At 41.4% G+C, this 102,074-nt stretch overlaps 3 protein-coding genes across 6 annotated transcripts; 1 reads left to right on the plus strand and 2 right to left on the minus strand.

Annotated features, from left to right (window-relative positions):
• Nucleotides 1-17,181: 17,181 nt before the first annotated feature.
• Nucleotides 17,182-29,279, minus strand: POLR3K (RNA polymerase III subunit K). The gene is made up of 3 exons (XM_003761931.3): nt 29,103-29,279; nt 22,382-22,469; nt 17,182-17,459 (listed from the first exon to the last, which is right to left on the minus strand). Exons 1-3 carry the CDS (start codon nt 29,211-29,213, stop codon nt 17,332-17,334), a joined length of 327 nt encoding a protein of 108 aa, XP_003761979.1. The 5' UTR covers nt 29,214-29,279; the 3' UTR covers nt 17,182-17,331.
• A 443-nt stretch (nt 29,280-29,722) lies between these two features.
• On the plus strand, nt 29,723-35,682 carry SNRNP25 (small nuclear ribonucleoprotein U11/U12 subunit 25). Of its 4 annotated transcripts, XR_004230817.1 has the most exons (7): nt 29,723-30,005; nt 30,779-30,869; nt 31,229-31,334; nt 32,417-32,491; nt 33,274-33,369; nt 33,599-33,656; nt 34,822-35,682. XR_004230817.1 is itself a non-coding variant. In XM_031945672.1 (6 exons), exons 1-5 carry the CDS (start codon nt 29,817-29,819, stop codon nt 33,329-33,331), a joined length of 519 nt encoding a protein of 172 aa, XP_031801532.1. In that variant the 5' UTR covers nt 29,723-29,816; the 3' UTR covers nt 33,332-33,369; nt 35,583-35,682. The 4 variants fall into 4 exon arrangements, 2 of the variants coding, with proteins under 2 accessions (XP_031801532.1, XP_031801531.1); XR_004230818.1 differs by having other exon boundaries at nt 33,274-33,656; nt 35,583-35,682; XM_031945672.1 differs by lacking the exon at nt 33,599-33,656 and having other exon boundaries at nt 35,583-35,682.
• RHBDF1 (rhomboid 5 homolog 1) lies at nt 35,416-83,172 on the minus strand. Its single transcript, XM_031945670.1, has 18 exons — nt 82,926-83,172; nt 50,192-50,370; nt 49,796-49,926; nt 46,659-46,872; nt 45,160-45,366; nt 44,789-44,911; nt 44,357-44,517; nt 42,894-43,151; nt 42,174-42,285; nt 41,240-41,314; nt 40,865-41,026; nt 39,531-39,631; nt 39,229-39,292; nt 38,803-38,897; nt 38,506-38,581; nt 38,252-38,352; nt 37,707-37,860; nt 35,416-36,195 (listed from the first exon to the last, which is right to left on the minus strand). The coding sequence occupies exons 2-18, from the start codon at nt 50,342-50,344 to the stop codon at nt 35,776-35,778; spliced, it is 2,607 nt and encodes an 868-aa protein (XP_031801530.1). The 5' UTR covers nt 50,345-50,370; nt 82,926-83,172; the 3' UTR covers nt 35,416-35,775.
• Nucleotides 83,173-102,074: the final 18,902 nt, after the last annotated feature.

Here is a 102,074-nt window from a genome sequence, read left to right on the forward strand (position 1 = left end):
ATATATCAGAGTTCTGGGGAGAAGGGAGGTAAAGGGGGAGGGAGAAAATTTTAGAACACAAAATATTAAAAAATGAATGTTGAACTCTGAGATAACACTACACACCTGTCAGATTGGCTAGAATGACAGGGAAAGATAACGCAGAATGTTGGAGGAGATGTGGGAAAACTGGGAGACTGATACATTGTTGGTGGAATTGTGAATGCATCCAGCCATTCTGGACAGCAATTTGGAAAGCAAGTTATCAAACTGTGCATACCCTTTGATCCAGCAGTGTTTCTACTGGCCTTATATCCCAAAGAGATTTTAAAGAAGGGAAAGGGGACCTGTATGTGCAAGAATGTTTGTGGCAGCCCTCTTTGTAGTGGCCAGAAACTGGAAACTGAGTGGATGCCCATCAATTGGAGAATGGCTGAATAAATTGTGGCATATGGTTGTTATGGAATATTATTGTTCTGTAAGAAATGACCAGAAGGATGATTTCAAAAAGGCCTGGAAAGACATGAACTGATGCTGAGTGAAATGAGCAGGACCAGGAGATTATTCTATACTTCAATAACAATACTATATGATGACCAATTCTGATGGATGTGGCCATCTCCAGCAATGAGATGAACCAAATCAGTTCCAATAGAGCAGTAATGAACTGAACCAGCTACGCCCAGCAAAAGAACTCTGGGAGATGACTATGAACCATTACATAGAATTCCAAACCCTATATTTTTGTCCGCCTGCATTTTTGATTTCCTTCACAGGCTAATTGTACACTATTTCAAAGTCCGATTCTTTTTGTACAGCAAAATAATGGTTCGGACCTGTATACATATTATACTTTAACATATTTAGCATGTATTGGTCAACCTGCCATCTGGAAGAGGGGGTGGGGGGAAGGAGGGAAAAAGTTGGAACAAAAGGATTTGCAATTATCAATGCTGAAAAATTACCCCCATGCATATAACTTGTAAATAAAAAGCCATAATAATAATAATAAAAGAATGTTGAATGTATTCCTAATAGAATAGGACCATTAGAGAGAGCATAAGAAGAAATGGAGTTTTCCTTAAAATGATAAGTAGCATCTATCTAAAACCATCAGCAAGCATTATATCTAATGGGGATAAGCTAGAAGCATTCCTAATAAGGTCAGGATGAAACAAAGTTGCCCATTATCACCACTATCATTAAAGATGATACCAGCAATATTAGCATTAGCAATAAGAGAAGAAAAAAAAATTTAAGGAGCAGATGAAGGTATACTTAGAGAATCCTAGAGAATCAATTTAATTACTAGAAACAGTTAACAACTTTAGCAAAGTTGCTGGATATAAAATAAGTCATCAGTAGTTCTATATGGAACTAACAAAGCCCAGCAGCAAGAGATAGAGAGAGTCTATTTAAAATAATTGTAGACTATATAAAGTATTTGGTAATCTACTTGCCAAAACAAAGCCAAGAATTATATGAACACAATTACAAAATACTTTTCACACAAATTAAGTTAGATCTAAACAAATGGAAGAATACCAAGTGCTCATAAGTAGGTCAAGGACTCAAGCTTCTGGGATAAGAACTCACCATTTGGGTATAATAGGAGTGTGTGTGTGTATAAAATTAAAAAAAAATTTTTAATTAATTTAATTTAAAAATTTTTTAAATAAAAAATTTTCTGAAAAGATGGTAGAGTAGGTCTAAGTTTCAAGGTCTCCAGATTCCCCCCAAGTAGAATACATTTGCACCTCAGGGCAAATATAGACTGGTGAAAAATCTAGAAGACATGGGGTAAAACAGGGGTTCTCCTGTTACAAACCTAGAAGATCTTAAGAAAGGTCCCAGGATAGGTTTAACCATTGGGCAGTGCAAACCTCTAGGCTAGCTTCATAGAAACTGTAATTGGGGACCCCTGAAGCTAGCTAGGTATGGCTGGAGCCTCAGCAAAAACCACAGTAACTTTCACCTCTCTGACTGCTGTGTGGAGTCGGGGGTCTGAGTCCAGGAACCTCAGCTGATTAAAAATGCCAGGCCCAGCTATGCTGCAGAGATGTGGTCCTGGATGAGAAGGAGCCAGCATACCTGTGAGTGCAGAAGCAGTGGGGCAGGAACATTGCTAGGTGCAAGCACTTGCAGGAGAATGGGGCTCTTGATTTGGGGTTCTAGGTCAGAAAGTTGACATGAAGGCAGAGGCATTCCCCCCACTACAATTAGAGGTACTTACACTAATACTTCTCATTTAAAAAAATGAACATGCAAAGAAAAAAAAAGCCCCACCACAGAAACCTACTGTGGGAACAGATAAGACTGGGGTTCATCTTCAGAGAACACTGAAATTAAAAAAAACTTATTTTACCCCAAAGATATTATTAAATGGCTCCCTGCCCAGAGAGAATTTATAGAAAATCAAAAAAGGATTTAAAAATCAAATGAGAGACATTGAGGAAAATAAAAAATAATAATAATAAAATTAAAAACATCTAAGAAAAACAAGAAGGTTATGAAAAAAAATAAAAGTTAACCAACTAGAAAAGAAGACACAGAGTCTTAAAGATAAAAATAACTCTTTAAAAATTAGAATTAGGCAAGGGAAAGCCACTGAAGCTAGGAGAGATGAAGAAATAACAAAACATGTTAGAAAGAATGAAAAAATAGAACAGAAGCTGAAACATAAGAAAAATTACAGATCTGGAAACAGATCAAGAAGAGAAAATATAAGAATAATTGGATTGCCTGAAAGCTAAAACCAAAAAAAAAAAGATCCTTGACACAACAATGCAAGAAGTAATCCAAGAAAATTGTCCTGAAATCATAGAACATGAGGGAAAAGTAGAAATAGGAAAAAATCCACTGATCACTTTTGAGAACCATGCTTAATTGTGGAACTCAGAAAACCTGTAAAGAGTTCAAGGGGACTGCACCTTTAAGGGGCGAGTTGATTCTTGAAGCCCCCGACAGCTGTGAATCACAGACTAAAAGAATGTTTGGTTTTTATAGAGTTAAGGAGTTGCAAATCAGCCTTTACTGTTATCTTACTCTCTAAATTGTCAATTGTCAATGCTGTAAAGTTACCCATACATATAACCTGTAAATAAAAGGCTATTAAAAAAAAAAAGATAATAGGAAAATACTGAGCTATAAGAAATGAGGAAAAATACTTCAAAGAGACATGGAAAGATTTGTATGAAGCAATGCAGAGTGAAGAAAGTAAAAGCAGAAGAACTATTCATAGAAGAATATCAATAATATAAAAATGAATGTTTTTATTTTATATATTATTTTTTCCTTAATTACATGTAAAAACTATTTTAACATTAATTTAAAATTTTTTAAAGTTCTAAATTCTCTTCCTTTTTCTTTTCCCCCCTCATTGAGAAGACAAGTAATTTAATATGAGTTATACAGGTGCAGTCATTCAAAATGTATTTCCATATTAGTCATGTTATGAAAGAAAAAAAAACCAAGAAAAATAAAATTTAAAAAGTATATTTCAATCTACATTTAGACTCCATCAGTTCTTCTCTGGATATGGATAGCATTTTTCATCATAAATCCTTTGGAATTATCTTGGATTATTGAATTGCTGAGAATAGCTAAATCACTGACAATTGGTCATTATACAATATTGCTGTTGCTATGCACAATGTTTGCTGCTAAAAAATGAACCATTTTGAAAGACTTAAAACCTCTGATCAACTTGATTTCAGAGTTCATTAAAGAAAAATAGATCCACATCATGACAGAGAAATAATGAGTTAATATACAAAATGAGAAATGCATTTTGGGATGTCACTAATATGGGAATTGTGTGATATAGGGACTTTGTATTTCTTTTTGGTGAGTATAAAAAGAAGGGAGAAAGAAAAAATAGATGCTTAAGAATTTTTAAAAATTATAACGCACAAATATCTGTGCCAGAACCAGGTAATTTGTGATTGCTTCAATGCATTCCATAAAGTCTAAGTTGTTGGAATCCTTACAGAGTGTTAAGTCATTAGAATTGATAGAGACAATAATTATCTAATTTAGCATGATTCAGTATGATTGATCTGATCCTACAAGCAGATGTTATGGGCCAGAACTTGAAACAAGGTACTAAGTGGAATTAAGGAGACAATGTTTAAATCTAGTTTAAAATTGATTTAATCCTACAACAAATAATGGTTTCCCAGTGATATAATGACTGGTATGTACTTAGTGAACAGCATATAAGCAAGAAGCTCTTGGGGCCAATGAGCACTCTGGGCGAGATAGAAGCCCACTCTCGGAGGAGAAGACAGTCATTCCATTTTCCACCTTTGTGCTGGCTGGAGGCTGAAGGACAAACCTTTGGATTTGGAGACATTAGGAGGGAGCTCTTAGAATCAAGGAGAGAGATAGGTCTCTATTAAAGCTAACCGGGCCCAAGGAAAGAGACAAGACTTGGAAGGAGAAAATAAACGTTTGGATTTTATCAGCTGGCTGTGTTTGAAGTGATTATTACTCTGAACTGAAACTAAGGCTGCCTCCAGAAAACCTCCCCAAGAAACCTGCTCCCAGAGAACCATTATATTATAGAAAAGAAGAAGAACACCACACTGTCATAGTTTTTATATCCTTTTTCATACTGTCTATAAAAATGTTGAGATTTCATAAACTACAACTGACATTTCTTGCTAGAAAACATCAAAGGAAAGCTACAAACTCATTGAGCAAACTCCCATTATCTTTTCATTCAAGACCATTACTCAATTGAGGAATGGTCAAAATTAGAGATAAAAAAAAAAAAGTTTCATTAGGATCCTTAAGTTTCTATAAGCAACCTATTGCTTGTTCCCTATATTACTTTACCTCCCTTAACTTCTGAAAAGATCTCTCCTTTTGCTTTTTTTCTCTTATGTTACTAATCTAACATTCACCAGCAAACATAAACAAACAGAAGATTCTTTTAAGGTCCAGGTGAAAAATTATGAGAGCTTGAACTCGATTAAGGTCATGTTAGTGAAGAGGAGACAGATAGAAGAGATACTGCAAAAGATGAACTGACAAGATCTGGCTGTCGATTGACTGGTAGTGTCAATGAGAATAAGGGGTTGAGGATGAATGTGACAAACAACAAGTTTGATTATCTCCTGACACAAAGGACAGGAAGAAAATATCTATACATCTCTATTATATAGAGCTTGGGTTTTTTAAAGGTACATCATGAATTTAATCCAGTAGTACTAATATTTTCTTTTTTATCTGGATCTCTGAATTTTTTGTACTCTCTTTTGTGCATTTTATAATTGTCTCATTGATCTTTGCTTTCTTGGGGAGGGAGAATTATTATTCCTGTCTACTATGCACCCCATAACTCTACCTCCCAAAGAAGAATCCTGCCCTCCCTTTTAAGAAATATGTATGGTCACACAAATCATGTCAACATTAATTATGTTAAAAACCATGTCTCCATCTCTACCTCTAGTCTATTTCTTCTATGTCAAGAGGTAAGAAATACTTGTCAAAATTAGACTTCTGGAGTTGGTTGTTTATCACATTTGGTTGATTGTTGTCTTCATTTCCATCAATCTTGATCCATATGAACATTTGGGTGGACTTCACAACTATATTAAGTATAAGAATTAGTATAAGTATAATAAGAATGATTATAATATAAGGATTAAAATTAGAAGAACAAAGGATAGTTTACCTCTCAGATCTGTAGAGAAGGAAGGAATTTGCAGCCAAAGAAGAACTGGAGTACATTATTGAATACAAGATAGTTAATTGATTATATTAAGTTAAAAAGTTTTTATGCAAACAAGATTAGAAGAGAAACAATAAACTGAGAACAAATTTTACATTCAAGGGTTCTGATAAAGGCCTCATTTCTAAAATATATAGAGAATTGACTCAAATTTATAAGAATTCAAGTCATTTTCCAATTAATAAATTGTCAAAGGATATGGACAGACAATTTTCAGATGAAGAAATTGAAATCATTTTTATTTATATGAAAAGGTGCTCTAAATCACTATGGAGCAAAGAAATACAAATTAAGACAACTCTGAGGTATCATTACACACTTCTCAGATTGGCTAAGATGATAGGAAAAGATAATGATGGATGTTGGCGGGGATGTGGGAAAACTGGGACACTAATACATTGTTGATGGAACTGGGAACAGATCCAACCATTCTGGAGAGCAACTTGGAACTATGTTCAAAAAGTTATCAAACTGTGCATACCCTTTGATCCTGCAATGTTTCCACTAGGCTTATATCCCAAAGTCTTAAAGGAGGGAAAGGGATCCACATGGGCAAAAATGTTTGGGGAGCCCTTTTTGTTGTGGCTAGAAACTGGAAACTGAGTGGATGCTCATCAGCTGTAGAATGGCTAAATAAGATATGATGTATGAATGTTGTGGAATATTATTGTTCTATAAGAAATGACTAGCAGAATGATTTCAGAGAGACCTAGAGAAACTTACATGAACTGAGGCTAAGTGAAATGAGCAGAACCAGGGAGATCATTATACACAGCAACAAGATTATATGAAGATTGATTCTGATGGATGTGGCTCTTTTCAATGAGATGATTGAGACCAGTGCCAATGATCTTGTGATGGAGAGAGCTATCTACACCCACGGAGAGGACTATGGGAACTGAATTTGGATCACAACATAGAATTTTCACTCTTTTAGTTGTTTGCTTGCATTTTGTTTTCTTTCTCTTTTTTTCCCTTTTTGATCTGTCTTCTTGTGCAGCATGATAATTGTAGAAATATGTATAGAAGAATTGCACTTTAACATATATTGGATTACTTGCCATCTAGGGGAGGGAGTGGGAGAAAGGGAAGGGAAATTTGGAACACAAAGTTTTTCAAGGGTCAATGTTGAAAAATTATCCATACATATATTTTGAAAATAAAAAGCTTTAATAAAAAATTTATAAAAATACAAGTCATTCCTCAATTGGCAAATGGCCAAAAGATATGGACAGCCAGTTTTCAGAAAAGAAACCAAGTTTGTCATTTATGATAAAAAGAATCATCTGCATCCAGAGAGAGATGGATCACAACATATTATTTTCACCTTTGTTGTTGTTGTTATTGCTTGTTTTTTTCATTTTCGTTTTTTCCTTATTAATCTAATTTTTCTTGTACAGCATGACAAATGTGAAAATATGTTTAGAAGAATTGCACATTTTTAAAATTTGCTGTCTAGGGGAGAGAGGAGGTGGTAAAGGAGAGAGAAAAAATTGGAATACAAAATTTTGCAAGAATGAATGTTGAAAACTATTTTTGCATATTTTGAAAATAAAAAGCTATTATTAATAAATAAAAATTGAAAAAATCAAGGCTATCTATAATCATATGAAAAATGCTCTGTCATTATTGATCAGAGAAATGCAAATTAAAATAACTCTGAGTTACTACTTTGCACCTATCAGAATGGCTAATATGATAAAAAAAAAAAGAAATATGTTAGATATTGGAAGAGTGTGGGAATATTGGAACAGTAATGCACTGTTGCTGGGATTGTGAACTGATCCAACTGTTCTAAAGAACAATTTGGAATTTTACTCAAAGGGCTATAAAACTGTGCATACCCTTGATGTGTATACCAATACTACTGAAAGGTCTATATCCCCCAAAGGGGAAAAAACTTATCTGTACAAAAATATTTATGGCAGCTCTTTTGATAGTGGCTAAAAACTGAAAATCAAAGGGACACCCCCCAATTAGAGAATGGCTAAACTAGTTATGATATATGATTGTAATGTAATATTAATGTATTGTAAGAAATGACAAGCAAAACGATTTCAGAAAAACCTGGTAAAACTTATAGGAAGTGGTGTTTACATCACTTTTGTAAAGTGAACAGAACCAAGAGAAGGTTGTACATAGCAACAATACTGTTTGATAAAGAACTGTGAATGACTTAACTATTTTGAGCAATACAATGATCCAAGACAATCCCAAAGGATTAATTATGAAGCATACTATCAGTCTCCAAAGAAAGAACTCATATTAATTGATTACAGACTGAAGGATGTTCTTTTTCACTTTCCTTCTTTTTAAATTGAAGAATTCTTGTATAAAATGAGTCATATGAAAGTGTTTTACATAATTGCACATGTATAACCTATATCTGATTGTTTACTGTCTCTGGGAGTGAGGAGGGGAAGGAAGGCAGGAGAGAGAGAATTTGGGACTCAAAACTTTAAAATGTTTAAAAAAAAACTTTTAAAAATTTTATTTATACTTTTTTTGTTTGGACACAACTTTCAACAAACACTCAAAAAATCTCAATACAAAGCATAGTCCAGAAAGACAATATATTCTTTAACAGTGAGATATTACTATTGACAATTGAAATTGACAAGACTTTTACTGCCAATCCACAATGATTTTCTTTCCATTATTGCAGTTACAATTCTGCTTTCTGCACTCTTTATCAATTCATATCCCTTCCCACATTTATTTGTTTTTTTAATTTTTCATGTAGCAAGTATACTCTCACTCTCCCACTTCTAGTCTGGGTACACCTGCTGCTCAAGGAAAGAGGTATTATAAAAACTGTGGGATATGCAGCCCACAACGATGTCAAGTGCAGCCAAATCAGATTAAAATGTAATTAGGAAGTATTTATCAAATTAAATAAAAATATAACAAAACATAATGATATATAATTTTCTAAAATACTGGAGCAGTTTTCCTTAATGATCTTTTGAAGAATGCTCTCCAGGCTTTTTTTTTTCCCATCAAGGCCTTCAGGTAGGCCAATAATTTTTAAATTGTCTTTTCTGGATTTATTTTCCAATACCAATGAGGTATTTCACATTTTCTTCCATTTTGTTTGACTGATTCTTGCTGTCTCACAGAATCATTAGCTTCCACTTGCCCCATTCTAGTTTTTAATGTGTAATTTTCTTGAGTTAGTTTTTATATCTCTTTTTCCATTTGGTTAATTCTACTTTTGAAGGAGTTGTTTTCTTCAGTGGATTTTTTTTTTTTTTTTTTTTTTTTTTTTTTGCATTTGGCCAATTATATATTTTTAAGAAGTTGTTTTCTTCAGCCAATTTTTTCCCTTCCTTTTTCAAGCTATTGACTCTCTTATGAGTATCTCTCATTTCCTTTCTAATTTTTTCTTCTCCTTAGTTGCCTTTTAAAATCTTTTATGAACACTCCCAAGAAGCCTCTTTGGGCTTGAGACCAATTCATATCACTCTTTGAGATTTCCTATGTGGATATCTTGTCCTCATCTGAGTTCATATTTTGATCTTCCCTGTCACCATAGTAACTTTCTATGGTCACAGTTCTTTTCTATTTCTTGATTATTTTCTTTCTTTTTCTTTTGGTATTTCCTCTTTTTTTAAAATTTTTATGGTTGAGCTTTGCTCCTGGGGTAAAGGGGGCTTGTCCCAAGCTTTCTGTACAGCTCTGAGACTTGGCTTTGAGCACAGGGGACCTTTGTGTTTGGAGGGGGTAGCTTTTGCCTACTCTTTCCAGAAAACAGCCTGGTTTCCCAATTTGCCTTCTGAGCTGGGAATGGAGGCTGCCCCACTAATTTGCTCCTCTACTGAGCCAGTACTGAGGGTCTTAGTTGTTAATTTGCTGTGATTAAAACCCTCTCACTGGCTTTGCCAGAGTTTGTCTGAGACAGGCTGAAAAACCTTTTCATCCCAGTGAGACCTTTATAGAAGGTTTTTAGTCTTTCTTGATTTGAAAAGAGATTTTATTCCATCAGAGTGTTCAGAGTCTTGGTTTCATGTGATTTTTGAGGGAAAATGGGAGAGCTTAAGCAGCTTCCTGGCTTTATTCTGCCGTCTTGGCTCTACCCCTGAAAGATAATATGTAGTTTTCTAAGTCAATATGATTCATAAGGATACTTATATACAGATGGCCTCTATTTCTATTTGAGTTCAGCACCACTGTTCTGGGATACCTTAAGGATATCTACAGAAATAGCAGCCAGAAAAAATCTAAAAAAAGGCAATTATTCCTTCAGTGTCTGTTAGGGTCTGCTTATAAATTCAAGTTCTGGGTTGTTTTTTTCCTCCTTTGGGAATTCTCTTATTGTTTGTTCAGTTTCTTTTTCTGAGACTGAGTTATTTAATAAATAATTCCTTTATTTCCTTATGATTTATGAATTTTTTTTAATCATTGATATTTGCAATTTGGTTTTCTTCTACTACTTCTTTTCTTCTTCTACTGCTACTATTATTTCTCTCTCTTTTTCTGTCTCTGTCTCTCTGTCTCTGTCTCTGTATCTCTCTCTTTCTCTGTCTCTGTTTCTTTCTCTCTCTCTGTCTTTCTCTCTCTCTCTTTCTCTCTCTCTCTGTCTTTCTCACTCAATCTATTTCTTTTCCATTAAAATGTTTTCTATTTCCTGGCTCCACTCTTCACTCTCTACCTCCTCACCAACATCCTTGACCCACACAGATGCCATTCTCAGAATTTTAAAATAAATAACATTGTTTATTCTTCTTTCTAATCCATTCTGCTATTCTCTATTTTATGGCTGGGTTTATCACATTCATATTCATTATCTTCTATGCCATCATATTTTCTTGTATATTTTTTTCTTTTCCTCCTGTCTTCTTAATTTTTGCAAAGAAAGAGTTATGGGGTAGGAAGAGAAGAATGTGATTAACACTTGTATTTTATAATGCAAAATCAAAAAAAAAAAAAAAAATCTGCTCCTGCTCCTTTTTTACCCATTGTTTTGGTTAGGCCCAATCCTGGTTTCTATTTCTTTTCTCTCTTTTGAACTTCTCATTTATGATCTGTCCTCTAAAGTAGTGACTTTTTGATGACTTTTTGTTATGCTCGTGACTATTGCTCTCCTCAATCTGCTCTTCCTCTTAAACACTCTTTTCTCCATTCTCTTTCCATGCTTATTTCGTTGTAGAGTTTAATATAATTCTGATCCAACCATTTTGGAGGGCAATTTGGAACTATTCCCAAAGGCCTATCAGACTGTGCATATCCTTTGATCCAGCAGTGCCTCTACTGGCCTATATCTCAAAGATATCATAAAAGAAGAAAAGAGACTCACATGTGCAAAAATGTTTGTGGCAGCCCTCTTTGTAGTGGCAAGACACTGGAAATTGAGTGAATTTTATTTTTTTTCTCATTTTTTTTCCAGTTTAATTTGATTTTTCTTATGCAGCAAGATAATTGTATAAATATATTGGATTTAACATATATTTTAACATGTTTTACATATATTGGCTCTTTATTTCATATCTAGATTTCTAACACTGTTTAGTCTTCCTCAGTGTTAGAGGAAGAGGGAGGAGAAAGAATACATTTTCATGATAATGTAGAGCAGTGGTGTCAAATGCAAATAGAAACAGATATCTGAAGCACTAAATTCCTACAGACTGCATTTTGACCTAGAAAACCACAAATTAAAATTATCTATATTGTACTGTACTTTTATTTATTTTGTTAAAGAGTTCCAATTATATTCTGGCCATACTTGTGCAGCTTACAACAAGTTTGACAATTCTGGTATAGAAGTAATTCAGCATTTTACATATAACTGGGGAAAATAAAATTTGAAAAAAAAGAATCGATTCAACATGTAGAAAAAGATAGGGAAGGCAGTAGAGTGCAGTCAATGCCTGGGGGGGAAGGAGGGAATGAGAAGTATAGGGATAAAGATAAAGAACAGAGGAAGGGATTATAAGGCATAAAGAAATGTGGAATGACAAAATATTATCATCAAAGTCTTAGAGTTCATGAACATGGAAGTGGAATATCTGGTGATAATAAGCTCAAGACTATGGCCATCTCTATGGGGTCATAGGAATAGACTGAGGAACTGGAAAGTTAGGAAATTTGAGGAAGCATCAATGTCTATATTGAAGTCTAACATATTCAGGTAGGAGTTGGGGTTAAAAAAAATTAAAAAGACTGAGTTAGGCAATGAACCCACTGAGAAAGAAAAGTGAATGATTTGGGTATTGATAGGTAATACTCCAGCTGACACTGATCTCTCTCATTTATTATCACTCAGTCGCAATAGAAAATATTCTTGAAGGGTTTTGCTATAGGAACATCTACAAATGTCTCTTGAGATGCCTGTGAAATTGTTTTCCGGGTCTCTGTTTTTTCAGCCAGAGCCTAAATTCACATTCCTAACTGCCTCAACTTTTAAATTCCTAATGTTTGGTGCAGCATGAAACACTTTAAATTTTGCAAGAGAACTGGACATAGAATTAAATTAATGGCATTTGCTTGAAGCACATTTCAAGAAAATGTAAGATTACTAGGAACACAACTAATCAATATCTGTTTTTAAATATATTAATAAATAATAATATAATATATAGATAATAAAAACTGTCTAATTTCCTTAAAAAGGCAAACAATTGTTTCTTGGTAAATACTTTATTTTAAAAAAAACAGCAAATGTGTATTCTAAAAAAGATTTAAATACAAACAAATACATAATAGCTAGCAAGTATTAATGCTTTAAGGTTTACAAAAAGCTATACAAATATTACCTCACTTTATCCTCAAAGGTAAGTGCTATCATTATTTATTTTTGTTGAGGCAATTGGGGTTAAGTGACTTGCTCAGGGTCACACATAGGTGCTATTATTATTATCCCCATTTTATAGGAGAGAAAATTGAGGTATATAGACATTAACTGACTTTTGCAGGATTTTACAGGGATTATCTGAGGTAAAAGACATGAATTCAAGTGTATTGACTTTATCCATTGCACCATCTAGTGGTCAGTGTATATTACTACATGACATCCTTGACAGTGACTAAAAAAAAAGACAATCACCTATTATTCAATCATCCTCATGCTCATTCTTCAGGGAACAGGATAATAAGGTTCACATTTGTAGAGGACTTTATGACTTACGAAGCACAATCCTATCAATCCTGCAAAGAAGGCACTACAAGAATCTTGAATCTAGGTCTCTAGTCACCAGGCATATTTATATTTACGTAATGTCTTGGAGTTGGATAACAAAGCACCTTCAAAAGAACACATTTAATCGCAACAAGCATAAGTAGTACAAGTTTTACTATCCTTATTTCATATCTAGGTTCCTAACACAGTTTTGTCTTTCTTGATTTCTCAGTTGTGGAGGCAAAGGGAGGAGAGAGAATACATTTTCATGAAAATAAAACTAAGATTTAAAACATATCCTCATTTTACGGATGATAAATCAATCTCATAGAGGAGGTGAATTGTCTGAGGTCATAGAGCTAGTAGGGAGCAAATCCAATACTTGAACTTAGATCTTCTGACTCCTGTTCCAGGTAACTTGGTTCCAGGAACCAAGACTCCAGCTAAGTTCTTCTGACCCCAAGACACAGCAGCCTGTCCACTATATCATTCTGTCCTCCCTTGTTATCAGTTCTTCCATGAGTGGGGCAGAAGTCCCTAATGTTTAATTCAAGCACTCTCGAGACATATGGACATATCTATTTTCCCACCAGCCCTTCTCTTAACTTCATCAGCCTTAACTCTAGGAAAAATCACTTTTCTTCCTTTTTCTGGCAATGGCATTTTCTCTGGTCTGCAATTTACTGCCAAATTTACTTCTGAAATCCAGAGGCAATAACCAGATCTTTTAATTAAATCCACCAGTCTTCTGCTCCCCATTGCAGTCCAACCTCAGTCACTTCATGATCTAAGCAATACATAGACAACCCTAGCATCAAGACTAGCTGCATGATTTTGGGTAAATTACTCTAGCTCTCTAAAATTTACTTTCCTTATTTATAAAGCAGAAATAAAGTCTTGGAAATAACCATCTTTTTTTTTTTTAATTTTTATTTAATAGCCTTTTATTTACAGGATATATACATGGGTAACTTTACAGCATTAACAATTGCCAAACCTCTTGTTCCAATTTTTTCACCTCTTACCCGCCCCCACCCCCTCCCCTAGATGGCAGGATGACCAGTAGATGTTAAATATATTAAAATATAACTTAGATACACAATAAGTATACATGACAAAACATTATTTTGCTGTACAAAAGAATCAGACTCTGAATTATTGTACAATTAGCTTGTGAAGGAAATCAAAAATGCATGTGTGCATAAATATAGGGATTGGAATTTAATGTAATGGTTTTAGTCATCTCCCAGAGTTATTTTTCTGGGCATAGCTAGTTCAGTTCATTACTGCTCCATTAGAAATGATTTGGTTGATCTCGTTGCTGAGGATGGCCTGATCCATCAGAACTGGTCATCATCTAGTATTGTTGTTGAAGTATATAATGATCTCCTGGTCCTGCTCATTTCGCTCAGCATCAGTTAGTTAAATCTCTCCAGGCCTTTCTGAAATCATCCTGTTGGTCATTTCTTACAGAACAGTAATATTCCATAATTTTCATATACCACAATTTATTCAGCCATTCTCCAACTGATGGACATCCATTCAGTTTCCAGTTTCTAGCCACTACAAAAGGGCTGCCACAAACATTCGTGCACATACAGGTCCCTTTCCCTTCTTTATAATCTCTTTGGGATATAATCCCAGTAGTAACACTGCTGGATCAAAGGGTATGCACAGTTTGATAACCTTTTGAGCATAGTTCCAAACTACTCTCCAAAATGGTTGGATTCGTTCACAACTCCACCAACAATGCATCAATGTCCCAGTTTTCCCGCATCCCCTCCAACAATCATCATTATTTTTTCCTGTCATCTTAGCCAATCTGACAGGTGTGTAGTGGTATCTTAGAGTTGTCTTAATTTGCATTTCTCTGATTAATAATGACTTGGAGCATCTTTTCATATGACTAGAAATAGTTTTAATTTCTTCATCTGAGAATTGTCTGTTCATATCCTTTGACCATTTTTCAATTGGAGAATGGTATGATTTTTTATAAATTAGAGTTAATTCTCTATATATTTTGGAAATGAGGCCTTTATCAGAACCTTTGACTGTAAAAATAGGAAATAACCATCTTAAAAGATAGTTATGAGAGCCCTTTGCAAACCCTAAAGCACAATATAAATTCAAGTTGTTGCCATTATTGTTATACAACAACACTAAGCAATGGTGCAACATATCTTCCTAAGGGAGAAGCTTTTCTATTTTTGAATAGCTTCTACCAAGGGGATATATAAGTAACTTGTTGAAAAAGGAATTAGGAGAAATCTGGGATTTTAACACTTCCTAGCTGTGTGACCCTAGGCAAGTTACTTAACTCCAATTGCCTCAGCAAAAAAAAAAAAAAAAAGTCATATAGTTACAAGCTAAAATAAGGTTAAAACAGTTAGAAGGTAAAAAACTGTTGAGTCATGTGAACTACTTACTTCCCATCAGGCCTTAGACTAAAGAAATGAAGTCAGTGTTGACAGCTTTTGTTAATTAATTTTGCTAGTTTTACTGTACCAAGGACCTATTCTCTTTGATTCCAAAAATATTTACCCTAATTGTATGTTGTTTACAATCACCTCAAAGAAGAGTTTATTTTCTCAGTATGCTGAACAATGCTAAGGAAAGTAAAAACTCAATTTAGGATTTCGTGGATTCATACAAGGTATAGTTCTTGAAGAAATTAAGATTATCTATAAGAAATGATTAGTAGGTTTTCAAAAAGCCTGGAAAGACATTAGCTTTTGTTAACGAATGTGGATCATGGTATTTTCACCTTTTTATTGTTGTTTGCTTGGTTTTTTTCCTTGTATTTTTTTCCCTTTTGATCTTATTTTTCTTGTGCAGCATGACAAATATGGAAATATGTTTAGAAGACTTGCATAATTAATCTATACCAGATTGTTTACTGTCAGGGTTGGGGGGGGGGCGAGAAAAATTTGGAATATAAGGTTTTGCAAAAGTGAATATTGAAAACTGCATATATTTGGAAAAATAAAATATTAACAAAAGGTTTTTTTTTTCTTAAAAAGAAATTAAAATCGTAAAGGAAATATTTACCTCATTAAGGGAACAATTTTTCTCCCAACTGCTTAACATTGCAAGATACCTTAAAGGGATTATCTAGAACTATGGTAAAATGAAAAAGGTCAGGAGACTCCAGAGATTTGGGCCCCAGTTATGCCTCCAGATGTTCCACTGGGGGCAAAAAAACCCAAACATTTCCAGGCCTCATTTTTCCCACTTAGAAAATGAGAGCTGAACTAATAACTTTAATGCTCTAAAGTTATTATCTAAAGATCTTCACCCCCATTGTCTCCTTTGAGCTTTCCATACTGTAGGGTAGGTATTACAGATTGTATTATCCTCACTTTACATAGGAGGAAACTGAGCACTGAGAAGAGTGTCATCACTCAGCTAATAGTTGGCATCAGAAGCAGGATGCAAATACTTCAAGTCCAGTATGCCAGTCATTATACCATCTGACTTCCATGCAAGCTTTTCTTACCATCATTAGACTTTGATGTTTATGTTTTATCTCCAAAAAGAATGTCAAACTCTGAAGGGCAAGTATTGTTTGGATTTTACCCCCAACATGAAGCATATTGCCTTATACATACTGTTTAACATTTGTTGAGTTAAACTATTTAAAAATAATTACTGAATTATTGCAAAATAATGTTAAATGACGGTTCATCACAATCAGGTAAAACCCAGAGGGGGAAAAATGAAATATAAAGTCCACTTTTAGACTGGGAGAAAATAGAAAATGTAGCAGCAGAAAGCTTTTAAGACTCAGGCCATTCAGTGAATAGTTGTTAAATCCAAAGTACTATCAGCAAAATCAGATGCTGCCTCAAATCAGGTGCAGGATAACGCAAACCTCCTTCCACCCCCCCCCCCCCCCCCCCCCCCCCCCCCCCCCCCCCCCCCCCCCCCAGGGCTTCTCTGATCCCTATCTACTGTACTGACTGAAAGCTAAGTATGGAACCCCCTCCCTGCCTTTGCCTTGCTTACCTACATCTCTCAAGAAAGGAAAGAGAAAACTGAAAGGAAAACCAGAACTAGCATAGCAAGGTTTACGCAGTTTCAAGTGTTAAAAACCTTTTAAGCATTCACATTCTGAATTTTAGCTGCCCAGGACCATTATTTACAAATTGTAACTGTTCCTATAGAACTTAGTGTCTCCTACATTTTTTACCTAATGTATTGTTTCCAAGGAATCAATGGACACTTTCATTAAACGAAGATATCTCTGGATTCCATATTAGCAAGGCCAATTCTGTCCCCCACATTAGGCCGTTAATTGTTTCCTTTGTCTTTGACCACAGATCCCAAGAGAAAATGAACTTGCTACCACACAAAAGATTTCCACTGTTTATTTCCACACCCCATATGTTACATAATGTACATTCCCAACTGGGAGCTCTCCCTGAGTCACACAGCAACCAGAGAACACTGAGCACGGCGCACATCAATCCAGATAGCGGGCCAAAGGGAACAGGCTCCAGGACTAGTCCCGCCAGCGATGTCCACACTGGGCATTGCAGCACTTGTAGAAAGTGGTCATAGGCTCATCAGCGGAACGAGTCTGAAGCTGCATGAAATAGGCTCGAGGATGCTCACACTTGGGGCAGGGCTCTGCAGAGGATAAAACAAAAAAATTAAGTTTGTGGTACATTATTCTTTCTTATACAAAAACACTACTGAACTACTGCTAAGCAAATGCCTTTGAGGTATTCTTTCTGTACTGGAGATGAACAGCAGGCACCAGCACACACTGAGAGAAGTGAGGTGATGAGCAGAGTCTACAGGGGGATGACTCAGCTCCTGACTCTGCTTTTGCTGTTTCCACTCCATTTTGTGCCCAACCAGGAAACTAAGTAAAAAGGACCATATGCCATGGGGTAAAGATGGGCTGCCTCTGAGACTGTAGAGTTTCCTGGAGGCCCTAAGGACGATTCCCTTGCTTCATTCTTATATAAATAAAAGCACAAAGGAAAATTAAGGAAATAAAACTGGCTTTTGCCTCCACCATTCACCCAGAAGCCACCAGGAAAAGGGACAATATGCAAAGCAAATGAAAGTCCATAGCATTTCGACACAACTGAAGAGTAAGGACTGCAACTACCTCAATTTTGAAGTATTGCTCCAAGTCCCTACTCATATTGCAATGGAGAAGCTATCCTACAGGGCTGATGGCTTAAAGTAACAATTGAAAAGAAGCTATATATAGGGTGTCCCAAAAGTCTCAGTGCAGCTTAGTTTTAATAATGGCTTTAATAACATATCCTATATCTCCAAAAAGTACTGTGTGGCAGGTATTTTTTTTTTTTATTTAATAGCTTTTTATTTACAGGTTATATGTATGGGTAACTTTACAGCATTAACAATTGCCAGACCTCTTGTTCCAATTTTTCACCTCTTACCTCCCACCGCCTCCCCCAGATGGCAGGATGACCAGTAGATGTTAAATATATTAATATATAAATTAGATACACAATAATATACATAACCAAACTGTTATTTTGCTGTACAAAAAGAATTGGACTCTGAAATATTGTACAATTAGTTTGTGAAGGAAATCAAAAATGCAGGTGGGCATGAATATAGGGATTGGGAATTCAATGTAATGGTTTTTAGTCATCTCCCAGAGTTCTTTCTCTGGGCGTAGCTGGTTCAGTTCATTACTGCTCCATTGGAAATGATTTGGTTGATCTCATTGCTGAGGATGGCCAGGTCCATCAGAACTGGTCATCATATAGTATTGTTGTTGAAGTATATAATGATCTCCTGGTCCTGCTCATTTCACTCAGCATCAGGTCATGTAAGTCTCCCCAGGGCTTTTTGAAATCATCCTGTTGGTCATTTCTTACAGAACAGTAATATTCCATAATATTCATATACCACAATTTATTCAGCCATTCTCCAACTGATGGACATCCATTCAGTTTCCAGTTTCTAGCCACCACAAAAAGGGCTGCCACAAACATTCGTGCACATACAGCTCCCTTTCCCTTCTTTATGATCTCTTTGGGATATAATCCCAGTAGTAACACTGCTGGATCAAAGGGTATGCACAGTTTGATAACTTTTTGAGCATAGTTCCAAACTACTCTCCAGAATGGTTAGATTCGTTCACAACTCCACCAACAATGCATCAATGTCCCAGTTTTCCCACATCCCCTCCAACAATCATCATTATTTTTTCCTGTCATCTTAGCCAATCTGACAGGTGTGTAGTGGTATCTTAGAGTTGTCTTAATTTGCATTTCTCTGATTAATAATGACTTGGAGCATCTTTTCATATGACTAGAAATAGTTTCAATTTCTTCATCTGAGAATTGTCTGTTCATATCTTTTGACCATTTTTCAATTGGAGAATGGCTTGGTTTTTAATAAATTAGAGTTAATTCTCTATATATTTTGGAAATGAGGCCTTTATCAGAACCTTTGACTGTAAAAATATTTTCCCAGTTTATTGCTTCCCTTCTAATCTTGTCTGCATTAGTTTTGTTTGTACAAAAACTTTTCAGTTTGGTATAATCGAAATTTTCTATTTTGTGATCAGTAATGATCTCTAGTTCTGCTTTGGTCATAAAGACCTTCCCCTTCCACAGGTCTGAGAGGTAAACTATCCTGTGTTCCTCTAATTTATTAATAATTTCATTCTTTATGCCTAGGTCATGAACCCATTTTGACCTTATCTTGGTGTACGGTGTTAAGTGTGGATCAATGTGGCAGGTATTTTTAAAAATGACATGAATCAAAATTCATTTGTTATGAGAATTTTTTCAATACCCCTTTAGGAAAAGAGGACTCCCCAAGAATATTTATGCTTTCAAACTTTAGATAGGCATTAAAACTTTCTATAACAAATTTTAGCAGTTCTAATCCAAAGATGTATTTTCTTAAAAGAGAAATATTAACAAACGGGGTCTTGCTTTGTGCCTCCCAGGTCTTATACACACTGGAGTTATTATTGCTCTTCTTCCTCTTCTATACCCTCTCTTTGGCCTAATCTTTTTCTCTTAAGTGATAGTTAATACATAAGTGAAGAATATTTGTCATTTGTTGTACTTATCCCTGATCTTAATTTAAAAAGTACATGAGGGGAGAAGGAGCCAAGATAGCATGGTAAAGGCAGAAAATCGCCCAACCTCTCCCCCAAACCGCTCTAAATTAGTTTAAATAATGACTCTAAACAAATTGTAGAACATCAGAACACCCAAAAAAAATGGAGTAAAACATTTTCTAGCCGAAGGCAACTTAGAAGCTCAACACAAAAAAGTCTGTAACGCCAGGGTAGGAGTCCAGCATTCAGCCCAGTGCAGGGCCCAGCCTGCCCTGGCCCAACCTCTGAATCAGCAGTACTGGTGGCTTCCAGGCCTCTCAGCCCAGAGATACCAAAGATCAGCAGAAAAAGTCTGTGGAACCAGAGTGGTAAGAATATCGTAGCCAAATTCTAGAACTCTTAAGTCAAGAAGAAAAAATATTACAAGCATCCAGAAAAGAACAATTCAAGTATAGTGGAGCTATAACCAGGTTAACACAAAATTTAGCAGTTTCTACAATAAAGGACTAGAGAGCTTGGAATATGATATTCCAGAGAGCAAATGGAGCTAGGATTACAAGCAAGAATCACCTACCCAGCAAAACTGAGCATAATCCTTCAGAGAAAAAGGTGGTGAAATTCAATGAAATAGAGAATTTTCAAGCATTAGTAATGAAAAGATCAGAGCTGAATGGAAAATTTGATTTTCAAATACAGGACTCTGGAGAAGCATAAGGAGGTAATCAGGAAAGTGATATCATAAAGGACTTCATAAGGGTTATGTTTACTTTCCTATATGAGAGGATAATACTTGTAACTCATTGGAACATTTTCACTATTATGGCAGTTAGGAGGAGCATATATATAGACAGAAGGCAGAGGTGTGAGTTGGTTATGAAGGGATAATATCTTTTATAAAAAATGAAATTAAGGGGTGAAAAAGGAACATACTGGGAGAAAGAGAAAGGGAGAAATGGAATAGTGCAAATTATTTGCCATTTTAAAAAAAAGAGGCAAGAAAAAGTTTTTACAATAGAGGGGAGTAGGGGGAGGAGAGGATGAGTAAGTAAACCTTACTTTCATCAGAATTGGCTCAAAAAGGAAATAATATACATTCTCAAGATGGGTATAGCAATCTATCTTACCCTGCAGGAAAATAGAAAGGTAAGAGAATATGGGAAGGAGGGGAGGGTGATAAAAGAGATGGCATATTGGAGGAGGAAGTGGTCAACACACTTTTAAGGAGGGACAGGGTGAAAGAGGAGAGAGAGGGAGAGGGAGAGAGGGAGGAAAGGAGAGAGAGAGAGAGAGAGAGAGAGAGAGAGAGAGAGAATAAAGGAGGGGGAGGAGGAATACAGTTAGCAATAGTAATTGTAAAAAGAATTTCAAAGCAAGTTTCTCTTATAAGGTCTCATTTCTCAAACATAAAGGGAACAAAATTAAATTTATAAAAAAATAAGAGCCATGACTTAATTGATAAATGATCAAAATATATGATTATATGATCTGTGCCCAAAGATCTATAAACTCATGCATATCCTTTGACCTAACAATACCACTACTAAGCAAGAATACTATATATACAAACAATATTCCTAGCAGCTCCCTTCTCGGGACAAAAAAAAATTGGAAATTGAGAGGATGCCCATCTATTGAGGAATGGTTCAATAAACTATAGTATGTGTTTGTGATGAAATATTATTGTTATATAGGGAATGATGAGCAGGATGCTCTCAGAAAAAAACAACAACAAAATCTGGAAAATCCTTTATGAACTCAAGTAAAGTAAAACATATTGTATACAAAGTAATAGCAATGTCCTGGGATGACCAGCTGTAAATGACTTTGCTATTCTCAACAATACAATCATTCACAAATACTCTTAAGGAATTATGGTGAAAAATCCTATCCATATCCAGAGAAGGAACTGGGTCTGAAAACAGATCAAAGCATTTTCTCTATCTCCATCTCTCTCCCTTTTTTTTTAACTTAATTTTTCTTGACAGTTTTTATTTTCATTAGAGTGGAAGATGTGTTTTCTTTCACAATTTTACTTTTATGAAAATATTTTATATAACTTCACATCAGGTTTCTTAATTGTGGGTAGGGACAAGGGAAAGAACTTAGAACTTATAAAAAAACAGAAATGTTGTAAGTAAAATATTTTGCAAACTTTAAAGCATTATATTATAATATAAGAGCTCTTACATTATACAAATAGCTCTTCCTGAGGCAGTTGGGGTTAAGTGATTTGCCTAGAGTCACACAACTAGGAAGTGTTAAAGTGTCTGAGACCAAATTTGAACTCAGGTCCTCCTGACTTCAGGGCTGGTGCTCTGTGCCACCTAGCTGCTCCAAGACTACTTAAGCTCTCTTGCCCTTATTATATGAGGAACAATTTCAAGTATTTGATGTGAAGAGAAGTGGTTAGCAGCCATGTCACTGGTATAACTATTGTTTATACTCTTAGCAGGGCTCTGGAAGGGGGAGAGGGGATTCTGCCTCTTACCTGCAGTGGAGTCAACATTCTCCCAGGCAGCAGCTCCCCCCAGCACATCATCCACTTCTTTCAGCTTTGGATACTTCCGATTCGTTACCTAGAAAACCACATCACCACATGAAAACCCTAGAAAATAGAATAGTGCCCATCTGTCCTATCCAAACCCCAACCACATAATTTAACTCTACATAGGGTTCAGAAAACTTTGGGACAAAAGTCACACTGAGCAAAGAGATGGAAATTTATCAGTGAAGATCACAGAATGGGAGAAAAAAAGCTTAGGTGTAAATAAGAGAAATTAGCATAGGAAGACCAAAGCCAATCAAAATCAAGAAGCAATTAGTATATAAAAGAAAGAGGACTGAAATGAATACAGGGTATAGGATGTGAATCTAGGCTTTTCTATTAAAGGTTCTATTTAAGCAAGTCATTTCATTTCTTCTGTTATCAATTTCCACATCTGCAAAATTAAGTGAAAGGACCAGCTAATCTATAAGATTTCTCTTGGCTCTAATAGTCTATCAGTCAAAAGCCAACACCATTGAATAACAATATTGTAAAGACAACTATGAATAATTTAAGAACACTGATCAACACAACGACCAACCAGAATTCCAAAGAACTTGTGTTGAAACAAGTTACTTCCCCCATCTAGGTAAAGAGGTGATTGACTCAGACTAGAGGTTAAGGCATGTATTTTTTAGATGTGATTAATGCAAGAATCTGTTTTGTTTGACTATACATGTGTTTAACTGAGTTGTTTGTCCCTGGCTTCCTGAATGGGAGACAATGGAGAAGATGGGAAGTAAAAAATGCTAAGCTGAAAATAAAACTGAATTAAAAAAAAAAAACAAAAAACAATTGGTATTGAAAAGGAAGCCAATGTCAATGGATCAGAGTGTATACAGGAAGAGGGCAGAGCCAAGATGGCAGAGAGGCAGGGACTCACTTGAACTCTCCCAAACTATCCTTCAAAAAAACCCATTAAAATAACACCTCAAAACAAATTCATTTGAACCAACAAAAGGACAAAGTGAAATAATTTTTCAGGCCAAGACCACTTAGAAGGTTGGCACTCATTGGCGTGAGAAGAGAGTCTGACACAGTCTGACAAAGACTGCTCTAAGCAAGCCAGCAGCAGGCCTGGGGGGAGGGGGGTATAACTAAATCTGGCTTTTAAACACTGACAGTTAAAAAAAAAAGAATTTCTGAAAGGGCTCAAAAAATATTTTTAAAATCAAGTAAGAAGTAGAAGAAAAATTGCAAAAGAAATGACAATGATGCATAAAAATAATGGAGAAAGGTCATCAGCTTGGTTAAAAAAAAAAGGCACAATATAATAATGAAGAAAATAACACCTTAAAAAAAGACTATAGGTTAAATGGTAAAAAGAGATACAAAAAATCTATTGAAGAGAACTCCTTAAAAGCTGAATTGGCCAAATGAAAAAGAATATACAAAAACACACTAAAGAAAATGCCTTTTTTTTTTAAAGCTCTTTATTTTCAAAACATATGCACGGATAATTTTTCAACACTGACCCTTGTATAGCCTTGTGTTTCAGATTTTCCCCTTCTTATCTTGATGGCAAGCAATCCTGTATGTTATACATGTTAAAATACATGTTAAATCTAATGCAATTCTCTTGCTGCACAAAAAAAATCAAATCAAAAAGGAAAGAATGGGCAGCTAAGTGGTGCAGTGGATAGAACACCAGCCCTGAAGTCAGGAGGACACGAGTTCAAATATGGTCTCAGACACTTAATACTTCCTAGCTATGTGACCCCTTGACAAGTCACTTAACCCCAATTGCCTCGAAAGAAAGAAAATGAGTAAGAAAGCAAAATGTAAGTGAACAACATCAAATAGAGTGAGAATATTATGTTATGATCCAAATTCAGTTCCCACAGTCCTAAGAGAACTCCTTAAAAAATAGAATTGGCCAAATGGAAAAGGAGATGCTTTGGAAATGCAAATGGAAAAAGCTCACTGAAGAAAATAACTTCTTAAAAATTAGAAGTGAACAAATAGAAACTATTGACTTCATGAAACATCAAGAAACAATCAAACAAAATCAAAAGAATAAAAATAATAGAAAAAAAGGTGAATCATATCATTGGGGAAAAAAAAAACATGACCTGAAAAATTGATCAAGGAGAAATAATTCAAGAATTATTGAATATATGTGGAAGTTGTGATCAAAAAAAGAACCTAGACATTTTATTTCAAGAAAGTATCAAGGAAAACTGCCCCAATATCTTAGATTCAAAGGATAAAATAGAAATTGAAAGAATCTACCATTTTTCTCCGGAAATAGATCCTAAAATGAAAACTCTCAGAAATAATATAACCAATTCCAGAGCTCCCAGCTCAAGGAGAAAGAAGCAGACAGAAAGAAACCATTAAAATAGTTTTGGAGCCACAGCAAAGATAACACAAGACTTAGCAATTTCCACATTTAAGGACTGGAAAACTTGGATTATGATATTCTAGAAGGCAAAAAGGTAGGATTACTACCAAGAATCACCTACCCAGAGAAACAGTATAATCTTTCAGGAGAAAAAAAACCTGTTATTTAATGAAATAGAGAACTTCCAAGCATTCTTAATGAAAAGACCAGAGCTGAACAGAAATTTTTCAAATTTCAAAACAGAAGTTTTCAAATAAAAGACCCAAGAGAAGCATCAAAAGGTAAACAGGAAAAGAGAAATCACAAGAGATTCAATAAGATTACATTTGTACATGAGAAGATAATACTTGTAACTCCTAAGAACTTTCTCATTATTAGAACAGTTGAATGGTAGACAATGTTCAATCCTTACTCTCATCAGAATTGGCTCAAAGAGGGAATAATATATATACTCAATTGGGTATAGAAAGCTATCTTATACTACAGTAATATAGGAAAGAAAGGGGATAACAAGAGACCAATTGATACAAGAAAGGACCAAAAAATTTTTGTACAAACAAATTCAACGTAAACAAAATTAGGAAGAAAGCAAAAAATTGGAGATACAATTTTTACAAGCAGGATCCACTTAAAAGGCCTCATTCCTCAAATATGTAGAGAGATGAGTCAAATTTATAAGATTTCATAATTCATTCCTCAACTGATATATGGTCAAAGGATAACAGGCAGTTTTCAAATGAAGAAATCAAAGCTATCTAAGTAATTTGGGGGAAAAAAAAAGCTCTAAATCACTATTACTAGAGAAATGTAAATTAAAACAATTCTGAGGTATGACCTTATACTTATCAGATTGGTTAATATGTTGGAGAAGATGTAGAAAAACTAGAACATTAATGTACTGTTGGTGGAGTTGTAAACTGATCTAATCATTCTGAAGAACAACTTGGAACTATGCCCAAAGGATAAAAAAACTATACATAGTCTTTGATCTAGCAATACCACTATTACATCTGTATCCCAGAGACATTTTTTAAAAAGGAAAGGGACTTATCTATGCAAAATATTTATAGCAACTCTTTATGTTGGCAAAGAATCAGAATTGAGAGGATGCCCATCAATTTGTGAATGCTTGAACAAGTTGTGGTATATTATTGGGATACAATAGCGTCTGCTATAAGAAATGATGAGCAAGATACTTTCAGAAAAAATCTGGGAAGATTTACATGAGCAAAGTGAATTAAGCAGAGCCAAGAGAACAGTTAACAGCAATACTGTATGACGATTATCATGTGATTGAATGTGATTCTCAATATAACAGTAATCTATGACTCCTCTAAAGAACTTATGATGAAAAATGCTATTCACTCTGAATACATATTGAAGCATCCTTTTTTAAACTTTATTTTTCTTGTGTTTTTTTTTTGGGGGGGGGGCTATGTTTTCTTTTACAACATGATTATGCTTGAACATTATATAGAAATATTGGAATATTTAATATGGAATTATAATATGGAAATATAATTTGCATGACCATACATGTGTAACCTAAATCAAATTGCTTGTTTTCTCAAGGAGGGGGGAGGGATACTGGATTTGAATGAAGAGGGTAAGGCAGAGTTGGACTGATTCGCCAAAGGAATCAAGATGTGTTAGAATTCTTACAAAGTACTAAGTAAGTGGAATTGAGGAGACAGTGGTTAAATCTAATTTAGTACTGATTTAATCCTACAACAAATAATGGTTTCCTAGTGATATAAGGATTGGAGTATACTCAGTGTGGGATATATAAGGAAGAGCTGTCAGGGCCAGAAAGGACAAGCCCACTAGAAGCTCTCAGAGCCTCAGCCAGGATTCAGTTGAGATTCAGAAGCCAGAGAAGGCAGCTTACGCTTTTGGAACCAAGACTACAGAAGGCCTCTAAGAAAAACTAGCTGAGCCCCAAGTAAAAGAGAAACTTTGAAAGAGACAATAAAGGATTTGGATTTTAACTCCTGGCTGCATTTGGGGTGATTACACTGAATTGAAACGAAGGCTGCTGTTGGTGTTCTTTTTCCAAAACACAGCCAGATAACAAAAGTTCAGATCTTTTATTGTGTTCTTCAATATAGCCCAGTTAGCCCAGAGGCCTATCTCTCCCAAGAGCTCTTGCAGCTTTGTCCTTGGCTTCTGCCTCTGCTTTCTTCAGCTTCCAGGCAGCACCAAGGTAGAAGATACAATGAATCTCTCTTGCCTTGAAGACAGGGCTTGTAGGCTTTCTTCCAGAGTGCTCTGTCTCTGACCCCAGTCAATGTTCCCCAGAAAACTCTCTCAAGTAGATCCTCTCAAAAAAACTAACTCAAGCTCCAAGAGCTCCCTGTATATCCGTGATCTCCCAAAGGTTAACTCCGCCTTCTGGAGGGAGAGGGATTCTGGGTTATCTCCCAGAGTGCTCTCTGGCCCTAAGGGAGGTGTGAATTTGGTGTTTCTTTCTAAACCCTGAACTCTCCCAAACAGGTGAACTCCATTGAGTACTTAGATACTTATGAGCTCTCTAAAGGTATGAACACAAACATTGTTTCCATCAGTATTAGCAACTTATCACCTTGTAAGGATTTGCTCTAAGGTGTGAACCAATAAGCACTGTATCAATTCTATTGATTAACACCAGGATTCTGACATCACCCTTGAGTTTTCACCTTGTTTCAAGTTGAGTTGATACTAGGATTCCAACAGGCTGCCTCCAGAAGCCCCCCCAACAAAACTGCTCCCAGAAAATATTATACTGTAGAGAAGAATATCACAAAGATAGGGACGGAAAGAGAGTATAACCAATGTCAGAGCAATGATGTAGTAAAGAATTGAGAAATGCAGGGATTGAAGGTCACTTAAAGACTAAAAAAGAAGCACCTTAATTTAATAGGTTAATAGTCTTTAATCAGCAACTCTGAAAAACCAGGCTTCCTTGAAAATCCCACTCCTTTACTATTAGCTTTCCCACTTGCCTTCAGTCTCTGCTCTTTCACAACAGACATATACACACCCTTTTCTTTCACCTCTTAACAAAATTAACAAACCATTTGTGTGTCTCAAGGTTTCAAAAGAGTGTCTCCTTAAAATTAATTATGGATTTCATTCTGTAACACAAGTGAGTTGTCATTAAAAAACATGCCTCCCAAAAGCCTATGGAGTGAATTATCTGACATTAAAACATGTATATTTTTAGAAAATCATTAAAAGATGTTCAAGCATTTAACACAACGCCTGGCACATAGTAGTCAGTTTTAATAAATGTTTGTTGATTGACTGGTCACCCTAACATGTATATCCTTACTTCTAGCTTTACTTACCACATTCTATTTTCCTTGTATCATTACAGCTCCCACTTTACTTCTCACACAATCCCTTTTATACCCCTCCCTCACCTGGGATTCCCCAGACTCTCTTCTTCCAGTAGGAAGTGAAGAACCCCCTCAACTATCTTCTCCTCCCCACAGATGATTTTCCTTATAGAGTGAGAAATGAAATTAGACACTAGCTAATGCAGTTCCCCTCCTTTTATAGACAAGGAAGCTTAGATTCCATTTCAGATTGCTAATCTAATTTCCATTTAGTTTGCTAATCGAGGTATGGGACGTAATTTGACTGATCTCCCAGGCTCCAAGTCCAACACTCTATCCCCTAGGTTAAAGCTTTTTAAACTGTGGGTTCAGACCCTACGTGGAGTTCTGTAACTGACTACGGCCTCAGGAAGAATTTGGTAACAGTAGAAGGTACTCCGCCACAATGTAACAATGTAACAATAAGAAAGCACATCCCGTCAGAATGCTAATTTGCTTTCCATTTTTAATAAATTATATGTATACTAAAGAATTGTTTTTTTTAATAACTTTTTATTGACAGAGCCCATGCCTGGGTAATTTTTACAGCATTATCCCTTGCACTCACTTCTGTTCCGATTTTTTCCCTCCCTCCCTCCACCCCCTCCCCTAGATGGCAGGCAGTCCTATACATGTTAAATATGTCACAGTATATCCTAGATACAATGTATGTGTGCAGAAACGAACAGTTTAAAGAGTTGTTTTAAAAATAAGTTTCTTCATGATTTATTATCAGTGTTTGATTTGCATGCCTCTCTTAAATACCTCTATGCTAGGAGTCACACAAATTTCTAGGGAGTGGGAAAAGTTACGCTCTGAGTGAGACTGCGCTTTCTCTTCTCATCCCTCACACCCACCGGGCGTGTTCACACTCCCAGAAGCACCATTATGCCCCCACTACGTTACAGACAAGCACAGACACCTCCCCCTCCCCCCCCTCCGGCCCCAGCCGGCCTGCTCGCACCTTTCTGGTGATGTTGTGCACGTAAGGGCACGTGTTGCAAGCGAAGCGATGGCAGCGCTGCCCCTCCTCCACAATCAGCCCGTTCCCGCAGCCGGGGCAGAAGAGCAGCATAGTCTCCGCCGGTCACCAACTTCCCACGTCAGGCGACTACTCCGACCTCACTAATCAGCGACGGCCCCGCCCTTCGGCCCCCGCCAATAGCCATTCCCCGACCGCCCCTCATGATCCCACCAATGACCTTATCCCAACGGCGATGTAGGCCGCCCTTTCCCTGATCGGCCCCACCCACTCTCCTTCACTTTGGGCAGCCCTCCCCATCAGCCTTGCAAGTGACCCCGTCCCTCACCGGCCCCGCCTCGCTTTTCTTTCCACCAAATAGCAGTTCTCCATTGGCCTCCTAGCCCCGCCTCTCTTCTCACCCGAGGCCATTCTCCAGGCTCCCTCAGGAACCCCGCCCCTCCCTTTTCACCAATAGCCATTCCCCATCGGCCCTGCGGCAGTTCTCACCTTCTGATAAACTAGTTCCGCGTTGGCTTTGCATCAGCCCCGCTCCTTCTCAGCCCCACCCTCCAGCCGCCCTTCGGAAGTCCCGCCCCTCCCTTCACACCAATAGCCGTTACCCAGCAGTCTCTCCGGCAGGCCCGCCCTTCCCCGCAGTTTCCCCGCTGCTTCTTTGGTGGCGCTTGTCGGAAGTTTGTTGTGGAAGACGTGGAGATGGAGGACTGGGATGAGGAGAAGCCGTCGGTCGCTAAGGAAGAAGCGGAGGCTGCGAACAGCGGGGGCGGCGGGGAAGATGAGGACGACGAAGAGGAGGCGCTGCCTCACGCCGAAGTGGTGGATGTGTTTCAGGAGGGGCTAGCCATGATCGTTCAGGATCCGCTACTCTGCGACCTGCCTATCCAGGTATGGGAGGGAGGGGAAGGGGAGGAGGAAGGGGAGGAAAGGGAATAGGGGAAGGGGAGGGAAGGAGAGGGAAGAGAAGGGAAGAGGAAGGGGAGGGAAAGAGGAGCAGAAGGAGGCACCGTTGAGAGCCAAACCGAACTCCTGAAGGCTTCTTCTTCCCTTGGCTCCATCCAGAAACCTGCGAGATATATCTGTTAGTAGCGAGGAAGGAGATCTAAAAGTCAGGAAACGTGCCGAGTCTGGCGCTAAGCGCTGGTCTGCTCTCTTTGGGGGCGGGGTGTGTGTGTGTGGGGGGGGGGGTGGCGCAGTGTGAAACCGCCAAAGAAGGCCCATATGCGGCTGGAAAATCAGATCCTGGGATTTCCCGCCTGTGAGGTCCGTATAATCGCGGGAATGAGAGGTAGGGCGTGTGTCCGACAAGGCCACGGCTGTCTCTGGCTTTCTACTCCGCGCCTTCTTGTTTTGTCAGCCTAGCACGGTGGAAAGTGTCAAAAACCCGTGTTACCTATACCAGCATGACCCCAGACATTAAAACCAATTGTGTAAAATATAATTCCCTTCATATCCCCTCAAATCCCATTCATTTATTTATATTCTGAGCCCGTTTCCTCTTCAGAAACAAGAGAATGATACTTTACCTGTCTGTCCTATAGGCTTGTTGTGAAGAGTCCTTTGTAAGAGATTGGACTTCATTTCCCAGATGATCTGCAACATCCTCTCTTGATTCAAATCCCATGGTTCTTTTTCTCTAAATAATTATTATTGTGTTCTAGGTCACTTTGGAGGAGATAAATTCTCAGATAGCTCTGGAATATGGCCAAGCGATGACTGTCAGAGTATGCAAAGTGGATGGAGAAGTGATGCGTAAGAACTTTTTTGTTTGGCTATCCTGGAGGTGTCTAACATTTATATTTGTCTATTGTAATCATTTGTGAGACTTGCTAAGTGCTGAGAAATTCATTAATAATTGGGGGAAGGTGAAACAGAGCCAGAAAGGACTGGAGAGAGGAAGGAATTTGTCCATGGAAGTGTTTTAAGTACGGTTCAAGTCCCAAGATTCCTACCCACTTTGTCCTCAGCAGTCTCTGAGGCACAATTCTTGATCTTCCTGGAGAACCCCACCCCATTGTGGGCATTTGGAATAAAATTAATTTTAAGCAATAAGCAAAGGACAATTTGCTTATTGGGAACTTTTACGTATTTTGTTTATATCCACATTTCAGCTGTTGTCGTGGTGCAAAATGCCACAACCTTGGATCTGAAGAAAGCTATCCAGAGATATGTACAGCTCAAACAGGAACGAGAAGGAGGCATTCAGCATATCAGCTGGTAAGTTGTCAGAATAAAGAGGGATTATCATCTTTTCTCTGTCCTTTAGCTTGAGTGGAAGTTTTGACAAAGAGGTAGATATTAGATAGACCTCAGGACAAACAATCAAATAATTAGGGATCCTAAATATAGAGACTACATTACATATTGATATGCTCTCTATCATTGTGGATTTCCAAGCAGAAGCTCAGTGATCCACCTACTACTTTACCACCTCCTCTGCCTCTCACTTTCACCCGCAGCCTGAAAAATAGATGTGATCCCTGTGTTAGGCAGGAGGTTGGCTGACCTCTCTGGCAACACTAAGCTTTGAGATAATTTTTGAATAGCAAATTAGGATGTTGGGCACCACTTTGTAATCCTGACTGTGCCACTGATTCACTGTATGATCTTGAGAAAGTTCCATCACTGGGCCTGTTTATCCACGTAAATGAAGATCAAATGCAAAGGTTCTGCCTAACATTCTATGATCTGTAGAAGAGATTTCCCCAGTTGGAGTCTGAGCTGGACCACCTCTAATACTCCTTCAGCTGAGATTCTTGATCTATAGAAGTACTCAAGAATATAGTCCTCAAAGTATATCAGTGAAGATAGGTGGCTGCTAAAGGATTCTTTTGAAACTAGCTTCACCAGCTGTAAGATCGTAGAGAAGAGTTAATTTTTTTAGTTAATAATTTTAGTTTTATTTTATTTCAGGGTTTCTTTCATCTTAGTAAATAAGGATACTTAAATATACTTACTCTCCTGAGGAAAGTTGTAGTGAGGGCTTCTTAAACTTTTTCTACCCAAAACCTATTTTCACCCAAGAAATTTTTATGTGACTCCAGGTTTATAAGGTTATAAAATATTTATACAAACCAAACATTTACTATAATAAAACAATTTTTAACATATCATAAAATTGATAATCATAATTTTGAAATTCCACATGGGGTCATGACCCACAGTAGGCTGTAAGTCTACCCTATTGTCGTCTTAGGAGACCTTCTGGAATTTGTCTTTGATAACAGGCATTTTTTTATCTTTCTGTTGAATTCTGTTGTTTGACTTTTATTCCCTTTTAAATTCTTGGGGGTCTTCAGGTCATATATATGGAGAACATATCATCTCACTTTTGCTGGAGAGAAGCTAACTGAAGATGCGAAGAAACTTCGAGAGTAAGTGATCCATTTTATTTATGCTGCAAGAAATTCTGGGGTCCCTGTCCCTCCATATCAATATCACCTATGATCCCAAATGTTCAAAGTGCTCATTTAATGTCAAAAGAACTGAGTATATTTTCTCTTTCAACACTCCCAGGATAATGTTCTGTACATAGATGGTAGGAAATGTGTACAGAAGGTTCTGCATGTGCTTTATAAATACTTAATTGTTAAATGTCTTCCTTTCTGGGAGGTTTGGCTGTCAGCAACTTTCCTGAAAGCTTGGCCTGACCATAGTCTTGGTAGCAAATAGGAAGAAAGGAAGAAGGGACAAAGATTTGAAAGTGGAACAAGTTTTAAAGTCCTTAAATGATTGAATATTAAAAGGAAAAAACACATTAGAAGTGTGATTCTTGTTTTTCCAAACATTGGCTTTTAGCCATGGAAATAACTGGACCAAAAAGACTAAGCTGAAGGAAGGGAATAGCATCATCTGTGGTTAAAGAGATGGACTTTGAAACTTTGCATTATATTTTTCCCTCATGTGACTCCCTCATGTTAGTGAGTTAAATGTAGGAAGAGCTCAGAAATATTTTGAAATAAGAATGCATAAGTTTTGTCATCCCATTTAGCAATAAAGAAAGGAGTTTTTACTGCTCATCTGGACACCCCCAGCCTCAACCCTCCCTTCTGTCTTTCTCTTTGTGATAGAACAAGGCCTTAGAGAATGCAGGATATTACTGAGACTTCAAATTCCAGACTAGTAACCAGTGTTTTGTTTTTTGTTTTGTTTTCAGGTATGGCATCCGAAACCGAGATGAGGTCTCCTTTATCAAGAAGCTGAGAAACAAATGAAGTAATGCTTAGTAAGAAGGACCTGTAAACAGGAGCAGGCAAGTCTTTAGAAAAAAGAAGAGCAGGATACAGTTGAACTTAACAGCATTTGCATCAGTCTTTTAGGCTCACTCCAGTATTATGCTTTCTTTCCTAGCCCTGCCAGGTTGCACTGTATCTAGTCTCCGTTCCCTTCTTAGGCTAATGTCCCCTTGTTTGGTACAGTGAATTAGGACTGAGAAAATGCCCTTGGTCTGTATGACAGTGATCTTTTTGTGCTATTTCCAGCTTTCTGAAGAAATAAGGATGCAGGAGGCTACCAGGAATAGATCATCTTCTCATTCAGGTGATTTGGGATGTACATTGAGGGTGGTGAGGGTATTCAACTTAAAATGAGATTCGTAGGCCTTTTTTTACCCCTCCCCTCTTTCTTTTAGCTACTTGGGAGCTTATGGGTTATTTAGTCCAACTTCATTTATAGATGAGGAAATCAGGCAAAAAGAAAGGTTAAGGGACTTGGCCCAAAATCAGACAGTAAATAAAAGAACTGAGGCTTGAACCCACATCTCTCTAGTCACTTGTTCTTTCTACTATGGCATAACACCTGGCTTCAAGTGTTAACTTAAATGTTAAAATGTTACCTCAAACTAGATGTCATATAGAAACTTTAGTTCTCTCAATATCTAGATTCTTCATCTGTCAAAGTAATAATACAATTATTATTGTATTATATTGTATAATAATACAAGGATACAAATAATCTTTGTATGATAAACCACAGTCATTGTGAGGAAAGTGCTTTGTAAATCTTAAGACGTTATAGAAATACAGGCATAATCATGAGGTCAGATTGCTGCTATTCATAAGATGTTTCCTGGCCCTACATTTTGCTTCTGACCTTGACTAGCCAGTTTCTACATATATGCTGTTTGTTACAAAGGGGAGGAGAAGAGGAAGCATCCCCCACTGCCAGAGGTGGCACCTGGTCAGTGACATGACAGCTAAATACAAATATAAATAATATTACTTAAGAAATTCATAAACTTCTTACAGAGCTGCTTTCTCATCGATAAAAGCTGAAATCCTCCAGGTAAAACCCAGTTTATCTAATACTTATAACATGCTATCACCTTTTTACTTTCCATACAAGTTTCTTTGGGTCTTGGAGGACAGATACCAGTGATTATTTGTCAAATGACTCTTCAGCTGCCTCATTCCCCATGTAGTGACTATTGTTTTCAAACTTTTAAAAGGTACTTGCCTGTCCTCTTCCTAATCTGGTCCACATCTCTAAAAGCGGCACCACCTTGCCCACACTGGCCAAAATTCCCTGTAATTTCCCTACAGTCTGCCCAATCCATGTCTTCTATTAAAAGTAGGAAACTCCTATATCTCATGTTATCCATTACATTCCTTTGGAAATCATGGATCCTACTTGGTGGCAAAGGAACCAAAGATTTGATCCATTCAGAATTGCCTGATTGAAAGGTCCTTTTTTTACCCCCAAACAGGGATCAAGCAGTTCAGACCCAGTTTTGCTGCCATGCTGAGATCTTTACATCCAGCCCTGAGTATGACTAGGAAGGAGCAGGATGACAAATGGGGCCATTTCCCAGGGAATAGAAGACTTGGAACTTGGAATCTTGTGCCTTGGGTGCAACCTTCCCAGCATCCTCATGTTCTCATTGTGCTTGCCATTTATTCTTCCTCTACTTGATGATGGATCTTTATTTTGTGTAAAAGAAGAGCCTATTTCTGTTGATGAGAGAAAGTTGCTCTCTTCTCTCCAGAGCATCCTTTCTCATTTTGGGGAGCTTGGGCCACTTTTTTCTTGACTTGACTCAGGTTCTTTTGCCCACTTCCCACCATGTTCCTAACTTCATTCAGTTCTTAAAAATAATCATTTTGTCCTTTCCCCAAACCTAGTTTAAGTAACCTTTTGAATTTGTTCTGACCCACCCACAACTTTGTGTTCTATACTACCACAGTGCCCTCAATACCCCCAATATCCATGTTTACTATTTATTCCCTGGTTGCTCCTGAAGCTTTCCCCTCATTACCCTGTCAAAATTGGCAGCCTAGAAAGGAAAAAAACACACATATAATCTGAGTTAATGGCAGCTAAAACGCTCCCGTTCCATTTATTGGCCACATGTGGTGGTCGTCAGCTGGGCTAGTTAAAAAGGTAGTTATGGACACTAGTGTAATAAAAACCTTGAGGCATAAAAGGGGTTCAACAAAACTGAACAAGGCACAATCATTCTGTTTTCAGGAAACATGTGAGTCATGGTGAGATGAGGCAGGGCTAGGCTGGACTGCCAAGTGCAGAAGCCTGGAGGTGGGCAAGATTGGCCAGTGCGATGGGATCCGGGTCCATCCCCGCCTGGGGGAGGAGGAGACACAGCTCCCAGCTCCGGTCCGACACCACTGCCTCCCTTCCAAGTTCCACCTCCTTTGGCCCTGGATCAGTGAAGCTGAGCATCCAATTCGTATTTCTCACAAAACTTGTCTGTGAAGGGAATACATGTGAGGAACTCGCACCACTCACAGCGGATTGGGTAGAAGTAGAAGAGGATCACCAGACCAGAGAGGAGCCCCAGGAAGATGATCTGGAAGACAATGATCTGGCATCTTTTGCGATACAAGTCAAACTTGCCAAAGCTGATGTAAGGCAAGAAGGCAAAGGAAAGGAAGAAGCCACTGATGAAGCCTGAGATGTGGGCAAAGTTGTCAATCCAGGGCAGGAGACCAAAAGTGAAGAGGAACAGCACCACGGCCAGAAGCTTGAAGAAGGCTCGCCAGGGTCGAGCCAGGATCTGCCAGCTCTGGAACAGCTCCACAAAGAGGCAGGCAAGGATGCCAAACTGGGAGCCTGCGGGGCCAACCTGCAGGAGAAATGGAGAAGGGGGAACAGTTGGGACAGGTGCTCTGGCAAACAGCCTTGTGGAAGGCCCACCTGTACCCAAGGCATCTTCTGAGCCCAAACTACCTCAGCCTGCTGTCATCTGGAACCATCCCATTACCTCCTACAGAAAGCGTTCCCATATATTTATGTTGTCTATACCTTGTTTGTACACAGTATTTTGTATGTTTTATCTTCCCCCCCAACCCCCATTGGATTCTGCCCACTAGGGCAGGAAGAATATATCTTTAATGTTTACTACAGTGCTTGGATCATGGTAAAACCTTAATGTTAATTTACTAATAGATGACCCTCACCTCAATTGTCCAAGGAAACAATGATCTCACATGGTTCCAGGTTGCCTTATTCAAAGGTCCTAAATTCTGGTTTAAAGGTTCTAAATTCTCTTGAATAAATCTGAAATTCTTCATTTTAAAAGATTTGTAATGTAATTTGTGGAATCTTTGTTAACAAGAACAGACCTCTTCTAGCCAACCTTTTATATATCTTACAATTTCTGGAAGGTTATAAATCCCATTTTAGAGAAAACAGCCAAGAGACAATAAAGTCACAGTGAAGTGGACCTCTTCTAGCCAACCTTTTATATCTTACAATTTCTGGAAGGTTATAAATCCCAAAACAGCCAAGAGACAGTAAAGTCACAGTGAAGGGGATTTTATGTTACAAATTTTTTAAAATACTGTAAATATGCTTTATTGAAATGATTTTTGTTTTCATATTGCACTCATTTTTGGATAAAAGTGCCACTTACCCCCTCTCTCACCCTTTTATCATTTAATCTTTGAATCCTTCCCTTTGTAACCAAGAAAAGCAATTAAGGAAGTGACAAAGTGTTACTATCTGATAACATGCATCATTTCATTCCTGTAGTCCCCAACTAGCCAAAAGCAAAAAGGTGCATTTTTGTGAAAATTTAATTCCTAGTGCCAAAATTTCCTCTATACATTTAAAAGTTCCATGAGAGCAGTGATTCTGTTAGTTACTTTTCTTAAATTCTCTCCCCTATGGTGTCCACTAACATATTAAAAGCAAAGTACTTCATTTTTTATTTGCAAAAATTCTGTTTAGGTATGTTTTCAGGATTGGATAACATGAAATGAAGGCCATGCTGTTTTTAAGTTCTAAGGGAGATGGAGAAGATGAAGAGATCCTATCTCTCTGATGAGAGATAAAATCTGCACTTGACTGGTTTAGAGTCTTGTTAGGAGAATGAGATTAAAGAATAAGACAGAAGCTGGATTCAAGGACCCCAGTGAAAAGACAGAGTCCTAGAAGGATGCTTAGAAGATAGTAGACCATCAGAGCCTAAAGAATCCTTACTGATCAAGTAAAACCCCCTCACTTTAAAGAGAAAATGAAATCCGCAAAGGGTTACCCAGGGAGCCGGGCTGAGGGGAGCCAGAGGGGCCTGGTAGGTTCTAATAACATCCAAACTGACCACCACGTGACCCCCAAAACCTCAAAAAGACTCACCTCGGCCCGGTAGGGCAGGAAGATGGCACTGGCCAGGTTGCCTGTGATACCGCTCAGAAGGTAGATGATGGATATACGGTGCCAGCCTGCTAGTTTCTCCAGGTCCCTAAGGATTGTCATCTGGAAGCAGACGGATACCAGGCAGTGCAGGATCCTGCAGAAAAAAGGGCAGAACACTTAGAATCACACACCCTTCTTCCTTCACAGACCCCACCTAATTACTAATGTTGCCCTTCACCAGAAGGGGAGTTTATGTTTGTATCCCCAGAGCTTAATATGGCACTTGGCACACAGTAGTAAAGTGCTTTTTTATCCATCAGGTTCAGGTAACTTCCTGGGGATCACCAAAGAAATGTGTATGTGAGAAGAGGTTATTGTTTAAGATGCAGACTTCCAGGGGAAAAAACTGCCAAAACTGGGCAGTGAGGATCTGGAAACCCAAGAAAAGGGCAGTAGGTTCAGCAGCCTGGCCATCATGTTCAACTCAGCACCCCTTGGAGGCCAGAAAAGCCCCCAGACCCCAGCCCAAGAGGGTGGTGACTTACCCAGCATGTAGGAAAAGAGAGAGCCAGAGGCGATAGAACTGGTCAGGAACCTCAGGGTTAAGGAAGGGCAGAAGGCCACACACATCATCCATGCAATGCACCTGTGGAGAAATGACAGCCTATCAGTATCCCAGGAAATAAAACGGCTTATTGGGGGAGGCCAGGCTGGGAAGGCCTTCACAATTCCCCCTTCCTCCCACTATGCCACAGCCTGCCCTGCATGAAATCAGCTCCCGCCTACTCTATCACCATACCTGGGAGCACAGTGTGGCCTCCTCGTGGAAATAGCCCCTCATGAAGTCACAGTATTCCCGAGACGTGATCTCGCACCTTAGAGGGAGGAAAAGTCAGAGGGCAGTAATTGGCTTTGGGTCACCACAGTGGTCCCCTGTAGTCTGGTCTCATCTCCTCAGCCCACACCTGTAACCTTCCCTGGGACAGGCTCCATAAACCAGCCTCTGGATTATTCAGACCCGTCCCATATGTCACTGGCACTGTCAGTGTCAGTTCTGAGAAGCCAGGTGTGGAGGCAGGGGCTAGTTCCCTCTCACCTTCCTTTGGTACCAATGCAGCAAGGCCTTCCGGTGATGGCACAGTCCATGTGAAGGTGGTTGGTGTGGTTCCCAGCACTGTTTTTGGTGCAGATCTGGATTATAGATGGGTCAGAGCAGAGAGAGCAGATCAGAATTGCATAAATCCCAGGGACTGCTGTTCCCCTATGAGATGCCTTTATAAAGCAGGGTTTTAGCCGTTCCAACAGTCTGTTTGGGGATGGAGAAGAAAGCCTGCAAACCATTGGGAATCTAACTGGCTCTTTCTTCAACACGTTAGCCCATCATCTACCAAATCAGGAAGAACAAGAACATCTGGCTCACCCCTGACTGTTCCCTCCAAATAGTATAGGATCTGCCTCAGGATCAGGGGACTCCAGAGTGGAAGGTGCCTATGGTATCCCTCACACAGATGTAGGTACTTACTGGCCACTTAGTGATGTCATCCGGCCATTCGTGTGGGTCCTCGGAGGATGGCTCGTCACATACCCTGTGATGCCACAGCCGGTTAGAGCCCTGCCCACTGGTCCCTCATCTTCCCAGGACCCATCTGTGCTGGCTGCCCCACACCGAGCCCAAATATGTGCAAGCCCAAGAACATAAGCATCTCTGATCCTACATGGTCATCCTTTCTACGCCCTCCACACATCAATAGGGTTAGCATGCTGCTCAGAGAAGGGATGAGGAGTGGCAGGGCTGTCGGCCAGGATGCCCGCACAGTGACCTACCTGGGGTCCTGGTGGCAGACAGAGCCAAACTGCCTCTTGTTCCCAGCCAGGTACGGGGTGCTCGGGTGGACAGGCCACTTCACCCATACGGCCAGCGTGGACTGCAAAGAGAAAGGCTGATTAGGGTCAGCCTCATGAGAAGACTGAGGGCAGGGAACAGGACTTGGAAAGGGAGAAGCACTGGCCCAACCCCTGGGATAATAGGTTTGCTAAAGGATGATTCTCACAGGAAACAACAAATACAAAGAATTCAAAGAGATAACAGAAGACATAAAAAATGATACAGGCTATTACACAGAGTAGAACAAGACAGCACCAGGTTCCCATTAAATAAATACACAGGAAAAGTAAAAAAGGATCATAAAATCAAGGAAGATGTGGTTACTACAGCAAGTTCCACTACTAGCAAAGAGAAGGACTTCTAGTCAAGAGATGAAAGTCAAATCCCATCTCAGACTCTCACTTACTAGCTGTGTGATTGTGGAAAAGTAAACAACCTCTTAGAGTTCAGTTTCCTCATCCATAAAATGGGGATAATAATATTTGCCTTATCTATCCCTCTCCCCCACAGGACTGTGGTGAAAAGAGCTCTTGGTAAATCTTAAAAGTCCTACAGAAACAGCTTATTATCATCACACACATTGGGGCTGGGGTTAACAATCAGTAAATAACGAGTTTACAGAGATGCAACATGAACAGACAAAGCCAGGTTTTAGTGCACGTGTGGGTGGGACATTCCTAGGGCCTCAGCATCTACCTGCCCCCTGTTCTGCCATCAAGGCCAGGAACAGCACTGAAGCACAGAATAGGTGGGGCAGGATCACAGGGAGGCAAAAACATTAAAAAGCCACAATCTTCAGAGTGACAATGTTCGCTCAAAAGCCACAGATGGGTGACAACGGCACGCTAAGGCTGTCACAAGACAGGTGGGGAAATGGGGCTCGAGCCTTACGTGATGGCTCGCCACGCTCTCATTAGGCAGGACTTGGTCCTAGGTCCCTGCAGTCCAAATCTAGCATTCTTTGCAGACTAGCATGGTGCACCTTGTAAAGCACCATCCCAGCCAGAAGGGCCCCCAGGGAGCATCCACTGAACAGAGGAGATGCAAAGGGACAAGGAGACCTTCCCAAAATCACACAGGGAATCCGTGTGAGGTCAGTCACTGGTTATCCAAGCTACAAGAGCTGCAAACCAGTGTCCACAAGTGCACCTCATAGAGGGAACCAAGAGACCGGGGCCACACCGAGCGGGGTCTTCCCAAGGCCCTTCCCTTCCTGTCCCAAGGCCCCAGCTGCTCCTGGGTTGTGGGGACCAGGATGGGGCCAGGCACTCACAGAGCACTCCTCCTCGGAAGTCTGCACGCAGCCCGATCGGTCATTCCGCACGCAGCAGGCTGAGTGCTTCTCCCGCTCCCGAGTGGCCTGGATGAAATTGTGCACCTGCTGGTCCTGCCGCATGCATGGTGAGAACTTGGCCCCGAGGTGGATGAGCGCCTCCTGCGTGAGGGAGTCCGAGGTGAGGTGGGGAGAAGCCCAGAGCACTGGGGAGAGACAGCCCTGCCTGGCCCCCTAAATCTCAGGACCTCAGACTATCACACATCCAGACCCCTCATTTCACGTCGGAGGAAACCGAGACACAGTTACAGAGGTTTCCCAGAGGCAGGGACCTCAGCTTTGTCCGATTCCCAGCACCACGCCACAAAGACTTACCGAACTCGGGCCGATCCAGAAGTTCTCCTGTTGCACATACTTAACGTTCTCATAAACTCCTCTGTTCCTCAGGACCTGTTGGGAAAGTGGGGAGGGTGAAGGAAGTAGGACTGAATTGAGATTGGGTGGGAAGCCCCAGGAAATATCCAGGAGGAGGTGGAGCAGGGAGAAGGCCCCAGAGAGACCAATCAGGCTGGGAGAATAAGGGGTGATGAGCTCATTCATAGCACCACGAGCTAGGGTTTGCAGGCACTTCAGAGGCAGCCAGGTAACTCAGTGGATAGAGCACTGGGTCTGAAACCGGGAAGATTCAAATCTGGCCTCAGGCACTCACTAGCTTCTGCTTGCCTCAATCCACTAAAACCACTCCATGTCTCTGCCAGAAAAACTTCATGAGAAGTCAGGCACAAGTGAACAACACTGAGAGGGATCCCAGAGATCTGGCTTTAGCCACCATCATTTTACAGATAGGAGGCCCAAGAGATAAATGCCAGGATGTGGCACAGAAAAGGAGATTTGCACCCTGGTTCTCTGATTCTAAACCTTTATGCCCTTGGCCAATGGGGGAGAGGATTCCAGGGTCATCCAATCATCCCTCTCTGGGACATCCTTCATTCCCAGCCTGACCCAGCAGAGCCACAAGCTTTTGCCAAAGGAATATGATGATGGAGTTGGCGCAAGAGCCCAATGCTCTGACAGGGATACTGAGGCCCCAGGAGAGATGGCTGATCCAAGGTGGACAAAGACCAGACACAGCACTGGACAGAAACAAGCAGCATTATCCCAACTCCCGTCTTGCCCTGGGATGGCACAAGGGACCAGGGATGGAAGCCGAGGGAGGCAGGAGAGCAGGGCCGGAGGCAGGAGAGCAGGGCCAAAGGCAGGAGAGCAATCCCAGGTCAGAGGCCCTGCCCTAGCCCCCTGGGGTCCTCACCGAATCAACCGTCTCATGCTGAGAGAAGCCAACAGGGGCAATGCCATAGATACACACGGCCAGGATGGTGATCAGAGAGTGGACGAAGGTCAGCCAGTAGGTGAAGAAGGGCCTGGAGAAGGAACACAGGGTCAGCTCTGGGCCCGGCCAGCCCCTGCCCCAGATCCCCAGAAGATGGCAGCCAGGTTACAATACAGAATCAGTTATAAATTGCCTTATAGTCTAAGCAGACCTGCTGCCCCATCCCACCCACCCCCAAAACCTGGGGTTCTTGTTTTGTTTATGAATAATAATAAAAAATAGTAGCACAGGAAGGAGGAAAAAACTCAGATCTCAACTCTGATGTTACCAGCTTCCCATGTGACCATCTGCAAGTCACTCTCCCCGTGTGGGGCCTCAATTTCCTCATCAGTAAAAAGGGTATAAGTAATCTATAAGTACCCACCTCAATGGGTTAGGATGAGACTGAAGTAAGATACTAGATAAGAAGCATTTTTTTAAATCTTAAGGAACTATATAAAGATCAATTATTGTTGGTTATTAATGGAAGCCTCGGTATCAAATCGATCTTTCACATAAATTCAGGTTTTATACCATAGATGTGCTTAAAGGACTCAGCCTCCCAATCCCCTTGTTCTTTCCATTCCCTCAGTGTCCACTACCTTCCTGGGCACTCCAACCCCACCATCTGTGCCCCCATTTCCTTTGGCCACTCCCCACCTGTGGTCATCCATGTCCTCAATCTGCCGTTTAACGTAGCTGTCTATGCGCTTGCGATAGGTGCGATTGGTGAGCCGGCCCACCATGCCCAGTCCGTAGGGCCTCTTCTCTTTGGCAAACAGCTTTCTGACCGGCACAGCGATGCGCTGACCCCGTCGTGGCCCTGCCACACTCACCACCTCCTGCCGCAGCCGCACCTTGGGCTGAGAAGCTACGGCTGCCCCCTCCTTCTGCTTCCGCCAGCCCCGCTCCAGAGGTCTGGAACAGAGACAACAGCCAGGCTCAGGAGGGGCAATTCTGCTAGCCAGGGTCATCCCCAGCTGTCCAGAGGCTCGGGCACCTTCTACTCCTCCACTCCGAGAGCCGATGTAAGTGAGTGTAAACAAATGACACATAATGGTTAAATAAGTTCCCCAGAAAGCTCTTCTGGGAATATTATTAATAAACTTTTATTAAGCAGCTCAATGGTATAGTGGATGGATAGAATGCATAGTGGAGCTGGAGTCAGGAAGACTTATCTCAGACTCTTACTATCTGTATGACTCTGAGCAAGGCACTTAACCCTGTGTGCCTCAGTTTCCTCATCTGTAACAATGAGTTGGAGAAGGAAATGGCAAAGCACTTCAGTATCTGTGCCAAGAAAATCCCAAATGGAATCACCTAATCCTGTTTGCCTCAGTTTCTTGATCTTAAAATGAGCTGGAGAGGGAAATGGCAAACTTCTCTAGCATCTTTGCCAAGAAAATCATAAATGGGATCATGTAACCCTATTTGCCTCATTTTCTTCATCTGTAACAATGAACTGGAGAAGGAAATGGCAAACCACTCCAGTATCTCTGCCAAGAAAACCCCAAATGAGGTCTTGAAGAATTGGACTGAAATGAGTAAACAACAAAAGCACCTACTATGTCCCAGGCACTGTGAGGAAAGAGCTCACACATGACTCCTGTAATATCTCAAAGCTAAAAGGCTTTCAGAGGTCATGTGGCCCAAAAAGGCGCCTCTTCTCTACCCTTTGATCCCTTGTAGAGTGGTTATTTTGTCTCTACTGGAAGATTCCCACTGCTAGAAAACTAATTATCATTGGCTCTTCTCTCCTGGATTTTTTTTTTTTAGGTTTTTAGATAGCTCTTTTTATTCCTTTTATCAAGCAAAAATATGCCCCAGAAACATTTTATTCATCTGTTTATTAAAGGAGAACAATGAGGTTGAGAGATGGAAATGGTTTCCTCAGGGCCAGACAGTTAAGAGACAGTGGGAGGGCTTGAACCTGGGACTCTGACCTCCAATCCAGTATCCTTTTATGCTGTCCCCTGCGAAGTTCTCCATCGGAGGATAAGGGGCTCAGAGTCGTCAGAGACTCCGGGGGTGAGCCCTACCTTTTGGCTAAGATTCGTCCCCACCCCAAACTCAGGAGCACCTGTCACCAAAACACCCGTCCTTCCGGCAAGGGAGCAACTCACAGCATCAAGTGGCTTCTTTCGAGCTCACTCTTGTCCAGGGCGCCCCCCGTGAGGTCCGCCTGCTCGGAGGGCTTCTCTTCCCACTCTTTGAGCGCAGCTTCGGAGGGCGACTCAAACACCTCATCCGGGTACGTGGACAGCTCCTCGTGGAGGACTCCTTCCTGAGCAAATGGGGTAGTGGGGAGGACGCTCATCACAAGAGCAGAGAGGGAGGGGACGCAGGGAACAGGGCTTTCGCGGGGCTGAACGGCCCAAGGCGGGCCGAAGAGGAGAGAACGGCAGGGGATAAAGCAGTGAGCTAACAGGAGAAGGATCCCTCTGGGTGGGCTGGAGACACAGGGAGAGAAACAAACTGTGGCGGCCCAGGACAAGGAAAGCTGGTGCCGGAAAGATGGCCAGGAGAGGCAGGAGGAAGCCAGGCTTCTCATTTACCCGAGCAAAGAAGGATGTGTCCAGTTCATCAGGAAAGTCCACGGTATCTTCTTCTAGGAAACTGGCAGGTGTGAAGCTTCGTCTCTGGGCCCTGCGCAAGGTGCTTTCCCTCATAGAGCGGCCCTATGGGGGGGGGGGACAATAAAGCTTTGTGGGCTCAGGTGAGAGCCCCCAAGGCTTCCCAAGAGACTTCACACATGGGGTTTGTGTGCACAGACATACCTGCACATCCCCACCTAGGTGCATCCCTCCTACATTGCTGGGCATGTACAGGCCCACATGTTCTTACAAGTTTTACATACGCCCCACAAGATCTCCTCCAACGAGGGGCCCATCTCTAAGCCCCCCAGCAGGGTCCAAGTCCTGCTTACTTTCACGAGAGCTGCTGCTGCTCGAAAGCTCATCTTGGCGACAGATTCCCTCTTTCGCCTCCTTGGCAGGCGATTGAAGCCAGAGCGGGAGCTAGTGAAGGAGCAAAGGGAGGTGGCCCCAGGGGTGATAGGAGTGTGAGGGATGCTGTAGCCATCTGTGTCATCTGCCACGCGGAATGCCCGGCCTCGGGCCAAGGGGTCGATGATCTGCAACCAGAGACAAGGCCTCATTGGGATGGGGAAAGGGGCAGGAAACCACCCCGTGTTGTTCGGACCCCACAGACAAACCCTTCTGTCCAGTCCCTGGGGACACATAGAAAGTCAACTCAACATCTCCTCACTGCCTCCAAGGCCAGCAAGTTTCCCCAAAGGTTTGGTGGTTGTGAGGGATGGGGTCAGATCATGGCCTGCAGAGCCACAAAGGTCATTCTGTCCAATCTCCTGCCCCCAAACAAACCCCTCTACAACAACATTCAAACTCTGCTAAAAGATCTGTCACAAAAAGATCCAGACCTTAAAAACATTGTATTTTCAGAAAATCAACTGTTAGGAACTGTGTGATCCTGGATGAGTCCTTAACCCTATCTCCCTCTATTTCCTCATCTGCAAAATTAGCTTTGCCCAGAAAACTCCATAGACAGGATAGGATGGACCATGGGGTGACAGAGTCAAACAGAACCAAACAACAACAAAATAGTTAGAATTTGAACCCCGAACCTTACCAACTAGCTTTCTATCATATAATCCTGACTTGGAGGCAACCAGGTGACTCAAAAGATAGAGTGCCAGGCCTGGAGTCAGCAACACCCGAGTTCAAATTCAGTCCCAATCGCTGGGTATGCAAGGTTTAAAGTCATTTAGCCCTCTTTTTACCTCAGTTTCCCCACTGGTACAAATAAAACCCCCAGATTTAAGAGGATCAAATGAGATAACATTTGTAAAGTGCTTAGCACAGTGCCTGGCATATAATGTACACTTAAATGCTTGTTTCCCTCTTTCCTTTGACAGCAGAAAGCTTTGTACACTGTTAAAAATTTGCCATGGATTAAAGCCAGTTAAGACACACTGGTGAAGGGGAAATTCCCACATTGAGTGAAAGATTGTGGTATTTTTCATATATGACATTTTTTCTGATTACAAAATGATTAAGTATACTGCTTTTTTTTTCTTTTTCCTTTTTTTCTTTTTTATCTTTATTAATATCCCTTGAAGTAAGCAAACTGTAAATACTAGAACCAGGACTTGAATGACCCCAGATCCAATATTCCCTACTGCTCCCAAAATATTACTATTCCCATTTCATAGATGAGAAAATTAAGGCTCAGACAAGCCCTTGTGCAAGGGTGATTTGTTCCAGGTCCCACGGTTATTCAAAACCAGATCTAAGCCCACTGTAAGCCACGGCGTCTCAGGGGACATGATTTCTAAGATACTCCTCCTGTACCAAACCCTGCCAGGCTCCAGGAGCTTGCCACTGGCCCTGCCCTCCAGGATCTCACCTTCTGCATGCCCAGCTGGCAGGGCCCCACATAGAGCGGCGGGGGAGTCTCTGTGCTGGTGAGAGAGATGTTGTCCTGGCTTGGCAGATCCATCTCCCGGATCACTTGGGGCTTCAGCTTCCCATACCGCTGGCTGCAATGGCGGATGCTCTTGCGTTGCCATTTCTGGTTAGTGTCACTATCCTTGCTCACCCCAAACCAGTCAGCTGTGCCCCTAGAAGATGGGTGAGAGGGGAAGCAAGCCTTAGACAGAAGGAGGGAGAGAAGGGTCTCAAAGGGAAGGGATACCCCCCCATTCGGAATCTAGGGCTTTAGCTCTGGCATCTCGATGCCCGAGTGCTTCCCCTTGTGCACTGGCCCCTCTCCTCTCTTCTTACTCCCCAGCCCCCTGGTTTTACACTGTATGTATCCCACAGACCTCCTTCCCTCAGTGCTCAGTGTCTTGCCCAAATCTCACACCTCCCTCCCCTGACAGCTACATGGCTTCCCACCCCAAACCCCCTTTTTCTTGACTGCTTCTTTCTCTATATCAAGTAAGAACCATCTGATGTTCCTCCTCCCAGTCTGCTCAGCCTGAGAAGGTCCAAAGTGTCCCCAGTCTGGCTTTCTATTTTCTGTCTCGTCCCCCTAACAACCAGCCCAACATGGCCCCCACCACAGTCCTAGGAGAGGGGAGGAGCCCCGAACTTTGCAGGCTTTGCCCTTTCTCCCCAATTACTTGTGGTCAGGGGACGAGGAAGGATGCTGCAGTGAAGCTAGAGAGCTGGGAGCAGTCAGTGCCAGGTCTCACGGGCATCCAGACTCGCTGCCTGCCTTTGGCCAAACTGCCGCATGTTCCTAGTCTTCTCCCCTCCACCTCCACCCCCCTGAGTGTCCTGACACTAGGACATCCCTCTCTCTGGGCAAAAGGACACTAATCCTTCACATCTGCACAGTAGGAATCAACATTCTCTGGACAGCCTTTATTTAATTCGATCCTCTAAGGTAGGGCAGTCAAGGACAATCACACCCATTTGACAGACAGGAAAGGGGAATTCATAGTTACAGAAAGAGCAGGATCGGAGTCCAGGCCCCCTGACATTCAGGACAGGGAAGTCACTTTTTACTAGGCAGCTGCCCGTGTTATGGGAGCCCCAGCCCCAGACAGAGCACAAACGGGCCAAGTTTCCAGGCCGGAGCAGTTCTGCTCAACACAGAATACCTGAAGATACTCACAAAGCCTTTAGAATGAGGAACAATAGCAAGAAAGGGACAGGGTAGGGCACAGGGGACTTCTGACATTCACTGAGCAATACGCATATGGCAGCAAAGCAGCATGCGAAGCAGTGGGCATCCCCGGGCCGGGCCAGTATTGCCGAGGGCTCCCTGCACGTGCCCGCAGGTCACGCTGGCCCCTAGGGCAAGATGGCACGCCACACACGTCCGCACGCCCGCACACACACACACACACACATGCAGGGCACCAGGGTGGCACAGAGTGAGGGCAAAGATCAAACCCACACGCACGCACATGCGCCCACCGGCCCTCCCGCCAGGTACCTGAGCAGGGAGCGGGAGAGAGACTGGCGCTTTCGCAGGGGCCGGCGGGAGGCCTGCTGGCCCAGGATGGGCAGGGTGTGGATTCGCTCAAAGTGAACCTGTCGGCTGCTGCTCGCCAGGAGGGGGAGGGAGGGAGGAAGAGAAAGATGAGGAAAGGGACCACGCGGGTGAAAGAGAAACAGAAGAAGGGGGAGAGGAAAAGAAGAGAGGGCAGAAGGAAGATCAGAAGGAACTGGGGGGAAAACACAAGGTCCAGAGCGGAAAGAGCAGGGGAGAAGTCAGATCCAGACACTCGGGATTTGGGAAAGGAGAAAGAGCCGAGCAGGAGACAGAAGTAGACAGAAGAGGATTGTGGGCAAGGAAAGGGGAAGAATAGATGAGAGGAACAGAGAGATGGCGGCAAACGGAACAGGCAGAAAAAGCTGGCAAAAAGGAGAGAAGGAAAGGCTGCTGGGGAATAGAAACTGGTGGGATCCCAGAGACACAGAGGGAAGAAGGGAGCAGACAGCCCTAAGGCTAAGGTATACAGAGCCCAAGTGATGTCCCTAAGTAGGGGAGAGGTCCGGGAAGAATCAAGTGGCCCCCGTCTCTCTTAGGGCCTACTTATGATAAAGAGGAAACCCCGAAGAGCTTCCTGGGAATGTGGGTCCCTGTGATCTGGAGCCAACGGCAGCCAGTGAGGATACTTTGCGAGGCTGACTGGCTATCGAATTACAATACTCTCAGATCCAGATTCATGCAAAAACAAAACAAGACTGTCAACTAGGGACTGCTGCCAACTGGAAAGAGTAGGGTCAAAAAGGGTGGCTTCCGTTCACTATCTTCCAGGGCAGTTCTCAACCTTTTTGTGTATAAATAATTCTTTGGATAATCTGGGGGAGATCCCTTCTAAAAATTATGTTTGCTTGTTTTGAATAATGTTTTTAAAGGCACAAATGAAAATATAGAAGATAACAGAGGAAACCCATTTTATTCAAATAGTTGTCAAAATATTAAATAAAAATTCAAGTTTAAGGACCCCTTGGCCACTTTGGAAAGCTAGCACTCCCTTCTGGGAGCCTGACATGCTCTTACAACCCCTCCCAATGCACAGATATAGAAAGAGCCTGACTGTGGGGCCCTGATTTCCCTCTACATACATTCCCCTTTCTCCCCTCCCCCTAGACAACATGGGAGGGCAGTGGGCTCTCACTGGCTGTCTCTCCCAGAGATGTCAATAGATGCCCTCTTCCTTTCTAAGCTAATTCTCCTGCAAGCTTTTTTCTTGCTGGCACTGCCATTCTCATTCTACCCAACCCAGGCTTTCTGAATCCAAATGTGGTGCATAGGGTCCATGACCAGGTCCCGGCTGGGATTCCAAGGAGATCAAAACTTGTAGAGAAGTTTCCCATTCCTGGAAGGGACCTGAGAATTAATTTCCCTTCTCTGGAATGGAACCAGATGATCTCCAAGATCCCTCTCCAGCTCAGCAAAAGAACCCAGTTCTTGGATTCCAAATTCAGACCTTTCCAAAACACCACTTAGCCTTTTTAGTCAGGAAGGCTGAATGATGGAGGCAGGAATCCAAGCTCAGGGGTTCTGGGACAAGAGAGCATTACCTGCGGATGGTCTGGGTGATGGACGTCTGCCTTTGCAAGGCTGGGCGCCGGGTTGGTTCGTGGGGGGATGGCACTCGGGCACTCTCAGCTGGCATGCTGACACTCCGAAGAAAGGCTTGGCGCTTCAGAGGCTATTGGAAGAAGAGGAAGTGAGGAGAATGAAGGAGGATCCCCATCCAACTTGCTCCCTGGCCATTTCTAAGCCTCCTTTTGCCCATAACTCTTGGAAAGCTCAAAGAAGCCAAGGAGATGAAATGAGCTATATCCCCACCCCTTTAGAAACCCAGAGCAAAGCTGTGTGGTCCCCTATTTGTTCCTAGGACTTAAGAGGAACTCTGGCTGGCTGGTAACTCCTCATATGCCCCGTACCTGAAAGGGTCCCCACAGAAGTCTTACCAGCATGAAGGGCTCCTCAGCCACCGAGGCTGGGGCCAGGGCCGGGGCTGGGGCTGGGGCTGGGGCTGACGCAGGGGCTGGGATGTCCAGTTTGAGCCATGGCGGTTTCTTTCGCTGTAAGCTACTGGAGCTGTCTCTCCGAGCCTCAGTCATTGTCCCAGCTCAGGCGGCAGGCGGGCCTAAACACAGAGAGCAGGTAATGGAGACAGAGACCTGGCTCCAAGACATTTTGGTGGAAAATGATTCCTTTGTGTATCCGGAGGGACAGAGCCCCACACAGACTCTTCAGTTGGTGATGGGTGGATTCCCCAAGGCAAGAGCCAGTGCTCAGGAAAGCCTCATTCACTTTCTCCCAGATCCCACAACTACCTGTACCAAGGAGGTTAGGGGATGGGCTAGGAAAACAGAAAAGCCTAAAAGGAACCAGCCCAATTATCTGGCAGAACCAGCTCCCCTTCCCTCTCCCCCCCTCTCCTCCATCCCTCTGGCCTGGGGGCCCACATCAACTGCATATTCCCTAGGAGCCATCAGAGGGAGCCAAATCCTAAGGAATTTTGCAAAAATAAAGACCTGGGCAAAGAAAAAATCTCTCCAGGACCAAAATTCCCAAAGTTGATTCCTTATGGCTAAGGACAGAGAATAGGGCACACACCATCTGGGAAGGATATACTTTTTTTTTCTTCTTAGAGCCTTTTATTTCATTGATATTGGTACTGCCTTCACTGATATACATTACAACCTATCTATCTATCTATCTATATTAATAACAGCCCCTCATCTCTCAAAATACATGCAAATTTAGCCTTGCAAAACCCTGTGCTGGAAAGATATACTTTCTTTAAAAAAATAGTTTTTCTACTTTCAAAATACATGCAAAAATAGTTTTCAACATTCACCATTGCAAAACCTTGTGTTCCAAATTTTTCTCCCTCTCTTCCTCCATCCCCTCCCCTAGATAGCAAGTAATCCCCATATAAATTAAACATGTGCAATTCTTCTAAATATTCTGGAAGGATATACTCTTAAAGCATCCTACTGGACTTGTCCTTATAACTAAACCCCTTAGAATATCAGACCATCCTAATATCTAAGGCGCACTCTCTTCACTGATATATATTACGTGTCTAGATATAGATTTTTTTTTTTTTAATAACAGCCCTTCATCTTTCAGAATACATGCAAAGATAGTTTCAAATATTTAGAAAAGAATGTTAAGCCTGGAAGGACCTTGGAAAACACAATGCTAAAACATCAGAGCTAAAAGTGTCCTTAAAGCAAAGAACACAGAATGTTAGGAAGGGCCCTCAAAGATCATCTGATCCCAATCCCTTAATTTACATTTGGGGAAATTGAGAGGGGCCACCTTTTAGTGACAGTGACAGAAATGGGACCAGAACTCAAGGGTCTTGATTCCTTGCCCTGTAATTGTTCCACTGCATACATCTTGCTACCTTAGAAAAGCACAAGACTCACTCAGCACACACTTGGTTTTCCAACTTCTGGTGGAATTTTTTAGTACTTAGATGCTTTAATCTTTAGATGCTTCTCTAAGCATCTCTCTAACCTATAACATCTCTCGGAGAAAAATCCCTCTGGCTGAACCTCTCAGCCAAGCTCTTCATGTCTCCCCAGTTCTGTCTCCCCCTTTTCACCCCCCAAACACATACTCATAAGCCCAAAGCAAGGCCCCTCCCTTTTTATTAGTTCTGAAAACTCAGCCAGGGCAGGAAGGCTTCATAGCCTTGGAAGGAGAGGCGTCAGAAACACGAAGGGCTGAGCTCCTGGGACAAAGAGCCCTTTGACAATGTGTGGAAGGAGGGTACTAAGCAGGGGGGGAGACAAACTTGAAAGATGAAAGTGGGGGATGCTCTGCTCATTCAGGGACTCTAACCCCACTGGGGATGAAGCCAAAAAATAAACTGAATTTTTTTTTTTAGATCAAGGTTTTTATTAAATGTTACCATAATCTGCAAACTACATGTAATAAAAACTTTCAGAAGATAAATACTTTGCAGAACAAGAAGTCAAAGCACCTTATGGGAAAAGGAAGAGGCAGGCCCCTCCTCATTAGCCTCTCTGCTACTGGAATTGTCCTAGAAATGCTTCAGTGAGCCTGTGGATGATGGATGGTTTTACATCCTGAAAGAGGCTTCTTATTCTTTAGGAGAATATTATGATCCTGAAAATCTCCTCTTAAGAACAATTCCTATGCGTTTGTTCATTTCATTGTCATCGCTGCTTATATGTTCCTGAATCACCAAATAATACTAACTTAAAACCAATGAATTCTTCCTATTTTTAATAAATTGAATCTTAAAGCAGAAAGAAACCAAAAAGGTCATCACCCTCATCCCTTATTCTTACAAATCTCTAATTAATTCAGGCCTCCTATTTTCAGTCAAGGCTTCATTCTAGTCTGCCACGATGCCCCTGCTTCTCTAGAAGTGCTGCTTCTACCCCCCACAAACCAAGAATATTTTAGAACTACAGACAGAGGCTAGAAGCCCGCTACATACAGGCAATCTTGGCAGCCTTGATTCTCATATCCCCAAATCCTGCAGCACAGTGGGTATCCAGAGCAGGAAGCCGGCAGCTTCAGAATACATCATGTACTCCAGGCTGCCTGAGCTCCTACAAAAACCTGACAAGGGCCACAGCCCAGGATTACGGAGGTTCCATATAGGTTTACATACTGACAAAAGGATCCATATTCTTCAAAACTCAGTTCAAATTTCACCATCCTCTGAGATGTCAAATTCCAGCTGACACTTAATACATTTGTGTCCATGGGCACTTAACTCAAGCCTCAGTTTCCATAGCTGGAAAATTAGAATAATACTTAGAGTATCTACCTCATAAAACTGATATAAGCATCAAATGAGACAATATACATAAAGTATTTTGCAACTATCAAAGTCATGTATGCTCCTTGTCTATCCCCAAACAATCACTTCCTTCTCCAAACTAATCCTGACTTGAATATCTACAAAATGAACAGGCTGGTTCTTCCAGTTCTGATATTCTCTGATATTCTGATCCAGTTTGAAAGGCAAGATCGCAACAGTGGATCCTCTATTATTTTATACAATTGTGAAAGGTTTAAAACCTCTAACCCAATTCAATAATCAGAAAACTCAAGATGTAACATGCTACCCAGCTCCTGCTAGGGAGATGTCAGACTCATTCAGAGATTGAGATATATTTTTTAGATGTGGTCAATGCAGGAAATTATTTTGCCTGGTTTTCCCTATTTGTTATAAAGATTTTGTTTTTCTTTTTTTTTTTTCAATAGTTGGGGGAGGTAAGGTAGGAGGGAAAGAAGGTATATTTTAATTAACAGAAAAAAATTAAATTTAAAACATTCATATTTGTTCAATGATATTAAAATCATACCCCAAACTTCTCAGGGAAATCTGCAACTTCACCAAAACCATATTTCAGCATTCTCCAGTCAGAACAAGAGAAAATCCGGGACCCCCCTCACAAAAAAGTAACCTCACTGCCCAGAATGACTGAGAGACCATCCTCCACCTCTCTGTTCCTGGAGCTTCATCCCAGGTCACCACAAAGCCAGAAAGCTTGGGTGGAAATAGGGGTGGAATGACTGAAAGGGGGAAAGAGAGAAAGACTTGGAGGGAGAAAAGGAGAGGAAGAGATTCTGGACAGAATACCTTATGGGATTGTAAACAAGCAAGGACTGCTTTAATTAACTCCTCATAGTGGCCCATACACTTTTCTTTTAAGGCTAAAGAAGAAAAGAAGGAAAGAAAGAAGGAAAGGATGGAAAGGAAGGAAGGATGGAAGAAAGGGAAGAAAAAAAGAAGGGAAAGAGGGAAAAATAAAGAGAATATTGGTAAAGGAAGAAAAGAAAGGGAGGGAAGGGAAGGAAGACAAGGGAAAGGCAGAGAGATGAAGTTGAGGAAAGGGAAGGTCTCCATAAAAAAGGTCATAAGTTCTTCTTTTTTTTTTTTAATAGCTTTTTATTTACAAGTTATATGCATGGGTAATTGTACAGCATTGACAATTGCCAAACCTTTTGTTCCAATTTTTCCCCTCCTTCCCCCCACCCCCTCCCCTAGATGGCAAGGTCATAAGTTCTTAAATAAGGTTAAAGCTGGTAGGAACTTTAGAATTCAAGTAGTCTGATCAACTCATTTTCTAGATGGGAAAACTAGGCTACACCCCTGCCTCAGCATTTTCTACCTAGCTTCCCTGGAAAACGGGTAAAAGGGGAAGGAACAAATGGCCAACAGTGCTGGTCATCCCTTAAGACAACCCACTGCTTTGTGTTCTAGGAAGCTGCTAGCTCTTCCCTTGGGAACCAGATAATCCATCACTCAGAAGGTATCTCTCTGGTACCAGTGCTTCTGGATCTGATGTTGAGTTCTAGGTCCAGCCCTAAGTCACCCACCTTCACTAGATCGGTTTCTTCTTCTGATAAAAATGAGATTAGATCCTCACTCCCAAGCTCCCATCCAGTTCTAAGGTTCCACCACCCATCCATTGTGAGCCCCAGTCCCGGCATCAAACCATAACTAAGCCATTTCACTTTCAGATTCCCCCCCTTCCAAAAGAATCACTGATTAGGGATCCCCACTTTAGACCTCCTGCATCCATAAGATTTTACCCACTAGTGAGCTGAACTTGTATGTAGAGCAGGAAAAAATCCTAAACTAAGGGTGAGAAGAGCTGATTCACTGTGACCCTGTGTGTTAGGTGATTTCTAACAATCTACAGATTTATTTTCTTGACTAGAAAGGGAAAAAGGGAGGGGCTGGCATTCTCCTCCATCCATTCCCCTGGACCTCTGGACAGCCAAGAATGAGACTAGCCCTTAATGAGTAAGCAGGGTGTGTGGGGTCATTCGGGGAAAGTAGCTCGGATGACCAACTGTCCAATCCTTCCCATCTGTCAGGCTGTCTGCCTCCAGGCCTGCTGAGGGCTACATTTCTGCAAGATCCCTTCTTTTGTGTCTGGCCAGTGGAGTCCGTCCCCTTAGATTCCCCTCTTCCCAACCCCCCCCCCTTTCCCTTGTGGGTTCTGGGAATGAAGGAATGCCCTGGACTCTACGCCCCTACTCCACCCCGGTATATTCTCAGTTCAGAGCAGAGCCGTAGTTGGAGGAGGAGGAAAGTATCCTCCCGGGGGAGATTCTCCACACCCACATGGCCCACTGTGCCAGGGGCCTTGGGAATCCAGGCACACCCTGCCCCCCATGACAGAGATAGGGATTCGAAGAGAAATGGAAAAAAGAGAGGGGGAGGGAAGGAAAAAGAGGGACTGCACATGCAATCCCTCTGGTACAGGGAATTCCCACATTGGCGAATTCTCTGCTACTTACAGGGTGACAGCTGCCAAAACGCTGAGAAGAGTTTGTCCAATACCAATTACCTAGTTAACATACATCAGAAGCAGGATCTGAAGCAGTTCTTCCTGTCCCTAAGGCTGCTCTTTATCTGTTTCTCCAAGATGATTTTCTTTTATCTTCTTTCTTTTTTTCCCTTTCCTTTTTTTACTGAGACAATTGGGGTTTGCCCAGGGTCATACATTTAACAAATATTATATACAATTAATAAATAGTAAGTGTCTGAAGGTGCATTTGAACTCAGGGCCCCCTAACTCCAGGACTGGTACTCAATCCATCTAGTTGTCCCTTAAGATGTCTTTCTTTTAAAAATGACATCATAACAAAAATAGCAGCTCACTAGAGTTTACAAAATGCCAGAATTATCACCTGGATGTGACAGATATGGAAACTAAGGATCTGAGAGAGTAATAATAATAACAGTATTTACAGAGGGCCTAAAAGATTGGCAAAGTCCTTTATATTTTAATCTCCTTTGAAGCCACACCAGCCCTGAGAAAATTGAGACTAAACAAAGTTGTGACTTGTCCCAATGGTCCAGCAAGCTAGAAAGTGTGTTGGAGGCAGGATTCAAAGTAGACTCCAAGTAGACAGGAAAGGAGATAAATTCTTATTAAGTGCCTACTATGCACTACTGCAGGTACTCTGCAAAGTGCTTTGCAAATACTACCTCATCTGCTCTTCATAATAACCTTGGGGGATGGTGCTGTTATTATTTTACATTTTACAACAAATTGAGAAAACTGGGGCAGAGTTAAAAATCTGAGTCTACATTTGGACTCTGGCCTCCTGACCCAGCTTATTCTATGAATCACAAGGAATCAAAAACAAATATCACTAATAGAACGTCTTTTGTAAAACTCTACTAGGATGTTGTAACTTATAATGTGGCCTATCATGATATCCTGAAGTTCCAGATTTTGACTGGAATAAGGCATCCTTTCCCTAGAAGGAAGGTCATATATGCATCCCTGGCATGTAAATTATAAAATTAAAAGTGATTTTAATTAATAGCTCAGTAGCACATGGCTTTCTGTTCCTCTTGAGTAGCCTTCTCATGAGAAATGCATTCATGAAAGTTTGTAGAGTTTAAAGGGTCAGCCTAGGCCCGGGTTTCCACAATGGTCTGGTCACCATCTTGGGTCTCCCCAGCCCTACAGCAGTCTCTTACAAGTACATTTGGTCTCCATCTTGACTAGCTATGGCCCAAACATCTACTGACTGAAGCAGGGAAATAGCTAAGGAAGCAAGAGAGAGATGGACATCACTGCACAAGCCTTAGAAATTGGCTATCTTCATAGGATCATTTATTTAGAACTGGAAAGGATCTTTAAAAATTATCTAACTAGAAAGCAATGTGGAAGTACTTAGGCTTAGACCAAAAACTTACACCATATATCATAGTAAGCTCAAAAAGGATACATGATTCAAACATTAAAGCTCATACCATAAAATAAAATTTGAAAGAAAAACAATAGATTGTTGGAATCCTTACAAAGTGCTAATTTAGCATGGTACTCAGCAAATCCTCTAGCTCACTAATGTATTTAAGTGCTCATTGGAGTTCACATGTTTGGGAGATTTCAGGGTTTAGTATGAGATATCCAAATTCACACCTCCCTTAATCCCTCCCTCAGGAGGAGTCAACCTTTGGGAGATCATATATATAGAAGCTCGTAGAGCTTCAAGTGAGTAAGTTCGGAACATTGTCAAGAGTCGGAGAGGAGCACTCTGGGAGATAACAGAAGTCCACAAGCCCTCTTGGAGGCAAGACAGGTTCATTCCATCTTCCACCTTTGTGCTGGCTGGAGGCTGAAGAAAGCAGAGACAAAGGACAACTGCAAGAGCTCTTGGAACCAAGCAGAAAGATAGGCCTCTAAGAAAACTAACCAGGCTATATTGGAGACAATAAAAGATCAGAACTTTTAGCACCTGGCTGCATTTGGGTGATTATTATTTTTAATTGAAACTAAGGCTGCCTCCAGAAAACCTCCCCAAGAAACCTGCTCCCAGAGAGAACCATTATATTTTAAAGAAGAAAAACACCACAACAGATCAAGTACCTTCTATAGCAATGACTAAGGGGAACATTCTCAAAAGACAGAAGCAAATATAAAACATAAAATAGGCCACTTTGATTACATGAAGTTGAAAAACTTTTGTGATACATATTTTGTAATGAGCTTTGTTTTTCTTGCCTTTTCAGAAAATCGGGGAGAAAGAATAGGAAGAGGGAGAAAATTTAGAACTGAAAGTAAAACTGATTTTTTTTTTTAAAGAAAAGCTTTGACAAATAAAAGTAGCACAACTAGGAGATGAAGGGAAGTGGTCAATGAAGGAAAAATCTTTATATCAAAAATCTCAGGGCAACTAGGTGGCACAGTGAATAGAGCACCAGTCCTGAAGTCAGGAAGACCTAAATTTGAATCTGGCCTCAGACACTTAACATGGCTTAGCTGTGTGACCCTGGACAAGTCACTTAACCCCAATTGCCTCAGCAAAAACCCAAAAAAAAGAAAGAAAGAAAATCTCTATTAAGGTTCTAATCTTCAAGATTTGGAACTAACAAACACTTTAGACTGAAAGTAGCCAAAAGGATATGAAAAATTCTTTTACAAATCATAATCTATTAACAACTATAAAAAAGACTCCTCTGAATTACTAAGAACCAAAAAAAATACCAATCAAAGCCATTCTGGGATATTAACTCAAACTCAGCAAATTGGCAAAGATGTTAAAAGGTGACAATAGTCAATGAGAGAGGAGTTTGAAAAGATAAGATGCTGTTGGAGCTTTAAATTGCTCCAACCATTTTGGAAAGCAACTTGGAATTTTGCTAAGAATGGCTCAAATGCCCATACCATTTTGACCTAGAGGTTCCACTGTGCCTATGACAAAAAGGAAAATACCAAAATACTCACAGCAGTACTATTTGCCAAAGCAAATGAATGAAAACAAACTAGATATCCATCTACTGGGGAACAGCTAAACAAATTCTGGTACATCAGATGGAATATTATGCACTATAAGGAAAAATGAATATGATGAATATCAAGAAGTGCAAGAGGGCTGACATGAACTGATACAAAGTGAAGATCCAGGAGAACAATATATACAATGATTATAATAATCTAAATTAAAAAAATAAAAACAATCTAAATTCTATGCAAATTGTTAATAGTCAACCTTGGCCCCTCAAAAATGGGATGAGAATGTAAGTTCCTTCTCCTATAGGCCTATAGGCAGAGGTGAAAGATTATGAATAGAGAACACTATGTACCATTGTCAGACTTGACTGATGTGATGTAATTATGCTTTCTTTTTGTTTTGTTCTTCCTCCTCCTCCCCCACCCCCCAGGATATTTCAATGAGAGAGAAAGGAAGGAAGGTTATATTGGGGAATAAAGAAATATTATGAACAAAAAGGTTAATAAAAATGTTTTTAAGAAAAAAAATCATCTAATCCAACCCCCTTACTTTTTTGAGAAGGAAGGCTCAGAAAGCTGAAATGATTTGGCCAAACAGTAAGTAGCAAATTCATGATTTAAATCCAAGTTCTCTGACTCTAAAACTAGTGTGACCTTTCTTGGCAGATGGATCTAGTCATCCAATCAAAGAATCACAGAACTGCTGAGTAAGGGATTCATCCACTTCAACACCTTCACAGAATGATGAAAAGTCACTCCCATTCTACAGGCTTTAGAGATTTACAAGCCACTTGAAAAAAAAAAAAAAAAAAAAAAAAACCAGAAACCTTGAATTTTACTGCTATGTGACTGATAAATAAAACTAAGGGAGGTGTCATTACTTAACCATCTGGGATTATACAGTTCTGGTTCATAAGATCACTAAATGGACCAGCTCAGAAACTCAAGCATACCCTGCCTAAAAATGACCCTACCTACTTCTTTCCCACTTTGACAAAAAGAATAATTCTAACAGAGAAGTTAAGTATCTTATTTAAGGAACAGATAGTTAAGTATCTAGTTTAAGGTGAACACAGATTTTCCTGGCTCCCTCCTAGTATGGTAATTTTGTATCATTTATATCAGACTGCTATTTCTAGTTATCAACCTATTCATGAGTGGGAGACTCAGTATAAGAATTCCATCTAAGCCCTCAGACCTTTTTCCCATTCAGACAATGTATATAACAATACCTTCTGTAGTCCCCTACCTCCTTACTTCAAGGAGGAGTAGGTGCTTACTCAACTCTTATATGAGAGCCCAAGTCAGTAAATTTTGAGAAAAATAGCACCACCAGGGACTTAATTACTGGAGCCCTATTTCACATTAATTCCCATATTCCCTGATAAATATATATATATATATACTTTCTGCAATGTAGTGTTCCCTCCAAAATGTAATGTCCTCTGTTGAGGTTTCTTGAGGTCTCTGGGAGCAGCCTTCGTTTCAGTTCAGTAATCACAAGTACAGCCAGGGGTTAAAGTCCAAATCCTTTACTGTCTCTTTCCAAGTCTTGTCTCCTTTCCTGGGGGATGGTTAGCTTTCTTAGAGTCCAGATCCTTTATTATCTCCTTCCTAGAGCTGGGCAGTTTTCTGGAGAGCCTTTCAGTCTGGCCTTGGTCTTAGTGGGGGAAGTGCAGGAGTCCAGGCCAGTCACTAGGAAGATCGAAGATCGAATTGAATTTCTCCCCTTGGTTCTGAGAGCTTAACCTCCTGCTGTCAGTCCTTTGCCTTCTCTCTGAATATCTCTCACTCTCCCTGGCTGAGGCTTCTAGCTTATAAACTCCACAATGAGTACAAACCAATCGTTATATCACTAGGAAACCATTAATTGTTGTAGGATTAAATCAATACAAAACTAGATTTAACCACTGTCTCCTCAATTCCACTTAGTACCTTGTTTCAGATTATGGCCCATAACATCTCCTTGTAGGATTAAATCAATCATACTGAACCATGCTAAATTAGATAATTATTGTCTCTATCAATTCCTCTGACTTAGTACTTTGTAATAATCCTTTGTTTCAAGTTCAGAGTTCTGGCCCATAACTCTGCAAGTTATTTTTTTCAGAGTTAACTGCTTGTTCTGTTTTGTTTTTTTACCCTAGATCTTTTTATTTTGTTTATATAGAAGTTTTTCAATTTGATTTAATCAAAACAATTTCTTTTATCCATTTATAATTATCTCTATACCTTGTATAATTAAAAATCCTTTGACCATCTATTAAAATTGCATGATATATTTCTGGCATAGCTTTAATATAAAATATTTTTTAAATATTTGTATCATATATCCATTATGTACACCCCAAATTCTTAAACTGTGGATTATGATCCCAAAAGGAGTCTTATAACAATGTGGTTATGATTATCAGTAAATGTTTGATTTGTATATTTCTTTTATATACCCATATACCTAAGGGGGAGGGAGGGGGGAACATAAAAATTTCTCAGGCAAAAAGGGAAAAATGTTTAAGAAGCCCTGCTTTATATCATGGATAAATTGCACATTGGAATAGGCTATATATTTGAATGCGCGATCCTGGATTCATCATCCTCCCAAGAGCTGCCAAGCAGTATTATTTTTGTCTCTGCAATATCTCTTGCATCTCGATTCTCCTGACTATTACCCTCCTGCAGGCCCTCATGATCTCTCCCTTGGACTATTCAACAGCCTCTCATCTGGTCTCTCGGTCTCCTATCTCTCCCTTCTCCAAACCATACTCCACACAGCTGCCAAAGCAAATTTTCCTAAAGCCTTCCACTACTATCTTTTTTCCCCCGGAGACAATTGGGGTTAAGTGATTTGCTCCGGGTCATTTGGTGTCCAAGTCTCTAGCACCCTCTCTAAGTTCTTCTGCTTAACTCTGAACTCAGCTTCAACCAATTTTTCCCATCATCATTCTGTTATTCCCCTTTCTGTCACCCTAGTCCAGCCCTTGTCCTTGATGTTCCTCAGTTCTGTATCCTGGCTTCTTCCTGACTGACCCTGCCAGTCCCTAGACCCCTAAAGACACTCTGGTTCTCCCGTACCCTCACTGAGAGATGTGCTGAAATTATTTCATTAGGGTTTGATTTTTCCTGCTTTTATTTTTATTCATGTATTTGATGAATCCTCTTCCCCCAATTAAAAGAAGCTGTATGGAAGGACCCAGAACTGTATAGTAGAAATGCTCCCAACAGAAAACCATCCAGGTATGGGCCCATGCATACAGCTAACCTGGAACCACTCTAAAGCTCCAAGTCCCTCATCACGAGCCAGCCAGGCCAGGGGCACCTCAAGGCCGCCGTCTGGGGCCTCCATAGGGTGCCAGCTGAGATCACTTCAAGCCAGGAAGAGCACTGCCAGGATGCCCAAGAAGCAAAGGCTTCAAAAGGAGCCTTACCCTCCCCATCAACCGAACCCCACTGCCCTCCTGGTATTCCTGAATTTGGAAGGCCTTCTCCCCACACCCAAGAAGGCAAGGCAAGAAAGGGAAGGAGGGGAGAACATCCAGGCCTGTCAGGGCCCCGACTCCTATTCATAAAAAATATCCCCAGGGCTTCACTTCACGGAGGTAGGATCCAGAGAAAGCACTGGATTGTGAGTCTTGGATAAGGCCCTTACTGAGCTTTCTACTATGTCCTCCCACTTTTGTAGCATGTTAGTGGTGGTGGATAGGGCACTACACTTGGGGCAAGAAGACCTGAGTTCAAATACCACCTTGGACATTTGGTGGATATGTGACCCTGGATAAATCACATTTCAGGGTCTCAATTTTCTTATCTGTTAAATGGGGATGCATTAACATCTATTATTACTATTATTATTATCATCTTACCTCCCAGTATGATTGTGAAAATTCAATGAGAGACTGTATGTAAAACATGGAGTCAGGTAGTGGTGGTGGTGGTAGCCGCCCTTATTACCATTCATTTGTAATAATGTAATGCCTCCTAACAGGTCTTTCTGCCTCTGCTCTTTATTTTGCATATTTCTAATCGTGCCATACCTCTGATCAAAAATCTTCCCCCAATTCAATCAACTCCAGGGGATCCCTATTACCTCCCAAGTGAAAACCCTTCATAACACGGTCCCCTCCACCCTTTCTAGTCTTCTTATACCTCCCTCCATCCCCTCCTTCTCACTGTTCCCCTAGGCAACAGCCTCTTCTGTTTCTCCCATGTCATGTCCCCAGGTACCACTTTCCCTAGCTGACCCCTCCCTCCCCATTTCTCTTTCTCCTCACCTCCACCTCCTGGTTTCCCTAAATCTCAACTAAAATCCCACTTTTCTAGGAGGGGTAATATATTTTTTATTAAAGCTTTTTTTTTTCCCAAAACATATATATGGATAATTTTCAACACTGACCCTTGCAAAACCTTATGTTCCAAATTTTTTTCCCTTCTTTCCCCCATCCCCTCCCCTAGATGACGAGTAATCCAGTATATGTTAAACATGGTAAAAATATATTTAAATCCAATATATGCATACATATTTATATAATTATGTTGCTGCACAAGAAAAATGAGATCAAAAAGAGAAAAATAGAGAAAGAAAATAAAATGCAAGCAAACAATAACAACAAAAGTGAAAATATTATGTTGTGATCCACACTCAGTCTCCACAGTCCTCTCTCTGGGTGTAGATGGCTTTCTTCATCACAAGATCATTGTTACTGACCTGAATCACCTCATTGTTGAAAAGAGCCACATCCATCAGAATTGACTATCACATAATCTTGTTATTTCTGTGTACAATGTTCTCTTGGTTCTGCTCATTTCACTCAGCATCAGTTCATGTAAGTCTCTCCAGGCCTCTCTGAAATCATCCAGCTGATCGTTTCTTACAGAACAATAATATTCCATAACATTCATATAGTGTAACTTATTTAGCCATTCTCCAGTTGATGGGCATTCATTCAGTTTCCTCCTTGCCACTATAAAAAAGGCTGCCACAAACATAAAATCTCATTTTTTACAAGGTCTTTTCCAGCTTTCCTTAATATTACTGCATTCCTTTAGAGGTTATCCAATTTATCTTATCTATATTTTATTTAGATGCAGTCATTTGCATATTGCCTCTCCCATTAGACTGTGACCTCCTTGAAGGTAAGGACTGATTTATGGCTTTCTCTTTAATACTGTGTTTAGCACATGGCCTGGCACATAGTAGGTGCTCAATAAATGCTTCTAACTTGACTAGATTTACTCTGTTATTCAAGAACCTCCCTCTTATTTCATATCAATCCCCATCTTTTCCATCCACCCTTTATTCTAATCCAACTTGAAGATCTACTTTTTCCTACTTCTGAACCCTGTCTAGATCCCCCCTCAACTTCATCTACTGAATTCTTATTCATCCTTTAAAAGTCAATGTTAGCTGTCATAATTATTACCACCAAAACAAATGCTACCTCCAGGAGACATTTCCTGACTTCTTCCATTAGTTAGGAAGTTACCTTCCGCTAACTGGAATATCACATACCAATGTTGCTTGCATCCCATGCAACACGATGTAACATGGGTATCTTTGTCATACAAAAACTTTGTATCTCTTCCAGTGCCTAACTTGTACCATAGGATAATCTCAGCTCTCAAAAAGGACACTCAAAAGAAAAAGAAAAAGGAATTAGAGTAAGTAATAAGGAAACAAAATTATCATTTTTCACAGATGATATGATGATATATTTAGAGAATCCTAGAGAATCAACTAAAAAACTATGAGTAACAATTCACAATTTTGGTCAAGTTGCAGAAAACAAAATAAATCCACATAAATTATCAACATTTCTATATGTTACCAACAAAGTCAAGCAGCAAGAGGTAAGAAAGAGAAATTCCATTTAAAATAATTGTAGATAATAAAAAATATTTTGTAGTCAACCTGCCAAAACAAAGTCAGGAACTATACGAACACAATCACAAAACACTTTCTATACAAATAAAGTTAAATCTAAACAATTGGAAGAATATCAAGTGCTCAAGGGCAGGCTGACCTAACATAATAAAAATGACAATTCTACCTAAATTAATCTATTTATTCTTGCCATACCAATCAAACTGCCAAAAAAATTATTTTATAGACCTAAGAAGAATAATAACAAAATAAAAGGACACTCAAGTCCTTCCCCACCCTCACCTGTGTCACTGGTTGTATTCAAATCCTCCTCATTCTTCTGGGCCTGCAGTCCATGCCCCCTTTACCAAGATGTCTTCTCTAAGCACTCCAGTTGTATCATATTTCCCCATCACCTAAATTCCTGAGAGTGCCTGCAGAACAAGCTCTTTAAACTCCAAATCTCCTTCTCCTCCTCCTCTTCTCTCCAATCTTACTCCTCTTCTCCCATCATCCCCCACAAAGTGTCTCTCAGTCCTGGTCTCACTCACACACACACACACCCCTTCTCTGGATACAGGAGAGGCTATGGCAAAGTCACATTAACAGAAGGAGGCCTAGACCATACCTCAGCCTGACATCCACCCTGGGTGGGAGCTACAGCACGAGCCTGGACCCATCTCTACAGCCTTTATGCTCTTACTAGCTCTTCTGGGAATGCAAAGCTCCTCAGCTTCCTCTTTCTTCCACTAAATCTTTCAGGTGTCCATTACCTCCCACCTTCTCTTCTCCAGGACAAGATACCACCGATCCTTACCCCTTGATTTGTGACTTCTCTCACTAAAAATGGCTCATGGAAATCAGAGCCACTCAAGAGTCATAAAGGTTTTCCAGTACCTTTCTCTCTCCTACACTGTCTCTGCAAGGAGGATGCTCTCAGTCAGAAGTATGGAGCTGGATAATAATGATAATTGCAACTACAATAATAGGTAGTACTTACTATGTGCCAGGTACTGTGTTAGGTGCTTAACAAATACCTCATTTAATCCTCACAACAATCCCTAGGGATAACTGTTATTATTATCACCCAGGATGTGATCTGGGTATAATTGAAATTATTAGGTTGTTTTCCCCGGAATTTAGCAAGAACAATGCAATGGAGAAACAGTCCTCTTTTCCTGGGGTACCAGACTCAGTCTAGGATTATCTTCCAACTCACTAACTCAAATCAACAAGTATTTATTTATGGAGTCCTGTGTAAGGCCCTGTGTCCACATACTGGCTACCATGTAAGACTTAGGGTCCTCTTCTTGGACTGTGATCTCAGGAAACATAAGCAATCCCCTTTGCCCTTCCTTTTCCCAATACCTCAAGTCAGTACCTGTAGGAAACCTGAATCAAATCGTGAATTAGATGTGTGACCCTAGCTAAGTCACATGACTAGAAGCTACAGAACACAGGCTCACAGAATCTGAAAACTGAAATCACCACTATTGATTGACCACCTTCCAAAAGAAGAAACCATTTACCTTCTCTGGGAAGCTGCTCAATTTTCTGGACAGCTCAGATTGGCAAGATGCTTTTCCTTAACTATAGGGACTGAATGTAGATCATAACATAGTATTTTCACCTTTTTTGTTGTTTGCTTTGCTTGCTTTTTTTCTTTCTCATTGTTTCCCTTTTGATCTGATTTTTCTTATGCAGCAAGATAAATGTGGAAATATGTTTAGAAGAATTGCTTATGTTTAACCTATACTGGATTACTTGCTGCCTAGAGGAAGGGGAAAGGGAGGAGGGATAAAAATTTGAAATGCAAGGTTTTGCAAGGTAGATGTTGAAAACTATCTTTGCAGGTATTTTGAAAAATAAAAAGTTAAAGTGAAATGAGCAGAACCAGGAGATCATTATGTATGGCAACATAAGATTATCCGATGATTAATTCTGATGGACCATGGCTCTCATCAACAATGAGGTGATTCAGACCAGTTCCAGAAGTCTTGTGATGAAGAAAACCATTTGCACCTAGAGAGGACAGTGGAACTGAATGTGGACCACAACATAGTATTTTCACTCTTAAAAAAATAAGAAGCTATTATTATATAATATAATTTTTAAAAGTTATTTTTCCTGACATTGAGAATAAACTTGTCTCTTTGAACTAAATGAGATCCTAGTTCCCAGGATCAGAGATTTATAGTAGAAAGGACCTTAGAGACTGGAGTTCAACTCCCTTCATTCTATTGATAAGCAAATCTATCCACAAAGAAGTCAAATTACTTGCTCGAGTCACACAGTTAGTAAATATTTGAGACAGGATTTGAACTTGGGTCTTCCTCCAAGTTCAGTACTCCATCCACAGGCTATCTAGGTTTTGCCTGATTGTTTTTTCACTTTGTTAGCAAGTGGGCAGAAGGTGAATCCCAAGGGGTTCTCACTTCTGGCAACAAAAAAAGGACTCTTAGCACTGAACTGGGAGTTTGACCAGAATAGCACACCTGTCAAACGCTAAGGCAGGTGTCCTAAAATGAGTTCAGAAAACTCCCATGGAGTAGTAAGGTAAAAACTCATTTGCTATTGATCTTTTCAGTATGAAAATTGACTGTGAAAGCAAAGCCTCATGATCCTTCTGACTTTTGGGATTTTAGGAAAGTGACCCCAGCCAGGGACAACTGACTTGTGATGGTCAAGTATGATGAAAGCTCTTTTTCTTACTGGGAAGCAAAATTCGCCAAGAGCTACATGTTAGCCCACAAATGGATAATGCGGGCTTGCATCAGCCCATTGGAGCCATGTGAGTTTTATGCAGCTGATGAGTGGTTGTCACCATAGACACTTATACAAATAAAATATTGAAGAGCTTATGTTATATTGGAGATATTATGTATATATATTTGTATATATGTATGTGAACACACATAAATTCAGCTCAATCTCAAAGAACCTAAGGTTCAGACACTTGGAGGTGTGCTGGGCTAAGAAAGTGGGGTGAAGCTACATCTGCAGAATAATGATGACTGCCCTAAGCATGATGATTCCACAGCTTTGAATGGTGTTGGTCAGTTCTAGGTCTGATACAAACTCATGATCTCAGGCAAATAGTTTCCCTTCTCTGTGTCAAGAATGGAAAGAGTTAAGATGAATTAAGAATAATTAATTAATGAAGTAAAAATCCCCTCTAGCTCTATATTCAGGTCTATATCCTAGCCTAAGATCCCTTTTAGTACTAGCATTCTGTGATTCATAGTTCCACAAAAAAAACAATGTACAAAGAAACATTTAGTATCAAAATGAAGGCATCAGGGATAAGAAATTAGTAATCCAATTTACAAAGAATCTGGACATTTATTTCATTTGCAACCAAAAATTGTTGTTCAATTGTTTCTGACTCTTTGGGACCTCATTTAGTTGTTTTTTTTGTTTTGTTTTGTTTTTTTTAGCAAAGATAATCAAGTAATTTGCCATTTCCTTCTTCAGCTCATTTGATAAATGAAAAACTAAGGCAAAGAGGGTTAAGTGACTTGCCTAAAATCATATAGCTGGATTTGAACTCAGAGAGAGGGGTCTGCCTGATTCTAGGTCCAAGGTTTCATTCACTGTGCCATCTAGATGCTCAAGATCAAAAATGCCCCATGACAATGGAAAATGTTATTTGCATCCAGAGAGAGAATTATGGAGACAGAATGTGGATTGAAGCATAGTATTTTCATCTTTTTTTGTTGTTGTTTGTTTGCTTGTTTTTTTTTCTTTCCCGTGGTTTTCCCCTTTTTATCTGATTTTTCTTGCACACATGACAAATATGGAAATGTTTAAAAGAATTGCACATATTTAACCTATGTTACATTGGTTGTGTCTTGGGTGGGGAGGTAAGGGAGAGAGAGAGAAAATGTTGGAACACAAAGTTTTACAAAAATGAATGTTGAAAACTACCTGTACGTGTACTGGAAAAATAAAATACTATTAAATAAATAAATAAAATGTCCCATGACATTATGTAACATGACCACTTCACTGATCCAGTTCCTCCTCTTTGCAAGTGGTCTAACCTCTGGGTGAGAGGACTTTCTTCTTATTAACTGGTGACCTGATTTCCCAAGCTGATGCCGCCACTTGGAACTGCACCCCTCCAACAATAACTTATGGTTCCCAGACTTACAATCCTAAAATACAAATAATTGCTTTTAGGAGCACAGATTTACAACTGGAAAGGCCTTTTGCAAGCTGTCTAGTCCAACAGTTGAGCTGTCACCCTCTTTGCTGAAGTGAAAAGTATATTAACTTTGGAATTGGAAGACTTTAATTTCAAGTTCCAATTTTCACAATTATGAGCCATGTAATCTCAGATGAGTCATTCAAAAACCTCTTTTCCCCCTTTGTCTCAGTTATCTCACTTAGTTTAAAAAGACCAAGGTCCACCCACTGCATCCAGGGCCACCTCCAGTTATCTTGATCTGTATCTGGCCACTGGAAAAAGATGGCTCCAGAGGAGAAGCTGAGACTGGTGACCTTGCATAGCCCTCCCTCTCTTAAATTCAATTCACTTGCATGACATGGTATCACCTCCCTAATGTCATGGTCCTTTTCAAAAATGAAAGACAAACAACAACAGTTAACCTCACTTATAAAATTAGGCTGCACTCACACAATCCACCTCACAGATTTGTTGTAAGGAAAGGTTTTGTTTTTGTTTTTTAGGGGTTTTTTTTCCCCCTGAGGCAATTGGGGTTAAGTGACTTGCCCAGGGTCACACAGCTAAGAAGTATTAAGTGTCTGAGGCTGAATTTGAAGTCAGGTCCTCCTGACTTCAGGGCTGGTGCTCTATCTACTGGGCCATCTAGCTACCCCCTATGAGGAAAGTCTTAACCCAATTACCTCACAAGGTTCCTCTTTGGGGGATAAAACATTCATCCCACCAAAGGGGAAGAAGGTAGAAGGAGGAATCTAAGCTCAGCTTCAGAGTATCTGTCTTGTTGTCCATACTGAAAATAGATCTTGGGTGGGTTTTCTGGATAGGAAATAAATCACTGTTTTTGAAATTTTGCAGCTGATGTCAATGACTTCCCTTTTCTCTACACATGAGAAATAAAAGACTCATATAATAAAATAACAGAGAGCTTCAATAATAATAACAAAACCAACATTTATATAACTCACACATATAACTGCTTACTATGTGCCAGGCACTATGCTAAGTATTTTAATTACAATCTCATTTGATCCTCCCAATAACCCTAGGAAGTTAAGTGCTATTATTATACCCATTTTACAGAAGGGAAAAAATGAAGTAAACAGAGGCGCCCAGGGTTACAGAGCTAAAAATGCCTAAGGCTAGGCTTGACCTCAGATCTTCCTGCACTTGCTGACTAGCTGCCCCATGCATACCAGGACATTACTGTAAATGTTTATCAGTATGGCTAGACTGGCTTAAATGAAAGTCTGCTCCCTCTTCTGATAACTGAATTGGGGAGGCACCCAGGCAGCTTCAAGGACTTCACAGACAGCCAGAAATGGCTCTAAGTAGGAGGTGGGAAAAACCAATTAGTCTGAGTAGCTGAGACATCTCCCCTGTCTTGCCTTTGCCCTATCAACCCTCCCCTCCCCCCTCTCCCCCCCAGTTCCTGGAATGTTCTCTTTCTTCACCTCCATGTCGGAGAATCCCTTATTTCCTTCCAGACTCAAGTACCACCTTCTACGTGAAGTCTTTCTTGATTCCTCCACACTCCCCAAAACTACCTAGTATTTAACTGATATTCCCTGTGTACTTAAATATATATACACAGTCTCTCCAATATAACATAAGCTCTTCAATATTTTATTTGTATGCCGGGAACACAGCAGGTATTTAAAAAATGCTTGTTGATGGACTGATAGAGTGGCAGTCAAAGGAGATCAAAAATAAAAAGGGAGTTTGCCCGTGGAGTTAACTAAATCTGCCCCTCCCATTTTACAGATGACAAACTGAAAACTCGAAGTTGCATGATCTGCCTAAAGTGCTAGGGAGAGTCCCAGCTAAATCTCTACCCCTAATCTGGCTGATGAGGGTCACAGCTTTTGCTTTTTCTCCCACCAGTGCCAATTACCTTACACACAGACCTTTGATTCAAGTAGTCTCACTGATAAATTAGATCAGTTCTCTTAGAATCCATTAAAGCCAGACCCGAGATGCAGCTGCAGCAGCTACAATTTGGGTTAGCTGAAAGAACATATTCCATAGGGCAATAGTTGTGATGGGACACCCCAAGGGAAGCTGTGGATGAGATGGACCACTTAGCAGCTGACCCTTGTCCCCACACAAGGCCTAAAAGAAGGGGAGAACTCCAAAGATCAGCCAGTGTCCCTAACCTCTCAGGACAGAGAATTTCAGCTGCAAGATCTAGTCACCCCCATCATTTTACAGAGGAAGAAAGGTGCTTGGAGGCTGGGGTTTCTGACAGGAGGGGTGATGAAGAAGTGTTGACTGCTGAAGAAATTCTGCCCCTCCAATGCTGTCTAGGACGACTCGCCCCCTTGCCCTGCCAGTCCTGTGCCCTATACAGAGTTCCTCCTGGCTAGGCCGGCCTCCTCCCAGAGACATGCCAGGGCTTGTCCGCTGGGCACCTGAACAGGGATTCCCCAAAAGGAAGCCAGCCTTCTCAGGTTTCCAGGACCTCTGAGGTCTCTCTCATCCCAAGGTAAATAAGGAGAAATTCCAGTAGACCAATCCTGAGCCACTGAAGTCAAGACCACTGACCATCAGTTCTGACCACCAGTTACAGCCCCTGGCTCTTTCTGCAGCAGCAAGAGAGAGAGAATTCAGAGAGAGTTCTGCAAAGCTATGGCTTCACACCCGAACTCCAGATATATGCCTCAAGGATGGAGAGAACCTAAGGCATCATCAATAACATTGTCCCCCACATTTCCTAGCTGGGCCCAAACCCCTGTAATCCCTCCACCATTTGCCAATCAGCTCTAGTATCGGCAAAATTACTGTCAGCTAATATTAACAATTATCACCACAGTGTCCCCGTACCCAACAACCCATCCCTCCGGCTCTGCTGACCTCACGGAGAGATTTCAAAGATCTCAGGAAATGACAGAGTGTAAAAGTGCTTTGGAAACTGGACAAACGCATAATAGCAATAGTAATAACAGTGATGAGGGAAGCCTGGGGCAGCCCCATGCCAGGAAGTGTCCCTCTTCCTTTCCCTCTACTCCCTTGTCTGCCCACTCTGGGGTCCCTTGGGAAGGGGGCTGAGGAAGGGCAATGGAGAAAACAAAAAGACTTTTGGGAAGGGGGAGCTGAGGATCACGAGAAGAGAGGGCAAGGGTGGCCACAAAGCTATTCATTCATCAATGGTCAGTTTCCCAACCAACAAGAACAGTATTGATTCAACTGGGAAACTATCAATCCACAAACATTTATTAAACACCTACTATGTGCCAGGCATTGTGCTAAAAGCTAGGTATGCAAAAAGAACCCAAAACCAGCCCCTGCCCTCAAAGAATTTACAGACTAACTAAAATAAAACCTTACTCCAGCTCATTGATTCCTTCTCCTATATGATTCAGATCAAGGACACCTTCCTGGTTGTTCTCCCACTAGCCAATAGTTGATTTTTTCCCCTACCATTATCCTACCCATCCTTTCCTTGATCAGTATAGTTCATTAAGTTTAGAAGGAAAGACCCAATTGCAAAAATGCAACATACTACATTCTAAGATTTCTTGCAGCCCTGATATCTGTTCAGAAATCCCTTGTAAAGACTCTGTGGCCTTGGTCCATCTGGTTCTCGCCCTTCTTCCCTCTCACCTGTTCACTGGCCTAAAGTCTCATGAGAACATCACCAGGAGTTGGTCTAATTCAAGTGAACTGTCACTAGACCTTGCACCCAAGGTGCCCAACTGGCCTCTAACAACTGGCCCCCCAAAGGGGACTAAGCCCCAGCCATATCTCTGGGTCAATGCAGTTGGTTCTAGGGAACCTAGATTGAGCCTACCTGCCTAGGAGACCAAAAGGACCTCCAGAAAGTGGAATGTCCTCTTGATTTAGGCCAATGAGATAAAGGCCACTTTTACCCAGAGGAGAAAGGGGAATGTGCAGAAAAAAAACAATTAGAGTAATTGAAGAATGTGTATGTATATATTTCTGGTTATATAAATCTACTATATATCATAATATTATGTTTGTTTATTTTTGAAAAGGAGCTGTTAAAGAGAATCCCTGACAGAGGTTTGCTTATATTACAATGGTGCATTTATTTGTAAGAGACTCCAGCTCCTTTGGTCTACCTCAACCACACAGCACTGAGCATTTGTGGCCCATCCAGAACTCATCTCTTGCTTAGGTGGCAAATGTATGTCTTCACTTCCTTAAACCAAGCCAAAGTGGGGACTTTAAATGACAATAAAAGGTACAATGTTTTATATGAACACATCCACTAAATCAATTTATTTATTACCACTAAACCTTATACTTCTCTCAGTTTTGTCTGAGGGTCTATGCTCCTTGAAATTTCCTATTTAATAAAACCTTTGAGTTCACTGGGCCCAGCCCCAAGGAGCCCATAATAAGAGTACAGTGTCCAAGGACTCTGACCACAACTTTCGTACCCAATGGCCTTCAATTGGAGGAAGAAAGGGATATGGTACCCAATTAATGAAATCAAACAACTCACCCCAAGGACAAACGATTAACTCAGGACCAAAGAATTTAAGTTGGAAGAGACCTCAGTAGCTATCAGGTATCCCCACTACAATATAAAAGGTTATGTTTCCTAACCTCCCCCCCCCCAAAAAAAAAAAAAAAACTATCCTTTTTTTAATGGATGGCTCAAAAGTCCCCCTCCTCTAAGAAGTCTTCCCTGCCTGAGTCAAGAGACATTTGGATTTCTGGCCAGAATCCAGTTTGACCAGTGGTCCTTTCCTCCACTGGATTATATAAATGATCTAACCAAGACACTATTCTGTTCTACTAGGAGCTGCTGCTGCTCCCTGGATAGGTTTGAGGCTAAACACGTAAATAATAAATAACAGCACTCTCTCTTTGAAACATAAGATTACAGTAGTCAGTGCCAGTTCCAGAAATTCAAGACAGCATGCAAGAGAACCCCTGTTATCAGAGAAAGATACCAGGGATCAAATACAGCATTTGGTACAGGAAGCCCAATGAGAAGATAGGAGACAATGCAAAGAATAACAACCTGGGGAGTCAGAATTCTTGGGATCTGATTCCAGAACTGCCGGTCGCTCTTTCTGTGACACTGGCCAAGTTCCTTCACTGAACTTCATTTCTGTAAAGTTCCTTCCAATTGATATTTTCTAGGATCTCTTCCAGCTCTGACATCCTATGTTGGTTTTGCTTGTTTGGAGGCACTCCAGGTTAAGTGACTTAGCCAGTCATACAGCTAGTTAAGTGTCTGAAGCCACATTTGAACTCAGGTTCTCCTGTCTCCAGGGGCCGGCGCACTCTATCCACTGCACCACCTAACTGTCTTTCCATTTTATGTGTTAAGATTCCTTTCTACTTGAATACTCGGTGTTCTAACAAGAGCAGCTTAAAGCACTTAAATTAACAAATAGTTTAGAAGAAAAATGGGGAAACTATATTGACTGGATCAGCTACAAATTTATCCTAGCTAATCTACAACTAGGTTCTCACTGCAGCAAGGCAATTACTACTTCTTTCTAACCGATTCTTTATTCCATTCACCATGGCAGCTTTTTCATATCTTCTATTCTCCCCTCAAAAGACCCTCAACATCCTATACTAACCTTCTCAGCTAAGGATCTCATTTCATAATTTTCTTAAAAACTTTGACAACAATTTCTCCTTCTCATGTCACATCCCTTAGAATTCAACCCCTACTATCTCCTCCTTCATTCTAGTCTCTGATGATAAGATGTTTCACATCCCCAAAGGTAGCTCCTTTATTCTGCCCCACCTTCTCCACCCCTCATCTTCATTTTCTTAATCTTCCAATCTCTCCCTCACTGTGGGTTCCTTCCCTTCTATGGCCTAGTCTTTCCTGTCCTTAAAAAAATCTCCCTAGTTCCCACTGGTGAGGAAATAAAATTATGAATACTGTTCTGAGTTTTAAGCACCCATTTTCTAGAAACTATTTAACTGAACATTAATTTAATATCTAAGATTTCTAGCTTGAAGAGGAAGATGTCTAAATTGTCATAGTGCCTTGTCTTGTCCCTTGCCTCTAATCTCAAGATATTTTGAGGTAATGTTTAAAGGAGTTCTGATCAAGAAAAAGATCATAAGTTAAAATACATTTTGAGATTAATATTTCAGAATAGCTAACTAATGAGCAGTTCCTATCCCATTCCTTACTCTACCATTCCCTCAGACTTTGAAAAGGGTCTCCTCCCTGTGATCAACATCAACTACTGACCTTTCTAAAGGGAGAATGATGGGTTTTACATGGCTGGCTGTCACCTCTTTAGGGTCTTGGGGAGATAATGAAGTCATTTTGGTAAAGGTTGAGTTGGGTTATCAACAGCTAAGTAGAGAAATGGAAAGAAAATGAGCTGGAGTTTGGAAGACCAGAATTCAAATCTGGTCTCAGACACTTACTAGCCAAGTGATTCTAGGCAAGTCACAGTTTCTGTCTTCCTCAATTTCCTCATCTATAAAATGGGGCTAATAATAGCACCTACATCTCAGGGCTGTTGTGAGGAGAAAATGAGCTCATATTTGTACAGTGCTTTCCAAACCTTACACCACTATATAAACACTATCTCCTGGCATCTACTTCCTGGGACCTTATTAGCCTTTGTTCCTAAAAGGAAATGTCTGGAAAGTGTTTGAGGCTCTAGAAAATATTATTTCTTAACATTCCAACTGAACTAGTCTGGAGATTTTGTGATGTTTTCATCCTATTAGACCCACTAGCTATTGTCCCATATCCTCTTATTAGCTCAACTGCTTTAAAAAGCTACAGTACCTATGCTTAGTGCCTCTATTTCCTTTCATGTCATTCTTAATGCTGCAATCAAGCTTCCAGTCTCATCATTCAACTGAAATATCTCTCTCCAAAATTATCAGCACTCTCTTATTTGCCCAGGCTTAGGGCCTTTCTCAGTCCCCGTTCTTGTTGACTTCTCTGGAGGCTCTGTTCCAATCAATATCTCTCTTCTTGATATTTCCTTGTCTGAGTTTTCCTCTCCCTCTCTGACCCTTTCCAATTGCTTTGGCTAGATACTTCATCCAGTCCCAGGTCACCATCACTAACCATAAGTACATCTCAAGATCTGTCACAGATTCTCATCCAGTTTCTCTCATTCTTCCCTTTTCCTCACTGACCTCATGATCTTATTATGTCAGTTTTCATCTCTATGCAGATGATTCCCAAATCTATTTTTTCCAGTCCCAATTTCTCTTAGGAGCCCTAGTCCAGCATTATTGATTATCTATTGGAACACTTCAAGATAGATGTCAATTAGACATCTCCATTTTAATATGTCCAAATCAGAACTCATTATCTTTCACTCCAAATCCTCCCCTTTTTTTTTTCTAGAAAGGACACAACGATACTGGAAACTAGGTGTGTAGTGGATAGAGCATGAAATCTAGAGTTAGGAAGCCCTGAATTCCAATCTAGCCTTAGCCATGTACTAACATCATTTTAAAAATGGACATAATAATAGCATCTCCCTCCCAAGGTTGTTGTGAAGGTAAAACGATCGTATTTGCAAAGTGCTTTGCAAATCCTAATGTACTATATAAATGTTAGATTTTTTTTTGTAATAGCTTTTTATTTTTCAAAAAACATACAAAAATAGTTTTCAATATTTACCTTTGCAAAATCCTGTGTTCCAAATTTTTCTTCCTCCCTCTCCTCCTCCCTCTTCCCTTAGACAGCAAGTAATCCAATATAGGTTAAACATGTGCAATTCTTCTAAACATATTTCTATAAATGTTAGCTATTAATATTATCCTTCTAGCCACCCAGATACTTAGATGTCATCTTTGATACCTCTCTTTGGCTCACCCAGCATATTTCATCAGCTGTCAAAGTGTCATTTCTTTTTCTCCACTCACATAGCTTTCTCACCTGGATTCCTGCAATAGTCTCCCAATTGGTCTCCCTGATTCAAGCTGCTGAAATGGACACACACACACACACACACACACACAATACCCCAAAAGTTTCTTGTTACCTCTAGGAGCCAATATAAAAGCCTTTGCTTAGCATTCAAAGTTATTCACAATGTGGCTCTTTTCCAGTCTTTTGTCACATTACTCCTCTCCATGCAGTAACACTGCAGCCACACAAAGCATCCCATCTCCTACATCTCTGCCTTTACAATGGCTGTCCCATATACCAATAAGCTCTCCTCTTAACCTTCACCTGGGCCAGTTCCTCTATGATTCAGCTCAAATGCTATTACTCACCTGCAGTAGGCCTTTTCTCATCCCCCCTCCTAATAATGCACTTCTACAACAACCATCCAGGTATTCAATATCTGATGCGTACTGACGTATGTGTTGTATCTCTCATTAGGGTATAAATTCCATGAGGGCAGGGGCTATTTTTGCTCTTTCTTTGCATCCTCAACATTTAGCACAGTAAGAGACTAATAAATGCTTGATGATTTACTTATCTTTATACCTGACATATCTCCCCCACCAATGAGTGAAGACATTCCTTGAGAGCAGAAACTCCTTGCTTTTGCTTTTGCTTCAGGGCCTAGCACGACACCTTGTATATATAATTTATACTCAATGGATATGCTAACTTTTGTTGAAATCTATGGAGAAAAATCATGACATAATGGAAAAAAACATCACTTACTAATTATATGATCACAGATAAGTTATTTAATTTCTCTGAACATTAGTTTCCCTATCTTTTAAATGAAAATTCAAGGGATTATAGATAAAGAGATGGAAAGAACCTTGGAGCATAAAAATATTCTCTCTCTCTCTCTCCACACACACGTATATATACATATATATATACCTACATATACATATGTGTATGGTATGTACATGTATGTTATATGTATGTGCATACATATATATCCTCTCTCAACTTATATTATTTCTATGACTTATGACTTACACACACATATACAACCAAACTGTTGTGGAAAAAAAGGCCTTAGGTAAATTTTAAATATTACAGAAAAATATGCCATTACTATCACTGACAAAATTCCTTTTGGTGTTAAGATTCTGTAGTCATTTTATAATGTGTAGATTATAAATTCCTTGTGGGCAGGGATTATGCATTTTACATTTATATCTCCAGCTACTTGGTACAAAGTAGACAAATAATATCACTTTTTTTTTGTAAATGGACGGATGGTCAATATCCCTTCCTGGCAAAGAGGATAAGATACAAGTCTAAGCAGAGAAACCTGGAGATTTAAAAAAGAATTCCCTATCTTGTCAGCCTAGAAATTGCCCTGTGATGAGACAAAAAAAGCCAATTACTAATCTATCAGGCAAGACAGCAGCAAGAATAAAGAGAACATCTAGAAAGCGGAAATTTGTGAAGAAACCAAAACATTCATTTGAACCAATGGTTTTAGTTTTTTCCAAGAAGCCAAAAACAATGAAAACAAGTAATCCTACTATTTACCCTAACCTCTCCTATATAGGTAGAAGGGGAGAAAAAAAAAATCAAAAATCTAAAAGGAAAAAAAAGGAGCTTCCCTTAGGGACTAAATAATCTATATGCTAGATAATGACTAGTCATTAAGACCCATAAAATCTTAGAAACAGATTTAGAGCTGGAAGAGACCATAGAGATTGATGCGTTCAACCCCTTTAATTTAAAGATGAGGAAGCTGAGAGATTGACTTGTCCAAGATTACACATGAAGATTAAATTATTTGTCCCAAGGTCACATATATTTAATCTGAGTTTGTGCTTGTCAAACTATTAAGGCTATTCAGGGTGTCAGTCTGGGATATTTTGGTCTTAACACTCACTTACATACCCCAAAACCCCAGGGAAATATTAAGGGCTTCAATCCACCAGGAGATGTCAACAACCAAATGGAGGTCAGAAATGGAGTAAATTAAAGCTTCCATGCCAGTGAGCAATGGGGTACTCTGCTGTGAGTGGCCACCACAGTTCCAGTTTAGGAAAAATGGGGAGACCCAGCTTCAAGATAAAAAAAATTAAAACAAAACAAAACAAAAAATAGGAGCCTCTGGAAAAAACTTAGCAAGGGGGCAGGGAGAAAGAGAAGAATGCCAAATAGTGACTAAGTACCAGGAACAGAGGTTTTTCCAAATTTATTATATTGATCACTATATTGATCCAAAAATAGGCCATCTCCTCTTCACTCAGAGGATGATCCTTTTGAAGTTTAAAAAAAAAAAAAACAGTATAATAAGTATAGGCTTTCTTCAAATTTATACATCCTAAATTTGGGAAGAAAGTATGGCCTATATAAAGGCCAATATGATAGAGGGCAACTGCTTTACCCAAACTAGAAGCTCAAGATTGGCCCAGTAACCCCCCAACAAGTTAGGTGGTCTTGGACAAAAGCCCTCTTTGGTCTCTCTGGGCCTCTGTTGGATGGGGAAGATTGCAAACTGCAACATGAAAACCAGAGAGACATGTACACGTGCACATACATGTACACACACCATACCACACAAACAAACAAAAAGCCACCATGGAGGCAGCCACATCTGGACTCCCCCCGAGAACAATATGGCATTCTGTATGTACCCTGGGAGATCTCTGGATTCACAGAGTTCCAGTCCCAGTTCCTGCAGAGCCAGTCACCAGGCAAGTGTCCCTGAACACATCTGGAAGGTGGAAAGGAGGGACTGTAGCCAGGAAAGGCTGGAGGGATAGGAGGAGCAGGAAGGGCTGGGGGGAGGCTCAGAGAAGTACCCATTTTTGAGTCCCAGAGCCAGTGCTACTGGTTTGCAATAAGAATGGGAAACAGCAAGGAACAGGTCCTGGGAGAGGACCTGGCCCTAGAAGGAAATGGTAGATGAGAGGAAGTTAGAGGGAATTCACCTCTGCTCAGCCCCCATGAGCTCCCAGGTTGCTGGAAGGCTGTCCCAGGCTCCAGCTGGGCCCCAAACCTGAAAATCCAGTTTCATCCTTGAATCCTCTCCTTGCTCCAAGACAGTCTGAGCAAGGAAGGCTGAAGGGAGTGGGGGAGAGAGGGTTTCCAGCACATGGGTGTGGTGCTGCCTTCCCTCTACCTCCTGATTCCCCTTCCCCAATATGAGCCAGGGAGCTGTAAGGCTCCCCTCTCAAAAATCAGCCTCCCTCAATCCTCACAAACACAAAAAAGAAACGGAACCTCTATGAGACAAACCATTCCTGGAGTCCAAGACATCCAATTTAGGTGAGAAATAGGTGACAGTTACACTCTCCTCCTGCAAAACCTGCAAAACCCTACCAGGAGAATTCAAGGTTCCAGGGACTCTGTCCATGGGCTCTAAAGAACCAATTAGGGCAAAACCATTGGGGTATCTGATCCAGATTCTCTGGATTTGTCCAACCTTCATAGTTCCAAATCAGCCATAATCATTCTTCTAGAACTTTCTCCCTCAACTACTGCCCCATCCCGATACCAGTCCTGAAAGAATCCCCTACTTCACCCCCAAAATCACCGTCCTGGATTCCCAAGAACTAGGCTCCATCCCCTCCCCGGGAGGAAGTCATTGATCAGAAAAACAGCTCTTGAACTTCTCCAGACAATGTACCACAGGTCTCTGGTACCACAGGGGATGGGTTGTGCTGAGAGTCACAGAACATAAAGACTCAGCTCTTTAGTGACTATATCACCATGTGACAAAGTAAATCACTTCAACTTTCTCTGAGCCTCACTTCCCTTATCTGTAAGAGAGGAAGGGAGGTAAACTGTCTGGCTTTAAGGATCCTTCCAGCTCCAAATTTTTTTCTTTTCTTTTTATATACAAAAAAAAATTTGATAACTCTCAATAAAACTGGCTTCCTTTCTAACCTTTATTTTTATTTTTTTTTTATTTAATAGCCTTTTATTTACAGGATATATGCATGGGTAACTTTACAGCATTAACAATTGCCAAACCTCTTGTTCCAATTTTTCACCTCTTGCCCCCCCACCCCCTCCCCTAGATGGCAGGATGACCAGTAGATGTCTAACCTTTATATTTTATACATTTAAAATCATTCTCAGAAGGTGTCCCTAGGCTTCATCAAATTGCCAAAGCAGTCTATGACACCAAAAATTTAAGAATCCCTCATCTATTCCAATTCCATTATTTTACAGATAGGAAACTGAGGCCTAGAAACATGAGATCCCTTGACTAAAGTAGCAAAGGTAGTAACTGAACCCAGGACCTCTGACTCAAAATACAAGTTCTTCCCATGGGGCTATTACTGCCTCGAGGTTCCTCCCATCTCGGATGTTCTAAAGTCCCCTTCCAAGTTCTGACATTCCAGGATTCTCTTTTCACTCTCATTCCTCAACCAAGGGCTAAACAGAGAGAAGCCAAGGAGGAAGGGGACCTGTCCGGAGAACTGAGGCTATCTCAGACCACAAGGGGGTGTTCATGGCAGGGTAGAAAGCTTGCACGGGTATGAATCAGGTAAGGGTTGTTGTGGATCTGAATAGTATGAGTTTGGTCCCCGAGTGTCTGTGTGTTTACATGTTTATATTGACTCTAAGAATAATTAGCCCCATGCTGGGGTATTGTGGGTAGGGAGAAGAAGGAAGGTGGCCAATATGAATTCAGAGGATTACCTCATGGAGGGGTAGGACTACATGAGTGCCCCCAAACTAGTTATTCCTGTGAAAGGGGGGAGGGGATGGAGAGCCAGTGTCTTAATCCCAGCTTCCTCCGGAGTCACTGCAGGATCCGGAGCAATTTTCTCTCTCCTGGCCAAAATTTCAGTGAGTAGAATATGGCCTGCGGTGTGTTGGGATGTGAAGAGAGGTATTATAGATAAGTAAAAAGTCAAGGAAGGAAAGAATAGGATAGTTAGGAATCCTGAACTCCAATTCCAACGGCTTTGTTTTTTGGAAATGGCCCAGCTGAGAATTGCCCTTAATTTATCAGCAGTGAGGGAATGTAGTATATGCCCCAGACTTGTAGTAGTTGGTCCTCCTTTTCCTGTATCCTAAGTCCCTTTTTTTACTGTGTCCAGAGACTGTCTTGCTCTAGGTAAACTAAGAGAAAAGTGACAAGGATGGGAAAGGGAAGGAGGCCAGCTGCCGATTTGTTTTGATCCCACCAGCACACTACTACACACAGAAGCAAGCTTTCTACCTCTCTCCCCACTGTCCACCCAGGGGCTCCTAGCTGGTCATTCAGCTGTTCCAGGAGATGGCTGGAGCTGGAGTCTCCATGTCCGGCCTGTTAGTGACTCCAAACCCACTGTCTGGCTCAGGGCCAGCTCAGGGGGATGTGCTAATCCTGCCTAGGGCTATTTTTACAAAACTCCCATCCCCAGGAGGAATTCAGAAGAGGAAGAAGCTTGCTTCTCAGGACCCCTGGCTCCAGTCTCTTCTTCTGCCCCTTCTCCAAAGGCCAACCACTGATACTTGTTTCTCAAGACCCCCGACTCCAAGTCTCCCCCACTGTTCCCTGTCCAATGACGGACTATTCCAAGTCTCTTGGCATCAGCCATCACAGAGGCCACATATTCTCCGCCGCAACCGCCCCTCCCCATCTCCCCATCCCTGTCCCACTAGGGCATCCCTGGGGCGAGCCCTACTCACTCCTGCAACACTCCTCCCCACCCTCACCCCCGCCAGGGCCCACGGTCCCAAGGCCACTTGGCGAAACTGTCTTAAACTTGCCCTTAACCTACTAAGGCTTTCTTCTTTTACTGGCTCGCAAACACTCAGAAGGAAACTAAACTTCAACCCTCAGCCCAGCGATTCTCTCTCTCTCTCTGCCTCTCTCTCACTGTGTGTGTGTAAACAAAGTCTACGGGCGATTGAGCCGTTTAGCTTGGGAGGGGCAGCAGGACCGCATCTGCGGCCCCTCTTAGCCGGACTTCCATCGTCGCTAGGAACCCCTAGGATTTTGCGGCGTGAGTCCCCCTCTGTGGGCTCACACCCTGTCCCGCCCGTGACGCGCTCTCGACACCCCCCCCCCCCAAATCTTCGGAGTGTCACGTTCCTGCGCTTATTCTTTCGCTCCCGGACTAGCCAGTCCTGAAAGTCCCAAGCTGTCACTCCCAACGACACCCCCCCCCCAGCGGACCCACGTGCTGCCTGAGGTGGCGGCTAGGAGAGGAGAGGGTGCCGCAGGTGGCAGGAGCCGGGGCGGCCCGAGCCGCCTCCCCCTGCACCCCCCGGAGGCGGGGGCCGTCCGCTCCCCCACAGGCACGGCTGGCCGAGGGCTCGCAGACGGCTCCCGCCGCGCGCGGCTACCAGGATGGGACAGCAGCGGCCCCAGGACCCGCCGACTGCGGGCTGCTGACCCAGCCGGGGAAGAGGAGGGCACAGGGAGGCGTCGGGAGGGGAAGGCGGCTAACTTGGGAAAGCCGGCTGGCTCCGCTCGGGCCGAGCCCAGCCGTGGCCACGGCGCTGGCGGCCCGCCCCGCGCCGGGCTCCGGTCCCGAGCTCCCCGCGCCAGCGCGTCCCTTCTCCCTCCCTCGCCCCCTCCCTCCCTCCCTCGCCCACTTACCAGCCCGCAGCCACGGCGGCCGCCGCCGCCTCCAGCAGCCCGGTCCCGGGGGCGGGCGAAGCGGAGCGGACAGCGCGCAGGGGGCCGCCCGGGCCCCGCAATCGGGCCGGCGCGTACGGCCGGGGGGCCAGAGCCGGCGCGGGACTGCGGCGGGGGAAGGTGTGTCTCGCTCCAAGTTTGCCAGAGTCCCGGCGCCCGCCCGCCCGCTCCTCTCTCTCCGCCTCTTCTCTCCGCTTCTCCAAGCCTCCGCTTCCCCGCCTCTCCTCGCGTCCGCGCTCCTCTCCGCCCGCCGCCCGGCCGAGAATGCCATGGAGCGAGGGGCACGTAAATGAGAGGAGGGATCATGGGACAGAGGGAGGGAGCAAGCGGAGGGGGCCGGAGCGGGGGCCGGGGGCCGGGCTGCGCGCCCGCCCGCCCGCCCGCTAGGAGAGCGCGCCGCGCGCGCCCATACGGGCTCACTCATTCCCGGCGCGCTCTGAGTCAGGGCTCAGGAATGCACGCGGGGCGAGCTCATCTGCCACCCGGAGCCGAGCGGAAGCCGTACCCTCCCCCCGGCCGCAGCCCAGACCGGCTCCGGCCCCGGCCTCCCCGCTCCCGGGCCCGGCCTCCCCGCTCCCGGGCCCGGCCTCCCCGCTCCCGGGCCCGGCCTCCCCGCTCCCGGGCCCGGCCTCCCCGCTCCCGGGCCCGGCCTCCCCGCTCCCGGGCCCGGCCTCCCCGCTCCCGGGCCCGGCCTCCCCGCTCCGGGCCGGCCTCCCCGCGCCCGGCCCGCTCCTTCCCTTCGAGCGTAGCCCGCCGCGCCCCCGCCCCGCACGGACAGACCCAGCAAACTACCGCGCAACTCTGCGGCAAGAGCCCCACAAGTGAGGGGACGCCCCCTCCTCTCCCCCCGCCCCAATAAGTCTGGTCCTAGAATTTCACAGCTGAAGGCGGGACTTAGAGGGGGTCCCGGCCAAACTCGTGGGCCTGCCCTTAGGCCGCCACCACACCCCATCCCCTGCTCGACTCTCCCGGGGCTTGACCCCAATTCTCTTCCTCCAGATGCCCCGGCAGTGGGCCTCTCGGGGAAGTGACTGACGCCGCTTAGGTACCCGAGGGCCAGAATATCGGGATTAGTGAGAAGGACCAGACTGGCCCGACACTTAGGTGAGGTCCCCGGTCCGCTGGGAGAAGGGCCGACAGCTACTAGCAGTGTGAGCCTGGGCGGATCTCTTAGCCTCCCCATCCGCGGCGTGCTCATCTATAAAATGGGCATGAGACTTGTAGTCTCGTTAACTCATCGGGATGTTGGGATGAGATCATTGTAAGTAGAGCATTTGAATTGCCAGTTATTATTCCTCGGCCACCAGTTGTGGCTAGACAGAAGGGAAATAAGGGGGGAGACAAGACGAGAAGATCGGCAAATTAGCCAGTTTATTAGGGGTACTGACTTACTGAAAAGCTCGGGATCACCTTCATTTCCAGCCTAGGCTATTTAGCGTAACTGCAATGAAGTTTCCATCTATCTCAGGCTCCAGACTATCTCCTGACCATGGCTTCAGACTGAGCCTTAACCCTGTCTACAAACTGCACGTCTTATCCAAGTCCCAGACTTACTTTTAACTTTGGCCAGCCTTACCTATGATCCCTAATCACCTGGAGATGAGGATAACAGGTTCTCCGCTGATGGACATCATATTGGCCAGGGCAGGAAAAGCATAGATTAGAGGCATGTTTAAAACAAATCTGACCATTGACTATTTATTTGGTGGACACTCAATTATGGGGCATGTTAAAGTTTATAAAACATTTTTCCTTTTACTAAGCTTCCCCCTTCTTAGGGGTCTGCCGGACAGAGGGAGTTCCAAGCTGGAGTTTTGGAGACCCAAGCTTGCAACGCCTTTTAGCAAATCTGGAGACCAAGCACCAACCTAAATGCAGTTTAAGCACCCAAGGGCATAGGTATCTGGCAGAACTGGTCCAGCCTCAAGCAGTGACTGGCTGGAGTCAATAAAGCTAAAATTCCATACTCAGACAGGGAACTCTACACTTGGACACTTTGACACTGGTGTGGGAAAGATTGAGAGGAAACCTGCAGAAGAGGAAGGTCACGCTGGTCAATTCTAGTCCCTGTCTGCCAGCCCTTGGGTGACTCTGTCATCAGTCCTTCCAGAATGAATGCAAGCAGAGAGCTGCAGACGGGAAGGCTCTCGGGAGCTCTTTTAACCAAAACCATAAGGGTGACTTAAGAAAGGGCCACCCTCTTTTCTCAACCATCCTCATGTCTGTGGCTGTCTTCCCAACTCCTTTGGGCCATCCATTGTTCCCTGCCAGTGCCAGGCACCTTCTGTTCCAGAAGCTGCTTGTCCCAGACACAGGTCTTAAGACCAGAGGGCAAAACTCACTTTATCAGAGAACAGTTATGTAGAAAATAGAATCATTTTATATGCACCAGAGGGATAACACACAGGATAATGGAAAGAGCCCTGAACTTGAAGTCAAAAGTCCCTGGTTCAGGTCCTAGCTGGAATAATGTATTTATTAACAGATCTTGGGCAATTATAAATTTTAGCTTCCTTCTCTGTAAAATATCTTGGATTACCAGCTGGAGAAGGTGATTATGAGAAAAGAGTTTTTAGTTAAGCTACTCAATATAAATATGAACTATTATTATATAAATGAACCAATCAAGAATCTTTTCTTAAAGTGAATATAAATGTGAACTATTATTATATAAATGAACCAAACAGGAATCTTTTCTTAAAGTGAATTAACTTCCTAATTTACCTGTGAAAATATGGATGTTCTTCTATAGGGTTATCTTACAGTAAAGTATGCCCCTAAGTGGGGCCCAAGCATCCAGCACAGGAAAGTAGCCAGAAAAATCTGCCTGTCCTAGTCTACAGAAATATATAACCGATAATCATAATGGGGAGTCTCTCTACACACCACAGAGACATCATTCCACAAACCAGGAACTATCTCCTGGCGCCACTGAGACAGTATGTCTATGCATTATAAAGATATTATTATGTGTGGAAATATGTATAGAAGAATTGCACATATTTAATATATATTGGATTGCTTGCTGTCTTGGGAAGGGAGGCAGAGGGAGGGAAGGTAGAAAGGTTACAAGCATGAGGTTTTGCAGGGACAGATGTTGAGAACTATCTTTGTATTTTGAAAATAAAAAAGCTATTTTTTTTAAAAGATATTATTATGTAAGTCAGAGCAATGAATGAATCCTTGGAATTCAGGCACTAGATCTCTTACAGTTATTTGAGGATAGGCCAAAGTTCCAAATTACCTCCTGTAAACCCCTTAGGAAGGTTAAACTGGTATAGAGACAGAGATATGGACAGCTCTTCTTGCTAGGGCAAGTGCTGGTCCTTACCAAAGCTGCTCATGTCTATAGGTCTGCAGAAGCTTATCCTAAAAGGCTAATTCCTGTCCCACATCCCCAGCTCCCTTGAAGAACCTTGGTCTTGAGAGATGGGGTATTACTGCCTCCACCCCAGAAAAAGAACATTCATTTCTTCTCTTGAGGGTTTCTTCATCTCCTGGTTCTACCTTTAAGACGATGGGGGAAAAGTGATTTCAGCAAGACAGGGTGTGGGGCCTGGGAAGTCATCAGGCCTCTCAGGAGAAAATTAGCTCATCCCTACCCCACCCAGCCTGGCTGGGCCTAATTCTCATTAAAGTGTCATTCTACAGCAGTGACCACAGAAGCTCTGAGCCCACCAGGACAGGAGGAATAGAGGAGAGGATTTTGTTGGTTTTAGTTTTTTGAAAGGAGAAGGGAGTCATCGTCAATGAAATTTTCCTTCTATCCTAGAATCACAGAACATAGACCTGGCAGGGGCATTAATATGGAGAATGTCAATCAGCACTAAAAGGAAACTTAGTGGAATAATGATAAGTATACCTAATATAGCATGTTATGATTTATAAAATGTTTTACATTTCTTTTTTTTTTTTTTTTTTGTGGGAGAAGGTACTAGATTTGGAGTCTGGGTTTGAATTTTTTTTTTTTTATTCATTCCCACTTTTCTGATCCAAGGCAAATATCTTTAACTTTCCCAGACTCAGTTTCCTTATCTATAAAATAAAGTTAGACTAAATCAGAGATGGAAGGAGCCTTAGAACACAGAATCTAGAACACAAAACACATGAATGATTTACTCAAGTTGATTCAACTTAGTGATAAAACTGGTACCAGAGCCCTGCTCTCCCCACTCTCAGTTCAGTCCTCTTACTCCAGGCTATACTACATAATCTCTGCCATATCCCTCAACCATATCGTACTAGATTGCAGACCTAGACTGACTTTTTGTTCAAAGTTTTATTGATACCTTTTTTTTTTAAATCACAGTCATTACTGGATATACCCCTGACCCTGTCTCCTAAACAGGAAGCATTCACCTGTATCAAATAAAAAAAGTAACAGTTCTATAAGAACCAACTCACACATTGACTTTTCAACATCCTATATCTACAGTCACCCATCCCTTCAACAATCAATCAATAGGCATTCATTAGGCACTGGAGATATAAGGTCAAAAATAAAACAATTGTACTTCTGGGGAGCTTATATTCCTTTGGGAAACAATAGGAGGAAGCAGCATTCCTTCAACTCTTCTCCCAGGTCAAGTTTGAATCCATTTTATTCTTAAGAATCTTCTCTAAACTTATCCCCTGCCCTAGGACAGGGAGAATCTAAGGCTAAGTGTTCTCTTCCCGATTTGAAATCTAAGCAAGGTAGTGTGGCTCAGTGACATTAACTTACTGTGAGAAATTCAGGCCTAAATGAAGAGAAGGGACTAGATGATCTCCAAGGTTTTTGACAGCTGTGTGGTTCTACAAACCTGTAAAACAGCATTCTCCCTCCTCCCTCTAGCACCTGTTCCAGGGACTGCCAACAATCCTCTCGGCTGAGTTCCTCTTGTGATCTAATTTCAATTTCTCTTACTACCATCCAAACACTTTTACTCTATTCTTAAGAGACAAAGAAAAGTCAATTCATTCTGTCAGTAGATGATTTTCTTCCTAAGGCATCCTGGTCCCATTCTTTTCATTTTTTCTCAGCCATTCACCTATTTTTTTTTTTTTTTTTTTTTTAACTGAGAGGCAACAGCATGATGTGGTAGATATCCAGCTTTGAAGCCAGAGTTCAAATTCTACCTCTGACACAGCCTGACTCTGGATAATTACTTAACCTGGAGGCAACTCATTAGCACTAAAATTTGCAGAAAAATTGATGACAAACTGCTTCAGTAGAGTTTCCTCAGCTCAGTCCCTATTCCTATTCATCTTTCATTATTTTATAATGAAATATAGATGTAAAAATATTTTATATTTTTATAAATATAAAATATATAAATATTTAAAATATAAATTCTATATTGGAGGGGGTTGTGAGGCAGTTAAGTGACTTGCCTAAGGTCACACAGCTAGTAAGAGTTAAGTGTCTGGGGCAGAATTTGAATTCTGGTCCTCCTGCCATCTATCCACTGTGCCATCTAGCTGCCCTTTTGCTATTGTGTTTGTAAACAAATATGCAAACACACAGGTATGCCTTTGTCTCACAGTACAGAACAAGTGGACCCTCTGCTTCCCTCTAATTTCCTTCCATGGGAATCCTTCTCCATGTTGCTAGTACAGTGTTGGGAAGGACCCAGGGATGCTGAAAAGAAAGACAAGTTTCTTTTCTACTAGCCCTGCATACATCATTGCCAGATCTGGGCTACTGGAAGATCTTGCCTGGTCCTGCCCACTCCATGCCTCCCCATTAGTACTGGAGACATCTGTTTCAGAGAACACCGAACAAGCCATTCCCTGCTCCTCTCTGGCTGGCTTTGCCCCTGCCCTTTCTTCGTGGGACAAAATTAATTGTCTCCACCCTGAGGCTGGTGATTTGTTCTCCCCAGAGGGGAATTTCCCAGACTTCCTTTCTCCTGACCAGGCCCAGTGAGTACTCCTACAGTCAGCAGAGCTGACCCACCCCAAAAAAGTCCCTTCCATCCCCAGGACCTACCCTTTGGCTAACTTCTGGGGCAGGACATGGGGGGAGGTGGGGAGGGAAGGAAGACAAGGGCGGGGAAGGGAAGGGGGGAAAGGGAAAGGAGGAGAATCAAGAGCAAATCTTAGTTGGGTTCATTTTGTTCTCCCTTGGTGCTCTGAAATTCCCTTCTGTGTGTGAGTATACATGGAGGGTTGGAGAGGGAGAAGGAAAAGAATGGAGGGGAGAAGATTGTCTGGCAGATTTTAATATGGGAGAAGGAATGGCTCGAGGGACTCCCAACTGAGTCAGGCTTTTCTGTTTCCCCATACCACCCCTCCCCAGTTGCCCCTGGATGAGCCCCTGCCACCACATCTTTCCTCCAGCATATTAGAATTTTTTAAAGGGTTGGCTGGGTCTCCTCCCCATCTTGCCTTCTCTAAAATCTGCCCACAAAAAAATCTCCCCATAACTTTATAGCTCTACAATGATGCTTAAAATTCCATTGGGGAAATTCTTTCTTTTGGATTAAGTATTCGTCCTATCTCACAAGCTTCAGTTTCTCCCCCCCCCCCCCACCCTTTCCTCCTCCTCATTTCACCCAGAATCCTTCAGAAAACGTAGGGGAGAAACTAAGGGTGTGATTTCAGGATTCTTCATCTTTCAGTGAATGATTAGGGGGGGGGGGGGAGGACTTGAAAAGGCAATGTAAATAACCCTGGTAGGGATAACAGATAAAAGTTCTTATAGTCATTATAGCAAGTTTATCTTGCTCTACCTATCTAAGAGCTGGGTGAGCAGGCTAAGGAGAGGAGAGAAGGGTATGATTGAGTTGACTTCTTAGTGGGAGGAGGCATTTGAACTGGAGAGAGAGGGTCCCAAAGACAAAGGTCTAACTTTGCCCCCATCCCCCATCCAGTTTCCAAGAATCACAGTCAGGAGATAGGAAGCCTACTTTTTCTTCCAGGGAATGAATCAGGCAGTTCCATTGCCTCTGTTGCTCTGCAAAGAGAAGCAGAGAGATAGGAATACAGCCGTCCTGAGCCAGATATGCAGCTCACTCATTTCCTTCCACCCACTCTCCCCTGGGCCTGTGGGAGATGCAGGGCTCTTCCTTACAACAGAAATCCATCCACTGTCTCTGGTCAACTTTTGGCTTTACCCTTCCTCTTCATCTTTAGACAAAAAAAAAAAATTCAAAAAGAGTCCCTAAGGCAATACCTCCAAGTATTTTTCCCTAGCCTCTCCAGTCAGCTTACATGTTCACCTCTAAGAAAGTATGTATTTCTGGGAAGAAAAAAAATTCTCCTTTTCAAGAGAGATAAACTGAAGCCAGAGAGGTAAAGTGACAGGATCTGATCAACCTAATTATAGGGGCTAGCCTCTTACAGGGCTGAGAAGAGAAAATGAACCCATCAGGCACATCTGACAGCATCCAGAGAGTGTGATTCAGAGGCCCCAGGTGAGAGAATCTGGGATCACGTACACTAGCTGTGTGACTTTGGACAAGCTATCTTACCCCTTGAGACCTCAGTTTCCTTATTTGCAACATAAAGACTATATGATCTCTCAAATGCCTCTGAGCATGTTTTTTTGTTCTATGATATTCTCCAGGTCTAACAAATCTGTGAATTAGAGAATACAACTTTATATATAAGTAAGAGCTGTACTGAATCAAATATAGGATTCAGAAAATAAGTCCACAGGGCTAATAGAGAAGGGAGCAGGGTGGTTTGTAGTATCCTATGATTGCAGATTATTAAAGTTGAAAGGGACCTTGGAGAAAATCCCTTCATTTGCCAGAGCAGAGAATTGGGGCAGTAACTGGACCCTTAGTCTGGAAGAATGGGCAGGACTTAAGCAATCAGAGAGAGTAGAGGCAGGGAGATGGGACAGTTGGATGTAGGGTGGATGATGGCATAAATAAACAGGTGAATTTTGCATGCCCGTGAGACACCAGCCTGATGAGAGTGAGGGACAAAGGGTATGGGAGGAAGCAGAGACAATGTCCCCAGACGCCCTCCAGGTCCCTGCCAGAAAGCTCCTTCTCCCACCTCATACCAATGCCAGTTTGGCCATGCTGGGTTCCCAGGAGAGACACCCATGTTTTGATGCCTCAAATTCTTGGTCTCCTGCCAAGGTTCTCATCAGCCAGTCAGAGCTAAAACAGGGCCGTGGACAGGCCTGGAGGGGTGGCACTCAGACAGGCTGGCAGCTGGTGGGCAGGCATTGCTGTCCCCTGAGCAGTCTGGACGGGGACAGGCAGAGGCGTCTGCTGGGCAGGCTGACACTCCTGGCCAGCCCACTACGGATTCCTGTCTCTCACAGCTATACATATACACAGTAAAGCTGGTATTTGAAGCTGGATCTCTTGACTCTAGGTCCAGTATTTTTTCCATTCTGCCAGGCTACCTTTGACACTCCCCTGGCTCCTGCCCCTCTCACATATCTCTCTGGTGTTTCATCAGTCCCTTTCCTGTTTCCCAGATCCATAGCTCACCCTAGAGCCTTGATATCCCCCTAACCCCAGTTAAATAAATTTCTTCCCCCATCACTCCCACTTCTGTGTAGTCCAATGGAGAGAACCTTAGCTTGAGAATCAGGAGACCTAGATTTTTGGCTTTACCATTAATGCATTGTCAGCAAATCACTTTTCCTTTACCTGTCTATTTCTTCTTCTGTCAAGGGTATGTTCTAAAGTCTTCTCCAACATACCATTCTGTGTTCTAAGGCACCATCCAGATTATGTATATTCCATTCTGTGGGTTTATGATTCCCTTTACTGGGCCAGCCCTTAGAGACAGCTCTAAATTTGCTCCTTCCCCAGCTCCACAAGGGAAAGGGAGCCAGTCAACTCCTTTGCAAGGTGCCCCAGGAACGAAATGAATTGTGTTTTTTTCCCCTTTCCTTTCTCTAAGAGTCTATCGAGCCTTCAGATCCATCCAAGTCCCCTTTACAAATGTATAAGCATGGATGAACTTTATGAGCCTTTATTGTTTAGATGTAAACTCACATATGTACACTCTCTACCCACATATGTGTTCTCTTTATTCATTTTGCCAACTCCACAACTTCAGCTTCCTGTTTCTACTTTCTCATCACCACCAGAAATACTCCCTTTTCCTCACCAGAAACCCCAAGAAGAATTGAAACCAGAGCCTCTGCCCAAGACTCTATGCCTTCCTACACAACAGCCATAAAACTCTCCCAAATTCAAGAGGGAGACCTGGAGAGCTGGAGACATATTTCCTTAATCAAAGGAGAGGTTTTTTTCTACCTGCCTCTCATTGAAGCCAAATAGTTCAAACCAATAAACATTTTTAGGCACCTTACTTTAGATAGATACCATTTTGTGTTTGGCATTAAGACAAAACAAAGAAGTTTACAACCTGTTATGTTCCCTTCTTCCACATCTCTGTACTTCTTTTGAGGGCTCCACCATCTTCCCAGTCAGTCACTTGGGAGCCATGATTTTTACTTGATTCTTCCTTCTTCCTTACACCCCATTCAGTTTTTTGAGGCTTGTTAATTTTACCTCTATCTATATCAAATCCTTTCCCCCATGTAGCTATCACTCTAGATCAGACTCCCATGACCTCTCCAATAGACGACTTTGAAGCCATACTAATGGGGGCCTCCCCCTTTCCTTACAGTGCATAAAGGAATCTTCTCTTCCTCTTTCCTCTTTGGTATAGGAGCTCTGTGGGCCCAACTTCTGGATATATATGACTTCATGCTTCAAGTCCCCTGATTAATGGCTGAGCTGAAAGAGCAGTGATACAAAGTGCCCTACTTTGTGAAAAGATGCAGTTTCTGGAAGGAGAGTTTTTTGGAGTGCTCCATGTCAAGATGTAATTTCAGTAAAGAATGGAGAAAAATGACCTTTCTTTATACTGATATGATACTGGCAAGGGTCACCCTTTGTGGAACAGAGACTCAACTACGGGAACTTTTACCAATGTCCTTGGGTACATTTACCTCTCATGTATTTCCTTCTTTTAATATCAACCTATGACTATTGAAAGGTCTGGGGAAAGTGCAGTTGTAATATCTCCCATTAGTTAGAAATATCCCCTACAGTGGCAGCAGTTGATGAGACAATACAACTACCAACAAGAAAGACTATCAAGAAAAAGGAGAGAAATTTAGTGTTTGATACAATAATGTCCAACAAGGAAGTAAAATGTGAAATAACTAATTTAGCAAAAATCGCCAAGTTTTGTTATGTTTTGATATAGCAAGACAATCTTTTTTTTATTAATACCTCCCTAGTTGATTTACTAGGCCACTCAAACATAAAAGTTTTTTCCCAAATCTTTTTCTCCCTCTTCAAATTTCCCATTGCTTTTCCCTCCTCTGCCCTCCCATCTCAGCTGAGAACATTGTCTCATATTTCACTGAAAGAAAAAAAATTGAGATCCTTTACCAATAGCTCCTTTTTCCCTCCTCTTCATCTCATATTACTCAACTTTTCTTTTGCCCCTATTGCCTCTTTTATTCCATATCACATGAGGGAGTGGCCTTTCTAACCTCTGTACAAATGATCCCATTCTATCTCACCTTCTCCAGCCAGTTGTCCCCTCTATCATCCCTATTCTCCTACTAATTTTCAGTCTCTTCCTGCCTACTTTTTGCCTTCCTATTTCCCACAAATACACAAGTCTTCACTATTGTCAAAAACCCTTACTTGATCTGAACGTTTCCATTAGTTATTGTACTAAACCTCTCCTCCTTCCCTTGGCTAAAGCTCCTTGAGAAAGCTATCTACAATCAAGCTCTTTCCTCAATCTCTTCTGCAACTTCCATTCTCATCTGCCAAAAACTGCTCTCTCTGCAGTTATTAATGATCTCTTAATCTTTAAACCTAATGCTCTTTATTCCATTCTCAGATCTTCATCCATCTTGACCTTTCTGGAACCTTTGATATTGATGATTACCTTCATTTCTTTGACACTGTTCTCTCTGTGTTTTTGACATTCTTGGTTCTTTTTCTACCTATCCGTCTACTCTTCAGTCTCTTTTGCTAAACTTCATCCAGATCACACTAACCACAGGTGGCCCACAAACTCTCTTCTGGGTTTTCAAATCTCCTACTACACCATTTCACTTGATGATTTCATCAACTCCCATGGATTATTTTTATGCATAGTATTCTCAATCTCATTTTCAGATGTCTTATGCAGCCCTAACTTCTCTTCTGACCTCTAGACCCACATCTACAACTGGCTGAGCCATTGACATCTTAAACTCAGCATGTCTAAAACGGAACTTATTATTTTTCCCCCAAGATTTCCTCTTTCCGATCACTGTCAAAGATACCACCATCCTCCCAGGCCCCCAGGCTTACAAGCCACCTGCCATCACCCTGATGACATCCCTTGCCTTGTAACTTCTGAATACTGCAATAGACTTCTAGCAGCTCTTCCCACTTCAAATTTCTCCCCACTCCTTTCCATCTGCCCCTTGGCTGTCCAGTTAATTTCCCTAAAGGGAGCATATCATATGGCTCCCTGTTATCTCCAGGATAAAATAGAAAATAATCAATTTGAGGCAACTAGGTGGTACAGTGGAGAGAGCACCAGCTCTGGAGTCAAAAAGACCTGAGTTCCAAATTAGGCTCAGAAGCTTACTAGCTATGTGACCCTAGGCAAGTAAGTCATTTAACCCCAATTTCCTCAACAACCAAAAAGAAAGAAAATAAACAACTCTCTATTTAGCTTTTAAAGCCCTTATTAACCTTCCCCATTCCTAACTTTCCCAGTCTTCCCATATCTTATTCCCTTCAAGGCAGTAAGATGGGCCCCTAGCTATTTCTTGCATAACACACTCCATTTCCTAATTGTGCATCTTTACTGGTATCTTCTCTATCTGAAAGACTCAACCTTCTCATTTCTGCTTCCACATTTCCAGAGATTCTTTGAAGTCCCAGCTAAAGATCCACCTTTTGTAAGAAACTTTTCTCCATTCTCCTTAGTGCTAGTGTCTTCAATCTGTAGTGGTCTGCAATCTGTTCTATATAAATCTTGTTTGTACACAGTTCTTTTTTTAAAATAGCATTTTATTTTTCCAAATACATGTAAAAAGTGATAAATTTTATCCCTCCCTTCCTTACTCCCCCTTCCCCAAGATAGCAAGCAATCTGATATAGATTAAATATTGTACATAGTTCTTTGCATATTTTCCTCCCTATTGGGAGGACTATGTTTTCTGTCTTTTTTAGTATCCCCAGGTCTTAGTATAATGATTGGCTCACAGAAAGCCTTTAATAAATTCTTGATGACTCGACAAGTTCTAAGTTCTGACTAAACTATACTCCTAATTGATCCTAAGCTTAACAGGTCATCTTCTCCCTCCCCTTCAGTCACATCAGGAGTCATCCTTTGTCCCTCCTATTCCATCCCATGACTGGAATGAGTTTCTTCCTTATCTTCTACCTCTCAGAATACTTATCTTCCTTCAAGTCTCAGCTTCTTTGCCTTCAGGAAGCCTTCTTTGATACCCGCATTTGCTAATGCTTTCTCTTCTCTCAAATTATCCTTTATTTATCTATGTAAAAGCCTTATCTCCCAGTAAAATGTAAGCTCCTTGAGACCAGGGACTGCTTTGGCTTTGTCTTCATCTGCTCATTTATCTTGCTTAGGGCCTTCCTGTGATTTCATCTTCAGGGAACTAGTAACATAGATGAAGATCAAGAATTTGTGTACAATTTTTCTTAGAATGTGGCACACAGTGTCAGTGTAACTTCATTGGTTGATTTTATTTAGCTGTTTTTCTTTGTTACAAGAAAGGGTTCATTGGGGTGGAGGGAGGATGTTTAAAAGGAAATGACTATATTGTGTGTGTGTGTGTGTGTGTGTGTGTGTGTGTGTGTTTTAAAGCAATAACAAAACTAAAAACAAAAAACCTTAAGAGTAATTGGGTAGACTTGTGATGGAGAGAGTCATCTGCACTCAGAGAGAGAACTGTGGGGATTGAATGTGGATCACAACATAGCATTTTCACCGTTTTTGTTGTTTGCTTGCTTTTTGTTTTCTTTCTCATTTTCTTTTCTTTTTGATCTGATTTTTTTTGTGTGTGTGTGCAACATGATAAATCTGGAAATATGTTTAAAGGAATTGCATATGTTGTACACATATTGGATTACTTGCTGACTAGGGGAGAGGGTGGAGGGAAGGGAGGGAGAAAAATTTTAGAACACAAGATTTTGCAAGGATGAATGTTGTAAACTATGCATATATTTTGAGGGGGAAAGCTAAAAAGGCAGAGAGCGAGAGAGACAGAGAGAAAGAGAGAAAGAGACAGACAGAGACAGAGAGAGCGAGAGAGACAGAGAGAGAGAGAGAGAAAGAGAGAGGGAGAGAGAGAGAGAGAGAGAGAGAGAGAGAGAGAGAGAGAGAGAGAGACAGAGACAGACTGGGGACCCTAAGAGGCTAGATAGCTTAGTTATAATCACAAAGCTAGAATGTTTTAAAGTACTAAGGTTTTTCTGACTCCAGAACCAGTCTTCAATCCATTATTCCATGCTGGTTTTTTCAGCCTTGCCCATAGTAGGTGCTTAATAAATGTCTGTTGATTTGAAATGAAATGCCATGTGTAACCTGTGATCCAGTTCTCCTCTTCCCCTTACCATGTGGACCAGGGCTTCCCTGATATGGTCATCTGACTGGTTTATGGAGTCTACTATAGAAAACATACAGTTACAGCTTAAGTCTAATTGGTGTATAGATTTCTTCAAATGTAGATCACAAGTTCCCCAACTTCCATACAAGTGTAAAAAAACAAATATGAGTAAGTCAGCTTTCAATTTACAGAATATGCAGAAAGTACAAAGGTCTCAGAAGAGCACATAAAAAGAGAAATACATAAAATATTTTAAAACCCCCAAAATTTCCCCCCTCAAAGTACACCAATTTGAAACTGTTAACAAAGCAGCAACCTCTTGATATTACAATAGATTTCACTTCCTTACAAGGTCCTATACAGAATTCCCAAGATCCACAGTGCCCCTCTGATATTTAGACTCCTCTCAGGAGACAAACATACTGTGAATGTCTCACAGGTCTGCCTTTCTCATGCAGTATCTAAACAGCTCACAGTGACAGCAGGAGGTGGAACAATGGAAGTTCCTTGCTTCCCAAGTAACAGTGCCCCTATACTGTTTTTTACATCCTCAGGCACTCTGTAGATGACTCTCTTTCCTCTCCTAGAAGGATAGTACTCAAAAAATCCTTTTCACTCTCTAGAAGTACAGGTCTCCATACTTTTAAACTTGTGGCTACTCCCAAGGCAATCCCCAAGACTTGCATTGCATAGGAATCTCTCTTCCACTGCTAGAAGTTTAGGTCCTGCCATCATAATGCCTAGAAAATCTCCTTTCTTTAGCTTGATGGCTAATTTCTAGTATCTTCAATTTGAAATTATCTTGCAAGGGAATCCCTGAGACTGATGCTACCCAAGACTTTTACCTTTTCTGGAACAATTTTGCCAAGGGAATCAAACCCTCAATACCTCTACACAGGAGAAGGAAGTTCAAACATTGTGCACTATCCTAGCTTCTCGGGACATTTGGGTAAGCATATTATTTTTGTTTCTGCCAAATGCCTCTTCAGGAACTCTGTTAATCATCTGGCTGCTGCCATCCCTTGTGCTGGGAAAATGAGATCTCAGAAATTCTATCTACAAGCCAAGCTCTGGGCTAGCTATATAATGCCTATATGCCTCTGTTCTATAGCACCCATTATTGATTACCAAAGTAAGGAAGGTCTGGGTATGAATAGGCTTCTCATCACCTCCTTCTCTATTCCTATTAAAAAAAAAACTTAGGACTTTTCTATTTTATTTAGCCAAAAAAGACACTTTTTATAATAGAACAGAAGGATTATTCCTAGGCAAGAGTCCATCCTCCTGAGCCATAACTCACCAACCATTCTGAAAGAAATTCCAGTCTCTGGAAATTAAAAGGGAATTATACCTTTAACAAGGTACCAATGCACATGTCCATACTCTGTAGAGACAAAGTTGCTAGGCTCAAAGAGGTTGGAGGAAAGCCCTCTGACTTTTACATTTATACCAATAAATAGGATAGAAGGTAGAATGGCATAGAATCAAGACATGATTCAAAGTTCTTTAAAGAAATTTGATGAGAAAGAAAGCACTTTCAACTAGGGGCACCAGAGTCCATCTATTTTATTCTCACCTTCCACCAATGATTCCCACCAAGAGTTTAATTCATATTTATTATTAACTCTAGAAGAGATCCTAAAGGATCCCTTTCTCCAACTTTCTCATTTGACAGATAAGGAAGGAAGCCTGAGGAGGGAAAGTGGCTTATTCATGGTCATAGAGTCAAAAAGTAGACAAGACAAGCCTCAAAGCCCTGGCTTTTAATTACAAGAGACAGAACTCCTTCTCTTACATCATGCTGTGGCAAGCACTGGAAAAGTCAAATTAATAAGCACTTATTATTGTTTTGTTTGTACTTCATTTTTGAAGAGGACCAATTGTATTCTCAGGTGATGTCTTAACTCATATGTTTGAGCTAGCATCTTTTACCCTATGCAGGGATCCTCAAACTTTTTAAATAGGGGGCCAGTTCATTGTCCCTCAGACTATTGGAGGACCAGACTATATTAAAACCAACACTTTGTTTTGTGGGCCTTTAAATAAAGAAACTTCATAGCCCTGGGTGAGGAGGATAAACGTCCTCAGCTGCTGAATCTGGACCTTAGCCGCCTTAGTTTGAGGACCCCTGCCTTTTAAAGTATGGACAGGTGTATTGACATTTTCTTAAAGGGACACTTAAAGGAATAATTTTATTGGGATACTAATCTCATTCAGAAGGAACCATCAAATATCAAAGGAAGTGATATGGACTATGCTTATTACAACAGGTCGGGGAAAGATGAGATAATAAAAACTCCTATTTCTATAGCACCTTATGATTTACTTGCCTCATCACTACCTGGTAAAATAGTAAGGCAATTATTATTTCCATTTTCCAGCTAAGGAAACTGAGGCTCAGAAAGTTATAAAGTCACATAGCCAATAAGTGTCAGAGCTGGTACTGAAAGTCCTGGGCACTTTTTAAAAAAATAATAATAATAGTTTTTTTTATTTTTCAAAATACCTGTAAAGATAGTTTTCAACATCCAACCTTGCAAAACTTTGTGTTACAAATTTTTCTCCCTTTCTCTCCACCTCCCCCCCTCTTCCAGACAGCAAGTAATCCAATAAAAGTTAAACATGTGCAGTTTGTCTAAATATATTTCCACATTTATTATCCTGTGCAAAAAAAAAAAAAAAAAAATCAGATCAAAAAGGAAAAATGAGAAAAAAGAAAAAAACCCAAGCAAACAATAACAACAAAAAGTGAAAATACTATGTTGTAATCCACATTCAGTTCTCATAGTCTCTCTGAGTGCAGATGGTTCTCTCCATCTCACGTCTATTGGAACTGGCCTAAATCACCTCATTGTTGAAAACATCTAAGTCCATCAGAGCTGATCATCACATAATCTTCTTGTTGCCATGTATAGTGATCTCCTGGTCCTGCTCATTTCACTCAGCATCAGTTCATGTAAGTCTTTCCAGGCTTCTCTGAAATCATCCTGCTGGTCATTTCTTACAGAACAATAATATTCCATTAATAACATTCATATATTATAACTTATTGAGCCATTCTCCAACTGATGGACATCCTGTCAATTTCTGGTTTCTGGCCACTACAAACAGGGCTGCCACAAATATTTTGGCACATATAGGTCCCTTTCCCTCCTTTAAGATCTCTTTGGGATATAAGCCCACTACACCACTGGGTCAAATATGTACAGTTTAATAGATCTTTGGGCAGAATTCCAAATTGCTCTCCAGAATGGTTAGATCCATTCACAATTCCACCAACAATGTATTTGTGTGCCAGTTTTCCCACCTCACCTCCAACACTTATCATTATCTTTTCTTGCCATTTTAGCCAATCTGAGAAGTGTGAAGTAGTACCTCAGAGCTGAATTTGCATTTCTCTAATCAATAGTGATTTAGAGTATTTTTTCATATGACTAGAAATGGCTTTGATTTTTTTCATTTGAAAATTGTTCATATCCTCTGACCATTTTTATATAAAGTTTTTTTTCAAAACACATGCAAAAATAGTTTTCAACAGTCACCCTTACAAAACCTTGTGTTCCAAAATATTTTTTCTCCATCTCTCTCCTAGATGGCAAATAATCCAATACATGTTAAACATGTGTAATTCTTCTATATATATTTCTGTAATTATCAAACTGCACAAGAATTGACCATTTATCAGTTGGGGAATGGCTTATATTCTTATAAATTTGAGTCAATTCTCTAGATGTTTTAGAAATGAGGCCTTTATCAGAACCTATGGATATAAAAATCTTCCCCAGTTTTCTGCTTCCCTTCTAATCTTGCCTGCATGTTTTGTTTGTACAAACCCTTTTTAATTTAATATAATCAAAATGATCCACTTTGCATTTCATAATGTTCTCTAGTTTTTCTTTGGCCATAAACTCCTTCCTTCTCCACAGATCTGAGAGTTAGACTATTCCTTGCTTTCCTAATTTGCTTATAATATCACCCTTTATCTCATGAACCCATTTCGACCTTGTCTTGGTTTAGGGAATTAGGTATTGGTCAATACCTATTTTCTGCCACACTGTTTTCTAATTTTCCCAGCAATTTTTGTCAAATAGTGAGTTCTTATCCCAGAATTTGGAGTCTTTAGGTTTATCAAACCCTAGATTATTATAGACATTGGCTATTTTGTCATGTGAACCTAACCTATTCCGCTGACCCACTACTCTGTTTCTTAGCCAGTACCAAAAGGTTTTGGTGATCGCTGCTTTATAATATAGTTTTAGGTCTAACAGAGCAAAGATCCTAGGCACTTTCCATGATTGTACATTGGCTCTCATTTACACTCTACTGCCTAAGATTTCTGTAAATGGCTATAGTCAAGGAAAGCTTCCTGGAGGAGGAGGGCCTTGAGCAAGAAATTCTTAAAGGAGCCTTTAACCTTAGAGAGAGAAGAGATCACTGACCCAGGCTACTAGGATGGGCCCAGGACCATCCCAAATTCTAGACATAACTGTGGCTATTTGAGGAGGCCAGGGGTTGGAGCCCTGAGCTCATGTTGCTATTTGAGAATGCTATTTGCTCCCAGTGGCTCCAGATTTCAGGGGAAGCAGAGTTGTTTTCTCCAAAAGTACCTGGAAAGATTGCAGTTCCAGAATCTGGGAGTTCTTTCTTCCTCAGAACCTGCCTGCCCCAAGAGGGTAGATTAAGGATGGGTGAGGGCGGAGAGAGATTTGGAGACTATAGTGGAAAGGGAAATTGAGGACATCACAAAGGTAAGAAGAGGGGAAGAATAGAGAGGATGGAAGGATAGGAAGATGGGAAAGTAGGGGAAAACCATAAGGTAAAGAGAGGGAAAGAACGGGGGGAAATGGAAGGAAATACTTCCAAAGCCCTGGATTTTAGAATCTGCTACTTACTAACTGCATGACTTTGATCAAGCTATTGCTCTCTTCTGAACTTCTGAAGTGACAGTCAGAATAGATGATTTCTATTCCTTCTGGAGCTGATATTCTAAAAGTGAAGGATGATGGGATGAGTATGGGGAGAGAGAATGAAAAAGACTGGGAGGAAAGAAGTTGGAAGAATGGACAATGAAGAACTAATTAATTTTTATTTATTTATTTGATTTTTTTTTTGCTGAAGCAATTGGGGTTCAGTGACTTGCCCAGGGTCACACAGCTAGGAAGTGTTAAGTGTCTGAGGCCAGATTCAGATCTGTTCAGTTCAGACTCAGGTCCTCCTGATTTTAGAGCTGATGCTCTAACCATTGTATCACCTAGCTGCCCCCCGCTAATTAATTTTTAATTGACTTTTTAGGGTTCTCTAGAATGTGTAGTTTTTGTCTCCTCTTTACTTATATTCAAATTCTTTTTTGACTCCTTGCTAATGGAGATCTGCAGTTTTCTGTACAATCCTCCTTTGCTATTCAACTTTGTATATGGAAATATTCATTTTATTTGATGCTTGTTACACTCAATACTTGTTTTTTTAAAAAGAAATTGGAGGAGTGGGGAGATGGAGAAGATGAAGCATGGAGAATGGAGAGAGGAAGAATAGAGGAGGAGTGTAAAGAAGATGCT

The sequence above is a fragment of the Sarcophilus harrisii genome, chromosome 1 (genome assembly GCF_902635505.1).
Source record: "Sarcophilus harrisii chromosome 1, mSarHar1.11, whole genome shotgun sequence".
NCBI classification, from domain to species: Eukaryota; Metazoa; Chordata; class Mammalia; order Dasyuromorphia; family Dasyuridae; genus Sarcophilus; species Sarcophilus harrisii.

What these genes read in the sequence shown, in the direction of transcription:
- POLR3K (XM_003761931.3), bottom strand. Translation starts at nt 29,213, where the DNA reads ATGCTGCTCTTCTGCCCCGGCTGCGGGAACGGGCTGATTGTGGAGGAG. An exon ending in TGCACAACATCACCAGAAAG is followed by an intron (nt 22,470 to 29,102) that starts GTGCGAGCAGGC and finishes GTGGTTTTCTAG; the next exon opens with GTAACGAATCGGAAGTATCC. An exon ending in GAATGTTGACTCCACTGCAG is followed by an intron (nt 17,460 to 22,381) that starts GTAAGAGGCAGA and finishes TATCCTCTGCAG; the next exon opens with AGCCCTGCCCCAAGTGTGAG.
- SNRNP25 (XM_031945672.1), top strand. Translation starts at nt 29,817, where the DNA reads ATGGAGGACTGGGATGAGGAGAAGCCGTCGGTCGCTAAGGAAGAAGCG. An exon ending in AGTGGATGGAGAAGTGATGC is followed by an intron (nt 30,870 to 31,228) that starts GTAAGAACTTTT and finishes TCCACATTTCAG; the next exon opens with CTGTTGTCGTGGTGCAAAAT. An exon ending in GGCATTCAGCATATCAGCTG is followed by an intron (nt 31,335 to 32,416) that starts GTAAGTTGTCAG and finishes GGGGGTCTTCAG; the next exon opens with GTCATATATATGGAGAACAT.
- RHBDF1 (XM_031945670.1), bottom strand. Translation starts at nt 50,344, where the DNA reads ATGACTGAGGCTCGGAGAGACAGCTCCAGTAGCTTACAGCGAAAGAAA. An exon ending in ATGACATCACTAAGTGGCCA is followed by an intron (nt 38,898 to 39,228) that starts GTAAGTACCTAC and finishes TCTATAATCCAG; the next exon opens with ATCTGCACCAAAAACAGTGC. An exon ending in TCCTGCCCTACCGGGCCGAG is followed by an intron (nt 36,196 to 37,706) that starts GTGAGTCTTTTT and finishes TTTCTCCTGCAG; the next exon opens with GTTGGCCCCGCAGGCTCCCA.